Below are 123,940 nucleotides of genomic sequence, written 5' to 3' on the forward strand. Positions count from 1 at the left end.
GAGAGGTGGGGGGTTACCCAGGCCTGTGTCTTCTCTAGCTGGGGGGTGGGGGGCATAACGAGGGGAGGGGCCACGAGGGTCCCCCATTAGTCCTGCTGAAAGGTAGAATAGTGAAGTGATGGAGACGGAAACTTAGAACCCGCTCCTCCCCTGTCTGAGTGAGCCGTGACACCCCACTGACCCCCAAAACGTTCCAGGCACACAGCCAAGCCGGTGAGATGGGAAGTGGCAGGAGGGACAGGGTGACAATTTCTGCAGAGACCTGGGGGCAGGAGACGGTAAAGAGATTTCCTATATTTTAACTGTTTCCATGCTAAATTGTATTATGGGGCAGAAGGCCAAAATTATGCTAATTTTGTAAGAGAACCGGAGCTTCTGTTGAGCTCCTTTGAGCTACACCCCCAGGGGCGTCGGCAGGGTTCCCTGCCCACCTTCAGGGATGCAGAGATCCAGCCCACACCTGCCACCCTTCTTACCACCAGCCAGTCATCCCTCCCTGCCCTCATTAGCTGGGGGACACCGGCCAACATCTGAGGGGCACCAGGTCCAGGCTCTGTCCTGGCATTCACACCAGGCCAGGCTAACTCACCTCCCTTTCTTGAGTCCAGAGGCCGCAGGCCCTTTTGGGAGGTGCCCCTTCCCCTGTGTCACCCTCTCTCCTGAGAGGAGCTGCCTCAGAACAGCCTGGGTGTTGGAGCCCCCGCCCTCACTCAGACACTGCTTGCTGTGTGACTGAGGGCAAGTCTCAACCTCTCTGAACCTCAGTTTCCATTCAGGTGATTAGAGACTCTGGGAGCAAGGAAGAGGCGAGCTCTGGCCTTGCTAGGCTTGGAGCCAGCCCCTCAGAGCCCCAGGGAACAGGGGACAGAAAGCTGGCAGCCTCCTGGTAACAACAACGAGAGATGGCTCCCTGGGTGACTGTGATGGGCTGAGCCTGTCGCCTGCCTGATCTCCCCATCCCAGGAGGGCAGTGCCTCCACTTTCCCCCATTTGACAGATGAGGCCACTGAGGCCCAGAGAGGGGCGGTAACCTGCCCATGTCACACAGCAAGTCAGGATTTGGACTCAGATCAGTCAGGCACCAAAGCTGGTGCTCTTAAGCCACAGAAAGACCCAGAGCCCCCACCCCCAAACCACGTGAGTGGCATCAGGACGGGACCCTCCATCCCCAAGGCGTCTATACCTGCAGGGGGTAGGGTATTCAACCGCCAGTCATTTATCCCCATTTTATAGATGTGGAGGCTCTGAGAGGTTCAGACACCTGCCCAGGGTCACACCAGGAGTGAGCAGAGAAGCTAGGATTTGAACCAAGTCAGTCCAACTCTGGAGCCCCCGTGTCAATTCTCCTGGGCACCAGCTCAACCCTGAGACACTACTGTTCCAGGGTCCTTCCTGGACCTTGATCCCCACCCCCAACACCTGTAACCCCTTAGAGAGCCAGACAAAACCCACATAACCCCTCTGAGCCTCAATTTCCTCATCTGAAAGAGAGGGAATATAAAAATACCTATGGAGGGAGAGTCCATATGTGTTCACAGTTGAGGATAACAGGTGGGTTTTCCTCCCCTAACTATGTCCCTTCCTGGGACCCCCTCCCTACTTGGGGCAGCCTCTCCCATCTCTGCCTCAGCCTCTAGACACCCAAAACCTTTCATCTCCTCCCAACCTCCCAGGCAGAGCTCCAGAGCCCGCTCACCAAGGCAGGGGGTATCCTGAAGATGACTTTCTTGAGTGAGCCACAGTCAGGGGACTGTTGGGGACAAGCCACTGTCACTGCCTGCAGGGCCCAGGCTCTCCTGGCTCAAACCCACATCCTGCCCTTTCCCAGGCAGGAAGATGGGGTCCCTGGCCGCAGCGACCCCTGGCCCTGGCTAGGAAGGTCGTCTGACTCCGTGGGCCCCACTGCAGCCACTCCATTGGGCAAGTCTGTGAGCCACCTCTCCTCCTAGTAACTTAACAGTTCTCTTTAATTGACTGTTTTTCTTTTTACTTAAATAAATTTGTTTTTAAAGGGAAAGTAGCTGCCTAATGTGAATGGAAAATCAGAATCATTCTCCAGAAATAAAAAAATGACTGAAGAGTTAATAAACTTCCCCCAAAATGTAATTAAATTGTAGCTGGATGCTGAAGGCCCTGACCTGTGCTCGGTCTCTCTCCCTGGCTCTCTGTGTCTGGCTCTATTAAAAAGAACAAGTAGTGAACATCAGAGCTGTTTTTGGAGAATTGTCAGCACCGAACATAGACTCTCTTTTCAGTTTTCATGAGAAGGACTAAAAGAAAATTGAAAATTGATACCTCCAGCTCTTTTGATCAGGGAAAAAAAGAGAAGATACAAATTACCAATATCAGAATTAAAATGGAACACCACTACAGAGCCTACAGACATTAAAAGGAAAATGATGGAATATTATGAACTTTATGCCAATAAATTCAACAACTTAGATGAAATAGACAAATTTCTTCAAAAACCTAAATGATCAAAACTGACTCAAGAAGAAATAAAAAATATGAATAGTCTTTTATCAAAGAAATTGAATTTCAAGTCCAGATGTTTTCACTGGTGAAATCCAGCAGCCATTTAAGAAAAAAATACCAATTCTACACAGATCTTTTTTTTTTTTTTAATTTATTTTTTTGTGAGGAAGATCAGCCCTGAGCTAACATCTATGCTAATCCTCCTCTTTTTGCTGAGGAAGACCGGCTCTGAGCTAACATCTATTGCCAATCCTCCTCCTTTTTTTTTTCCCCCAAAGCCCCAGTAGATAGTTGTATGTCATAGCTGCACATCCTTCTAGTTGCTGTATGTGGGACGCGGCCTCAGCATGGCTGGAGAAGTGGTGCATCGGTGCGCGCCCGGGATCCCAACCCGGGCCACCAGCAGCAGTGCGCGCGCACTTAACCGCTAAGCCACAGGGCCGGCCCCTACACAGATCTTTTAACACATCTTTGAACAAAAGAAAAGGAAATATTTGTTCTGTACATCAGTTGTTATTTAACCCCATGTCCATCCAAAACCACCTCAAATACCACGTATGGTTCAAGGTCCTCACTGTGGGAAACAGTGAGCTAATTCGAGCCCTACACGGCAAACTGAGGCCCAGAGAGGAGCAGGAGTTGCCTAAGGACACCCAGCATGTCTGTGGCAGAAATGAGCAGGAACCCAGGCCTCCTTGGGCCTTTTCTTCTTGTAATTCTATCACTGAGATAAGGATTCAGGAACTCTGAAAACTGAACATGCTTAACAGTCAAATCCTGTCCGGGCCTCGATGCTAACAGGTTACACCAGAGGCAATGCTCAACCTCTCTGTGCACCACAGAGTAACTGTGTCCCTCTTTGGGTATATGGGCATTCCAGCCGGGGGGTGGAGGGCAGGGCAGGGAGGCAGGGTGCCACAGCTCCCCTCTGAGCCTCAGTTTCCCAATCCATAAAATGGAGCAGTTATTTTGCCTGGCAGGGCTGCTCTGAGGCACAGACGAGACTACAGCCATTAGGCCGTGTGCAGAGGCACAGTGTTCTCAGCAAACACAGAGGGGCATTGGCAGGGCCATGTCATGCCTATGGCTCCACGTCAATTCCCTGCCCTTGTGGGTCCAGCCCTGGTGGTGCCCCATCTGCTTGCCCTCCCTATCTTGATTGAATTCTTTCCAAAAAGGATGTGGCTCCCCCGGCCACAGCGAGGAGATGTTAACTCCTTCCCTGCTAAGCCATGGGCCGTCTTCCACCCTCGCACCTGAGCTCTGCTTCTAATGTGTCTGTGCTCTGCGGTCCACACACCCCTCCTCTCAGCCTCCAGCTTGTTGCCTATAATAACAATGATGATCATAATAAAAACTACAGCTACTGGGCATCTGGTACCTTCAGAGAACCAAGATAATGTGCCTCTGCAGCCAGGCTTCTTCCTGGGTTTGAATTCCAACCCCGTTACGAACCTATAGGACCCTTCTCTGGGCCTCAGTTGTCTTATCTACAGATTGGGATAATATTAGCACCCACTTCTTACAGTTGCCGTGAGGATTAAAAGTAAAGACTTGAGGGGCTGGCACAGTGGCATAGTGGTTAAGTTTGCACACTCTGCTTCAGTGGCCCAGCGTTCACAGGTTCGTATCCTGGGTGCGGACCTACACACCGCTTACCAAGCCAGGCTGTGGCAGGCATCCCAAATATAAAGTAGAGGAAGATGAGTATGGATGTTAGCCCAGGGCCAATCTTGCTCAGCAAAAAGAGGAGGATTGGCAACAGATGTTAGCTCAGGGCTCATCTTCCTCACCAAAAAAAAAAACTAAACACTTGAGAACAGTTCCTGGCACATCGTAAGTGCTCAATAAATGTCAGTCATTATTATGACTGCAGAGGCAGGATAGCAGGCTGCTTAGGAGTAGGGCTACTTCCCAGCTGTGTGGCCTTGGGCCAGTTACCCAACCCCTCTGGTTGTGAGGGTTGAATGTGGTCATGCCTGGCACAAAATAACTACTCAATAAAAAGCTATTACTTTTCCAGACATGGCGATGATCTCATTGAACTCTCACACCTCATGAGGCTTGTTCTGCCCTGCCCCAGCAGTGGTAAGGTGCTTATGAATAAACCGTTATTGACTGGCTTCCTGTCTCCCCTCCAAACAGAGACACTCAGGAACCAACTTCAGAGCAGAGTTGGCCTCTCAGGGGCTAGGCAGCACGGATGGCTGAGTTTAACCTCAAGTGTCAACTGGGATTGATTGGAAGTGGCTGGCTGGGATAGGATTCTGAAGCTACATCCAAGCTCAGCAAGAAAGGGCATGATCACTTAGTGATGTCTGCCACGAGCAAGAGGTGGCAGGGAGGTGGTACACATGCCATCTATTTGCCCTCCTTCACCCTGGAGCAAATAAAATTTAAAGGGCCCCCTCGACTTTAATATTTCTTAATTCTGTGTGTTAAGTAGTGATTGAGGGGCCGGCCTGGTGGCGAAGCGGTTAAGTGCGTGCGCTCCGCTGCAGCGGCCCAGGGTTCGCCGGTTCAGATCCCAGGCACCCACTGACGCACTGCTTGTCAAGCCATGCTGTGGCAGCATCTCATATAAAGCGGAGGAAGATGGACACGGATGTTAGCCCAGGGCCAGTCTTCCTCAGCAAAAAAAGAGGAGGATTGGCAGATGTTAGCTCAGGGCTGATCTCCCCACAAAAAAAAAAAAAAGTAGTAGTGATTGGAAAAAGGGTGGGAAAAGAAGTTTCAGTCCAGTAGCTCCTGTGACTAAGTGGCTGAAGAGAGAATGGAGGCTGGAGTGGCCAGACAGGATGGAGGCTCCCAACTCGAGTCCTCAAATCAGAGGCCAGGTCTTGGGCCTCAGACCCCTGCAGCCCCCTCTGCCAAGGAAAGGGCTCATGGAATGGCATCTCCATTCACCAGGACTTCCCCTCCACCCACTCCGCACGTGCCCTCGCCCCAAGGTAGGAGCCCCAGCCCGACGTCAGGGGGACAGACACCCTCTCAGAGAAAGTGAGTGACTCGCCCAAGGTCACCCGGCACACTGGAAAGCTTGAACAGCACCGTGAGGCAAGAGGACACTCCTCTTTCCCTGGCCTTTGACCTTGCCTGCTATGACAGGTGGGAGTCCCCTGTCACATGGTCCCTCAACTTTTCTGCCTGTCTCCAGCGTTCAAGGGACCCCACCCAATTACAGCACCCCCAAATCCTGAGCACCTTGGCCCAGAAGTAGCAGAAACACCTCATATCTCTGGTCGGAAACATAGCTCTGACACTTCCTGGCTCAGTGACCCTGGGCAAGTCATCATCCTATTTGAGCCTCAGTTTTCCCATCTGTTAAATGGGGATAGAATGACCTACCTCACAGGAACAGTGTGAGAAAATGTGTGCCAAACATCTGGCAAATTGGAGGGTTTCTTCCTCACCTGCCCACCCCCTCCCTCACCCCCCAGCAACAGGCTCCAACGAGAAGAACTAGTTTCTCCACCAACCCTCACTCTCCTCGGCAAGCCCACCTCCTCTCCCTGAAGGAATGCCCTCCTCTGTGTCTTTGAAGGGGGCTAGGGCCTGTGACGGGATCTTGTTCCACCAGGGGGTGCTCCCTCCCAGCAGGAGCGCCCTAAGGCCTTGTCTCTGTTCAAGGATTCGCCAGCTTTCCCAGGTGAAAAAGCTCATCGAATGTACCCATCAATTGTGAGACACATCCCAATCCCTGAAACCTTTTTAAATTGTTTTTTTAATACAACTTTAAAATAATGTCTGAGAATTGAGGAAATCTGATAATGTTAAAAAGCTCTTGAAGTAAAAATGAAAAAAAAAAAAAAGAGGTTTTGCAGGAAAAGCAGCCCAGAGCAGCCTGAGCTCGTCTCCTGCGCACCTCAGAGGCTCCCACAGCCAGCTCCCGCCATCGGTGTCTGCGGCCCTCTGGTCCAGGCCACCCAAGGCGCCCCCACCCCCGCCCCTCGCCCCCACCCCTGGTCTTCCAGGACCACTCCCGTCTCCACGGTCCATCCCCACCAGGCAGCCAGAGCAAGCTGTCAAGACACCAGCTAGATGGTGGTGCACCTTTTATTAAAATGCCCTTGGGACTCCCAAGAGAAAAAAGCCCTGTGTGACCTCCCCTCGGGCCTCTCCCCCACGCTCCTCCCTCCCTCTGTCCATCCACTGAGCCACTCCGGTCTCCTTGCCGCTCTCTGAAAATGCCAATCCATTCCTACCTCAGGGCTTCTTTCCTGGCTGCCCCCTCTGCTGGAAGACACCCCCACCACCGCCCCCCACAGCGACCTGCTGGCACTGGACTGGACACAGCTGTCACAAAGCCAAGACACTGTCCAGTACAACAGCGCCCTGTGACTGTGGCCGGGCATCTCCTCTCCCACCCCCAGGCTGCCGCCTCAGGTGAGGGACTCCTGAGGGATGCGTGCATGTCCTGGACACCGACGGGGCCGTCCCCACGGGCCAGCTCAGCCACACAGACCACCCAGCAGCCACCACTTCCTCATGGGCCCCTCGGCTGCCTAGAAGGGCCCGCCTGCCAGTCAGGCCCTCAGAACAATGGGACCCCCGGTCTGGCTCCCAGGCCCTCCTCATTGCCCAGACCTTTGCCCCTTGTTCCCCACCACCTGCCAATCCAAGACCTACCCATCCCTCCAGACCCCATCAGGACCTCCTCAGCATGGAGTCCAGAAAGAAGCCCAGACACCCAGAGCCAGGCGGGACCTCGAGGCCCTGGCCCGCTGTCCCTTCCCCAGCAGCTCCACCAGAGGCTTGGGGCTCACAGACAGGATCTGGGCTCCCGCCCTGGGGAGGGACACTCCAAAATCCAGCCAGGGCTGGAGAATAGAGGACACACAGCCCAGAGGAGGGAAAACCAAGGCGAGATCAACCTCAGAAGCCCTCCTGGGGAGCTCAACTAATAGTCATGAGCATTTATTGGACAAATAGTTATCCAGCACCCGCGATGTGCCAAGCACAGGCATGGGAACTATGAACAAGACAGACATGGTCCTGCCCTGGGGGAAGGGGGCACAGTGACAAACAGATGCAAAAAAAAAATACCGTGAGGAGAACAAAGTGGGGCAGGGGGTAGAGAGTGCAGGGACGCTGGGCATTGAGGGGATATCTGAGCAGGGCACGAAGGAGAGGCCATTCAATTTGGGGGAAGCTCTTCTCAGGCAGAGGACAAAGATCTTGGCTGGCTCTGGGCTTAAAGGTCCCCTCCTCCAGGAAGCCGTCTCGGATTGCTTCTCCTAGTCCCCACTGCATCCTGTCCCATGAGCTCCATTTGCCTCCCGCTGGATGCCTGATGCTTGCGCTCAGTAAAATAATCTGTTGGATAAACCAGCGAGAATATGCATCCACCCTACCGGGGAGTGACCTGTGTCCCCACAGGAAAGGGCAAGGTGTCCCCAGGGCCCAGGACAGTGTCCAGTATACAGCAGATACTCGGTGAGTGTTGACAAGCACGACATTTGGAAGTGGTGTCAAGAAACGACATCAATGATGGCTTCCCTCTGAGGCCGAGGCTGTCCCCACTCTCTCCTGGGTGCCCTTGTGCGCCATCTCCTGGTGGAGAGACACCCACCCTCAGTCTGCCAGCGGGTTCATGAGCAAATGTTTCTGCTCCACTGGAGAGAAATGGCTGTTCCCGCCTCTGATGGTGAGCGGTACGTTGTTAGGAGGCAAGCAGGAGTCATGTGCCTTCCTCCTCCTTCCAAGAGCAGCATGGCAGCAGCCCTGGGTCCCGGAGAAGGTGACCCGGGGAGCCGCCGGACGCGGTGGACATGGGCAAGGTCTCCGAGGAATTGTTGCCACAGGCGTTTGCTCATCACGTGAGGAGTGCTGCATCTGAAGCCTGAATGCTGAGGTTCTGGGTCGTGGGGGCGTGAGTCTATGACTGTGAGCGTGAGTGTGTGTGTATACAGGCGTGTGCACAAGTGCACAGAGACAGAAAAGAATCCAGAAGACAACGCATCAAAATGATCTCTGGGAGGGGCTGGCCTGGTGGCGCAAGCGGTTAAGTGCACGTGCTCCTCTGCGGCGGCCCGGGGTTCGCTGGTTCGGATCCCGGGCGCGCCCTGACGCACCGCTTGTCAAGCCATGCTGTGGTGGCGTCCCATATAAAGTGGAGGAAGATGGGCACGGATGTTAGCTCAGGGCTGATCTTCCTCAAAAAAAAAAAAAAAAAAAAAACATGATCTCTGGGAAAGAGAATCCAGATAGTTTTTATCAGCTTTTATGTTTTTCTGAATTTTCCTAATTTTCTATACTCAGCCTCTGCTACCTTTAGAATCAGAAAAGAGCTCAAATAAGTAGTTTTTCAAGGCCATTGGTGCAACAGGCAGAGAACAGATGGAGGGGAGACAGGCGTGGCTCCTCAGGCCCTGGGCCTGGGAGGAGGGAGGGCGCTGTGGGGCTCCTAGGTGACCAGGAGCAGGACACCAGGCCTCCGACCAGCATCCTCACACACCAACCCCTGCTGACGCTGGCCTCCGCCTCCTCATCTGGGTGTTCAGCTCCTGACCCTGATGCTCAGAATAACCTGCCCGGCATCTGGGAGGGCCTGGGCCAGGGAGGGCTGGGTGTGGGCAGCGGGAGAGACAGGGGGTCGCTCACATCACAGTGGGCGGTGCTCAGCCCCACCTTCAGTCCTGGGCCTGGGATTCTGCATCTTGGGCGCCTGCTGCCTTGAGGGGCACCTGTGAACTCCTGTCCAGAGACAGATCTCCATGGTTGGCTGCGCCGGGGGCCGGAGGAGGGCCTCAGACTCTACAGTTATTTTCTCAAGTGCCTACAATGTGCCAAAACTAAAGCACAGGAGCAAATGCAGTAAATGTTGTTGTAACAGGGCTGGGTCCATTGAGGGGAGGGTTCACCGAGTCCCAGAGTCAGCTGGAAGCCTCCCCAGAGGTTGGTACGCCCTGGCCCCTAGTGTCCAGCGAGATGGTCCCTAAATCAGGATCTCCGGTCTTAAAGGGGACCCCGAATCTCCCTCCAGTTCAGCGCTGTGTAGAGGCCTTTAAAAAAAATCCCTCAAGGGCTGGTAACTGCTGTCCCCTCGTCCCCCCCTCCCCCCTCCCCTGCTTCCCTCCACCTCTGGGCAGAGGCCCTGGGCCTGCTCTCACCACCACCCTATCCACACACCTCCCCGCTTCCTGAGTCCTCCCCTCGAGACGCTGCCCAGAGCAGGATGCAGTGGAGGACCAGAGGGCTTTGGCTGAGAAAAACCTGGGTTCAAGTCCCAGAGCTACCAGTTTCTAGATGTGAAAACTCACACTTCCCTGTTAGAGCAGCCGAGCCCTGGGGACCCTCCTAGTGCTTATCTCCTGAGACTCTCAAAGGTGGGAGGCCCCACAGATGCCCACTGCAGGCCGAGAAGCAAAGCACAAACACGGTGAGCACGGAGCACCTGCCCCACGTGGTGCAACTGAAAGTGGGCTGAGGAGTGGACTGTGGGGTCATGCTCTGTGATCTCCTCCCCTGCCAGGGCAGGGACCGTTGTTCAGGACCGGATTTCGATGGCTCTGCCAGGGAAAGGGCCGCCCTGGCCTACAGACAGAGCCCCTGAGGGAATCTGTCACCTCATCTGAGGGGAGCCTGTCCCGGGGGCAGCCAGGCCAGAGCTCTCACACACCGCAGAGGGCTCTCTGCTGGGGGCTGCAGGATTCTTCCCAGTCTGCCTCTCTGGTTGCCGCGAGGCTCAAATGCAACAAGGTACCAAGTAGCCCCTGAGAAGAACCAAGCAAGAGGGGGGCAGAGGGCCAGGCCTGCCACCAGAGGGGTCAGGCTGAGGACCCACATCTGGCCAGCCCGCCCAGCCACAGCCCCTGCGCTCAGAAGATCCGTCTTCAGCCCTCACTTCTGCACTGTAGGTTCCTAAGGCTCGTGTGGCTTCCGGGTCATTTGAGGGGATCTATGAACTAAGGATTGGCATGGCGTGAACTGTATCCTCCAAAAAACATGTTGAAGTCCTGACCCCCATACCTCAGATTGTGACCTGATTTGGAAATAGAGCAGCTGCAGATGTAACTGGTTAAGATGAGGTCATGCTGGAGTAGGGTGGGCCCCTAATCCCATGACTGGTGTCCTTATAAGAAAAGAGATCCACACAAGGAGGAGACCACCACGTGAAGACACGAGCACGCGAGGGGAGGCCAGGGATCAGAGCCCGCCGCTGCAAGCCGGGACGCCAGGACTGCCGGCCTCCACCAGACACCGCGGACACAAGGAAGAGTCTCCCCGACCGGTTTCCGAGGGGGTGCAGCCCTGCCCATGTCTGGATTTCTGGCCTCCAGCACCAGGAGACAAGACATTTCTGTTGTTTTAAGCCACCGGTTTATGGTTCTTTGTTAGGGAAGCCCTGGGAAACAGATACAGGGATCATATTGGGGTACACATGCAAAGGTATTTGGGCCTCAGTAATACGGCTCCTGGGTGCCCCCTGACCCCTTAACCTAAGAACCAAGCCCTGGAGGGCTCAGGTCATAGTTTCCCATAGCAGAGAGAATAGGGTGGCCCCAGTGACAGAGGGGACTCCCTGCCAGAAAGGAGAGGGAGCCCTGTGCTTGCACCCTGGGGAGTGTGAGAGGGAAATGGGAGCGGAGAGAGTGAGAACCGCACATTCCCCCCTCAGGGCTGAGCCTTGGGCTGGGCAGGAGGATCTTTGGGAACATAGAGTGTTGCAGAGACCCCCTGAGAACACGGGGCCTGCAGCCCACCTTCTTGCCGCTCCGGCAAGCCCCACCTAGCGTGACACCGTGGCCACTGTGGCGCAGCAGCAGTGGCCCTCGGGCTCTCCACTGGCGGCAGGCCGTGTGTCCGGTTTCCTCACGTGCCCCAGGATGGGCTGGGGAGCTACCAAGAGGGCTGGGGCCCAGCAGAGGCCTGGACGGTCACCTCAGGGCCGGGGGGGACAATGAGCCCAGAGACGATTGGGGGCTCCAAAGCTAGACAGTGACAAAGCCAGGCTGGGGTGCTGCCCACCACACTTCTGGGCCTCCCCTGCATGAGCGATGGAACAGTTTGTAAACGCAGGGTTTCCTGTGGTGGAGTGCCTGATGGGAAGGAGGACAGACACACAGCAGGAGCAGGAGACAGACAGCCGCCACAACCTCAGGACGGCTGCTGGGCCTCACTCTCACGGCGAGGCCGAACCAAGTTTCAGAACCAGACAGCTCGCCCCAGGGGCGTGACCCACCCACCATGTCACCACAGGACCCGCAAAGCCCCTGCCCCGGGCCCAGGCCTGTCGCCAGCCAGACAGCTGCACCAGGTGTCCTGGGGGAGTCTCCTCCCTCATCCGCCCAGGGCCTTGTCAGGGGAACGTGACCTAATCTTGGAGACACAGCCTGGTGCAGAAGGGGGCGAGGGACACACAGCCCAACCCCACGGCTGTGGGACTCCAACAGCTGAGAACATTTATTTTCTTCTCCAAGACTCTGGGGAAGAAGGTCAACTTTAGGAGGCAGGCAGAGTGGGGACAGCCAGGGGAAGGTCCATATCCTCTTGGCCGGGCAGAGGGTAAACCAGGGACAGACAGGACCCCCACGGGCCTGGTCCCCCTGCTGGAGGCCTGGAGAGAAGTGTGGGCCACCTCAGAACCTGACGTGGGAGCCCTTCTGCCCGGAGGACAGAAGGGGGCCCTTCAGCTGCCTCGAGCGCTGCTTGAGGGAGGGGGCAAGATGCATGGCGGTCACCAACCTCTGTGGGGCATACCTGGACACGTGGCACAGGCCTGTCGGGGAGGACTGGGCCACGGAGGCCGACCGGGGCCGCAGCAAGGAAAGGGAGGACTGGAACCAAGGGCAGGGGAGCAAGCTGGACTCCAGGAGGCCGGAGCCTGAGGCTGACGAGGCAAGTGAAGAGAGCGGGGAGGGGACGGCAGCGGGCATGCTGGCTGTAGTGTTGGGCGTGGTCTGCCTGTCGGGATCCAGGTCCTTCTGGATGTCGTGGGTCGCCATGGAGATGAGCTGGCCCTGCTGGTCTAGGGCCTTGCACATCATGAAGTCAGTCTGCTGGGTGGGCGCCAGTTCTTTGAAGTGCAGGCTTTGGTAGACCTGAGCTGAGATCTGTGGGGAACAGGGCAGGGGCCGTGGATGGGGAACCTAGGACCAAGAGCAGGACCAGCGAAAGGCCAGGCCCCGGGGCCTGTGAAAGAACTCTCCAGAGTGCTGCAGTTGTCGCTGACGACAGCCTGCCGAGCCTGCGAACCCACTGCGCACCAGACCTGGCACACAGCCCTTCTCCTGGTGCTGGCAACAACCCTGTGAGTGGGCACTGGACTGTCCCTAGCTCAGAATGAGGCCTCAAGCTGGACCCCACGTGTGGCCTAGGTGTGTGGAGCTCCCCAGACATGCTCCCACCACTCCGGTGAGCACTCGCCAAGCTGCGCTTCGAGGCCCATCTCCCGGAGAGGGCAGGGACACTGAGCAGTCCCTCTCACGCTGACCTCTCCCCAGCCTGGGACAGAAGAGCTGTCTCACATTCTCTGAGTCCCCACTGCAGAAGGAGGGAGCTCCCATAATGCCCCTACAGCAGATGAGGAGGGAGAGCCTAGGAGAGGCTGGGATCTGCCCAAGCAAGAGGCAGGCAGGCTGGGGCTCAACGCTGGTCTTTCCAAAGTCCCGGCCCCTTTCTCTCCCCAAAGAGAGAGTCCCCCTCCATGCCCTCCGGCTCTTACGGACTGTGTGCCTGGCACCAGGAGACACTGTCTGCTCGCGAGCAGCCCGCGGTATGGAGACCTGAGCAGTCAGCACACTAACTAGCAAAGAATAGCCAGAGACGCTAGGAAACACTCTGACGGCTATCGCCAGGTGCCGGGCCCACGGAGGAACTCCTCCCCTAGGTCCGACGAGGTTTGTCCTCAAGGACAAAACCTGTGTCCATGGCCTCAGCCAGGCCCTTGGCAAACAGACCGACCAGACTGGCTTCATCCCAGAACTGTCTGAGGCCCAGAATCCTGTTAAAGGACGGATGTTCCCCTCACTCCCACTGCAGGGCCGTGTGGGCACAGGGGTGGCTGCTGACGGAGGTGGCTCCCCCGGCCCCAGCGCCTCAGCCGGCCTCACCTGGTGCTTCATCCAGCTGTAGGGTACTTTGGTGGACAGGAGCTCGGGGCTCCACGACCGCTCCCTGGGCTTGTACGCAGCTCCCACGACTCTGCTCGCCTGCACGAGTCACAGGTAAGAGTAGAGGCTCGGGGCTGAGAGTCAGGGGCCCCTCTACCCGCCATGTCCCCCGCCCAGTCTCACCTGCTTGCCCTTGGACTCCCACTCGCGCCAGCTGTTCTCGATGTCTTCCGGGGAGCGCTCTCCAGCCCACGGGGATGTCAGGCTTATCTTCTGCAGCCTGGCCCAGGCCTCGGCCTCCGCGTCCGCCTTTCTGTTCAGGAGCGCCATGAGTGCCACCTGCTCCCGCCGCTGGTGCACCAGGGCCTCTGCAAGATCCCGCTCCTCCCTGACAGGAGCGCATTTCACTCACAAGACGTCCTCTGTACTGCAAGGTGGGGTGGCCCTCCCAGAAACCCCAAGAGGGTTTCCCCTTCCTGGGCCTGATCCTCTCCAACCTTCTTATCCCTCCCCTGAGGCCATACTGCCCAGGGCCCATCATTGAGCAAGTGTTCACTTAATGTCAGCAAAGCCCAAATTAAACCAGCCCCCAACAAGTCCTGTGATCCTTCCCACCACCCTGTGTTCTCCCTCATGGACGCCTCACACCCTATCCAGACTTTACGTGGACCTCCCCTTATGGAATACTTAAACACTCTCTCCTTCCCAGGGAAACCCTGCCTCTGTCTTGTTTGATATCCCCCGACAGGACTGTAAAGATGTATGCCTTGATAGGAGCCACAAAGACTCTGTGGGTGCCTGGCAAACTCCTACTTATATATCAAAACCCAACTCCAAAATCTCTTCTTCTATGAAGTCTTCCTTGCTTGATCTACCTAATTAGGTAATTGTCCTCTGAGCCATTTCTGTTCTTAGTGGTCCCATCACTTATCACAGAGAACTGCAGCCATGAGTTTGCATGTCCATCTCTCCAACTGGACTGTGAGTTCTCTGAGGCAGGATCTGTATCTAGATTGTTTTGCATCTCTAAAACCTAACATAGGGCCTGGCAGTCAGGACCTCCATAAATATTTTTTTGAATGACCCAAAATTATTCGAGACTTGGTCAGGAATAAGGGTGCAGCGTGGGTGGGGGGGGAACCTGTGGAGGAAGGGACAAGTAGGAAGCAGCCTGCCTTCCCCATGAATCCGAGAAAGAAGGCAAGTGTCTGTTCAGGACCAGGCCCTGCGGGCTCTCCTCCAGGGGACTCTGGCCACCTAGACATGGCCTCTGCAGGGAAGCCAGCCCTGGAAACTCTGAATCCAGCTCTGGGACAGGGTCCCATCTGAGGACTTGGGGTTTTATATTTCCCACTGGTTTGTACTGCTCAGTCTCTCAGCTGAACTGGGCTAGAACACAGCCTTAGGCTCTTCGGCCACAGCCGCCACCTGTGGAGACAAGCTGCCTGCAGGTCCCAAGTCTCTGGCCTTCTGAGGCCCCTCCCCATATGTGCCCAGACTATCCAACCCAGGCAAGGCAGCCTGAGCCTGGGAGGCTCCCAGCATCCCCTCCTGGGGCCCAAGGAGGTGTGACAGCTCACCGCAGCTCTGAATAGAAGGTCTTCTGGGTGGCATCGATGGAGTCAGCTTCCTCTTTTAAGGTTTCTGTTAGTTCATGATCGCCAACCATCTGGGCATCCGGCAGCCTTTTCCAAACACTCAGGCCGAACGTCCCTGTGATTTAACCAGACCCAGCCCAGTAACAAGAACTCGCATACCCCCTCCTCTGAACCCTCTGCCCCTCACCCTCCACCCTCAAGAGTCAGCCAGCGCCCCCTTACCCCTGGCCTGCACCTCATGATGCCCACTCTATGCCAAGCATTATGCTGGCTACTCCACAAATACCTGGAGAAATCAGACACTAGCCCTAGGATCTGCTTGGAGCTCAGGCCTAGAGCATCCCACCGCCTGTGTAGGCTGAGACTAAGGGAGGATTAGGGCAACAACTGAGTGATCTTCAGCGGGGCTTCAGGTAGCTCGTGTTTAAAATGGCAATGGCACAAAATCATGAGGTGCCCGTCAGATGTGAGGTTCGGGGTGGGGCTGAGGAGGAACGGGGCTGGAGTAGAATGTTGGTAGTGCGAATAGAGAAACATGAGTCCTGCTCCTGGGCAGGGGATAGTGAGTAGCAGGCCATTCTCCTGCTGCAGAATTTTTTTAATTAAGAAAAATAAAACAAGTATGTTACAAAATCATATTTTTAAAAAATTAATGGAGAATTGTAGAAGCAAAGAGGACTGGATGAACTAAAATTACAGAAAGCGAAGAGTCCTTCTAAGAAGAACTGAAGCCGAGTGCTGCTTTCTTCTCTGGGCACAGGTTGAGTGAGAATCAGGCTCAGCTTAGGCAGAAGGAAGCTACTGGAGGGAATAAAAAACAGCAGAGTTTCTGATAGCCATTCTGGCTGGCGTGACGGATTAAGTCGATTCGAGTCCCAAATGCACAGCTGTTTTTCCCCCACCACATTTTCTGAGCACTGGGGGAGCTGAGGGTCTGGGGGTGGGCTAGAAAGCCAGAATGAGATCGTTGGGAGACAGAGTCCCACTGGAGGAAGAAGCCTACGGCAAACACAGAAGACTTCACCCTTGAGACGACTAAAGACAGAAGTAAACTGAGTCCACCTAAAGCTGCTGTCCAGAGCCAACCCAGCTCAATTCCCGATTGCACTGAGACGAGCAGCCCTACGCAGAGGAAAGAGGAAAATCATGTCAACTTCAGTCTCTACAGTTCTTTTATACAAAGTCCAGAAAAGTTTTGTTTTGGGTTTTTTTGGAGTGTTTTTGTTTTCGTTTTTTATTTTTTGTTTCATTGGGTTTTTTTTATGTATAAGACATGTGAAAAGACAGGAAAATATAATCAATAATCAAAAGAAGAAATAGGCATTAGACTAAGACCCACAGATAATTCAGACATTGGAGTTAGCAGATAAACACTTTAAAATAACTATTGTAAATAACGTTAAATAAAATAAAGGAAAATATGAAGAAAACGGAGAAAAAGGAGAATTTCAACAGCAAACTGAAATCTATAAAAAAGAATCAAATGAGCATTCTAGAATTAGAAAATACAATATCAGAAATTAAGAATTAATCAGATGGATTTAATAGCAGGCTGCATATAGATTAACGAACTAGAAGGCAATTCAGTGAAAAATATCCATACTGGAATGCAGACATTGAAAAAAAATGGAAAGAACACAACAGAGTATGACAGACATATGGGACAAAGTCAAATGGTCTTGCATACATGTAATTGGAATCCCACAATGAGAGAAAAGAGAGAATGGGCAAAAGCAATACTGTAGAGATAATATCTGAGAATTTGCAAAACTGATGCAAGACATCAATCCACAGATTGAAAAAGATCTGTGAATTCCAAGCAGGATAAATACAAACAAAACCACACTTGGCACATCATGTCAAACTGCTGAAGACCAAAAGCAGTCAGAGAAAAGAAAAAATTACCTTCGAAGTATCAACTTACCACTGACTTTTCAAGAGAAAATATAGAAGACAGAGGAATGGTCCTGTTTAAGTACTGAAAGAAAAGAAACTGCCAGCTGAGAATTCTACATCCAGTAAAACAGTCTTGAATTTTTAAGGCAAAATGACGATGTTTTCAGATAAATAAAAGCTTAAAGAACTTGTCACTAGCAGATCAACTCTATAAGAAATAATAAAGGAGGTTCCTCAGACGGAAGGAAAATGGTTGCAGACAGAACCCTAGAACTTCAGGAAGGAATGAAGGGCACTTGAAATGGTAAATGTGTGGGTAAATATAAAAAGAAATCGACTGCTTATGGTAACATTAATAACAAGGACTTGCGGGAAGACAGAACATGTGTAGAAGTAAAATATATGCTGGCAACAGTACAAACAACAGGAAGGGGAGGGGAAGCTTCTCGCACAGGAAGGGGTATCAGGTCAAGAGTGCAGGTTACAATCTCTAAGGTAACTACTAAAAAAAATTTAGGGCCAGCCCGGTGGCTTAGCGGTTAAGTGCACATGCTCCACTGCTGGCGGCCCGGGTTCGGATCCCGAGCACACACCGACGCACCGCTTCTCCGGCCATGCTGAGGCTGCGTCCCACATACAGCAACTAGAAGGATGTGCAACTATGACATACAATTATCTACTTGGGCTTTGGGGGAAAAATAAATAAATAAAATTATTTAAAAAAAATTAATTAATTAAAAAAATTAAAAAAATTTAAAAAACAGAAGAAGAAAACAGGATAATTTTTTAAAATACTTGATTAATCTGAAAGAAGGCAGAAAAGTAAGAATAAAGGAACAAAGAACAGATAAGCAGAAAACAAATATCAAGATGATAGACTTACACTATTTAAGTAATTTCATTAATATTTAAATAGAATAACATCCAATTAAAAGGCAAAGCTTGTGAGACAGGATATAAAAAATAAGACAATACAATGCTGTTTAAAAGAGGCACATTTAAATATAAGGACAGATAGGTTGAAAGCAGATGTGGTCAGAGGGTACAAAGTTCTGGTTATAAGATGAATGAGTTCTGGCGATCTAACGTACAGCATGGCGACTATAGGTAACAATATTGTATCGTATACTTGAAAGCTGCTAGAAGAGTAATCTTAAGCATTCTCACCACAAAAAAATAAATAGTAACTATGTGAGGTGATACAGTGTTAATTACCTTGATTGTAGTAATTGTTTCACAATGTATACATATATCAAATAATCATCTTATACACTTTAAATATCAGCTTACTCACTCTTTTGTTCTGTTTTTATTACTACGTCTTCATATTCACTAATCTATTCTTCTGCAGTGTCTAATCTGCTGTTAATTCCATCCAGTGTATTTTTATCTCAGACATATTGTTCTTTTTAATTTTTAATTTCAATTTGGGTCTTTTTACATATATTCCATTTCTTTCTTTAACATGCTGATGTTTTCTTCTACCTTTTGTAACACATGAAGTACATTTATATTATTATAAATTATATGTATATTATATTATACATTATATTATTATATATCATATATAATAACATATTATATAATTTATAATAGAAATATACATATATAACATAAATATTATAATATTAATATATAATATTATATTATACAATTATAACATTACATATTATATATAAATTATAATATCTCAGAGATTACTATTCTTTGCTGTCTGTAGTCTGATGTTTGGAAACTGTTTCATATATTTTGTTCAGGTTTTTAATTGTTTAAAGGAGGAATGTCAATCCAGTCCTTGTTACTCTATCATGTTGGAACCCACAGAAATGATACGTAATAGAAACAGACCCAAAGGTGAAACAGATATTGGATTTATCAAAGACTTTAAAATAACTTTGATTAATATGTTCAAAAACATAAAGTATAAAATGAGGAGTTTCATCACAGAAAAGGAAAAAATTAAAAATCATCAAAAAAATTTTAAACCCATAAAAGAGCTGAAAATTCAAGGAACCCTAAGTGAACCTAATTCAGAAAGTAAAAAGCCTTTGATAGCGGAAAAGATACCAAGGGCTGCATTCAATTCTGACAGAGTAACGGGAGGAGGACTATTGGGAAGTGTCCTCTCCCTTACAGACCTTTACTGTCTCTGAGTCAATGGCTTCCAAAAGCTAAGCATAAGGCTGGGGATGAGATATGGTTAGTATGTGGAAAGCTGAAGTCAAGGAAGAACTGAGAGAAATCCTTCAAAAGCACGCTGAGTCTTTACTAAGTGCAAGGAAGTATTATCCAAAGGGTAGGGGCAGGCAGGAGAGCTTAGAGAGGCACCCTGAGTCCTGCAGGGCCTTCCCCATGTACAAGGCAACAGCCAGCGGAAGGCTAGGCATGGGGCAGGTGAACTGAGGGAAGTCTCTCAAGGGAATTCAAGCCTATTGGCATGGTAGCCAACCTTTGAGAGCAGAGTCAGGCAGCAGGGTGAAAAGGTTCAGAAAGTTGGAGGCGGAGCTGAAAAGCAGAGAGAACTCCCTGAGCAAGCCAAATAAGCTGGCAGCCAGTTTGCAAAGCAGATAGCTCTCACACACATTAAAAAGCCTGGGAAGAGGAACAAAAGAAAGAAAGTTGGAAGCTTGGCTGTAAAACATAAAGATAACTCTAGAATCTCATCAATGTCCTGCTGAAGGAAAAGTCCTGATCCCATCCTCAAAATACTTGAAACCAGTGATGAACTAACTCTAAGTTCAACAAACCCCAGATCCAGCTTAACTACAAGTTAGACTAACTCATTTCCTACACCAATGACCTGAGAGAAGAAGGTGTGAACCCTTTTCTGGGGGTAAATATTATTTGCCTTTGGTCCAGCATACAATTTAAAAAATTACATGACACAGGAAAAAGCGAGAAAACACATCTATGATCTGTGGAACAATATCAAAGGTCTAACACGTGTAATTGAAACCTCAGAAGGAGAGAGAGAGAGAATGGGGTAGAATAAACATTTAAAGAGATAGTGGCCAAGAACTTTGCCAAATAGATGAAATACATTAAACCTTAGATCCAAAAATCTCAGCAAAACACAAACAGCATAAGTACAAGAAAATCGCACCAAGGCAAATCGTAAGCTATCTGCTGAAAGAGCTCAAGAATGCATTTAAAATAGAACAATTATAAGAAAGATCGCTAACTTTGCATGAGAAAAAAATGGAGACCAGGAGAAAACTGAGCATCTTTAAAGTGCTAAAAAAAGAAAAATAAATAAACCATTGACGTAGAATTCTATTATCACAGTTTATCCATTTCCTAGGACTGCCATGACAAATTATCACAAACTGCTGGCTTAAAAAAACAAATTTATGCTCTCACAGTTTTGGAGGCTGGAAGTCCAAAATTCAAGGTGGCAGCAGGGCCATGCTCTCTCTGATGTCTCTAGGGAAGAATCTGTTCCATGCCTCTCTCTCAGTTTCTGGTGGGCCTGGCAATCCCTGGCTTTCCTTGGCTTTAGATGCATCGCTCCAATCTCCGCCTCTGTCATTACATGGCATTCTCCCTGGGAGTCTCTCTGTGTCTCTTCTCTTCTTATAAGGACCAATCATATTGGATTAAGGATCCACCTTACTCCCACATGACCTCATCTTAACTAATTACACCTTCAATAGCTATATTTCCACATAAAGTCATATTCTGAGGTTCTGGGAAGACCACGAATTTTTGAAGGACACTGTACAACCCAGTACACACGGAAATTATCCTTCAAAAATGAAGGCAAAATAAAGACATTTTCAGACAGACAGACACTAAGACAACTTGTCTCCAGAAAATCTGTACTACAAGAAATGCTAAAATTCTGTAGGAAATGATACCAGAAGGCAGCGCAGATCTACAGAAAAGAATGAAGAGCACCAGGAAGAATAAATATCTGGGTAAATATAAAAAAAAAAATATTCATTAAAAGATTATTGACTAAAAACAAAATACAACAATGCATTATGAAGTTTACAGTAGATACAGAGGAAAAAATACAAGAGGGGCATCAAGTACAATAGGAGAATAAATGGAATTATACTCTTGAAAATTCTGCATTGTTCCTGTAGTAGTATATTATTATTTAAGGGTAAGACTGTGATAAGTTTAAAATTCTTATTAGAGGAAGCACTTAAAATTCCTCTAGAGGAACCACTTAAACACACACACACACAAAGAGACTAAAAAGTCAATACAAGAGATAGAATAGAATACAAAACAAAACAAAAGCAAAAAAGTCCACTCATCCAAAACAAAAAGGAAAAGAGGAATAGAGAAACGAAGAGCAGATGAAACAAATAGAAAATACAAATTAAGATGGTGGACTTAAATCTAACCAGTAAATTATTACATTATATGAAAATGGACTAAACACACCAATTAAAATGGGGAGATTTTCAGACTGCATTAAATGAAAGAGCAAGATCCAACTACATATTGTTTACAGGAAACAGACTTTAAATATTAAGACACAGGTTAAAAGTGAGAGGGTAGTAAATGATATCATTCAAGTACTAAGCATGACAAAGCATAAGGAAATTTGTCTGGCTATATAAATATTGGACAAAGCAGATTCGGGACAAGGAACATTACCAAAAATTAAAAAGACTTTTTTATAATAATAAAAGGGTCAATTCCTTTTATTAGGAAGACATAATAATCTTGAATGTGTCTATGCCTTGCAATTTAGAGACTCAAAAATTAAAGCAAAAACTGAAAGAACTAAAAGGAAAAATAGACAAATTCACAATCATACTTGGAAATTTTGACACCTTTCTCTCTCAGTAATTCATATAACACATAGACAAAAAAACAATAGAGATATAAAAGATTTGAACAATACTATCAACCAACTTGACCTAACTGACATTTATAAAATACTACATCCAATAGCAGCAGACCACACATCTTTTCAAAGTACACATGGAACATTCACCAAGATTGTCAATAAAATGGGCCATATAAAAGACACAATAAGTTTCAAATGATCAAAATCATATAGAGTGTATCTTCTGACTGCAATAGTTTTAAAATAAAAATCAATAGCAATAAGACAACTAGAAAATTCACCAAATTTTGGCAAATTAAGCAATATACTTCTAAATTACTCATAGGTCAAAGGAAAAATTAGAAATTATTTTTGACTGAGAGAAAATAAGACTGGAAACTAAAAAGTTGTAACATAAAAATTTGTGAGATATAATTAAAGCAGTGCTTAGAGGAAAATTTACAGTTTCAAATACCTACATTAGAAAAAAAGAAGATGTAAAAAAAAATGATCTAGGCTTCCACTTTAAGAAGTTGGAAACGGGCTGGCCCCGTGGCTTAGCGGTTAAGTGCACGCGCTCCGCTGCTGGCAGCCCGGGTTTGGATCCCGGGCACGCACTGACGCGCCGCTTCTCCGGCCATGCTGAGGCCGTGTCCCACATACAGCAACTAGAAGGATGTGCAGCTATGACACACAACTATGTACTGGGGCTTTGGGGGAAAATAAATAAATAAAATTAAAAAAAAAAAAGAAGTTGGAAAAAGAAGAGCAAATCAAATCCAAAGGAAATAGAAGAAAGGGAATAATTTTAAAATAAATAAAAGCAGGGGAGCTGTTGTTTAATGGGTACAGAATTTCAGATTTGCAAGATGTAAAAGCTCTGGAGATCTGTTGCACAATGACATGAATATATTTGACACTACTGAACTGAACAATTAAGATGGTTAAGATGGTAAATTTAATGTTATGTGTTTTTTACCACAATAAAAAAAATGGAAAAAAGTTATTTGATAATTTTATAGGTAAAAAGCTTATCAATAAATATTTTTACGTTATATAAACAAATAAATGCATAAATATATAAAATAGAAAATGAACAAATAGAAAAAAATCAATAAAGCCAAAGGTGATTCTTTGAAAATATTAATAAACTCATAAATCTCTCACAAAATTGATGAAAGAGAGAGAAAAGGAAAATACATATTGCCAGTATCAGGAATGAAAAGGGGATATTAATAGAGATCCTGTAGACATTAAAAAGATGATAAGGGGCTCTTGTGAAGAACTTAATGACAACTTATTTGAAACTTAGATGAAATGGACAAATTTCTAGAAAAAAATGAATTTCTCAAAACTGACACAAGAAGAAATAGAAAATCTAAATAGCCCTATATCTACTAAAGAAACTGAATTCATTGTCAAAATCCTTTCCATAAAGACTACCTGAGGGCCGGCCCCACGGCTTAGCGGTTAAGTGCGCGCGCTCCGCTACTGGCGGCCAGGGTTCAGATCCCGGGCGTGCACCAATGCACCGCTTCTCCGGCCATGCTGAGGCCGAGTCCCACATACAGCAACTAGAAGGATGTGCAACTATGACACACAACTATCTACTGGGGCTTTGGGGAAAAACAAAAAGGAGGAGGATTGGCAATAGATGTTAGCTCAGAGCCGGTCTTCCTCAGCAAAAAGAGGAGGATTAGCATGGATGTTAGCTCAGGGCTGATCTTCCTCACAAATACATACATACATACATACATACATACATACATACATACATACATACATAAATAAAGACTACCTGAGACCCAGTGAGTTTAATCAGTGAATCCTATCAAATATTTAAGGAAGACATAATACACATTCTACATAAATTCCCCCAGAAATTAAAGAGGGAGTACTTCCCAAATTATTCTATAAGGCTAGCATTACCCTGATACTAAAATCAAAGACATTACAAGAAAAGAAAACTTCAGATCAATATTCCTCATGAAAATAAATGCAAAAATTCTAAACAAAATTTCACCAAATAGAATTCAACAATATATAAAAAGAATAATACATCTTGACTGAGGTTTACCTTGGGAATGCAAGATTGGATTAACATTCAAAATTCAAAGAACGTAATTCACCACATTAACAGAATAAAGGAGAAAAACCATATGACCATTACAATAGAAGCAGAAAAATCATTTGACAGAATTCAACACCCATTCATGATTACAAAAAAAACCTCTCAGCTAACTAGGAATAGAGAGGCTACTATCAAAAAAGAAAGAAAGAAAGCAGAAGATAAGTGTTGGTTAGATGTGGAGAAATTGGAACCCTCATGCACTGTTGGTGGGAATATAAAATGGTGCAGCCACTATGGAAAACAGTATAGAGGTTCCTCAAAAAATTAAAAATAGAACTACCATATGATTCAGCAGTCCCACTTCTGACTATTTATCAAAAAAAATGAAAGCAGGATCTCAAAGAGATATTTCATCGCAGCATTATTCACAATACCTAGGTGGTTGAAACAACCTAAATGTCCATAAATGCATGTAAAGATAAACAAAAAATGTGGTACATACACACAATGAAATACTATTCAGCCTTTAAGAAGAAGGAAACCCTGTCTTATGCAGCAACATGGATGAACCTCGAAGACATTATGCTAAGTGAAATAAGCCAGTCACAGAAGGACAACTACTGCATGATTCCACTTATATGAGGTATCTAAAGCAGTCAAACTCATAGAAACAGAAAGTAGAATGGTGGCTGCCAGGGCCTGAGGGGAGGGGGATATGGGAGTTGTTGTTCAATGTGTATAGAGTTTCAGTTCTGCAAGATGATTAAGTTCTAGAAATGTGCCTTACAACAAAGTGTATATAGTTAACAACACTGTACTGTACACTTGAAATTTTGTTAAGAGGGTAGATTTCATGGGTTTTTTCCAGTATTATGGAAAAATAATTGACATATAACGTTGTGTAAGTTTAAGGTGTACAACATGATGATCTGATATACACAGATATTCCGAAATGATTATTACAGTAAGTTTAGTTAACACATCTGTCACCTCACACAGTTACCATTTTTTGGTAACTATTTTTTTGTTTTTTTGTGGTAAGAACTTTTAAGATCTACTCTCTTAGCAACTTTCAAGTATACAATACTATATAGTATTCTTTTTTTTTTTTTTGGCGTGGAAGATGAGCCCTGAGCTGACATCAATGCCAATCCTCCCCTTTTTTGCTGAGGAAGATTGGCCCTGAGCTAACATCCATGCCTATCTTCCTCCACTTTATGTGGGACGCCACCACAGCATGGCCTGAGAAGCTGTGCGTCAGTGCACGCCCGGGATCCGAACCCGAGCAGCCAGCAGCAGAGCAGGCGCCTTAACCACTACACCATGGGGCGGGCCCCCATATAGTATTCTTAACTATAGTCACTATGCTGTACATTAGATCCCCAGAACTTATTCATCTTATAATTGGAAGTTTGTGCCCTTCGACCATCTTCATCCATTTCCCCCATCCCACCCTCCGTCCCTGGCAACCACAAATCTACTCTCTGTTTTTATGAGCTTGATTTCTTTAAATTCCACATGTGAGATCATATAGTATTTGTCTTTCTCTGTCTGACTTATTTCACTTAGCATAAAGCCCTCCAGTTTCATCCATGTTGTCACAAATGGCAAGATTTCCTTCTTTTTTATGGCTGAATAATATTCCATACTTTCTTTCTCCATTTATCCACTGGTGGGCACTTAGGTTATTTCCATGTCTCAGCTATTATAAATAATACTGCAATGAACATTGTCGGTGGGGGATGTGGTGTAAATATCTCTTTGAGATACTGATTTCATTTCCTTCAGATATAATCCAGAAATGGAATTGCTGGATCAGTAAATTTCATGTTATTTGTTTTTACCACAATAAAAAAAAAGATTTTGAGGAGGAAAAAGATATAAAAAGCATGAACCATAAAGGATGAGATTGATAAAATGGATAACATTAAAATTAAGAACTTCTCTTCATCAAAAGATATCACTGAGAATAGAAAGCAGGCTCAAAATGGAAGGAGACATCTATAAAATACATAACTTGTATATATAAATAACTCCTATAAATCCAAAAGAAAAAGATAAGTCAATAGAAAAATGGGCAAAATACCTGAACGAGCACTTAACAAAACAATATAGCCAAGTGATCAATAAACACATAAACAGATGCTCAACATGACTACTCATCAGGGAAATTCAAATTGAAACCACAATGAGAGGCCACTACATATCCATCAAAATGGCTAAAATTTAAAGCACTGACAATACCAAGTGTTGGCATAATTGTGGGACAATAAGAGTTGCTGTCCACGGCTGGAGAAAGAGTGCACATTGGTAACCACCTGGAAAGACTGTTTGGCAGTATCTACTGAGACTGAATATACATGCCCCGTGATTCGGCAATTCCATTCTTAGATTTCCAACAGATGCGCATACATTTGTTCACCAAAACACAGGTATAAGAATGTTCATAGCAATGTTATTTTTAATAGCCCAAAATAGCCAGAAGCAACTCCAATGTCCACCAATAGTAGCACAGATAAATAAATTATGGTACCTCAACAACAGAATACTATTCAGCAAGGAGAATGAACGAACTACTACATTCAACAAATGGCCGAATTGCACCGACATAATGGTGTTTGAGAGAAAGAAGCCAGATACAAAGGAGAACCTATCGTATATTTCCATTTATACAAAAGTCAAAACCAGACAAATCTAATTTGTGGATTTAGAAATCAGGACAGTGGTTACTTTTGGAGAGGAGCAGGCAGTGACAGTCGGAGTGGGGGGATGAGGGGAGCCCCGAGTGCTGGTAATGTTCCATTTCTTGATACGATGGTGGCTATATGGGTATATGCCTACTTTCTGAAAATTCACCAAGCTGAACCCTTTTGGTTTGTGCACTTTTTTTATGTATGTTATAATGCAAGAATTTATTTTTTAAAAGAGAAAGGAATATCCTTTATCAGATATATGATTTGCAAAATTATGCAAAGGCAAATACTGTTGGGTGAATGGGTGGATGGAGAGTTGACGGATGAACGGACAGACTGCTGAATGGACAAGCGGATAGACTCACATCCTGTAATACTATTTGAGCAAAGACCACTGCTGTGGCCTGAACCCTCCACCCCCAGGATATCAGGTTTATGCCAGCTTATCTTCTAACGGGGACAGGGACAGGAAGGGCCATGGGGCATGGCTGAGCTTCAGCAGGACTCATACCAATGGCATCACCGGTGAGTCTCCAAGCCTTGACGTCCCGGTCCTGGCCAGCACTGAGAACCAGCTGGAAGCTGTCCACGTACAGGATGTCTGCCACACTATCCAAATGGCCCTTCCAGGTAATCAGAAGCTTGGGGGGGACCAGGGAAATGGTCTGGCCAGCCACAACCTACAGAGGACAGCACAGGAGAACTACTTATACCAAGACCATCACACAGGCTCATCAGAGGGCACCCAGAACTGGACGGCCCTGGGACACGGGCCAGGGTTCTAGCTCTGCACACACTCCCACATAAACTTTCTGGTGACCTTAGGTAAGTCCAGCACTTCTCTGGCCCTCACTGGCCCCTTTGGTAAAATCATAAAAAGCATTTGCATATTGCTATATTGTTTACCAACTGCCTCTATACAGATTATTCCATTTGAATTTCACAACATGAGTCTCACCATTTCACAGAGGAGAGATGTGAGAGTCAGAGATGTTCAGCAACCAGCCCAAAGCCACACAGCTAGAAAATGCTGGGGCTAGGACAAGAACCCAAGTCTCCTAAAGATATTCAGCTGGGCATTGGGCATAGAACAGGGTGAGTAAGGGGGTGATGTATCACATTTTACTACGAAAGAATAACTCTACTTAACTGGAAACTGAGTGACAATATCCAAGACCTTTTTAAATAAAACAAGACTAATGAGGGGGGACGTATTTTACCATATTCATGCATGTAAAGTCACAATAATAAAAAGCTTTAAACAGAACAATGAAAGACAATAGAGAGCTCAGACACCAACCCAAATATATACATAAAGCTTTGGTATACGGTAAGAGTGGCAGGGAGACTTGTGATGGAGAGTAGGACTAGATAAACAGTGCTGGAATACCTGATGAACCATTTAGAGAAACTGAAATCATTGTTATATGTCTCACAACTCATAAACTCGAAAGGTCAAAGAATTCTTCTTAATGAAACCACAAAACATCTGAAAGAAAGTGTAAGTGACTACTTATCTCTGAATAAGAAAGTGATACATGATGAGAAATATCACAATGGGAGGAAAAATCAACCACAAAAAAATACTGTAATTTTAAAATCGTCATAAATGAAATTAGGAGGCATATCACAAATTGGGGGGAAATATTTGCAGTGCATATGACAATGAGTTCATATCTTTTAATATATTTTTAAATGATTATACACCACTTACAAAAGATGGTTACCACAATAGAAAAATGGGCAGAGGGCATGAAGAGGCAATTCACAAAATTATACATGGCCAACAAAATAGGAAAGATGTCAACATCACTAAAAAGCAAAACTATCTTAATTAAAATCAAAAGAAGCCATTTGTATCTAAAAATGGGCCAAGAGTTTTTTCACTGTAAATATTTATTTATTGAATGTCTTCAATAAGCAAGGCACTCTGATAGACCCAGGGGACCCTGATTCAGATGAATACCGTGGATAATAAACACCTAATGTTGTCAAGGATAAGGCAAAACAGGCTAATAAAGTACAAAACTGTATAAACCTCCTGGAGTGTGGTTTGGCAGTGCGCATTAACGTCCTTAGAAAGATTTATGTTCTTTTACATACTATTTCCTTGGGGTAAATTGTTTTCAGAAAAACAACTACAAACAAAAGATTTGTGAAAAAGCATATTTGCTCCATCATTTTTATAGCTTTTAAACCCAGCTTTATTGAAATATAATTCACATACAATTTACCCATTTAAAGTGCTCACTTCAGTGGTTTTTCATACACACACAGTTTGCAACCACCATCACAATCAATTTTAGACTATTTCAAAACCCCAAAAAGACCCACTCACAGTCACTCCTCATTCCCCCCCACCCCAGCTCCATCCACCAGCTCTAGGACCCCAATAATGTACTTCTGTCTCTAAAGATTTGCCTAATTCTGGACAGTTTGTATAAATTAAATCATACAATATGTAGTCTTTTGTGACTGGCTTCTTTCACGTAGCAAAACGTTTTCAAGGTTCATCAGGTTGTACCAAGTATCAGTACTTCATTCCTTTTTATAACTGAATAATATTCAATTTTATTGATATATCACACTTTATCCATTCATCAGTTATGAACATTTGGGTTGTTTTCACCTTCTGGCTTTTATGACTAATGCTGCTATAAACACTTGTGTACAAGATACTGTGTGGACATGTTTTCATTTCTCTTAGGTATATACTTGGGAGTGGAATTGCTAGGTCATATGGTAACTCTATGTTTAACTTTTTGAGGAACTGCCAAACTGTTTTCCAAAGTGTTTGTACCATTTTACACTCTCACCAGCAATGGATGCGAGTTCCAGTTTGCCCACATCTTAGCCAACACTTGTTATTACCTGTAGCCGTCCTAACGAGCGTGAAGTGAGATCTCATTATGGCTTTGTTATGCATGTCCCTGATGGCTAATGATGTTCAGCATCTTTTCATGTGCTTATTGGCGATTTGTATATCTTCTTTGAAGAAATATCTGTTTAGATCCTTTGCCCATTTTTTAATTGGGCTGTCTTTTTTACCGTTGAGTTATAAAAGTTCTTCATATATTCTGGATACTAGTCTCTTACCAGATACATGATTTGCAAATATTTTCTCCCATTATATAGGTTGCCCTTTTTTACCTTTTTTTTTTTTTTTTTGGTGAGAAAGATTGGCCCTGAGCTAATGTCCATTGCCAATCTTCCTCTTTTTGCTAAGGAAGATTAGCCCTGAGCTAACAACCGTGCCCATCTTCCTCTATTTTGTATATGGGACGCTGCCACAGCATGGCTTGATGAGAGGTGCATAGGTCCGCGCCTGGGATTCGAACCTGCGAACCCCGGGCCACTAAATGGAGCGCGTGAACCCAACCACTATACCACCTGGCTGGCCCACCTTTCTTACTTTCTTAATGGTGTCCTTTGCAGGCCAAAAGTTTTCAATTTTGACGAAGTTCAATTTTTTTTTCTTTTGTTGCTTGTGTTTTTTGGTGTCATATCTAAGAAACATTGCCTAACTCAAGGTCATGAAGAATTCTCCCTATGATTTCTTCTAAGAGTTTTATAATTTTAGCTCTTACATTTAGGTCCATGATCCATTTGAAGTTAATTTTTTGTGTATGTTGTGAGTTCATTCTTTTGATGCGGATACCCAGTTTTCCCAGCACCATCTATTTAAAAAAACTATTCTCTCCTCCATTTGATTCTCTTGGCACTTGTCAAATCAATTGACGAGAAATGTTAGGGTCTATTTTTCAACTCTTAATTTTATTCCATTGACCTATACGTCTGTCCTAATGCTAGTAGCACATTTATCTTTACTGTAGCTTTGTGTAGTAAGTTTTATAATTGGGAAGGGTGAGTATCCCCCACCTCTGTTCTTCTTGTTTAAGACTTTTTTGACTATTCTAGGTCCTTTGCATCTTCATATGAGTTTTAGGGTCAGCTTGTCAATTTCTTCAAAAAAAGGCAGCTGGGATTTTGCTATAGTTTATACTGAATCAATTTGGGAAATATTGCTGTATTAACAAGGTTAGATCTTCCAATCCATGAACATGGGATGTGTTTTCATTTATTTAGGTTTCTTTCATTTCTTTCAACAATGTTTTGTAGTTTCCAGAGTACAAGTTTTATATTACTTTTGTAAATTCATTCCTAAATATTTTGTTCTTTTTGGTACTATTGTAAATGAAATTGTTTTCTTAATTTCATTTTCAGACTATTCATTGCTAATGTATAGAAATACACCGATTTTTGTATACTGATCTTGCCCATGCAAGCCTGTTGAACTCACTGGTTAGTTCTAACAGATTTTAGTGGATTCTTTAGGATTTTCTACATATAAGTTTTATGTCATCTGAAAATAGAAACAGTTTTACTTCTTCCTTTCCAATCTGGATGCCTTTTATTTCATTTTCTTGCCTAACTGCACTTCCAGCAAATGTTAGTAGAAGTGGCAAGAGCAGACATCCTCGTCTTATTTTGATCTTAGGAGGAAAGAATTTAATCTTTCACCATTAAGTATGATATTAACTGTGAGTTTTTCATAGATAGCCTTTATCAGGTTGAGGAAGTTTCCTTTTATTCCTTGTTAATTGAGTGTTTTTATCAGGACAAGGTGTTGGATTTTGTCGAATGCTTTTTCCACATCTATTGAGATGATTATGTGTCTTTTGTTCTTTATTCAATTAATCTGGTGTATCACATTAATTGATTTTGGACACTAAACCAACCTTGCAATCCTGGGATAAGTCTCACTTGGTCATGGCATATAATCCTTTTCATATGTTGCTGTATTCAATTTGATAGTATTTTGTTGAGGATATTTGTGTCTATATTCATAAGAGATATTAGTCTTTAGTTTTATTTTCTTGTGATGTCTTTGTCTAGTTTTGGTATCAAAGTAATTCTAGCCTCATAGAAATCTCTTTTGGAAGAATTTATGAAGAACTGTTATTAATTCTTCTTTAAATATTTGGTATAATTCCCCAGTGAAGCCATCTGTATCTGGACTTTTCTTTGTGAGAAGTTTTATTACTAATTCAATCTTTTTACTTGCTATATTCATATTTTCTATTTATTCAGATTTTCTATTTCTTCTTGAGCCCATTTTGGTAGTTTATATCTTTCTAAGAATTTGTCCAGTTTCTATCATTTTTTGATAAGAAAAATTAGAAACTGTCCTATTGTCCAACAATAGGTAACAAGTTAAATAAATGATTGTACCTCTCTAAAGTGAAATATTACTAAATCATTAGAAAGTCCTATTTTCAAAAATATTTGATGATATAGAAAATTCTAGTTACATATGATATAATCCCAATTTACTTAAAATATATCATTATAAAACTAAGAGCAGATGGTCAGGAACACAGATTCTGGAGTCAGACTGACTTGGGTTTACTCCCAGGTCCAACATTGGAGCTGTGCGAGCTTAGATAGGTCCATCCAGCTCTTCAGTTTTACCTTCCTCATCTGAAAAATAACATCTCCCTCACAGAGTCATTATGGAGATTCAATGAAAGGATACGTAAAAGCACTTATCACAATCCCTGAAACATAGTAAATAAATGACACATTGTTGTTGTTATTATAATGATTGTATTAACATTATAGATTCCTCATATACTGAACCCATGGGTAACCAATTCCCAACCGATTTGAATGCTGTGAAATTCTCTTCTTACTAAAACTAGACTAGACATAATATATTTGTGCAGAGATTCAAGAGGCACCGAGACGGCAAGATGGCTATCAACATTGCAAATGCATATAACCCTTTGACCTAGCAATCCTATTTTCAGGAATTTATCCTACAGACATTTTTTTTTCACACGTAAAATAACATATTCACTATTCATTCTTGTTTAAGAACAAAAGACTGAAAACAACCTCAATTTCCCTTAAAATGGAATTATATCAATAATATATCCTATGGCTTACTACACCCATAAAAAAATAATGTACTGGGGGCCAGCCCAGTGGCATAGTGGTTAAAGTTCATGTGCTCCACTTTGGCAGCCTGGGGTTTGCGGGTTCAGATCCCGGGCGCAGACCTACACATCACTCATCAAGCTATGCTGTGGTGGCATCCCACATACAGAATAGAGGAAGATTGGCACAGAAGTTAGCTCAGGGCCGATCTTCCTCATCAAAAAAAATAATAATAATAATAATACTAGTAATGTACTGATATGCAAAGATCGCCAAGATATATTATGGAGTTAGAAAAGCAAAGTGAGTAGTACCAGTGTGTATGACGTGCTACCTACGTGTAAAAATAAGGGGGAGAAAACCTTACACATTTGTGTTTGCATAAATAAACACTGGGAGAATAACCAAAAATCAATAGAAGTGGTTACTTCAGGGAACAAGAAGCACTATTTTTTGGGGGGACAGTTGTAACTGTGACTCCTCCTCACTGTAAGCCTTTTCACACTGCCTGACTTTTTAAACTTTCATTGATATATAATACACATATAGAAAAATTTACATATCAAAAATGCACCACTGAATAAATTTTTACCAACTGGACACGATGGTATGATCAGATCTAGATAATAAAACAGAGCGTTGTCAGCCCCTAGAAGTCCCTCTTATGACTGCTTCCAGCCACTCCACACCCCTACAAAGATAATCACCTCTGATAGGATAGGTTTGTTTTGTCTGTTTTTGTACTTGATATAAATGGAACTATAAACATACAATATATACTCTCTTGTGTCTGACTTCTTTTACTTAAATTGTTTGAAGAAATACTCATTTTGTAGCGAGTAGTAAATCATTCATTTCCAATGCTGGATGTTATTCTGTATAGTGTATATACCACAATTTATTTTTCTAGTCTATGTTGATGGACATTTGGGTTGTTTCAAATGTGGAGTTATTACAAATAGTAATTCTATCAGCATTCTTATGCATGTTTCTTAGAGCACAGATTTCTCTCAGGTATAAACCTAGGAGTGGGATTACTGAGTCACAGAGTAGGCATACATTCAGCTTTAGTAGCTACTGCCAAACAGTTCCCCAAAAGGGTTATACCAATTTACATTCCTACCAGCAAGGGAAACTCCAGCTGATCTATATCTTTGTCAACATTTGGTATTGCCTGTCTTTTAGTTCTAGTCATTCTAGTTGGTATGCAGTGGTACCACACTGTGGCTTTAATTTGCATTTTCCTGATAACTAATGAAAGGTGCTCAACTTCAGCAGTCACCAGGGAAATACCAAGTGATTTTTTAACTATGTAAACGTATTACCTACTCAAGGAAATACATAAATATTTTCATTATTTTTAAAAAGAATTCATGACTCCAGCGCCATCATTGCAAAGACCAAATCCCATGGAAGGGATGTGTGCACGTGTGTGTGTGTGTGTGTGTGTGTGTGTGTGCTTACATGGGCATGTGTATGCATGTGGGTGTATTTAATGTGTGCATACTTGTGTTTTACTGGTTAATGGTGACCTCTGGTTAACAGAAACCTTTCCACATCAACCAGACAGCCTTGATCAGGAAACACGAATGACTCAGAACCTTGATCAGGAAACACGAAAGACTCAGAACCTCAGTAAGAGAACAGTGGTCCCAGCTCACTAACAGGGCTCAAAGGCGCTTCTCTGAGAGATCGTCCAATCGTCTTCCTACCTCCTTTTCCTTCAAGGGGATGTGGTATGGGAGGCTGGTCTGGCACCATTTAGGAATTAAGAACCGGAACTTTTTTGTTCCACTTTGTTGGCACGACCGCTTGTCAGTGGATGTGCAGTAATCCTTGATGTCCCAGATCTAGGCACAAAGTGTGGGTTAGTGTAGTGTTGACGCCAGCACCAACTCACTCTGTGGGCCCCCACCCAGACCATCTGTCCTTACTTTAGGGGGCAGTTCTTACTCACACCTCCTAGATACCCAGACATTCAGAGCCAGAAGGGGCCCATGGGATGTTAGCTAGCAGGCAGAGAGGGTGTGACTGGACCAAGGACAGGACACTCTTGCCTCATGTCTCACCACAATGCATGGAATCCATCCTGGAGACAGCTGGTCACAGATCAGATGCACGGTTAGGGGGTAAGGGAGTTGGAGGAAGAGAATGATGGAGCACGGGACCCACTGGGGAAGGCTTCTTGGAGGCCCTTTTGAATTATGCCCTCCTTCATTTCACTGGGCACACCAGAGCAGGAGAGGGCTTCTAAGGTAACCCACCCTACTGTCTACTGTTTTACAAATGAAACCAGAATCCAGAAGGAGTAGGGACTAGGCTAGGGACACATGCGGCAAAGAGGTGGCCAGAACTTGGCTGATGCTAGCTCCTCCATCTTAACACCAGTTCTTCCTCACCTTGATGTGCCCTTTACAATCCCCTGTGACAAGGATCCTGTCATTTTCGTCAGTGGTCATGGCGCCCACAATCACATCCCCGTTGTCTTCCAAGTCCACAGGGAACTTCCCCAGCAGGCCTCCATTCCCATGGATGGACCAGGCATAGATGTAGCCGTCCACGCAGCTGCTCAGCAGGGCGGCCGTGTTTGGCAGGCGAGGTCTGGTCTGCAGGAAGATGATCTGTGCAAGAGATGTGAGTCCACTCAGTGGTCCTGTGAGCTGGGCTCACCCTGGCCGCTGTCCATGGTGCTGAGGGGCCCAGGCCAATCACCCCACCCACCTGGTCCCCCAACTTCCTGGATGCCCAATGAGAATGGTGATAGGACACCACCTTTCCTACCTAGCTGGTGACAAGGGACATTATGCTGAACTATAAGCTCCCTGGGGGCAGGGTCTGTGTCTTTTTTTGTTCACTTTATCCTCAGCAACTATGATGGCACCTGACACATAGTACATGATCAATGAGTGGTTACTGAATGAAGACATATAAGTTTGATTTGTGCTAAGGCTCAAACAAGATTTTCTAAGACCTGTAACTCAACTCAAAGTGATTTGGAGGACGAATTCATTCCCCTTCATATATTTCTACAGTGAAATGCCCATATTTTCCAGCCAATTGCCAAGAAAGCATTTTATCCAAATTTTTCTTCAAGTCTTGTTTTGAGCATGCCCTTTGCTAATTCCTCCTTCTTCTCATTTCACCTTACATGTCACCCCTGTGGTCCACGTGGGAGCCACAGTGGGAAGTGACTCTGCATGATGAGCATGAGAAGATAGTTGCTCCCCTGGCACCCACCCTGCATGTGGCAGAGAGAGTGCAGTCAGAGGGTGGAGTGAATCAGCCCAGACAGGGGAAAGTGAAAGCCTCCCCACCCCTCCTAAGTCAGAAATTACAGTAGGGTGGCTTATGTGTCCCCAAAACAAGTCACCACCAACAACAAAAACATCTCAATTATCCTAATTGTCATAGAGATCTAAAACAAAATGCTCAACTTGCTTCCTGTTGGCCCAGGTGCCAGGGTTACGAAACCAGGAATCCCTAAACCAAAGGCAAGCATTTCCCCACTTTATGTAAGTGTACTTGCGCATCATTCAAAATGTGGACAGCACAGACAGATGAAAAGAAATTAAAATCACCCACAGAATCCCAATACCCAGAAATAATCACCATTAAGATTTTAATGCATTTCCTTTCAGCTTTTTTCTAATTGCATTGTCTATAAAGACTTTTATCAGATCTTTTAAAATTATGAAATATACACGCAAGAATAGACAAATATACCAATGAACAATAGAGAGGATCCAGAATAGATTATAGAACACTATGTTGGGGCCCTGGATAGGCCACCCCAAAATATCCCACAATACCATATTGATTATTCTGAATTAAAGTTACTTGACAAGCGAAAAGGGCATTCTGACCCTCTTGTCTCTGTTCCCCCGGAAAGCAGGAAATAACTCTCCCATGTGAAAGGTGCTCTCCCTGTATCCTTATCACCAGAGCTAGGGAACTCAGGGCTGAGAAGCCTGCACAAACAAACCTTGCTAATTTACTAACTCAAGCCTAAACTTTGCTTAAATTCTTCACTATTTACCTACCCCAACCCTAAGTTTCTTTGTCCTGTCAATTCCTCAAAAATTTATGTTTCTTTGTGTAAAAGATATATATACTGCCTGCTTTGTTCACTCTCTGAGCATCAATTCTTTACGATCTCCAATACATACGTATTAAACTGGGTTTTTCTCCTGTGAATCTGGTCTTGCATCAATTTTATTATTAGTCTAACCATAAGAACACAAGAAGGACAGAAAGGGGATTTTCCCCGCCCCAACTATAATATGTAAGAATGATAGAATTTCAAGTCAGTAGAGGAAAGATAAACTATTCAATAAGTGGTATTTGAACAACTGGCTACCAATTTAGAAAAAAAAATTAGATTCATACATCACACCTTACACAAAATTACTTAGATGGGACAAAAAAAATTGACTAAAAATATATAAAATTATAAATGTCTAGAAGAAAATATAACAAATTTTTCTGTGATCTTGATATAAAAAATGCCTTCCTCTATTGTCAGAAAGGAAATAACAAAGATGGCTAGATAAAAATTAAAACCTCAGAATCTATCCAATGAACCTGAAATCAACAATCCAAAGAGGCTTATGCACCCCTATGTTCACTGCAGCATTATTCACCATAGCCAAGAAGTGGAAGCAACCTAAGTGTCCCTCAACTGATGACTGGATCAAGAAAATGTGGTACATATATACAATGGAATACTACTCAGCCATAAAAAAAGACAAAATCGTCCCATTCGCAACAACATGGATGGGCCTGGAGGGTATTATGTTAAGTGAAGTAAGACAGAAGGAGAAAGACAAACACTGTATGATCTCACTCATATGTTTAATATAAACCAACACATGGACAGAGAAAACTGTATTGTGGTTACCAGGGGCAATGGGGGTGGGGGGTGGGCACAAGGGGTGAAGGGAGACATATATATGGTGATGGACAAACAAAAATGTACAACCCAAAATTTCACAATGTTAAAAACTATTAAAACATCAATAAAAAAAAATTAAAACCTCAGTGTGCGGGCCGGCCCCGTGGCTTAGCGGTTAAGTGCGCGCGCTCCGCTGCTGGCGGCCTGGGGTTCGGATCCCGGGCGTGCACCAACGCACCGCTTCTCTGGCCATAGCTGAGGCCGCGTCCCACGTACAGCAACTAGAAGGATGTGCATCTATGACATACAACTATCTACTGGGGTTTTGGGGGGAAAATAAATAAATAAAAATTAAAAATAAATAAATAAAACCTCAGTGTGATACCACAAAGGCAGATGAGGTAAAAATATTTGCAAAACACAAGAGGCAAAGGATTCATTTCCAGAGCATATAAAGAGCTCCAAGAAATTAATACAAAAAATAAGAGACAAAGGGTATGAACAGACATTTAAATTCAGTGAAGAAATGCCGGTGTCTAACAAATATACTAAAAGCTCAACATCACAAGTAATCAAAGAAGTATCAAAAAACAATGTTATTTTCCACCTACCATTCTAGCAGAAATTAAGAAATGGCTGACGTCCAGTACTGGCTTAGTGTGAGGACAAAGGCAGACTCACACACTGTTGGAGGGAGTTGAGACCATTGCAGTCTCCTTGGAGGCTTGACTGATCACAGCGTGAACTGTGCACACTTGGCAACCCACGAGTTCCACTTCTGGGAAATCGGGCATAACGGCACAGACAGATCCGTAAGGATCTCAATTGCACTGTTGCTTGTAATAGCGAAAAACTAGGAACAACTTAAATGTCTATCAATTGGGCATTCATTAAATAAATTATGGAAAATCAAAAAAAATACACTGCAGATAGGGGCAGATGTACTGGTGAAGTTCATGACGTTCAAGTCCAAGTTCAAGGTCAAGTTCAAGGCCCTTCCAAGGTCCGGGACTTGCAACATATGGTGACTGTTATAATCGTCAGCTTTGTAAGCTTCAAAATTTGTCATTTCTTTTCTCATTCTAAATAAATTTTCACTTTTTTTTTTTTTTTTTGGTGAGGAAGATTAGTGAGCTAATATCTGTTGCCAATCCTCTTTTTGCTGAGGAAGACTGGCCCTGGGCTAACGTCCGTGCCCATCTTCCTTTGCTTTATTTTTTTTTTAAAGATTTTATTTATTTATTTATTTTCCCCCCAAAGCCCCACTAGATAGTTGTATGTCATAGTTGCACATCCTTCTAGTTGCTGTATGTGGGACGTGGCCTCAGCACGGCCGGAGAAGCGGTGCATCGGTACGCGCCCGGGATCCGAACCCAGGTCACCAGCGGAGCGCGCGCACTTAACCGCTAAGCCACGGGGCCGGCCCTTTCTTCCTCTACTTTATATGTGGGATGCCACCACAGCATGGCTCAACAAGTGGTGCGTAGGTCTGCACCTAGGATTCGAACCTGCGAACCCCAGGCTGCCGAAACAGAGCGTGCGAATTTAACCACTACGCCACCAGGCCGGCCCAAATTTTCATTTTTATACTAATTTTTTATGCATAATTTTGTGTTATTTTTCTTAAAGAGTGCCTCCCAAATTGTACAAGTTTCAGGCTCCAAACAACCTAGATCAGCCCCCTGTATGAAGCTATTAAAAAGAATGAAGTAGATACATGTGTAGGTGCTGAGAGAAGTTGTCCTCTGTACATTGCTAGGTTTCAAAAAAAAAAGCAAATAGCTGAATACAGTCTCAAATGCTTCCAGTTTTGTTTGAAAACCAAAACCATACATATGTGTATATACAGTATATACGCATTTAAAAATAAATCTCGGTGCCAGCCTGGTGGCATAGTGGTTAAGTTCACACACTCCACTTCAGCAGCCTGGGGTTAGCGGGTTCCGATCTCGGGCACACACTGGCGGCGTCCCATATAAAGTAGAGGAAGATGGGCATGGATGTTAGCCCAGGGCCAATCCTCCTCAGCAAAAAGAGGAGGATTGGCAGCAGATGTTAGCTCAGGGCTAATCTTCCTCACCAGAAAAAAATCAATCAATCAATCTCAAAGAAGAACACGATGTTTTTACAGTAGTTATTATCATATTTTAAGGAAGTTTTTAAAATATTATCATAAACATACTCCAGATCATTAAGTATTCTCCTAAAATGTGACTCCTCATAGCTGCACAGAATTCACCAAAATGATGTGCCATAAAGATCTCCCATTTCTGAACTGGGGAAAGCTGAGGCTTCCTTCCCAACCCTTCCTGCACCGGCCAGGGATGGGTGGAGCGGGCAGGATGAAGGTGAGCGAGGGGAAAGGAGTGGGGCAGGCTTGGGGAGGGCTGTGGGCCCCACGGGGAGTACATGGTCAGGGCTGTGTGGCCAGGGAGTGGGCACAGTGGAGAGGGGCACTCAGGATGCTAGGCCCAGGGCAGGACAGAGCAGGACCTGTGTACAGGGGAGGCAGGTAACCAACACTATTCCTTTCACACTCTGTACCCAGCCCCTAAAACCTCAAACATATGCCCCTGCTCATTTTGCAAAGAGCTGCTGGACTGAGGTTGGGCATTCTAGCCTCACTCAGCCCAGTGGTCCCAGTTAGTTTTCAACCGCAGGGGGACTAAAGGTCTCCCTGTGGGCCCCTTCAGAAGATGATGCGGCTACACCTGGGCTGGGCTTGGTACCCTGTGGAGCAACTTGCCACTCCCCACCTACTTGGTCCTCACCACTAGGGAGAGGGCCAAGGACGGGGGCTTCATCTAGAGTGTAAGGGACACAGCTGCGCCTGGATCCACGTCCCTGTCTCCTTCCCAGCACCCTTTCTGCCTTACCCCACAGTCTTCTGAGATAGCCAGACAGAAATGGTGGGAAAGAAGACCTGACAGACAAGACCTCCCCCCAGGTGTCCTTGCCCCAGCCCACCCTCACCCCTCATCCACTAAGGAAAGGCTGGGACCAAGGGTGACCCAAGAGCTCTGGACCCTCTCCAGGGCATCATCCTGAAAAGTGTCCCTCTGTCTGACACCCCAGTTCCCCAGAGGGAAAGGACTTTTCAAGTCAAGGGGCAGTGGGGGTGAAGGCAGAGCTCTTAGGAGCCAGGGTTGAAGGGTCAGCATCAGAAGCGGGCCCACCTTAGACAGTGACTGCCAGTCTGTCACACACACACACACACACACGCGCGCGCGCGCACACACACACACACACACACCTGCCAGCCATGGTGCCTGAAATCTCACCAACAGATATTCAGTCCTTTGCATGCAACTCTCTAATCAAAAATTCAGTCAAGATTCATGATACAAATCCATACTACACAGACCACCAGGCCAGATAAAATGCCCAAGGAATTCCCAACAGTGACAGTTACAAAGAGATAAGAACTTGAAAACAAACAGATGTGGAATAGGCCCTGGCTCAGTCATTTTCTGGCCGTGAGAATCTCGGGCAAGTCACTTCACCTCACTGAGCCATTTCCATAAAATGGGAATGACAACAGTACATACCTACCAGGGCTGTTTGAGGGATAAAAGAAAAATAATTCATGTAGAGTTTTAAGCTCACCACCTAGCAGATATTAAGAGCTCAATAAATATTAGGGGCTGCATATATTGTCATTAGACTGAAATATAACACAGCATATCAAAAGCTATCTAAGAGTGCATTTCTAACCCTGGGGTTTCATACCTGAGAAATAGATAAAAGATCCAAATTTTACACACAAGGATGTTCATGGCAACGTTGCCTCTAAAGGCAGAACCTAGACCTAACTGTCCACACTGAGAGCGGACTGGCTGGATAGACTCGGTACAGCGTGCGTCAGAGCACTGTGCGGCTGGTGAAGGGGAGGCTGTGCTCCATCAATGCTGTCATGCAGAGATGCCATGAGGTGCTGGGTGAAAAAGAGCAAATTGCAGAATAGTATATAAAATATGACACAGTTTGGTGAAAAAATATCTATAAGCACATATATACATTCCTACATGTACATACATGTATACACACAGGAAAAATGTCTAGAAGACTACAATACATGTCTTAATAGTTACCTCTGGAGATTGAGGAGGCTTGAATTTTTTAGTTTTGGGGGTTTGTTTTTATTTTTGTTTTTTTTTTGCTAAGGAAGATTTGCCCTGAGCTAACATTCATTGCCAATCTTCCTCGTTTTTTTTGTGCGTGAGTCGCCACCACAGCAGGACCACTGAAAGACAAGTGGTGTAGGTCCACACCCGGGAATAGAACCCAGGCCGCAGAAGCAGAGTGTGCCAAACTTAACCACTAGGCTGCCAGGGCTGGCCCTTACTTTCTAATTAGGGAGAGAGAGAGGGAGAGGGAGAGGGAGAGGGAAAGGGAGAGGGAGGGAGGGAGGGAGGGAGAGGGAGAGGGAGGGAGAGGGAGGGGGAGAGGGAGAGGGAGGGGGAGACGGGGGGGGGGAGGGAGGGAGAGGGAGGGGGAGAGGGAGCGGGAGAGGGAGAGGGAGAGGGAGGGAGAGGGAGCGGGAGCGGGAGAGGGAGAGGGAGGGAGAGGGAGAGGGAGGGAGAGGGAGAGGGAGAGGGAGGGGGAGAGGGAGAGGGAGGGAGAGGGAGAGGGAGGGAGAGGGAGAGGGAGGGAGAGGGAGAGGGAGGGAGAGGGAGAGGGAGAGGGAGGGAGAGGGAGGGAGAGGGAGAGGGAGGGAGAGGGAGGGAGAGGGAGGGAGGGAGGGAGAGGGAGAGAGAAGCGCCCTTCCTTGGACACTCCAAATAAGCTCTCTCGTGAGGGCCTTTGTGCCTGCTGTTCCCTCTGCCTGCCTCACTGTCCTTACAAATAACTGCAGGCTTCAAGCTCTACGCAAATGCCACCTCCTCTGTGAAGCCCTCCCTTACCACCCTATTTAAACAGCAATGCCCTCTCCACCTCCCATGCCGTTCTCCCCTCCTCTTCTCAGTTTTCTTGTTCTCTACTGTACTTGCTCGCCCTGGGACCCGCTACTTATTTTACTCACTGGTTAATTGTCTGTCCCAACTAGAATGTCAGCTCTATAAGGGCCCGGATTTTTGTCTCATTCCCCGCTACCTCCCCAGTGCCTGGTACATGCAGATGCTCAATGAATAACTGTGCCCTGACAGGACTAGGTCACCAACACAAAAAGTGGGGCTTTGAGTGCTCGGTCAGAGTCACAGGTTGAAATGCATGGAGACTATTGGGCAATTCTGCTTCCAGGAACCCATCTTCTGACACTCACACGAGTGCACAGAAATGTATGCACACGGATGTCCAGTGTGGTGCAGCGCGTAAAATTCAACACTAGAACTAGCCCGCCTGTCTATCACTGGAAGACTGGCTTCATAGTTTATGACACACCCTCATGACGGGGTACTGTGCAATTATTTAAAAGACTAAGATAACAAAAGAATAAGCTGAATCAAAATTGCTGATATGAAAATATACCCATGATATATGATTAAACAACAAGAAAAAGCAAAGGGCAGGACAGCTAAAATTTAGCTATAATTTTACATCACTGCTCTAAAAATAACAAGGGCACGGGTTAAACCAATCCGTCATCAGTGACTGTGACTAGTGCCATGGGGATGGGATGGAGTAAGACATAGACATAGGGGACCTTTATTTTTTGCTTTGCACGCTTTTTTTTTTTTTTTTTTTTTACCAACTAGCATTATTACTTTTTAGAGCTTTTTTAAAGGCATCTTTAAAAGAGAGGACAGCACATTCAGAACCTGGAGGAGAGACTGTCCAGCCACTTGCAGCTCTCTGCTTCCCCACCACAGGACCCAGCTCTGCAGGGCACTGCTCCCCTGTCCCAAGTCCCTGGTCCCCTGGAGCTGGGTAAGGGGGCAGTCCTGCCCACCCTAACACAACTCTGATTTGTATTTTCACCAGGCTCATGGCAGGGACTTAGGAAATCCAGACAGTCTCTGAAACGCCCTATCTCTGCAGATTAAAGCTGGAAGGGGCCTTAGGGGTCACCTTAACCAGGGCGACAGCACAGTGAGGGGCATCCAGGGTCAGAAAGGGGAAAGGTACAGGAGGAAGAGAGAACAGAGATGACCCAATCCACTCACATGTCGTACAAAACAACCTTCAGGACCCAGGGAGGCAGTTAACAGGGAATTCTGGAAACGGTGCTTCTCCTACCTCCCAGTCCAGGCCCCCAACCAGGAGGGGACACTGCTCACCCCCCTAGACAGCCCCCCACACCTGGGGAGATTCCCCAAGACACAGCAGCCCTGAAGCCAGAACCCTCAGCAGTACCATCATCTCCACCAGGCCTTTCTGGGCCCTGGGGAGAACCAGGCTGGGCCCCGCAGGCCCCCAAGGCTCGTAGGCACTGCATTTCCCGGCCCCATCCCAACTGTTCACCCCCGGCTCACACCCCAGACCCTGCCTGAGCACAGCCAACCTTCTCCACTGATGCGTTGGATTGCAGCAACATCTTCTTCGGGAATTCCCCTCGTCTCTTTTCAGCCTCTCTGAGAGCTGACAGTCTGCCCCGGGACTTTCTTGACAGCCTGGGGCTGTCGGCGCTGACAGGCTTCTGGAAAGCAAAATGGGCCTCCCAGGTCATCAAGAGAGGGTCTCCCTACCCTGCGGGGGAACAGAGGCCAGAGGCAGATGCTGAAAGAGCATCCACCCCAGCCCTATTCAGTAGATACCCCACCCTGTGACTGGCACAGCGGGCAGTCTGACGGATCCTGGGCGTCAAGATGCTGGGGAGTCTCCATTTTAAGTTACCAGCAGCTTCTGCTCTCAGGGCAGAGACCTGAGCTTGCCTTTGGGGAAGCCCCTCCCTTGTCCTGGAAGAGACACCCTGGCTAAAGGTGAGGATAAAGGGGTGTATGTACCCATTGCTCTAGACGATTCAAATGCAGTGGTGCAGCCCTGATACTTGGAAGGTGGTATGCATGCCTTGTAGTAATGTACCGTGTGAGCATCTTACAGCAGAACTGTGTCCCAGCAGGTCATGCGGGATCCAGGTCCCAGCTGCTATGCCTGACAAGTATTGTGTGTTTGGGGAAGGTGGGGTTTTTCATTCAAGCCTCAGCTCCCAGGAATGGGGATCAGACTCCAATTGCTGAAAGAATCTGACCGGCTCCCCAAACCACACACCAGAGATTACTGTATTCACTGCTGAGGGTCTGCAGCCAAACCGTCCCTGCACGTAGGGAGAGGGGAGCTCCCCTGCTCTTTCTCCCTACTTCCCCCAAACTAGGACCATCAGTGCAGCCTGGAAGGGTTAATTCTAGGGCAGAGACCAAGGCTCAGAGGAGGGAAGTGGTTTGCCTGCCTCTGGGCCTCAGACTACCGGAGCCCAGTCTCCAGGGCAGTGAGGCTTGCGAGGGAGGTAGGCAGGCCCCGCTGGCTCCTCTCTGCCGGGCAATGTGAGCTGGGGGACCGGGAGAGCAGCCCAGGACCCGACCTCCAGTGTCGGTTTTCTGGGTTGTCTTCCCTCCAGGTCCTGCCCCCAAGCTTGCAGACACTGGGGTCTGGTATCAGCCATGCTCTGAGAAGGCACCGTGTCCAGGCTCAAGGCAGCAGAGCAGGTTAGATACTGCGGGCCTGATCAGGAGGGGCCCTGCCTGGGCCCACAACACTCAAGACGACTGAATTGACGGACCTAAAGGCGCTCCGGGAAAAGCTCCTCCAGGTAAGAAAACATACAACGGCGAACTCAGGTGGCTGGAGAGTGAGGGCGGCCGCCTGGTTCGGCGCGCGGTCCCACCTGCTGGGGCGCAGGCCGGTCTGGCTCCTTGTCTCTGGGGCGTCTCATCACCGGGGGCGCTGACATCAGGGTCCGCCTCAGGTTGGCGTTGGCCATGGTCCTGGCGCTGGGGCCCGGGGGCTGCACGGGGCTCTTGTGGGCCCATTTCTGCTCCACGCAGGGTTTGCTAGGCCTGTGGCTCTTGGCCAGGCAGTCGTCCGCTTCTTGCACCTGTGTCAGAAAGCGAGCAGCCTGAGGTGTTGCAGTGTCCCGGAGTGACGACACCACGGGGCTCTCCAGGTGCCCCAGGGGTGGCTTCCCAGAAACCCAGGACCCGTAAGGGCATCAAACCAGAGCTTGAAACCCTGAGTACCCCCCAGGTAGGAGACCGCACCCATGAGGGACTCAGTCTCCCCATCTGTAAAATGGACAGTGGTTTCCAAATATTTTTGAGGTTGTTTTTAATCTTAAGGAAGCTCCAAAGTGTAAAACAGATAAAAAGCTGAGCTGCTCTGGAGGAGGCCCCTGTAAGAGGCTCCTAGCATCTCCCCTCGACATGTTTGGAAAACTACTGGATGAGGTGATCCCGAAGGCCCCTTCCAGCTTCAATTTGCAAAGACATGGTAATTCAGAGACTATACGGGCTGCCTTGTCCCTACCATGAGCCCAGTGAGCCCGGAGCGGTAATGCGTAATAGCGATGGGGAAGGTGTGAGCCGCCTTCAAGGACAGGGTAATCTCCCAGAGAGAACAGGACTAGCACCAGCGGGCTCTGGAGTCAGACTGCCTGCATGTGGAGCTATCACTTCTTGACTGTGTGACCTTGCAAGATGCGTAACCTCTCTGTGCCTCAGTTTCCTCACCCGTCAAATGAGAATAATTATAGAAACTACCACCCACCTATGGAGCTCCCAACCTCCTCCAGAACAAGTCACCACCATCCTCTCTACTTCCCAGGGTGCCCCCTACACCCCAGGTACACAGCCAAGAGAAAGGAGAGAGGAGAGTGTGTTCCTGTTGACCATACCCTCCTGGGCGTCAAGGGCAAGGGGCTCTCAGAGGCGTTGAAATTAAGGATGGGCTTGAACATGTTGACATTCCAGAAGAGGATGTCCCCGCTGTAGGAGCAGGTCCCAAGGAACTGGTTCTGGTACTTGGCCATGCTCAGGACATCCTCCGTGTGGAAAGTCTGCCAGTGGTAGCACAGGAGCACCGGCTTGGTCTTGTGGAACCTGCACACAGGCCAGAGGCAGGAGAACTGAGAGCGCAGCCTTAACTAATGCCCTCTCTCCTGGGGCAACACTGAGGCCTTCAGGCTTCTAGGAGCCGACTCAGAGGATGCTCAGGCATCGGAGCAGGCTAAAGCCCTGCCCCGTGGACCTCATTTACTAAGCACCTATTGTGTGCCCACTATAAAGGCCCTGTCCTGGGGCTTTACAGAGACTAACCTTACAAAGTCGCCCCATTCAGACATCTGAGTAAGGATTCAGGCTTAAAAAAGAGGAAACTACGGTCCTGGATAGGCCCTCTGAAGAGGAAGGGCCTTGCACGTGCTTTTTCCTTTGCCTGGAATTTTCCTTGTATCCCACGCCCTTGCTGCTTCACTGAGACCTCTCCTGCTCATTCTCAGATCCCACTCCACCCACAACATCCTAAGATGAGCCTTTTCTGACCGCCTCTGAGACTGAATCAGATTGCCATCCCCTCCCTACAGAAACTCAACAGACTTTCTCATTATAAATGAAGTTATTTGATTAGTGTCTGCCTCTGCCTAGAAGCTCCAGGAGAACGGAGGCTCCATCATTCTTGTTCATACCCATCCCCAGCACCTAGCACAAAACCTAGAACATATTAGCCTCAAAGAGTGATGAATGAATGGTTCGATGAGCAGATGAAACATTGGACATTACCCACCACTAATTTCCTGCCTGGCATTCCAACCAGCAGCAAAGCTAGGAATGGGGGACCCATCTGAAGTAGAGAGAACGGTCAGCCGCCCTCACCTACCCACACGCACCTCGCTACTCACGTGAAATAAGTGATTCTCTTACTCCACCCGGTCACATAGAACACTTTGTTCATATGGATAATCCCGCTAATCTGTTGAAGATGAAAGAACGCAGAACTCTAAGGCACCTTAAAGAAAATGGCTCCAGGCCCCGAATGTCTTCCTAATCGCACCAAAAAAGAAGTCAAAACTCTCCATGATGGTGAGAATTCCCTAGAGGTGATACCACCACCTATTTCTCAGAGTGCCCTCACGTCCCATCATCTCATTTGATGGATTTGGAGGAGGCAGATAGGGTAGGTACCCATGCCCATTTTTTAGGGGGATAACTGGGAAACAGACAAGAGACTTGGCTTAGGTAAATAATGAGTGGTAGGACCTGGACCAGTACTCAAATCCTTGGCTTCTTGGCCAAGTGCTCCTTCTGAGTTGGTTAAAGGACTGTGTCACAGGGGTTAGTTATGTGCTCAGGTCCCCAAGAGGGATGGCTGGCTTTGCTCTACGCCACATCGACAGACTGTCCCTATGACCCTGTCAGGCATTTCCCAAATACGGGTGAGCACAGGTGGCTCTGAATCACCTGACCCCACGGCTAGAAATGCATCCAAAGCTCTCATACGTGGGGTAAGAAGTGCTAACAAACTGAAAGAGCAGGAGTAGCTAACGTTTGTAGACGTTTATTAAGGACAGACCTTGTCACCCATCTTCATTTTATGGACGAGGACACAAAGGCTCAGGGAGGCATAAAGCCAGGCTGTCTACATGCACAGCCATTCAGGGCGGCACAAAAAAGAGTGCGTCCCAGGATCACAAGAGCTGTGCTGTGCTCCTCAAGAGGCCCCCTGGCCCCAGCTGACCCCAGACTGACCTCCAGTGGGTCTGGGTAGGGGAAGGTCAGCAGGCACTCGCCGGTGCTGTAGTTCCACATCTTCACAGTTCCGTCCCGCAAACCTGTGAGCAGGCACCGCTCCGACTCATCCAGTGACATGGCGGTCAGCTCCACGTACTGGTCCCCAATCACGGAGAACTCCATCAGCCTCCTGCCCGTCTCCATCTCCCACACGCTTACCACGCCGCTCAGGCAGCCGCTCACCACCTGCAGCGGAGCACACAGCGGGGCTCCTGAGAGGAGAGCGCCCCCACTCCCAAGGGCAGCCTCCACCTGCCATGGCTGGGGTGAGACTGAGAAGACAGGCATGCAGGGCCCCCCGCTGCAGGATAAGCCCCTCTTGAAAACAAGCCTTCCTCTGCTCCGTAGCACGGGGCAGGGCAAACTAGCACAGCTCTTTTAGAAGAAATCAGTTTGGTGAAATCCCCTTAAACTTAGAAATGGCATTTATCAGAATCTATCCAGAGAAAATAATCTCTAACTCAGAAAAGGCGTTTACTGAAGCATAATTAATCATAGGAGAAAAGAACCCAGAAAATAGGAGACATATTAACTGCTCCATAAGTAGGGAAATGTTGAGAGTAAAGGATGGTCATTCTACTCAATGCACCATTTGCTGCCATCACAGCTGTTACAACGCAGCAGCAGCAGCAGGCAGGTCTATTTCAGAACAACCCTCCTGCTGAGAACACGTAGGGAAGCTGGGGGAGGGATTTTTTTTAAACCATTTGAAGACGTTGAAGATCCTGAAGGTATGCAGGATGGTGGTGCTGGAGCCAGGATGAGAGAGAAGCCCAGAGAGATGAGCTCTGGCCTCATGCGGCCAAAGGCGACCTCTGCAGCAGAGGCAGCCGGCCCTGCCTAGAGCCCATGCTGGAAAAGGGGTCCCTGTGGGACTGGGCTGAGGGCCCAGGAACCCTCTCTGTTCCCACACTTCAGAAACCACGTGCCTAAAATCTCTACTCAGGACCACGGTGCTGTCTGTGGCCCGGGCCTCCCTCCCTTCCCACAATGGACAAAGCCGAACTAGGGCTTCCCTGGAAAATGGCACCTAGGAACAGCACCCACCCTGGGAACCTCACAGAGCAGCCCACACCTAGTGTGCCATCTCACACCCTGTGTAAAGAAGGCTGCCCGTCCAGAACTGACCTGAGGCCGTAGCCAGCGGCGCACAGGCTCAGAGAAATGAGGTGACCCGCTGACCAAGCATTGGCGCTCCCATCTCATCTCAGGCCAACTCCTCCGCAGGGCTGCTCCTCGTCCACGTCCCGCTGCCCCACGCCACCATCAAAGCCAGGAGAGTTCCGCCCACCCCGCCGCCTGTGCTGACTGCTCCTTGGATGGGATCCGGACACAGTGGGAGGCCGGGGTCCTGCCCCATGTCGCCGGCACCCCTGCCAGCCTCACAGGCAGCTCGGGCCCACTCACCTGCTTCAAGAGCTTGCTGTAGAGGATGGCGCAGAGCGGGGTGCTGCAGGTCGTGGTCTTCTCCCCTGCCTTCCCAGGCCCCTGGGTCTCCAAGTACCCTTTTAGGATCCCAATCTGCAGGTGAGGAGAGGGGCAGCAGCTGGGTAGTCAGAAGGCTCTGCCCTCAGTGACCAGCCCGAGAGAAACTTCCAATCAACTGAGACGTCCCGACTACACGTAGGCCTGGGCCCAGGACGGCCCCTCGGCTCCTCAGCATGGCTGCTGACACGTGCCCTCACCCCTACCCCACAGCCCCCACTCCCCGAGATCGGGGCTCCCAAACCCTAGTGTTCCTAGAACCCCAAAGTCCAAGTCCAAGGTCCCTCCTATAACTTCTGAGAAGCATAAACCCTCAATCCAGTGTCCTCTCCTCCGGGAAGCCTTCCCTGGCTACTCAGCCCCAGGCTAGGCTAAGGACCCTTGCTCTGCGCTCCATGAAGCACCTAGCATACATCGCCATCATGACACACAGCATTTTCTACTAAACTTATGTGTTCTTCTACCCTTAGGTTCCTCAAGATGGGATAGTGTCTAATTAATGTATTCTCTGCTTCTGACAAAGAGCAGGGGGTTGATGTTTGATGACCTGCAATGAACTGTGAAGGTCTATTTAATTCAGCAAATGCTGGCAGCCAGTCCAGCACTCAGCAGAGATGAAGGAACCCACAACCTCCCTTCTCAAGAAAACTGTCATCTGGGGGAGAGCCAGCCAAGGGCACAAGGATGACGTATGTGTCCCCTGCCAGGGTGGCCAGGCCAACAGAGGGTACAAGGCCTCAGTGGGGCTACTCCTTCTCAAACACAAATGACACCTCATCTCCCTTTCCAGACAGAACCTCCCCATCTCCTGGCTGCTGATTGTCCTGGCAGCCCCCTCAGCTCCCATTTTGTCACAGGGCCGCACTACCACTCCGGACAGTCCGCCCCTGTGCCTCTCCCTGTCTGTCTTGTCCTCCAGGGTCAGGGTCAGGACAGACTGCACGTGGGCACCAGCTAGGTCACAGCTCACAGAGGCCTTCACGTCACGTCTCTCCTTCGGGGGGCTGCTCAGGCAGGGGCCCTGCCTGCCTGGAGCTCACAATTTGGCAGGAAAGACAGTCATGCAACTGTCACAGGACAGAGTTATAAGGGCCATGATTGACGGGAGGCACAGGGCCAAGAGAGCTTGGAGGGGGGACTCCTAACCCAGCCGGGGGGTCAGGGTGGGCTTCCAGGAGGAAAGTCTGGAGGATGGACAGGTCAGGAAAAGAGCAGAGAGAGCAGCAGCACAGAGGGTGGCAGGCTGGGGGCCTACAAACAGTCTTCCAGGAAATCCCAAGAGACGGGAGCCTCACGGGCCAGGCCACAGGGTCTAGGAGTTTTGTCCGCCTGGCGTGAAGAGCAGTCTCGGGAGGGACAGGATGTGCCCCTGGGACTTCAGGCCCCGGCCACGGTGCCACCGTCTGTATGCAGCACGATCCCGCCACCCTCCTGTGTAGACTCACTGAATAGGTGCTGCAGATGAGGGTGTTGTCACTCTCATGGAAGTAGGCGCTGGTGATAGGGCAGTTTCCCAGGGCAAACAGCTTCCCGCAGAAGGACTGGAGGCATATGTAGTCCTGCATGTCCCACACGCGGATATTCTGGGGGGCGGGACACAGGCAAAGAGGCCAAGAGTGGGTCCTCGGGGATGCGGCCAGCACCTGAGGCCTTACGGTGCTCCTGGGAGCAGGGTCAGGGGCACACAGCACAGGCACTTCCAACGCACACTCACCGCGCTAAGTGTCTGCCACGGACCACAACCCTACAACACAGACACTGTCTGAGGCTCAGAAGAGGGAACGGAGGCACGGCTCCACCCCAGCCCTCCCCAGGGCCTCTCCCCTGCTCGAGTAGCTGACGCTCAATGGCTGAGGATGAAGACCAAGCAAGGCCACATGTGCCCCTGCAGACCCTCACTGGCTCCCACCCCAGCCTCCCTCCAGTAAAGCCAGGGAGGACACAGAAAGCAGCTACCCACGGAGTTGCCAAAAAGGCCCGCCTGTCCCCAGAGTAGCCCCCTCGAGTTCATCCCAGGTTGAGCAACTGTCCCTAGGGAGGCCCCATGGAAGTCCCTCCAGGACCTCATTGCTTGGAGGCATTGGCAGTGAGCTGGAAAGGGCATGGACCTGGGGTTGACCAGACTCCAGTCCACACCCTGGCTCTGCCCATCGCTGACCGTGAGGGTTTTGGCAAGTCTGTGCCTGTCCCCCGACCACTCCAGCCTCGGCTCCTTCATCAGAGGCGAGCATGCCCGGCTCCCAGGGCTGTCGGGAGAATTCCAGACAAGAGCAAGTATGAGGATGTGTTGGGAGGGTGGCCTGGGTGAACCGGCCCTGCCAACTCTCCAACTACTGAGCCCCAGAGGACACAGACTTGTCCCCTGAAGGAGGGCCCCTGGAACCACTGGCCTGTGTCCCCACACTGGCAAGAACACCCATGCAGCCCAGCAGATGGGGCAGTACCTGAACCAATAGCTGCAGAGGAGCAATGTGACGGGTCCGAGCAGGGGAGCCATGGGCATTTGAGAAAGGTCCGGTCCGGCCCTCACAGCCGGGGCAGCTGGGAAGGGGTCCCTGGGAGGGCTGGGAGGTGCAGGTGTGTGGCGGGCAGGGGTGGGAGGAGAATGGCTCACGGGGACTGGGCACCTACTATGAGCCAGGCATGATGCCGCTCTTTTACCAGCAGCTCTCCTCCCAACCACTCAACAACCCATTCTATGGATGAGGAGACTGAGGCTCAGAAGCGGGAAGGGCCCTGCCCAGGACCACAAAGCAAGAAACCCGGGTGGGCTACATGGGAACCCAGCTCTGGTGGTTGGCTCAGGCCTCTACCAGGGGTGGTCAGAGACCCATGGCCCCCTCATGGTGTTCCACCTGGGGCACCTCCCTCTGGGCCTCAGGCCAGGTATGGGACCATGGGCAGGGAAGCCACACCATTCCCCCAGGTCTCAGGCCCCTGCCAAAAGTCAGCCTCTGGCTGGCCAAGCTGGATCATTAGCCCCTGGCCAGCGTCTTTCAGGGAATAGGAACTAGTGGGGGCACAGGGCCACACTCCACGAGGACGGTACCTTGTCCTTGGAGATGCTGAGGAGGATGCTGCTATTCTGACTGTTCACAAGGATGTGTGTCACCGAGGTCTGATGCCCCTTCATCAGCCACACAGGCTTTTTCGAAAAGAAGGGGTTCCACAGGCGGATGAGGGGGTCATAGCCACCGGTCACTGGAGTCAAAAAATGGGTATCAGCCACGGGGGGCCTACACTGGGACCTTCTCCTGGGGCCAGGCCTCAGACCTCAGCCAGGCTTGGCAGATGGGGGGTGTCACAGCAATCCCTCCCTCTGCCCCTCCCACACCACCCCCTCCACCATGCCACGCAGAGCCTGCGTCACCACACCCCCCAGACACCCATGAGAGGGCACCAGAGCGACAGGAGAGGGGGCCAGACGCTGCAGGGCCTCCTCTTCAGCTCTGATGGTCCCCACGTCCCAGCAGTCCTGACATCAGTCCTGCTGGGCCAGCTGCTTCCGTGCGACACGGAGATTACTTACCCAGCAAGTTCTTGTCTGGACAGTAATCAAAGCAAAGAATCCCTCTTCTTAAGTTCAGCACTGAAAACCTACAATAGCAGAGTGGGGAGGCTGAGGGCTGGGAGCCACGGCCTCAGGGGAGCCTCTCGGCCTGGGGAGGGGAGAAGCTGACCCGGGAGGGAGGCCAGGGAGAAGTCACTACCCTCCACCAGGGAGAAAAGCAGCTCCAGAAACCCTTCCCCGGGGCTCACCCTGCAGCCAAGTCAGGGCGGAGCCCCGCAGCAGAGCAGCAACAGCAGCCTCAGCCCAAAGCCAGCAGCTCATGGAGGAGGCGCCCACCTCTCGCCTGCAGGTGAAAGTAGCCCCCAAACAGGGACAACTCCTCACAGGTGTAACGCATCTGCCTCATTCCAAGGGCAAACTTACCTTGATCTTCACCTCACCCATACTGGGACAGATGTCCCCAACCCATGACACAAATCAACAAAAGGGATGGGGTTCCAAGGGCCAGGGGGAAGGGACGAAAGCTCCTGGGTGTGTGCCCCTGCTCCGTGCTGGTCCCTGTGCTGGGAGCTGTCTCCTGCATCACCTGGACCCCTCCCACAACCCTGAAGTCCTGTGCCACGATGAGGACACAGAAAGAAGTTAAGGAGCTGGCCCGAGGTCACATGGCTGGCAAGGTAGGGGTCAGGATTCAGACCCAGGGTGGGCGTGGCAGGGAGAGGCAGGCAGCTCAGCAACGGGTGCTCCAGGAAAGGAAGAGGTGTGGTAGGGCTGGGCGGGGCTGGGAGGGCCAGGGTGACCCAGGCAGGGGTTCTGGAAGGTCAGGTCCAGCGGCCCTCACAGGTCCAAGAGTCCTGGAAGCTCTGCGCCCTTGCACATGCTGTTCCCTCTTATCCACACATCCTGCCCTGCCAGCTCCTTCTGCTCAAACTCTCTCTCTCTTCAAAACTCAACTCGAAGGCCCCCATTGCAGGGCACCCCAGCCCTCTAACACAGCATGCCCTCGAATGAACTTGCCCTTGCACTGGCTCCTCTGCCACTCCCCAGGGGCCTAAGCCAGGGACCTGGGTGTCATCCTGGAGGCCCCCTCTCCTGCACTCTGATCGTCCCGCTGGGCCCCAAATCCTCTTTGCCCACATCGCACCACAGCCTTGACCTCTGCTTAGTTCAGGCCCCTTCATCTCTGTGTCAGCCTCCCAGCGGGTCTCTTAACCTCCAGTCTTGATCCCTCTCCAATCTGCTCTCCACTCCACAGCCAGAAGGATCCCTCTAAAAACCAAAACTTCAGGAAGAACATATTGAATACATGTATTTCATTTATTGTCCAACCAGATACATCTCCCTCCATGCATATAAGTGCAGAGAAGTATTCTGGAAGAATAGTCACAAAAACATTCTAGAAATTATTTCAGGCTGATTCACTCACTTATTCAACAAATATTTACTGGCCCCTACGCCCTTCCAGGATGACCAGAGGCGTAGATATAATGCCCCTGCCTTCACGGAGCTTTCCTTCTAGACCGAAGCAGCATGAGCAAGTGAAGGAACAGAGAGATGGGAGATGGACATTTACAATCATGGCCAGGCCTGCAGGGAAATAAACAGGTGGCTTTAACAGGATAGCTGAAGGAGACCAGGTCTGCAGATGGCAGAAGGGACCAGAAGGTCAGAGGGGACACAGCAAAGGCCATAGCAAGCAGTTCAGGTGGGAGATGATGGTGGCTTCAACTAGGTGGTGGTGGCAGAAGTGAGAGGAGGGGGAGGCGGGGGAGATGCTGTGGGTCGGTCTGCACACTCAGTACGGCCCCCTCCACTCCCACCCCAGCTCCTCCGTCAGATTCACTGCTGGCTCCAACCACTTGAGGAACTCATCTCAGGCCGGCTGCCAGGAAGCCAGACCCTGAGGCCCACACTGCGTTGGAGGCAGAGTTTGGGCTGGCAAGGCCAGACCCCACCTGCGGAGGCCATGCCCCAAGAGGCCATGCCAGGAACAGGAGACCAGCAAGTGGTCAATGGTGTCACCTGCCGGCCAGCGTGTGTACTGCATTCAGACAAGAAGGAAGGGGTGTACGCGCGCCATGTGTGTAAATACATTCTCCGACCCACCCCTAGACTAGATCTCGAATCCCTCCATCTCCACTGGCTGACTCCAGGTCACCACTGCATGCAGCCCGAATTACCACAGTGGCATCCACACTGGTGTCCCCATTGCTACTCCTGCCCACGTACATTCTGCTTGCAACAGAGCAGCCAGGGTGATGCTCCTACACGTCAGATCTCGCAGTTCCTCTGCTCAAAACCATCCTAGAACCTTGTTTATATCTTATTTCAAACAATTGTAAAAAGACATTTTTGAGACATTTGGGGAAAGATTAACTTGGACTAGGTACTAGTGATATTAAATCATTATACTACTTTCTCTACTTTTGTGTGTGTTCGAAATTGTTCATAGTAAAAATGTTTAAAAAACAAAAGCAAACAAAAAACAAGAGCACACCAGGCAGAGAAGAGCAATGCAAAGGCCCTGGGGCAGGAGCATGCCTGAACCACAAGAGGCCAGTGTGGCTGGAGAGGGAAGATAGAAGAGGTGACATCAGGAAGGCAGCAGGGCCAGACCAGAGAGGCCCCCACGGCCATGGTAAGGTGATCCCCCTGACATCCTGCCACTGAGACCCAAGGAAACCAGAAGCTGAATGAAACACATATTGCAGACATGAGGTAATACTACCACCAAAGCAGAGATGAACTTCAGCAAACCAGCTCCAAGCAAGACCCTGCCACACTGCCCACTCAAAGCATGGAAGCCAAGACAAAGTTCCCCACCATCTCAGACATTCTCCAAGGCCCCTCCTCCAACCTGCAGTGAGTTCCTGGATGTGGTAGGAAGGTGCAGAGTCCTCTTTGGTTAACAAGACACTGGGCTTACAATGAGGCCTGGGACACAACTCCAGCTCAAATGTCCGCTCCAGGACAGTCACTTCCCCTCCCTCGGCCTCAAGTTTCCCATCTGTAAAGTGAGGAGTTGGACTAAATTAGCCCTACCATCCCAGGAGTGCACTGACCTCTGGGACAGACAGAGATGGGGCCTAAATGGCCCTCAGTCTCCCCCCCGGGCCTCGCCCAGCTGCTCCCCCAACACAGGCCTCCAATCTCCTGCAGTTCCCACAAGAAGATGTGCCTGAGGCTGCAGCTCACTATTTAGCTGCTCAAGAGCAAAGTGTCACAGACCCAAAGGCTCCAGAGGGTAAAAGCCCGAGCAGGAGGAAACGGCAGAGGCGAGAGGAAAAAGTCCTTAGGAGGAAATACCTACCGTAAAGTGCACAGTGACTGTTCCCTAACCTGACGGAAGTGGGACTTTCCATAACAGAGAGAGACAATGTGGGTTGGATAACGGAAGGGGGGCCACAGGATTCCAGCTTTATTTATAACGTTTTAATTTTTTACAGTGACAATGTAAGCACGTATACTCGTGTGACTAACAGCTGATTCCAAAAAAAAAAGGAAAAAATTCACACTGGGGTATAGGAATCCAGACTGAAGGAAATAGATTAGAACCATCTGCAAAGAATAAATGCACTCAATTATTGAACACATACCACGTACACATTCATTCGCATAATCCTTGAGGGAAGTGAAACTAGTGCATTATCACCCCCTTTTACAGATGAGGAAACTGAGGCTCACAGAGGTGAAGGAACTTGCATTCATTCCTTCCTTCAGAAAATAGTTTTTGACTACCCACTTCCACTATGTCGCGGCTTCTATGCTGAGTTTTGCAGATAAATTGGTGGATAAAAGAGGTCTATTGTATTTTTGCTGCTGGAGGCAATGCCAGAATGATGATTAAAACTGACTGCAGAGCCCACGTTCTAACCACCACACTCCACTGCCGGCCCAGAGGACATGCAGTGCTTCCTTGGACCAGGTGCGATCCGCAGGACACTGTACTGCCCGCAGGAGATGCCACTATCCTGGGGGCGGGCCTACCCTCAGCAGAGACGGCCACACGTGGCTGAAGTGAAGCCAGCTCCCCCGAGGCTCTGTCACCACCCAGCCCCTGCCCAGCCCCCCCACCTCAGTCTGGAAAGAGATGCTCCTTACTTGGGGTTCTCATGGGCTTTGGATGGCAATACTGTCAGCACCAGAGAGGACTTCTCAATGGCGGAGCAGGAGGCCACCAGGTTCAGCTGGGGGATGAACTTGACCTGTTGACACCAGTTGGGATGGAGAACCTGGGAAGAGAGTGGTGGTGGTGGGAGACGCAATGCAAGGACAGCCTTCCAGGCCTGGCCCCCAGAACAGGGCGAGTGTTGGGGGCTGACGGGGCCCAGAGATCACCGAGTCTAATGCCTTTCTTGTGATTACAGCTCTGACAAAGTGATACGGCCCCGCAGTCCTAGCCCAGGTCCTGTGACCTGGGGTGTGTGGCCATCACTTGTCAGTGTAAAGACTTAGAAGTACTCAAGCCTGCTGTGTCATGAACTCTTGTTTATAAGTGGGAGGACAGGCGGGATCAGGCCCAGACTAGTACTGTCACCCCAGCCAAGGGAAGGAAGGATGGATTCGCGTCCACCTCATCCACAGTCCCTGTGTCCACGGGAGCCCCAGCACGGAGGAGCCTGTGCCCCCCGGGCCCACTGCGCCCTCCATGTTTGTCAGGTGGTGGCCTGCTCCCAGGAGCCTGGAGTGCATGAGAATGTTACCTGCTGCGACTTGGGCCACAAAAGGCGGACACTCACAAGTCAAGGGGGTGGCCTGGCTGGATGGGCTGTGAATTCTTGAGCTCCGGCTCTGTGGTCTAGCCCAGGGCTTGGCCTCCCAATCCTGAGCTTTTCCTCTCAGGGACAAGAGTGGAGGAGATGGGGTGGGGGAGTGGTCAGGCTCTGAGCCAGGTTTCACATGCATTGTCTCACTCAGTGTCTGCCACGGTAATGGCTGAATCCGAGACACTGAACGGAAACGGGGACACTTAGCAACTTGGAGGGAAAACCACGCCCAAGATAAGATGCCCATAGAATTTGGAAAAGAAGGAGAGCTACGGTGTGACTCTTCCTGAGAGGGTCCTAGGGCCTGAATGACCCAACCTGCTCAAAAATAAGCATTTAAGAGCCTTGGACCACTCAACTCGGACTGCCCTGAGTGTCAGATTCATTCATTCATTCATTCATTTGTTCAACAAATGTCCTGGGAGCCCACTAAGGCCCAGGTGCTGTTTCAGGTACTAGAGACAGAACAGAGAACACAACACGCTAAGAGCCTGTCCTCAAGGAGCTGTCAGTCTCCTGAATGTGATAGGACAGAAACCAGTGGATGGACAATACGAAGTTGGGAGGTGGTAAGCTGTGATACTGTGATTTATAATAAGAAACATATATTTGGTCTTCATCCTCATTTCTGGCACAGAACTCCTAAAACTCTTGGGATTGCCTAAGTGATAAGATCAATAAAGGTATCTTGATATTCCTAACAAGCCCCTTTCAACCACACCTGAGTTTATGTTAATGAGGTGACTTTTGGAAAGCCCCTAAGGATGGGGGCTGGTTGCCAGTGGAGCCAACCATGTGATTAGAGGGTTGGAACTCCCTGACCTCTGGGGAGAGGAGAGGGGCTGGAGGTTGAATCCATCACCAAAGGCCAATGATTTAATCAATTATGCCTATATAACAGAGCCTCCATAAAAATCCAAAAGGATGGGGTTCAGAGAGCTTCTGGGTTGGTGGACCCCTGGAGATTCGGGAAGAGTGGTGCCCTTAGAGAGAGCATGGAAACTCCAGGCCCCTTCCCACATACCTTGCCCTATACATTTCTTCCATCTATCTGTTCCTGAGTTATATCCTTTTATAGTAAACCTGTAATCTAGTAAGTAAAATGTTTTTCTGAGTTCTGTGAGCTGTTCTAGCAAATTAATCGAACCCAAAGAGGGGGTCAGAGGAACCTCTGATTTATAGCCAGTCGGTCAGATGCACAGGTGATAACCTGGACTTGTGATTGGCATCTGAAGTGAAGGGCAGTCTTGTGGGACTCAGCCCTTAACCTGTGGAATCTGATGCTGTCTCTGGGTAGACAGTGTCAGAACTGAGTTGAATTGTAGGACACCCAGCTGATGTCAGACAATTGCTTGGTGGTGTGAAAAAAAAACACACATTGTCATTGGTGTCAGATCCTATAAGTGCTGCAGGATGAAGGCATTAAGGCAGAGGAGGCAGCAGGGTTGTTCCAGGCTGGTTGGCTATGGACCTGAAGGAAGCAGGGAGGGGGGCATACAGGTATCTAGGGAAGAGCAGGGCAGCCTGAAGGACCAGCATGTGTCAAGGCCCTGAGGTGGAAAGGGGCTTTGTCTGTTAAGGGACCAGCAAGGCTGCCTGCATCTCTGCGGCAGAGGAAATAAGGAGAAGAAAGGTAGAAAGCAAGACCGGGAACAAGCCGGCGGCCAAGCGACCTCGTGTCCTGAGGGTCACGGTAAGCACCTGAAATTTTGTTCCAAACATGATGAGGAGCTCCTGGGGGGTTTTGAGCAAAGGAGTGACATGACTGTATCTGTATCTGATCATTCCTCTGGCTGCTGAACGGAGAAAGGAAGCGGGGAAACAGCTGGAAGGCACAGCAGCCATCCCAGAAAGAGGTGGTGTCTGCCGGGACCAGCGCTGAGCAGTGAAGGTGGAGAGAGAGACGAGAGACGTGGCCCCGTGTGGGATGCATAAGAGTTCTGCCGAGAGAGCCAACAGGGTGCCACAGCTGCCTCGACCCCGTTCCCAGAGGCCAAGCCCCAAGGCCTAAGACTGAACCCAGGTGGCAAGCCCACTCTGCATGTATTTTTGAGTGGTGCATGTGTACAGTTACCATGGCAACCGGCCACGGAAAGATACGACTTACCTTCAGTCGGTAACTTCTGTACAAAGGGGACTTCTCGTTTAAGAGCGTCTGCATGGAAACGCTGATCCAGTGATCTGAGAGAAAACCAAGGTCCATGTCACCAGCTCCTCCCTTTGCCAGACGAGCAAAATCTCAGAAGACACCCTGAGTTGGTTGGCAACTCCCATGTGTATTCCATTCAAATGCACATTGGAGCTTATGTCCTGGCGAGGTCAGTGGGATGAACTCAACACCCAGAACACAGACCCGGGCAGATTAACACTGCTGCCCAGAGCCCCTGCCAGCTCGTGGCAGAGCTGGAACCAGATTTCGGGCTCTTCCCTCTCCCCAGCTGCTGCAATCTAGACCAGCTGATGCCCCGTTAGGGAGATCCAGCCGAGCCAAGTGGAGAACGAATTGAGATCCTAGGCTCTGTTCATTCTGAAAATAATCATTTGGGAATTTGCCATCACACTTCAAACTACACGTCCCTCTTGTGCAGCAAACACTCAGTCCAGGAAGGAGAAGTTGCAGGCACGCGTCATAAAGCAAGTGTGTCTGGAGAACTGCGCTGAGCTCAGCCTGGCCACAGCCCTGGCCTCCTGGGGCTGAGTCTCCTGGCTGCGGAACTGCCTGCGGCAGGCAGCTGAGGGGCCTCCAGGGAAAGCACTAGCAGGCTCCTTGTGCAAGTGAACGGACGGAGGCAGCAGTGACAGGAACGAGCATGGGCCTGCCCTCAGAGGGGGTTAAGGAAGCAGGTCGGAGGGGCCGGGACAGTCTGGGCTCCAGCCTGAGGGACACTCCCAGGTGAAATGGAGACCAGAGAGGAGCTGATCTGGGGGCTTGTGTCAAGCATCTTACTGCCACAGGGTCACCAGCCCCATCTTGAAAGGGCAGGAGGAAGCTTGAGAGGGAGGCCCAAGAGGTGGAGTGTTGCTCAAGGTGGCTAAAGTGGGGCGGCTCTGCTGAGTTAGACTGCTCTGTGAGCCCGTTGGCCTGCCTGCCGCTCCCACTGGACTGGGAGAGCTGGGAGGGCAGGGGGAACAGTCACCAGCACTTACTGTGTGCCTCACACTGCACACTCTGCTTCCTTATAGCAAAGCCGGGAATTGAGTAGGCTCATCCCTATCTGAATAAGGGAACTGAGGCACAGAGAGGTTAAGCAACTGGCTCCAGGTCACACAGAGCTGGTCTGTTCAACTCCTCCCAAGTCAACATGCTCCTCCCAAGTCAACATCCCACCTTGTCTTCATGTTTATCCCCGGCCTTCAGTCAGCATGCAGTTTCGGAAGGACTCCCATCCAACACTCCAGCTTCATCTGCCCCTGCTCCGATTTCTGGTCCACGACTTAGCTCAAAGACCACCACAACCACCCGTGCCAATTCCCAGGGTGGCACAGAGCGACCAGGGTGGGCCGGGTCAGGGCAGGGCACGCAGCAGGGGCAGAGGCTGATGAGGCAAGGACAAAGCAGGGAGCCAGCCCACCGCTGCATCCAGGGCAGGATGCATTTTCTGTGCAGCCAGTGGGGGATGCTGCCCCAACAAGTTTGGCAGGAGGTGTCACCGAGGCCTGGGAGCCCCTGGAAAGTGTCCATCTCAGAAACCCTGACTGGATGCCCAAGGAGATCTTCTGGTGTCCTGGATGGAGGGGGAGTCAGTGTCCTTGTGGGCTGGGGTGCCTGGTGGCCTGGGCTTCTTCCAGATGGATGTGGAGGGAGCAGCCTGGAGGCCAGACACTGTGCATCGAAGGCTCGACCCTGGACAGGGTCCAGTTCAGATGTGTCCCCAACTGCCACAGGCCCAGGGGCCTTGGGTTCTAGCGCTCCTTGGAAGAGCAGCCCCAAACAGCATCCTTCAGCATGTAGTCAGTTTGGGGGACAGCCCAGCAGGTGGTTAGAGTGCAGACTCTGGGGCAGACTGCTGCCTCAGACCTCAGCCGCCACGTACACACTGTAGGGCCTGTGCAAGGTTTACCCCCTAACCCTCTGCTCCTCCTCTCCTAATGGGCTCTGACAACAGCAGTCGGGGGGGACTGCACGGGGTGATGCACCCAAAGCCTCAAAACATGAGTGCTCAGTAAATGTCACCGTGCTTACTTACGTTCATGTGGAGCCAGGCTTTCCTCCGGGCCCCACCGAGCCCACCTTCAGGGCAGCCTCTCCGCCCTCCACCACCACCCAAAGGCAGCTCAGAGCCAAGGAGAGCAGAATTGTCCTCACAACCATGGAAGAAGTGAGCACTATCAACCCAAAACCCAGAGAGGCTGAGTAACTTCCCCAGGGTCACACAGCTGGCACAGGTTCATCTTCCCAGGATGAGAAGGGTCTTGAAGCCCCCCAGCCCTCAGCCCTCACCTGCACAACCTCCCACCTTCAGAGACAGCCCCTCTCCTCAGCCCCTCCCTGTCTCCTGCTGTCACCCCATCACCGCTGTCTCCCACAGGCCGCTCTGAGCTGCGTGCACACGTGCACTGCTGCCTGAGCTTCTGAAGGAGCCAGGCTTCCCTGCGGCTCTGAGCAGGGAGGCAGAGAGAGGGAAGAGTGCCTCACGGCAGGGCCATCTCGACCCCATTCCCCAGCATCTTAGCTACCCCATTTGGAGGCCCTGGGGAGGATCTGAGGGTTGAACAGCCCGTTGGTCACATTGTCGGAGGTGAAGACGATGACGTTGCCTTTGATATCCCCGTAGCAGAACACACCTCTGTGATAGTCAGACCTGGGGAAAGATGGAGATGAAGAGGCCATGGAGCCAGCTGGGCACACCCAGCTGCAGTCCTCCACCCACTCCCAGGCCTCTGACGGCCTTCCTCCACCCTGGGAGCGACTTCCAGTCTTGCCCTCGACAGCTGACAAACATGGGCGCAGCTGCCCAGATCCAGACCATTGGAGAACCAGGTCCAAAAGGAATCAGCATTTTTTTAAAACCAAAATAAATGAAACTCTGGTCCTCCAGCTGCTCTTTGTCAAGTCACCCCTACCGATGGACCGTGACATTCCCAGAGTCCTCAGCCACAGCAGGACAAGCCCCTGCCAGGGTCTGATGGCTGACTTGGTGGGAGAAGGAGAGGAAGAGGAGCTGACGACAACTCTGAGGTCTGAGTGACCGTGAAAGGTGACCCCGAGAGGGAAGCAGTTTGGGGGGAAGAGGATACAGGCACAGGGTGGGAATCTTTCCAGGGGTGTTTCCTGAGAGGCTCTCTGGGGGTCCCAACCCCACCGAATGATGTGGCTGCTGCCAAGACCCTGCACCAATCTCCCACGAGACTCACCAGTAGTCCATGACCAGGACACAGCTGTCCAGATCAATGAAGGTGAAGGCCCGGACACATTTATGGTTACTAATGTCAAAGAACTCTGGGGAAGAGACAGAGCGGGAGGCAGGCATGGAACCCAAATCTACGTCCCCGGCCTTGTGGTCTCTGGTGAGGACGAGCAGCCTCTCTGCTCACCACCCCGCAGTATTCCCAGAGGACTCGGATCCACACTCATAGTCGGCTCAGCGACAGATCTCTCTAATGGCAAGTGCCTGGCTTCCAACGGCTGAGAGCAGGCCTGTGGAGCCACCAGGGACTCACCTATCTTCTGGTCAGTAGATGCAATCGCCACCAGGTTCATGTTGTGGAGACACACCATGTCGGTGACCCACATCTGCTGGTTGTGGAGCTGCTGACACTGGTAAAGCTGGCCAGAGGAAGAGCAGAGGGGACGCACACTGGGGAGGCTTGCCCAGGAGAGCACACCAGGAGCCCTCTCGTGCCTCCCGAGGCCCTGGAGCCAGGCTTAGACCCGAGCCCAGTGCAACCACCAACAACTAATGATGGGGCCTTGGAAAAACTCCCTAACCTCTCTCTCAGTTTCCACAGCTGCATAATGGGCTTAAAAACATCCATCCTCACAATCCCTTCCTAGAAGAGTTTGACGAGCTCATCAAAGTTTTAAATGTGCATCGTTTATGATTCCAAGATCCATTTCCAAGCTGCATCTATGGCTGTGTTCTCATGTTCTCACAGAGAAGTATATGCACGGGTGGACACAGCCACATAGCTATGACAGCAACAGGCCAGAGACCACCTGGAAAGGACGGCTTATATAAATCCACACCAGGGGACGCCACCCACACATTAAGAACAAGGGAGCCATGTACGTACCAATAAAGAATAGTTGCCAAGATCTATTATTAAGTGAAAAAGCAAGGTGAAAAGCAGTATTATAATGTGCTACTAACTGCATATTTAAAAGAAAGGGGGGGCTATACATACAGGCTATCCATGGAAGAGTGCCCCACAACTGGCCACAGCGGTTGCCTCCAGGGAGAGGAATTAGGGGCTGGGAGAAGGAGAGTGACTTCCCACTGTCTGCCCCTCTGTGTGCCTGAATCTCTTCCCCCTGGTTTTACCAAGATACACTTGACATATAACATTGCACTCGTTTTGTTTATTTTGTCTGAACCTTGTTTCCCATCTGCCAGTGTCACCTGGTCAAAGGGGCTCATTAACAAGAAACCGTCCTGCCAGGTTGTGAGACATGAATGGAATCACAAAAGATAGAGGCCTAGGGGCTGCCAGCACTTGGTAGGAGCTCAGCACGCTCGGGGCCCATCCATGTTCTGGAGCCGCCTCATGTGATACTCATGCAGACACAATGTGGGCTGGCACTCCGGGCAGGGACACCATGAGCAAAGGCACGTCAGCAGAAATGAGCTGTGTCCAAGGAAGAGAGGAGGCCAACTGGATGGGTTCGGGTGGAGAGGATGGGAGGTGAGTTAGGGGAGGCTGCCAAGGAACTTGTATTTACCCCCTGAACAATGCTACGGGCCCTGAACTGAAGAGAGCAGAGAGGGTACGATCTGAGACAGAAGGGAGGGGGCGTTTTAGGTAGTTCCTCTAGATGGGTATTCAGAAGGGACAGCGAAGGCAGGGGGGAGGGGGCGTTTTAGGTAGTTCCTCTAGATGGGTATTCAGAAGGGACAGCGAAGGCAGGGGCAGGAAGCGGACAGTGCTGTCAGAACTCAGAGCACCAAGAGCAGAGGGGCCTGCGCTAACGGCTAGGGCAGCGACAACAACGGACCAGGGCCCCCCTGAGGCCCCCTCTCTTGCCCAGGGCTGGAGTCTAAGCCACACACAATGGAGGTGGTGGCAACGCCCACCACCCCCGTGTTCAGATGAGACACTGAGAGCCCTAGGGAGTCTCAGTGCCCTGCCCCAGGTTGTGCAGCTGGCGAGTGAAACCCAGGCCCCACCCCAAACTCTGGGGCTTTCCATCAGCATGCCCTGGGTGTGCAGTGGGTGCTCACAGATGCTGCTTGGCGGCTTCCTCTTGCCAACATCTACTTGCCAAATTAGCCCCAGAAGGAAGGATGCCCAGGTCTGCTGGGCCTTCTAGGGGAGCCTTCCTCTGTCCTTGGCCCTCCGGGCTTTGGCCCTTGAGGGCCACTGAGGTCACGACGTAGCAGCCACCACCAAGAGCTCAGGCTATAATGTGGCCCCCACCCCAATAAACACAGAAAAAGAGAGTGGAGTGTGCCAGAAACCCCAGCCTCAGGAACAAGAGTGTGCCTCCTCCTCGATCCTGAGCTGCCAAGTGCATCCAGGAGAGTCACTGGACCTCCACAGACCTGTTCCCACCTAGGCAACTGGGGCGGAGGGGACTATCCAGAACTGTCCTGCCCCAAGGGACGATCCCCGAATCAACACAAAACACTGTGCAATCATATAGGCTCATGAAAGCCTTCACGCTGCTGGCGGCATTCTCAGTAAGCCTCTCTTCTCCAGAGAGCTGGCCCTCCTCTTTCGCTGAAGGATTCTGGACTGGCCTGGCAACACCAAGCACACCACGGCTTGTTCTCAGTGTTTTATCACTTACTGTGCTTGGCCGGGAGCTGACAGCACAAAGACAATGATGATGTCAGCTTCCGCTTATCGGGTGCCTGCCATGTGCCTTGCCCTCCAAACACCATACATGCATTATATCATTAAAGCCTCCTGCCAGCCCTGTAAGGGGGTACTATTCCTAACCCCATTTGACAGATGAGGAAACTGAGCCACAGACAGCTCTACAGTAACTTGTCCAAGGTCACAGAGCTGGGAGGTGGTGCAGTCGGGCTCCAGAGCCCACGCTCACAGCCACTGGGATATCCTGCCTGGTCCAGGCAAAGGATCTGAATCAGCCAAACTTGGTGATGGAGTGGGTATGACGGAAAGGAAAGGATGCTGCTGTCCAGCACGGGAACCATGGTGGATGATGATGCCATTCACTAAGACGGGGGCACAGGAGAAGTAAGCCTGGTGGCAGGGAGGACTACAGTGACATTCTGTTTGGACAAACCAGGTGTGAGGCGTCTGTTGGACATCCAAGCGGGATGGACATCCAGGTGGAATCCCACTTACAGAAGAGAGGGGCTGGCCCCATGGCGTAGCAGTCAAGTGCACGTGCTCTGCTACTGGCAGCCCGGGTTCGGATCCCGGGCGCACACCGATGCACCGCTTGTCAGGCCATGCAGTGGCGGCGTCCATATAAAGTAGAGGAAGATGGGCACAGATGTTAGCCCAGGGCCAGTCTCCCTCAGCAGAAAGAGGAGGATTGGCATGGATGTTAGCTCAGGGCTGATCTTCCTCACAAAAAAAAAAAAAGAAGAGAAACGTGAGGCCCACGGTCCCATGGCGAAGCCAGAACCTGGACCCAGAAGCTATGACGGCAAGTGTGGGCTGCTTAGACCAGGAACCCAGAGAGGAGACTGCTCTGGGTCCAGTGGGCAAAGGCAGAGGCTCTCCAACGAGCCTGTGTGGGCGCCACTCACCTTAAAGGAACTGATCGGCGCGAAGGACTCAGACCAGGACTGCAGGACCCCGTCCTTGGTGACAGTCAGGAAATGCCCGATCTTCTTGAACCGCTGGATTAAAAACTCTACTTTCACAATCTCACACCCGTGACTCCTGTGGAAGGTAATAAGAGAGAGAAGAGCCCAACAAAAACAGAACAAAGAGCACAGAGGAAGAAGGACACAGCACAAGAGGAGCTTCACCCACATGTATGCACACGTGTGCACAGGCACACCACTGAGGATCTCTAGCAGGCTCCGTGAGACACGGACTCTGTCCCTCCTCCGAGCAGACTGCTACCATTACCCACAGCGGCCCAAAGAAAAGGAGACCCAAGCCGATCTGAGACAGGGCTCCAAGAGCAGTAAGCTTATCCTGTGAAATAGCCAGTCAGCTTCTTCCTGACAGGATGGGTCAGAGGAGACGAGAACAGAGGGCTTTGACAAACCTTCTTTTATGGGAAAAACGACCCACAGAAGGTGAGTGGAAGGGGGATTTTAACTGAAAACTGTAAGATAACACTGTTTCCAGCAACTACTGTGGTGCTCCAGGTAAAGAGGGGAATAAGGCCCAAGAATGAGATAAAAGTGGACAAGGGGACAGTGAGATATCAAAGCCCCGCGCACCCAACTCTGCATCGCCAAGGACACGCACTGAGCCCAGCAAACAGCTCCTGGGCCGGCCTGGCCTCGCAGGAAGCCGTGTACAGCCTTCTCAGCTTCAGTGGTACCTTGCAGTGGCTTCTTTCCTGCCCCAAAGTTGGCTAAGCCAGCTATCTGGCTATTAAAGGGCACCACCATCGTGACTTCCCAACACGTCACAGCACACACTGTCCCACCTGATGTGTCCAAACCTCTGGGCCCAGCAGGGCAGGTAATGTTACCTCACCTCACAGGGACCCAGGGGAGAGCCGTTTGCCTTGAGTTATGTCCTGGTTACCAGCAGAGCTGGAACTGGACCCAGGCAGCTTGGTCCCTACTCCAGCCAAAGCCCTTTCCCAATGATATGACTGGTGGCTTAAGGATAACCCAGTCACTGTGGAATTCTACTGCGTTACAATCTCTGCAGAAGAGAGGGGTAATCGTGCATCTGGACATGCTGTCCTGTCCCTCCTGCCCTTGGCCCACAGCTCTGTCCAGACCGTGATGAATATTCTCAGTCACCCTCTACTTGTCACTTCCAATTCTACCTCCTCTGTTAGGACCTAGAGATGGTAAGGAATAGACACGGCAGGTGAGAGCTACGAACAGTGAAGAGAGCCCTAGGGAAACGTTGTCTCGTGAGGTCTTGGTTTCCTCATATGCACGATGACAGCACCTCCCCTCCTAGGACTGTGGTGGCATCAAGGGGGTGGTTGTTGGTGAGCTCAGCCCAGGCTCAGTAGAGGTGAGCCAACCTTTAAATGTTACCCTCTCAGGCAGGTAATTAAATATCATTTCTGGGCCGGCCCCGTGGCTTAGCGGTTGGGTGCGCATGCTCCGCGGCTGGCGGCCCGGGTTCGGATCCCAGGCGCGCACCGACGCACCGCTTCTCCGGCCACGCTGAGGCCGCGTCCCACATACAGCAACTAGCAGGATGTGCAACTATGACATACAACTATCTACTGGGGCTTTAGGGGGGAAAAAAAAAAGGAGGAGGATTGGCAAGAGATGTTAGCTCAGAGCCGGTCTTCCTCAGCAAAAAGAGGAGGAGTAGCACGGATGTTAGCTCAGGGCTGATCTTCCTCACAAAAAAAAAAAAAAGAAAGAATAAGTAAATAAATAAATAAATACCATTTCTTTGGTAGTTTCTCTGCCAAGCTGGAAATGCTCTCCAGGTCTGTAAGTTGAGTAAATAAATAAGAGAAAATAGGGGCAAGCTTCTTGACAATTTTGGTTCAGGCCTTTTAAGCACCTTGGGAACCTAAAATGTCCCAAGGAATAGAAAGACCAATGAAGGCTTGACTACATCAAGCAAAGTTTTCATGTCAAAATTTATGGTTATAAACTCTTTCATCATTCATAATTATTGGCTAGTCCTCAATTAAATCTTGACCAAAATTTTTTTAAAAGTTCCCCTTTTGTGGTTTTCATTAAACCATCTTCTCTGTTAAACTCCAGGTTGCTTGCAGGCAGAGCCTGCCTTCTAGTTTGTGGTCTTCCCTGTGGCCTGCTTTAGGTATGGTCCCCTGAGGACAGACCCACCCACAGCCCCTCCTAACCAGGCCACAGATGCAGGTCACCACACGTTGGACCAGATGACCCGGCTCCCAGTCCCAGCCGTCCGCACCTGGCAGTTGGTGCTCCAACCCAAGGTGGCCTCCAGGAAGCAAGCCAGTGGCCTATGGGCAGCCCAGCTCCAGAGGCCTGGGTCAGTGGGCCGGATGCACTGGAGTGCTCCTCACTCTTGGGGAGTTTGTAGGGGTGGGGGCAGACAGGGCCATGGCACAGAGATAGGACAAGGCAAAGGTCCAAAGGGCACAGTGGGGAGCAGCCACAAGGAGGAGGGAGCTGGTAGGGTCAGGCAGAGGTTAAGGCAGGGACAGAGCCGCGTGCTCCAGGAAAGACAGAGCGGCTGCTCCCAGGGCCTGGTGCAGCTCGAGGAGCAGTTCCTGTGATGGCTCTTCCTCCCTGTCACCTCAGAGGAGAGCCCTATCCATACTACGTGAGCCATCTGTGCCCGGGAGATGAAACCGCCAGACCCACTCAGCACCAGCCAGAGGAGGAGGCAGGAGGAGCAGTGTGTATGCTGTGGATAGGGACTGGGAGGGTCTAACAGGGCGACCCCACCACTTTCGTCTGACCTCTCCAAGCCTCAGTTTCTTTGTCTGTAAAATGGGACACATCACCTACCTTATGGCTCAGCCTGTCTACAGGGTTGTGAGGCTGAAACGATCTAAAGCACATCAGGCACCAGGCCCAATGCCAGACCCGTGGCAGGCCCCCACAAGGAGTGGCTCAGGGATTCAGGAAGGGGCGCTCGGTGCAGGGCCAGACCCAGCCTCGTTCGGATACCCCCCTTCAGTCCAGGGAGAGGCTCCTTACAGGGGGATGATCCTCATGGGAAGGTAGAAGCGCAGGCGGTACTGGCTCTTCATCATCTCCTTTCCCTGGAACTCACGCATCAGGTAATCCACATACTTCGGCTGCCTCGGGAAGAAGCCCACGGGAGGGAGGGCATTGGCCAAATGGTCTGAGCATTGGGCTTCAGGACCCCACGACTGGCTTCCAGTGTCCTCCCCTCTCTCTCCCCAGTCCCTTCCAAGGGGCTCTGGGAGCCCTTCCCTGAGGCTGGCCAAGGGAAGCAGCCAAGCAACAGAGCTCTTCTTGGATCTGGAATGTGTGAAGGGCCTATCTGCACATACATAACAGCACCTCCCTCCTTATGTGTTTCTGTAAGGCTGAATCCATCTTCACACCCCTTCCACATCTGGCATCTCACTTGAATCTCTTTATTCACCCCTACTTTATGGATAATAAGACTGAGGCCATATAGGTATATAGCAGTTGCCTCAGCTCATATATCAAGTTAGTAGCAGCGGAGGACCCATAAGCCAGGCCACTAGGGCAACTCTAGACTCCACTGGCCAGCCTCATGAAAATATGGTCAAGGCCAAAATGGGTCACCATGTGAAGCTATAACAAGAAACAGGGAGTTTATTAAGAAAGATCATTGTGTAGCTGGCAGAGGATGCTAGAAACAAACTTATTATAGACTATTAAGAGGGCCGGCCCCGTGGCTTAGCAGTTAAGTGCACGTGCTCTGCTGCTGGCAGCCCAGGTTCGGGTCCCGGGCGCGCACCGATGCACCGCTTCTCCGGCCATGCTGAGGCCGCGTCCCACGTACAACAACTAGAAGGATGTGCAGCTATGACATACAACTATCTACTGAGGCTTTGGGGGAAAAAAATAAATAAATAAAATTATTAAAAAAAAAGAATATTAAGAGACAGTAACAAAGGACAGCATGTGTGCTTAAGCTGAGGAGAGGTCTGATAAAGCAGTTAACACACAGGTTCTTGGGGCCAAGTCCTTGGGTCTGAAGACTGCTTCAACTGCTAACTAGCTCTGCAATGCTGGGCAAGTTTCTTAACTTCTCTATGCCTCAGTTCCCCATCTGTCAAATGGAGGTAAACGACAGCACCAACTTCTTAGGATTCCTATGAGGTTTAAGTAAAATAATACATAAAGTGCTTAGCACAATGCCTGGTGTCAATGCTGGTGACCATTGTCATCATCGCTACATCAACATGTCAGACTATTTTTTGAACTTTTCTGTATTCTGTATTCTTAAATGCTATATATACTCATCATAGCACATTTAGAATCAGAAAAAAAAAAAAAAAAACAAAAGCATTATTATTAACATGCTCTAAAACTCTGACATTTTTTAATTTAACAGGCTTAATTTGTCCGTCCTGAGTTACCACAAAGGGCCAGGAGATGGTTGTGGCACCGGCTGGCATCCCCTAAGCAGAATGGGAGGCTGGTGTGCAGGAGAGCCCTGTGGCAGGTGGGGAGGGCCCTTGCTGCTCATGGCTGTGCACTCACGCAGGGGTCACTGACATTCATCATACATTCGCCTGTACCCTGGGAGGGGAATGAGCTGAGATGAGCCCAGCTCATGGAGTCTCAGGAGGGCCCCCTCAAAGACTCCGAGGGGGTCCCTCTCCCAAGAAGCACCCTAGAATCCACAGGAGGCTTTCTGATGTCATGACTGCCCCCATCTTCAACCCTCATGTGCTCCACTGACCAGCCAAGGCCTGTACCCTCCCGCTTCCCTCCAGCTACCTGAGACAGCAGGGGCGCCCTCCTCACCCAGGTGACGAAGCCGTTACATTCCGTGTCCACCTTCAGAAACAGCGCCTCTAGCATCTCATCTGACACAGTGCCCAGAATCTTCTTCATGGCCTTAATGAAAGTCTTCTTGTCCAGGGCTTCAAAAGAGAGAAGAAAGAACATCATCCACTTTATCACAAGTCACTCGGCCCCATCACCGGCCACAGTGTTCTTGGGTGTTTGGGTGCTGAGGGAGGACACACAGAGAATCACATCTGTGGGGTTATCTTTTGCATCTCATCTGTTCAACATTCAATCACCCACAAATCCTGGCTGCACCCCTTCCCCATGAGAGCACCGTGTTGGCCCCAGAGCAGGGGGTCGGGGCGGGGCAACTAAAAAAGATCAGATCCAAGATCACATCCCATTTCCGAACAAATAAGACAGCCCAGGCATTGAGACAAAGAAAGCTGATGAGAACTCCAAAAAAAAAAAGAAGGAAAACAAAGTAAATAATGGCAACAAAGAGAAATAAATTCAAACATATAGAGGGAGAGGTGAAGTGCATCTTTTAAAGGCAATTAAAATACAAACTTTGGCTGGAGGGAAAGACGGGGAGGGGAGAGGAGGAGAGGGCGGGGACAAAATATTCTCGGGCTGGGTTTTGTGGCTGTAAGGAAGTCCGTCTGCAAATGGGTCAATAACTCCTGTCTAGATTTCTTGTTTATACTCACAGTACTTACAAAGTGCTTCTAAAACCCCTTCCAAATATTTGGACTTCTTGCCATGGCCTGAAGCTGTGCATCATCTGGCTGCTCTCAGACCTCCCCTCCCACCGCTGTCCCCTTCATTCTCTGCACCAGTCCTAACGTCCTCACTCTGTTTCTCACACCACCAAGCACAGGCCCACCTCAAGGCCCTCGCACCATCTGGTTCCCTCCACAGGGAAGCATTCCTGGAGACTAAGTGGGCCACTCACCCCACTGCCCAACTCCACTGTCCCCCTGACGTTCCTCATTACCGGTCCAGCCTGTGAGCTCCGGGAGTGCAGGGGTGAGCCTGTCCCCTCCATGACCGGGTCCCTGGCACTCAGCAAAGGTTTGTTCCCTGAGTGTTTCTGTCAGCACTAGGATGTGATGGCGATGACACTGGGTGCCAGTATCATCCGGGCTCATGAGGAAACTCTGGCACAGAGAGGGGAGGTCTCGTGCCCAAGGTCACACAGCTGGTACATGCGGCTGCTAAGCGGTGGCGCCAGCGGCTGACCCCCAGTAACCCGGCTCCAGAGGTCACGCTCTCACCCTCCTCTGTGCTCCTCATAAAACACCCAGCACAGTGCTACAGCAGCAATTATTATTATTTATTGCTAGATTAGGGAACAAATGAAAGCCTGAAGAAAACACGTCTTGCTTAAAGAAGGATCCATCTTGCTTATCTGAAGCTACAGCCAAGAGGTTTATGTATTTTGAGCGGCACTTAATGGCCCTTCCATGTGTAAGATGGACGCCAGATGACAGGCCACGAGCACAGAGCCTTCCCCTTGGGAGAGAGCTGGGAGTCACAGCGCCTTTGTTCAAGGTTTAATGAACAAACCCCTCGTGAAAGCAATCTAGGGATCGAGTCCTTTCACGGGTGTTTAAGAAACCATATATATTGTTCACTGCCCTAATAGTTTAACATACTTCCTCTTATAAACAGTTTACTAAAGATTTTCTGAGAATAACAGAGAATAGGCACAAAGGTATTTTGGAAAGGAAACGGACACTGTGGAGGCCAGGCAGGGCCCCTGCTTCCCTCTAAAAGGAAGTGCTCACCCATCCTATGCCAATGGTTAATTAATAGCTCTCAAAGCATGAATGTGAGAATACCACCTCCCTGGGGAGGGGTCACTACTAGGATCAGGCAGGAGGGCACTTTCTGGGGGCTCCCTGGTTTCCACCAGCCCACTGCACTGAGCCACCAGTGACCTTGAATCATACCCGATGATGCCTTTCCTCGCCTCCTTCCTTCCAGTGGTGACCCCGCTGGCCACTCCCGCCTCCCTGGAGGCTCTGTGTGCTTTGGGCTCCAGGCTCTGCTCCGCTGTTGCCCTGCCCTGGCACTCAGCATCTGCCTCAGCTCTTCTCATCACTCTCCTTTGCTTTTCTGCTTGACACTCTCCTTGAGTGACCTCACCTATTCACCCATCTTTGCACCTCAGGGCAGAATTTCTCTCCCATGTCCCTGACTCTGTTTCCAAGTATCTCCCTGGCTCCTCCAACTCAGCAGGTCTAAAATCCTGTTTATTATCTTTATCCCGTAACTTGCTCCCGTTTCTTGTGTTCGCCATCGCTGCTAACAGCGTCACCCCCACCCAGTCACCCAGGCTGAAAACCCAAGGGGGGTTTTCAATGCCCTTTCTCCTAAATCCACACAGGAATCCTATGATCTTAGAACGTAGGCACTGTCATTCTCCCCATCTTACAGATGAGGACACAGAGGCACAGAGAGGTTCGGAGATTTGCCCAAGGACACACAGTGATGCAGCAGAGATTTGAAACCAGAAGCCTTCCCTCCTCTCCATTATAAGCTCCACTCCTCTATGGAAGGCCGTCACACCATGAGCCGGGGCTCTTACAACTGCCTCTCAACCAACCTCCAGCCCTTAAGGTAGTAACATTAGGAGAAAAAAGGTCTGAAATTACATATACAGTACAATTACAGACATGTGGCATCTGTGGCAGAGAGACTTAAGGTGGCCCCCATGATGCCCACCTGCTGGTGCTCATGCCCTCCTGAGACCCCTCCCCTGGAGTGTGGCAGGACCTGTGACTTGCTCTAACCCACAGAATACAGCAAAGGTGACAGGATGTACAGGACTATGTGCACATGATTACACGGTTATGTTATAGGATTACAGCACACATCTTGCTGGAGTTTCCACCTCCCTGGTCAGCTTGAGCCTTGAAATCAGTCATGCTGGTGAGTCCCACGTGGCCAGGAACAGTGGACAGCTCTAGGAGCTGAAAGCAGTCGCCCACCAATAGCCAGGAAGAAACAGACAGCCTCAGCCCTGCAGCTGCAAGGCACCAAATTCTGCCAACAACCTGAGTGAGCTCTGAAGTGGATACTTCCCCAGTCCAGCCCCGGATGATTCCGCAGCCTCAGCTGACACCTGGACTGCAGCCTGTGAGACCCTGAGCAGAGGAGTCAGCTAAGCTGTGCCTGCCCGACTCCTGACCCACTGAAACTGAGGGATAATAAACATGTGTTGGTTTAAGCCACTAAGTTTGTGGGAATATTGTTACACAGCAATAGATGATAAACCATACATATGAAATTGTTTGGAAGAAAATATACCAAAATGCTGACAGTGGTTACGTTTCAGTGTTTGGATTAGAGGTATTTTTTTTTTTATTTTCTATGTCCCAAATAGCCTCCAATATGCTTACAATACTTATATAACAATAAGAAGTTTTATCCCACTCCTGATACCAAAAAAAAAGTTTTAAAGGAGACACTGGATGCAAAAACGCTTGTCAAGTCTGAACTCTCCACACACCCCAAATGCTGGGTCCCATCCTGTGCAGAAGCCACAGAGACTGAGGCCACAGTGCAGCTTTACCTCCAGTTGAGTCAATGTCCTCCTCAAACATTTTCTCTATCTCGGCCAGGTGCAGCTTGGTAACTAGCTGAGACTCCTGCTGGAAGTCGGGCGTCTGGCTAAGGGTGACCGATGGTGTCAGGGAGCCAGGACCCCCCTTGCTCTTCTGGAATCTACCTGGGGTGGACACCTGGAACAAATATGACGACAAGAACCAGAGGCTGACAGGGTTGATCTCCTGAGTCAAACATTGTTAAGCACATCTTATTGAAAGAGAGACTCTGGGGAAGGACAGGGTAGGTAGTGTTATTGTGTGTTACTAACTGAGGCAAACAAATAAGTCTTACCCACTTTTAGACCTAGGAAGGCCAAGAAAGATCCAGACTGCTTCTCTTGACTTTGGGGAGTTAACCATCATTCCCCTTTTGCAGATGCCACAACTGAAGCTCGGCAAGGTTAGTGGACACAGCCAAGGCCCCACCTCACACATAACAGGACTCTAATTTATAAGGTAGTTTGGTTCAGAACTATATTGTTTCAAATCTCCAGTGGTCAGAATTCAAGACTCCAAGGAATCCAGCTCCATCTTCCCCAGCCAATTTGATCTGGTCCTGACGAGCCCAGACACCCCCTGGGTCAGGTCAGGTCATCCGTGAATACCCCAAGGCTCGTGCTGACCCCTCCATCAGAGGCCCTTGGCTTCCTCCTACTCACCTTCCCACATCCCCCACATCGCCTTCCCACCCCTCCAGCTCTCAACAATGCTTCCTCTCCTCAGCTCCTGCACATGATTCATTTTGACACTTAGCCCAGTGCTTCAGGTCACTAAAGGCTCAGGTCATCAAAGGCTGCTGCCCTAGAAAGACTCCGGCTGTGGGCTCTGGGGTAACTATTGAGTGTTGCTCGCTGAGATGTGCTGCTTTGGGCCTTGGGCAGTCAAGAAGACTTTGGTTCAAAAAGCCAAAAGACAAGGTGCAGGTTGGATGGCTCACTCTCCCCACCCCCTCCCACCAAACGAGCAAATGTGCTCATCCTCTTGCGAACTTTCATTCACTCACTCACAGTCTACACACACTCGTGGAGGGCCAGGCACTATGGACACATGAGTGAACAAAGTGGAGACCTGCTTTCACGGAGCCCAACTCATGAGCTAGTTAATGTGCTCAGCAGCCACGCAGGCCCCCAAATTCAACATCTCAGCACCATCTTGGGCTCTTTCCTCTTTCTTCTACGCATTCTTACTGTCCCTCCTACTGATTCTTACTGTGATCTCTCTCCTACATCTCAACCCTCCTCTCCTACAACCCTGTCCCACCACAAACTCTGGTCTTTTGCTGGGACAATTACAATGACCTCCCCTAACTGGGACCAGAATTTGGCCTTCCCTTCCAATCCTCCTCCGACACCAGCACCAATCATCTTTCTGGAAGGCAAATCTGATCATGACTTTCCCCTGGCTCTGATACTTTCCAGGCTCCCCCACCACCCCCAACTCCTGAGTGTGGCATTCAAAACCCTTCGCATGTAGCCCAGACCTGTCTGTCTAGTTTCAACGCACACACCATGGTCGAGGCACACCAACTGCTCTCCATCCCCAAACACAGCAAGCATTCCACTTTTACTCACATTGTCCCCTCTATGCCATACAGATCATCTCCCCCAGAGGTGAACTCCTATCCATTCTCCACAGTCTGCTCAAATGGCACCTCCTCCAAGGAGCTTTTCCATAACTTTCAGATGAGAGCCATCACTGCCACCTCCATGCTCCCAAACTCTTTGCCCATATCTGCCACGCACGCATGATGCTTGTGTATGTCTGTCCATACGTGCAGACAGCAAGGTGTGACAGGAAACACACAGCTGTGGAGTCCCAGAGCTCTGGGTTAGAATTCTGCCTGGCTCCCTACTTCCAAGCTAATTTATCTTGGACATATCACATCACTTCTCTGAGCCACAAGTTTCCTCACCCGCGCAACAGAGGTGCACAGTACCCACCGTGCAGGGATGTGGGGAGACCTACATGAAACCTGTGCACATGTGAAGCCCCGCAGACTGCAGTTACACAATAAATTACAGCTCCTGATATACTCCCCATCTCACAGTGAGCTCTTTGAAGGCAAGGGCATATTTAATTTATCTTAATTTAATCTTACTTTAATTTATACTAATCATCTCTCTGTTCCCCAGCCCCAAGCACATAATAGACACTAAATACTTATCTGGCTTGACAGTAATTTGTCCAGCCCATCCCACCATTATCACAACTTGGCTGGACAAAATTAAATAGAATCCATGTAGGACTGCAAATTGGTAGCCTCAGGTTTGTTGCACTTGGCCAACGCAGTGCTTTAAAAGGAAAAACCAGCCCGTGTACACTTCAGTTACCTATGTGGCCTTATAAATATCTGAGTTTGCAAACTATGGTGCAAAGACTGATAACCGATAGACTTCTATGTTGATGAGTGATGTCTGGGTGGCTCCAAAACACCCCCTCCCTTTATCAACTCTGATGGTTTTCTTACCTTTTGAGGTTGAGGGCTCTCTCTTAAGTCCTTGGAAGACACTGGTGTTGACCTAGAATAGGGAACCACAGTCGCTTTAACTCCAGTCTTTGCAAGGAACATGTGAGGGGCTGCCCTAGCCGGGTCACAGGAGAGTGGAAAAGTCAGGGTTGGGGGCTGGCTGCCCATGGACACCCCAGCATGTGTTTGATGAGAATCCCTTTCCCCATAGGGCCTTCTCCAGCAGGGAGTTTTTCCCAAGCTTACACCTGTGAGCCTTCTTTCCCCTGACGGAAAGTTGTCCTCCTGAAGCCCTGGGGCTTCCCAAGTTACTATACTCCTGGCCTAATGTCAGAGACTTCCTAAAGGAGGTCACCCTTTTCACGCTATTAGAAGGGGCTTAGGAGACCATGTGGTGGTCCAACTACAATTCACGGATAAAGAAAATTAAGGTCCAGGGGCAGGCACATGTGCAAAGGGCCAAACACATGCTCCAGATGTGGGGCAGGATGGGGCCCCGACTTTCCACTACATACCACCCCCCACCAGCCCTCCAGTGCCCCTGGAGACAGAACTCTCCTCACAGTAGCATAGGATCAGGTGAGTGTGTGGGAGAGGGCCATTCCTTGGAGCTCTGCTCTGAGAATATAAAGGGCACTTTTCCACAGGGTCAGTGGCACCTCCACTGGGTTGGAAGATGGTGTTTTGTTAGGATTGTTGGAGTGTCAGTCTACCTCAGAAGCAGGTCCCGCCAGGCGAGAATGGAGAGGGCACTCTGGGAAGGCAGGAAATGGACAGGACAGAGTCAAGCCCCGGACAAGCTCAGGCAAGCTCAGGGCACAGAGCGATTGAGCCAGCTTGGCTTGACAAAGGGTTCCTGGGGGAGAGCGAGTGGGGGGCAGGGGGAGGAATAGTGAGAGAGAAGAGAGAAAAGAAAAACTGGAAGCAGAATGTAGAATCTTAAACATCTCACCAGGGAGTCTGAACAGGACGAAGGGCAATTATGAAAATTCATCAGCATAAATGGAGGGAGAGAGGAGGAGGAGGAAGATTGAAAACTGGCCAACAGTGTCCTAACCTAACAGTGCCATGGCGACAGCTCACATGTAAGGACCAAAGGAGAGAGAAGAGCCAAAGGAAAGGATATTTGGATGCCAAGAACCAGGGTAACTGAGAGAAATGCCAGAAAATGTCCAGAAAAAGGAACAAGGAGGGAAAGTGGCTTAATGCCTGTGATGTTGGGCTGTCCAATTAGAAATAAAAAACAAATACCTGGAAATATGGAGACTGAAACTGGAGGAGTGGCTACATTTAGGGGACAGAAAGAGGAGGAGAAACACACACAAGACAGGATGAGTCAGCTAGGAGGATGGGATGCTTCAGAGTGGGCCAAGATGATAAGAAGAAAAGGCCACTGAATATGGCAAGTAAAGGTCACCGGTGAAAAAAGATAGCCAAGACTTGGAAGCAACCTAAGTGCCCATCAAGGGACGAATGGATAAAGAAGATGTGGTATGTATACACAATGGAATACTACTCAGCCATAAGAAACGATGAAATCCAGCCATTTGTGACAACATGGATGGACATTGAGGGTATTATGCAAAGTGAAATAAGTCAGAGGGAGAAGATCAAATACCATATGATCTCACTCATTAAGTAGTAGATAATAACAACAACACACAAACACATAGAGACAGAGATTGGACCGATGGTTACCAGAGGGGAAGGGGGAGGGAGGAGGGCGAAAGGGATAACTAGGCACATGTGTGTGGTGATGGATTGTAATTAGTATTTGGGTGGTAAACATGAGAACATGATGTAATCCATGCAGAAATAGAAGTACAATGATGGGGCCGGCCCCGTGGCTTGGTTAAGTGCTCGCGCTCTGCTACTGGCAGCCCGGGTTCGGATACCGGGCGCACACCGACGCACCACTTCTCCAGCCATGCTGAGGCCACGTCCCACATACAGCAACTAGAAGCATGTGCAGCTATGACATACAACTATCTACTGGGGCGATGGGGGAAAAAAATAAATAAAATTATAAAAAAAAGAAGTACAATGATGTACACCTGAAATTTATACGTTACTGCAATAAACAAAAAAAGAAAGAAAACTGGGGGGAAGAAAAGCAGCAGAAGTGTACTTGTTGGTCCATTTCTATTAAGAATATATGCACGTGTATGTTGGCACAGGCATAGAGAACGAGCCTAGAAAAACATACTGCAAATGTAATGGCACTTATCTCTGGCAAGTGAGATTATAGAGGACTTCTATAGTCTAAATCATGCATTTCTCTATTTTTTTTTAATTCAAAAAAGGTTCACGGCAATCTTTAGGACTTATTTCAACAGAGTGGGTAGAGTGGTGGGTAGTGATTTCAATTACTCATCTGTGAGAGACCATTATACAAGAGTGGTTGCTGCAGCATCGTTCATAGCAGCAAAAAACAAAGTGAATGGCTATCAGAAGAAGAATGACCGAATACATCAATACACCTGCACTCAGAAATTACCTAAGCACTCCGAGATGAATCTGACCTTCAGTAGCTGACTAAGAGGGATTTCTATGAGCTATTTATAAGGAAACATGTAGAAAATAGTGCACAGTATGATGCCAATTCCTATAAAAGAATGACAAATAGGTATACGTTTATACACATAAGAAATATGTGCACACACACACACATACACACATTTGTAAATAGGACGACCCTTAATAACTACGGGCCCGAGGGCAAGGGAACAAACATAGGTCCACACAGCAAGTCTAGTTATTTTAAATGTTTATAAATCAAGTTAATACAGTACTAAATACATTCTATTCTCCTACCTTGACAAATACACTTTCATAACAACCTGGAAGGCCAGGTTCAAATGTAGAATTCTTTTTTTTTTTTTTTTTTTGTGAGGAGGACTAGCTCTGAGCTAACATCCGATGCCAATCCTCCCCTTTTTTCTTGAGGAAGAGTGGCCCTGAGCTAACATCCATGCCCATCTTCCTCTACTTTATATGGGATGCCGCCACAGCATGGCTTACCAAGCGGTGCGTCGGTGCGCGCCCAGGATCCGAACCTGCGAACCCCGGGCCGCTGAAGCAGAGCGCACGCACTTAACCGCTTGCGCCCCCGGGCTGGCCCCCAAATGTAGAATTCTTGAACGCCTCAGCTCAGTGCCAGAATCCGGCAGTGTGGGGAGAGCCGGCCTCGAAGCCCTCCACCCACCCCCATGCCCACTCCGTCCTGCTCAAGAGGCTTGTGGGTGGTGGCATGTGGATGGACACCCCAGCCCCACTGTCCAGGCTGCACCTCCCCTTCACCTCCACTGCTGCATGGCCACCTTTCGCCTAAGGAGGGCTGCTCTCAAAAATGGTGCACTGGGGAATGGGCCCACAAAGACCCTGGAATCAGGTTTAAAGCAATTAAAGCAGGGAATTCCAGTATTTACAGCAGTGGAGGGGGGAAGGGGCCAGGGGATGCCATGTCCACTTAGCCCTTGGACTCCTCACCTGGTAGAGAGGCACACAGTCAGAGGAGGGACAGAGCAGGACACCCTAAAGCTCAGGGCCCTGGGCAGGGGCCCTTCTTGCCTGGGTCTAAAGGGTACTGTACTGTCAGTACATGCAAAATTATGAGTACAGAGAAAAACACAGAAGGACATGCACTAGAGCATGGATATGAGTTATGGGGAGTTGGCGGCAAAAAAGGTGCGCCAAGAATAAAGGAATACAAAAAGTCTGCACTAACCAAAGGCACGTCTATCATCACGTTTACATAGAGCAGGAAAGCAGGGGTTATGTATAAAGAAAACGAGTATGTTTTGTTTTACTCTCAAGTCTTGGCTAACGAGCGATCAAGTTAACATCACCAATGAGGGAGCAAAAGGCCATCACATGCCTCCTGGTGTGTACACTCAGGACCCATCACTTCAGTGCTATTACTGGCAAACATGCATAACCTGAATCGGATCAAGAGGAACCAGACAAACCCAAACTGCAGGACATTTCACAAAATAACTGGGTTTTATTCCTAAAATGTCAGTATCATGGAAAATGAAGAAAGGCTAAGGAACCACACCAGATTCAAAATGACTCAAGCAAGTCAACAACTAAAGGCAATGTGTTATTCTCAACTGGATCCCAGACTGGGGAAAAAAGCTCTACGGGCCACTATTAGGACATTGGTGAAATCTGAACACGGACTCTGCATTCCTAGATAACATTGAATTAATGTTGTTTCTTGCTTTTGACTACTGTACTGAGGTTCTAAGAGAGAATGCCCTGTTCTTAGGAAATATATACAAGTATTTAAGGACAAAATGTAATTCATTCTCAAATGGTTTAACAAACATATATAGTCACGAGTCACTTAACGATGAGGACACGTTCTGAGAAATGCATCGTTAGGCGATTTCATTGCTGTGCGAACATCATAGACTGTACTTACACAAACCTAGGTAGTGTAGCCTACTACACACCTAGGCCATATAGTACGAATTTTATGGGACCACCATCATATATGCGGTCTGTCATTGACTGAAATGTGGTTATGCGGAGCGTGACTATAATGATAAAGCAAATGTGGCAAAATGTTCACAGTGAGTCAATCTAAGCAAAGGGGAGTTCTTTATACTATTTTTACAACTATTTAAATATTTTTAATATTTCAAAACTAGAAGTTTTAGGAGAGAGAGAAACATGTTTAACCAGGAGAGAGGAGCTCTGTGTACATGTATGTTCATGGGCTAAAGCAACAAGTGGAAAATATGCTGGTTGAGGGCCACAGAGATACCCACGAGAAAAGGATAAGAGTGAGAGGAGGAAGCAGAGAGCAGCACTGCCCTCTGATACTGGAGGCAAGAAGAGAAAACGTACATGTAGAATTACATTTCTATTTTGAATGAGACAACAGGTAAGATCGGGGAAGCCACACCCACTGGCCTCAATCTACTCCCTGAAGTTCACCTGCTCTGGGGGAAGCAGGGGGGATGGTATAAACCTGGAAACAGGGGTGAGCTTGGAAGAGCTGGGGCTGGGGGGCAATAAGTGCTTGGCTGAATAGTTAGTCTGTAAGAATTTGTAGCGGGGGATGACTTAAGGCCAAATGAGGTTACAGCTGTCCTGGCAATGAGTAAGAAGACATGCTCTCCTGTGCAGCCTTTGTTCTCAACGGAAACAAATCTGAAGGCCCAGGTGTCCAAGCTTCAGGAGACGACTTGAACCCCAAACCCTCACTCACCCTGACCCAATCTGCTCTCCCCAGCTAATCCTGCTGGCTATACTTGACAGAGACTCATTGGTTTTCAACTCCCATCTCGACTGAGACATCTTGACAGCTCTCCCAGAGTTCCAAGTAGCTCTCTATGAAGTCGCTGTGGAACCCCACGGGGTTCCACCTGACTGCAGAGTCAGCTAGCCACATCTAGAACCAGGAAAATGAGAAAGAATTCCATGTGCAGGACACAAAACAGAACATCAGAATCCATCCCACAAACCATAGCCACGCAGCCATTTTTCAAGTGATTTGAGATGTCCTCTTTATTGATGAAGTTGAACTTACAGGACACAGTGACAGGAGCTACGCAAACAGCCAGGACAAGTATGACTACAAAACGACCCACAGGACAATACAGTAGAGTGCCCACCTTTCATGGAAACTGTGGAAACTGCCAGGGAGCCCTATGATAGCGCCAGTTCACCAAAACCAAAAGGCCAACGGGCCCCCCCAGTTGGGACAGTGAAAGGCGCAGCAGCTCTCTTAACAGGCCCTCTGCATGAGCTCCAAGTCTTTGAAAAGAGGAAGACTCCAAGAGCATCGTGTGTGACATGGGGTCTTACAAACCCAGACCTCAGAGCAGGCCCGGACTCGATGCAGTGCTGTTCAGTCTCAGTCCACGGCACAGGCAGCGGGCGTTGTCATCAAAGGTTAATCTCCTGCAGAGATTTCAACCAGGGACACAGATTCCAGCTTTAAAGATAGCCAGCTAAACAACATTTCATGATGACCTAGATGTTACCAAAATGTTACCTGACCACCACCAAACCAGACATTCTCCCCGGATCTACAGTATAAAGAGAACACCAACACACATGAAAAATTTCTACTCCCACTTCATCAATAATGGAGACAAAGAGTTGCCACATTGTAGAACATTAAAAGTAGAGTAGTTAATGAAATGTCATAAAAGGTGCAGAAGGTCTTTTAAATCAGAGTTTTATTAAACTAAGTATAAATAAACTAGAAGGGTTTATTAAAAAGAAACAATAAGGCTGATGGCCCTATATCTGACTGTTTCCCACTGTTTTTTTGGCTATTTTCTTTTTCCAGTCCAATGTTATTCCTACTTAGAGCAATTCCTATACTTATCAATATTTTTATATGGGCCTAAAATATGCTAAATTCAGTCACAATAAATATATTTTTCCTTCCAGAAAAAAGGGTAAATATTAAAATGCATTCCACTTTTTAGGTAAGGAAAAGTTCAGAAAACTCCCACCTAAAAAGAGTGAAAATATGATCAATAATAATTCAGGTAGGGAAAAAAAAACAGAAGTGGAGGAAGGGCATTTAGAAGAAAACATCTCCTAGATAAACCTCTGCACGAAAATAATTCTGGAAAAAAGGTCAGAGTCCTACTTGAGACTAGTTCAGGCATCACGTGCCAATCCTAAGGAGATTCTGATCCCTAAAAGCTGAGGTGAGATGCTGCCAGAAGGGAGCAACTTTGACGGCCAGGGCCGCAGTGACACCGACAGCTGACCGCTGCAGGGAAGGCTCCTCACTACACTCAGCAGCAATGCGGTACTGTCCTCTCCAGCTTCCCCACTGTGGGTCTCAAAACATCAAAATCCGCATCCTAATATGCAATTATATGTGTCAGTTTTACTCAATAAAGTTAAAAAACTCGTATCCTTCTCAGCTTTATATAATTTGTAAAAAATTTTAAGATGCAACTTGACAGCCAAGAAGAGAGGCTTTTTCCTTTCAAACATGAATAAACGAGAGAGAAGTCAGTGGCTGTTGGAACTGGAGGGCCCCCTGAAGATCAATATTAAGATCACATCTTTAGTTGAGGTCAACAACACAGCTGCCATGACATTTAAAACAACGCTCCTCCCACCACACCACACTGCCAAAGAGAACTCCAGGTTCAAATGCTGAAGATTTCAAAATACCATGATTCAAGAAAAAAGGCAGATTCTCAATATGGTTCAGTAGCTACTTACCCAATTCCTCCCAAAAAAAGAAAGCAAAAAAAGCACTTCTTAAAGATGGGGAAAAAATATTAAATCAGACAGTTAAAAATTCTTCGGAAATTTTTTAAAATAATTTTTATTTCATTCACCATTGAATTTTTATTCTTCTCTCAGCTTTTAAAATTAATAGGGAGGGAGGTACACACACAGGGGCAAGCTGGGAGAGCCTATAGCTACCTGTAAAAAACACAAATAGATTACTCCATTCTTCCAAGCAGCATTTAAAATTTCAAAGTAAAAACAGCAGTCATATACAATTATACATGTTTAACTCTCACATTATTTTGTAGAAAAACATGAAATACAAAAAAAAAGGCAATATCAGGTTAGACTCCTTTAGAATGCTAAAATCCAGATGATCTTGAAGCAAGCTGGATCTTAAAATCACTAGAACTACTTCAAAATATATAAACGGGCCCCATTATGAGAAATATAAACACGAACATGATAAACAACTGCAAAGCAAGCAAGAGGAAAGCAATCTGAAGGTGGCTCAAGCTTAGACTAGGATACACCGCGACACATCCTGGCACAGTACAGTCAGATTCTTGCACTAACTGGCGATTCGGAGATGGATGCATTAACAAAGCTCTCCCTGTAGCTTGCAGCCTGTGGGAAAAAAGCCAAACATGTGTTGAACCACTTATTACTTCTCTTGTCAAAGCTTTTTCTTTTCAAGCCAAAACTCTTATTAAAATACAAAAGTTGTACACTTTACAAATGATTTCATTGTCAGAACTATTTCAAAATTTCACATGCAAAATGTATGTAGCTGATGCTGACACTGTGCTTTTCTTTGAACAAAAATTGCCCCTCAGCTGATGAAAATTGGCCTCTAGAGGCAACATATGCCAGAACTGGGCACTCTCCTACCCTTTCCTGGTCTAGTATCCTATTGGCTTTTACAGACCTCACTAACTTTTTCTGGCCCAGAAGGGATCTTGGAGAACCATCCTCACTCATCTCCTCACTGAGCCAATGAAAAGCCGTGCTCTGCAAACCAGGGATGCAGGGCCTGGAGGAGGACCCTGGTCTCAACTCCCAGGCCTTGGCCTTCTGACCACAGCGCTGTCTCCCTCGTTCATTTTGGTAAAGGTCAGAGAAGGGCTCTACCTACACACTCTCTTTAATATTCAGTCTATGGGCCGGCCCCGTGGCTTAGCAGTTAAGTGCGCACACTCCGCTACTGGCAGCCCGGGTTCGATCCCGGGCGCGCACCAACACACCGCTTCTCTGGCCATGCTGAGGTGGCATCCCACATACAGCAACTAGAAGGATGTGCAACTATGAAATACAACTATCTACTGGGGCTTTGGGGGAAAAAAAAGGAGGAGGATTGGCAATAGATGTTTCAGTCTACACACTTGTATGCTTGACCTTGGACTTAACTTTAATAGTCTACACTGCAATCTGTGAATCATCCATTAAGGCTGAATCTCAGAAACTCATCTCTGTCTCCACTAGAAACTAGTAAGAGCCATAAAGCCAGCTTTGTTAAGACTTACCCCGCTGAACTGAATCTCACTAGCAGCTTCCCAAATCTCATTCCACCACCAACACCGAACGTTAAAATGAAGACATCAGGAAATGGAGTAAGTTACCCTTCCTCCTCTTCCTCATACCTGCCTCCAGCCTATCCTCACCAACAATTCCTGCAGACTGAAAAACATTCAAAGTAAACCACGCAAAAGTTAAGGGAGAAATTTTTTTAATTTTTAAGCTAAGACACGTTACAGAATCCCAAACTGCTGACAGATCACTCCGCAATTCTAAATCTCTCTCTTGATACCGTTTAGGCTTTGGTGGCCAACCTGGTTTGCTTTCAAACAGCCATAGGACAAAGATTTTTGCCTCTCCCCACCCAAAGAAACGTGTCTGTGAAGGCTGAATTTTCATTTTACATTTCCGAACCTCAGAGCTTCCAATACAAAGGAAATATTTAAATTTAAATTTTTAAAATGCATATATACATATGAAGATTTAAGGTCCTGGATTGAGGGGCCTAGAAATCCGACTCTAAGGCTAGCGCTGCTTACCTAGACAACCAAATTAATGAAGCTACCTGACTACAAGCTAAATAGAAATCTTCTGTGCTCCAAGGACTAAGGTAACATTACTTTCCAATTCAGATTAAGCCAAAAGGGAAACAGACCTTCAAAAATTACAGCTGCATTACAATCTGGCTGAAGTCATCTGGGTTTTAATGGTTCTAACTATAGTCAAGTTCAGTGTAAAAGTACAGAATCCCTCCATGGACTTTCTTCCAGACAAGGATTCTGCACACGCAGTTATAACCTCACATGTGAAAACTATGAGAAAAAAGCAGCAAGAGTCAGAAATAAACATAAACTCATCTGGGTTTTAAAATTTTATAAATGGAATGTGTGAATTCAAAAGTATGACATATTCCTAATTTTAAGTCAACGAGCAACAGAGCCAGACCAGCAAAATGACCGGTGAATCACCAACACTGACCAGAGGCTCCGTTCAAAGCAATTACTTCCACTCTGTTGGCAGCAATCAGATTTGGGTCAGCCACATACTAGCAAGCCAATCTGATTAGGCTGATCAGACTTAAAGCCTAGGTCTCATCTGTGGACTAGGGTGAGTCACAGTAAACATCACAAAAGGAGCTCATCATACCAAATCTTACAAACAATTCTTAAAGAAACACTTCTCTACTTTTTAGTCACTCTGGTGACAGCAAAAGAAAACCAATTCCTTTCCAACACCACATTACATTCTAGAGCGTAAGCCACAGCAAAAATACAATTCTTTAAATCAGTGACTCTGAAATATTGAATCACCGAATCTTCATTTAAAAGAAAATGGTGGCATGTGTCTTAGACCTTGATTTCATTTGGGGAAAAGCAGGATGAAAACCATAGTCTCAAAACGGAAAGGAGCTGGACTCATCAATACCAGCAAGCTGAAAAAGAAATATTAAAAGAACGTGTTACTTATTTTATAAAATACTGAAAGCCTATCTTAAGGAACACCCTCCAGAATTCTCAGGATACAAAATCCCCGTCTTCAGCGTCTCTGATCTACACACAGAATTGCAGATTGGATCTGAAGAACTCATGCAGGGCTTTCTAATGGGGTCACTTTTTCTGTCTGTCAGCTCATTCTGATCCCAACAAGCACCCAGCGAGGGAGGCACTTCCGCTACTGTCATCATCGCTGATTCTCAGGTCAGAACAAGAAGAGAGGTCTATTAGCTCAAAAGTCACAAAGCCAGGAGGGACCTGCAAGGACTCACTCAAGTCTGATGCTCCCCCTGCCACAATTAGACTTGAACTTGCAGGAAAATATGTAAGGCCAAAGTACAGGGCCGAGGACTACATCATGACCAGGTCGCCTGAGGTACACAGTAAAATGCAGATTTTCAATCTCCTTACTCAGAATTTCTAGGGATGGACTTTAGAAGTATGTCAATCAAGTTCCCCATGTGATTCTGACTACCAGCATGAATGAATCCTAAATCCAAATCCAGCCAGAGAACCCATCTGTTCACCTATCCTCTGTACAACACACAACTTGCCAAGCAAACCAAGCAGCTAATTCAAGTTCACTGCACCAGTGACCTAACCTCAATTAGTCACCTCAGAAGACTTTCCGTGCCTCAGCCTAAAGAGGCAGGTCAATGGACTTAGGTCAGAGGTACACACAGTGTCAGCTTCATCCTTCCAAGGTGACTTCTCAGTTGACATTACCCAACAGTATCTTCACAAACTCCACACACTCCTGGAGGTATCTTCTTGTAGATTACTAACATATGGTGTCAAATTCCTTCTGAAGGTGCATAGCATTTCAAGAAAGGTATCATACCATTAACTTCTAGAGGAAGTAACGTGGGTGTAACTCTAGTCAAAATCATCATCACGTTGGCTTTGCAGAGCATCCATAATTGTGGTAGGTACTCTAAACATCACACAGAAAACTACCTTCTGCCTATTTAACTTTATTTCATACTGAAAATGGCAGCAAGTCTCCTTTTGAACTCATTTCTTACGGCACAGAATTTTAAAAGGGAGAAAAAAACGGTGATAATTTCAGTTATTTTATAGATTAAGGTTATGTTTGCTGCCTTTGAAACATAATTTCAGCAAAAATAACAAAAAAGCATCTCCCCGTGGTATCCACCAAGCACTGTCCTGCTGTACTTCTCAGGAGGACACAGCCTTACAAGGCTTCCAGCTAGGCCGAGCAGAGCCGGGAACTTCTGAAAGACCTCTCACAGTGACAGGAGCACATGAAACAGCAGGAGGCTGAGCAATGTTAATGTGAAGAATGGAGAAAAGAGGAATTGGCTTAGAAATAAGCACATTTGAAAAAACAGTGAAGGATTTGAAAAGATCAGTCTTCATTTAAGAAAGAAGCGTCAGTACCTTGTCATTTGACCCTAAAAGAACATACCCAGGGCAAGACAAATTTCAGAAGACATGACACTCTTGAAATACAGAATTTTATTTAGAAACTGTTTAAAGTAGAAAAAAACCCTGTCAAGAAAGACCAGGTGGAAAATGGGTTCCCAATAAAATGGAATTTTAGGGCAACAAAAGTCTAAAAGGCCACAAAAGAGAAATAGCACCACTGTTATTTGAACAATGGCTAGTTACTTGCATTTTTTGGCATTGTTAATCACTGAATCTGGGTTTTCCTCTGAATTCCACACAAAGCATGCACTACACAACAATTTTATCATAAAATACCTGCTTTCTACACACATTTCAGGACAAGCTACCACTAGAAACAAATCAATACAAATACATCAGGGGCTGAACAATCTCAGTAGTGGGTGACACACATTTTGCAGAATTCTGCCAAACAAAGGAACTGAAGAGGCTATGGGCAAAGGAAATGAGGGAGAGTTAAGGAATGAAATATTTTAAATATTAATAATTAATTCAGACATGGTACTGTATTTTCTGCAAAAGAAAATTAACATTTAGTAACACGCTAACAAATTTTATCTCCAAAGAGATTAGTGCACTGGCAAAGTATTCCAATAACGTGGAGGGCTGTGGACAGCAGGTACCGAAAACACCCAGCTTTGCAGATCCCCAGGTAGCGACGGCCTCCACCGATCACTCCCTTTGCCAGAGGCCCAGAAAGAACTTGCAGCACGATCACCTGCCTGCTGAACTTCCACTCTAAGCAGCAAACTTTAAGGAGCCAAAGAGGAGTCCCCAGTGGGCAAGGGGAGCAGAGAAGAGAAACATGTTAAATGTAAACTTAAAAGACAGTAAAAATGGGACACGACCCTCATTCAAATCCCAGAGGTGTGGGCAAGTCCCCAAAAGTAGTTGCTAGATTTAAAAACTGGATACACTTCATTTCCCAAAAAACACAGTACATAGAATTTTCAGGGATAAATGGAAAAATCGTCAGAGAAATGCTCAATGAAAATCAAGCTCTTCAACTTAAACACCTCAGGGCTGAAACACACCCTCTACTCGTCCAGACAACAATGCCTCTCGCTTCTTAGCAGGGATGCAGTTGGTCAAGGACACCAAATGGCTTTACAGAGCAACGTTTTAAACTCTCCTTCTGGGCCAAGGTCTAGGCCTATGAGGACTCAGGCAGCCCTCACGGCCTGTGAACAGCAGGTTCCAAATGTTGCAAGGTCTGGCCCTTCCTTCTCACACACAAGGTCAAAACACATAAAATCTCCTGTCATGTTACATTTTATATTTTGAAATATGGAAGCGTATTTTAAATACTCTTAAGGCATTTATTTATTAAAACGTTCTCTGCCAAGATTTCACATTAGCTTAAAATTCAAATCAGTCTTTACATTTCTCTGCTGAGGTCTCCACCTCAGTGTATTACACAAAAACACCTTCTCCAGCATCAGTGTTACCAGCATCCACACGGTGAGCCCCATGGTCAGCCTCTTTGTTCCTAGGTGAACCAACTAGATGTTAATACTGCTCTGCTACAAGGTAAAAGCTCCTAACTCAAACTTATTGGAAAAGGAGTGAGACTTCTGCAAAGTGCACTTTAAGAAGAGGTACTTTTTGCTTATGAAAAGAAACCAGTGAGTCCTCTAAGAATAATAAATGGGAGTATTTTACAGTTAAGCACATGATTTGGAGTGAAGAATTCAGATGTTGCTCTGCTGGTCCAAGCTGTTAATACTCTTCTTGTTCCTCCTGTGGGCCCCCTTCATCAGGTATCACAAAGCCTTCCTAAAAGGGAAAAATAAGAGGGGAAAGCTATGACTCAACAGTGAATGGAGATCAGTTTCTACTGTGGGCTCACCTTCCGCATAGTTAAAGCCTCTCAAAGTCAATGGTTCTTCCTGTCTTTACCACACACTTGGATTTAATGGCACAAGACCAAGTGATCACAATTTTATTATATAGGCAGCAGAATCACATCTTACAAAAGGCAAAAATTGAGCACAAATTCACCCTCAAACTTGGGGGGTGACAGATGCATACACTGTCTTGATTACACTGATGATTTCACACCTCTTTATGTAGTACTGATATATACGTGCAGTTCATTATGTCACATATACCTCAATAAAGCTGCTTAAAAACAGGAAATTTATCCTCAAAAACCCCCGAAGTCACCATTAAGTTCAGGACCACACCATCTCCTCTCAATTGTCTGTACAGCCAGGTTTTCCTTCCCACATTCCTTTGACTCCACTTAGGAACCATGCATGGTATTGTGGGTATTGTGGATAAAAGACAGAGCCAACATTAGTAGCATGGGAAAAGAGCAAATTTGTGGCTCCCACCTCGCAGTCACGCCAGGGCATTCTGGCATGTACTAATGGCTACACTACCATAAAAATTAGACTTCTCCTTCAATCACCATCCTATTTTTTTTTAACTAAACCTCTATGGCTGAATTTACTTAAGATATGATTCCACTAAAATAATACTAAGACTAGACCAAGGACTCCTTTATCTTCATCACCTCTTTTTTCATTATCTGGCACAGAGCAATTCTGAAATAAGGATTTATTGAACAAATTAGCAACTTTTCATTCATCTGCCTTAATCCTCCAAAATTCATTTGATATGTTTAGAGGACAGTGTTAATAACAGCATTAATATTACCTCATATTTGTATGCTACACATACTACAAAACACTTAAGACATATACTGTACTTTGGCCCTACAGACCTTACTAGGCATGCAGAACTATTAAAAACACAGCCACTAAAGAGTGGACACAGCAAGATACCATATCCTAAATCTAGGGAAAATCAGTCTTCCCTGAGCAGCTAACATGTGATGATTAATACAGCAGATTTGGCTGCGTGATACACATGGATCCCAAGACACATGACCACAAAGCACTGTGAGGGAACGGGAACCAGGCCCACTCCTGGGAGGGAGGAGCAAAGGTGCACTCTGACGGCTGTGGGCAGCAGATGTCAAAAAGGGGCCACGTGCCTGGTTCTCAGAGTACGCCTGGGGCCCTGATAAAATGGAGGCAGCACCTCAGACTGAGGGGCCCAAGCTGCAGGAAGTGGAGCAGGGATGGCGGGGTTAAGAGCATTCTGTGGCACTCATCACCTATCAGTGGCCACAAACTATAGAAGTAGGGCAAGTCAGCCCTCCTTGTCCTATTCCTGTCTCAAAGGCTCCCAGACCTCAAGGCAGACACTGAAGCTGGGCAGAGGCTCCCTCTGGCTGACTTTGAGGGTCAAAGATGAAGTCTTTTGATGAACACTATACTGGAACACGGCAAGCATCAGCACTGAGTTTGCCGAAACCAACCAGATAAAATTTTCTCTTAGATGGCAAAATGGCAAGAAAATATCCTCATGTCAACACGTACATCTGTGGCATAGAGAATGTCCACAATCCTCTGCAATACAGGGTTGTTTTCCCCCTCATTCTCCTGGCATATCAATTCAATGTTTCTTAGCTTTCCAAAGTAGAAATCTCTCTCTTTCTCCAAGTCTTCGACGGTAAGTTTCAATACGTTGACCTGCATAAGACATTAAAAAGGGTGAGACACCTGGCATTTGTGGACCAATAACATATCAGACAAAATTCTAGCCCAAAGTGAGCTGTGGTCTTTAATCAAACTCTCTAACACAGACAAAAACCCTCTGTAGTTTAATGTCAATTTTCTTCAGCCCCAGATAAATAACATAGGCTTGTTCATGGCCACCTTGACTAGAGTAACTCCCATGAAAGGGCAGACTACACCATGAAACACGCAGGAACTTCTCAGGGACTGAGAAAAGATCAAGGAGAAAAAGCTACGGGAGCCTGAGACAAATACAGAAGCGGAATCCACAACCTGGCCTAGCAGGATGGCAGACAATCATAAATTGAGTCCTTACAGGGCACTGGTCAATCAAGTCCAGGCCTTTCTGCGTGTGGAGGTCAGCGGAAAGACAAGGTCTGGTCCCAGGGAGCAGGGAAGAAATGGCGAGCCAGAGGGGAAGACTAGCTAAGGATGACTAATATTAGCCAAAAACAGCCAGGATGAGGGAGGCCTGGGCATGGAAAACTCAACGATTCTTCCTAAGAGAGTCTCAAAAGGGAAAGAAGAGAGCGGTGGCAGGGAGCAGACCCCACCTGCTAGCTGCTAGCTCCACTGAGCATCTCCTCAGCTCACCACGCAGTGCTGCAGGATCTGCCAGGAGCCCCACGGAGGGGCTCTAATTCCCACAAAGGGGCAATGAAGAAATAAATCTCAGTGCTTAGGCCAGAACTCTATCTAGCCAAGAGCAATAAAAGTCATAACTCTCACGGTCCTTTGTGTATTTTAAGCACGGTGCATTGTCATTCCAGTGTATTCAAATCTATGATGTGAATTCAATTTAATTCTCATTAAATGCAAATGACAATATACCGTGCCACATAAAATCCTCACAACACTTACAGGCTAGGCCACATGGAAAGCCAAGCCAGGAAATCAAAGGTGCAGCTGCTGAGAACAATTTGGGTGGCAGGGAATTCTGAGAGCCAGAAGGCACCACAGAAATCTAGCCCAACCTTCTGAACTTCTAGCTGCAAAAACTGAATCTAACAGCTTATCCAGCTTCCCGCCTGATGAAGAAGCCAGACACAATCGAAGGAATCAAGTCCCGTCCCAGGGTAGAAGGAAGCTTCCCCTTCATAACCTGCAGTCAAGAAGCATCCAGAGATGAGGCGCAGGTGACTGGAACCACCAGGACCATTTTGTCAAACACTTAACTTCAATGTTCATCATCAAAAGCCTGAACAGCCCAAATCAGAATCAAGTTTGAGAAATCCTTTCACTATTCCTTTATCAACCACAGAAATCACCTTTAAAAATCACTGAAAGTTTCAATGAAGCACTACCATTACCTAGTAGCCAGCAAATCCAAATCATCCACCTCACCCCTCTCTCCCCTCCCTGTTTTTTACTGCTGCTTGTTGCCTTTCCTTAAACTCTCGTTAGCCTCAAAGGGGAGGACGAGATGGGATAGAAGGTCACGAGTTGACCAATCCGAGCAGTAGGAAGCTGCCCTGGTCAGCTCCAAGATCCAAGAGCCAGGGAAGAGGCCTTCCCATCACTTTAGTGACCCAGAAGGAAAGGGCAGTCAGAACAGCTTAAAAAGGTGTGCTAGCTTGGAGTCCACCTGCACACTCAGGTTTCACTAGCATCTCCCTCACAATCATTAAACCCTTCTCTGGCCTATAAATCATCAAGGGCACCAGAACCCAGCCTTCTGGGGCCCACCTGTAAGGCCAAAGCAGCAAGCCTCCTCAATATCACTCAATAACCAGGTATCCACAGGAAACAGTAAGTATGCACTAAGTCACTGGCTTTCACCTGGGACTCCTCTAAATATTTATGAGCTTACTAAAAATCTGTGGGGGCTGGCCCGGTGGTGTAAGCGGTTAAGTGCACGCGCTCTGCTGCGGCAGCCTGGGGTTCACCGGTTTGGATCCCAGGCACGCACCGACACACTGCTTGTCGAGCCATGCTGTGGCGGCATCCCATATAAAGTAGAGGAAGATGGGCACAGATGTTAGCTCAGGGCCAGTCTTCCTCAGAAAAAAGAGGAGGATTGGCATCAGATGTTAGCTCAGGGCTGATCTTCCTCACAAAAAAAAAAAAAAATCTGCGGCTAGTAATCCATGTCACTCTTAGAACCACTTCTTGTAGCAAAATAGCTACAACCTAAGAAGCCCAAGGAGGATGCTTTGGACCTGCACTGGCCAATATGGTAGCTACGAGCACTGGAAATGTGGCCAGTGCAATTGAGACGGGCTGTAAATATTAAAGACACACTGGATTTCAAAGACCTAGTACAGTCTTGAAACATAAAACATCTCACTGATAATCATTTGTATTGATTACATGTTAGAATGATACTATTTTGGATATATTGGGTAACGTGTTGTTAGAATTAATTTAATCTGTTTCTTTTTACTTTTTTTAACATGGCTACTAGAAAATTTTAAATTACACATGTACTTCACATTTCTGGTTTGCATTCTATTTCTATTCAACAGTGCTACTGTGGACTAAAATCAACTAAAAGTAAATTTCTCCCAGATAACTTAAGAATGTGGAATTGTTACAGATCTCCCAAGGCTGTGAACACTACAAGGTAATTTGTGTAGAATACACTGTTCTTCTCCTAGCCTAACAAGCCCATCCAGCTCTAATTCCCACATGGGTCACAGCCCCCAGATGTCCACATCTTTATCAAGGGCCACACATTCAAATACATTCAGGGGCCAGAGAGAGCACATAAACGAGCCAAGGGAGTCAGTAACAGGCTGCGGTAATAAGGACTTTGGCAACCTGGAGAGAACCTAAAATCCTTCATATTGAAAATAATAATAATAAATTAAAACCCTATGCAAGCCAAACAAAGTACATCCAAGGCAGGGCTGGACCACGTGAGTGTGAGCTGGGTTCCACCCAGCAGGTGACTGTACCTCTCCGAGCCACACTGTCCTTATCTGTAAAACCTCACAGGACTGCTGCACAAGTGAAATTTAAGTGCTTAGTAAAGTATGGCACGCACTCCAAAACTGTTAGTCATTTTTTAATTATTATTAACATTTGTGTTTTTCACCAAAAATATCTGATTCCTATGAACTTTTAAAAAACATTTCAGAACCTATTTCACTCTATCAAGACCACAGATAAGAACAATAATAATCACAACTGTCTTTGGTCCACTGCCATATACCCCATTTATCCCCAAGACCATTCCAGGCACTTGACAAAGCACCAGCTCATGTAATCTGCTCAGCTATTGTGAGCAAAGTGTTAGCCCCACTTCACATGAGGCAGTAAGTTCAGAGGTGACCGACTTGCCTCAAGCAGAAGTAAGTGGCAGAGGCAGGACAATCTCCAAATCTGCGCAACCCAAAGCCTGTGCTCCATCACCTCGGACACTAGCTGAGCTGAGAGCAGCGGTCCTGTAGAACCCACTGCATCTTCTCCTGGAGGGCACAAGATCAACGCCTCAGCTGAGGCCACGCCTCAGCATTTACTTTATTTTCCTCCGAGACCATGTCCTGGGTACATCCATGCCTGGAAACCAATAATTAACAGGGGAGTCTCCTCATTCTCCAGGACTGCTGTGCTTCACAGTGACAGCACCCAGAGGGTGCTCAAGGCAGCCGCATTAATGGGGATGGGGACCCAGTCACCTTGACACTCCCAAGGCACCTAGGACCATGGGGCACAAACAAATCAAAGAATAAAAAAACAAAAGGTGATCTCTGGGCAGGGTCTTATGTCCTGATCTCCTAGGAGCAGGGCCTGGGTCACAAGAGGTTCTGGATTAAAGTGAGGTCTTTTCCCCCAGGTTGTAGGACTTGGCTTTTAGGAAAGTAAAAGGGTTCAATCCCAAACTCATGGGAATCACAGAGCAGCCCGATTTTAAAACTGGAATTAATCAAGAGAATCATCCAAAAGCAAACAAACAAAACAACTATAAGAATTAGTGGGAAAATGTCTAAAAGTCTAAAATTTGCTCTGCTCCACAGAGACCTGTGACAAGTACCTTCAGGATATTTAATGCTGAAGAAGACATTTCAAACCACTGACCTATTAAGAACAGAAGAGCAAGAGGCTTTTCATACCAGTTCCACTCGCTACTTGAATCTCTAGTGACCCAAGACTCCAGCAGAGAGACTGTGGAATCTTTTTTTTTTAATTCTTTATTTAAAAAAGAACTATCCTTCATCTTTTGTCAGAACCAAAATTCAAGAGACACTTTCTGAATCCCACAGAACCCTGACAGTATACCAGAGACTTTCAACAGATTCTATCGTATGGGCGGGTTTCCAGACAGACATCGGTTTCTCACACTAACAGAGCTCAGAAATGCCCGAACCCCGCTTCCACCTCCACCTCCACACTCATGCTCCCCACATGCCACCCAAAGTGCTCACATGTGTCACGAGGACTGCTTCAGCAAGCAGACAAGGCAGTCTCCCTACAAGAACACAGACAGGCCTCCCCTGGACAGTACAGTAAGACTCCTTTCCCTCAAAGTGACTCCCGTCTTGGAAAGAGCAGGCACCTACCTGCTGCATCAATTCGGCTGCTTCGTCATCCCCATTGCCCACACCAGGATTCTTCCGCACCACACCCGGGCCAGCCTTAGGGGTTGCAGTAGTTCTGTGTGTTGCAATGGGCCTCTGTGGAGCTGAGAGAAGCAGAGGTTTTTTTAAGAGGAGAAATTTCAAGACAAAACAAACACACCAGACAAGAGGAGGCTGTGACCAACTGCCCTCCATAGTTATGCAGTGAAGGGACCCGACGTAGAGAGCCCAGCATGCAAGACAGCACCCCATGTTGGCCCAAAGTGGTGTTTTATCCTGGCAGCAGAGTTAAGTACCAATTTTAGCCACAATCTTCTGCGCTGGGAATAAGTCCTTCTGTGAGGTCTTTTTTCCGCTGGGGTGAACAGGACTATCATCTGAAAGAGGCACAGTCATTCTGGTGCATAAGGATGATCTATCTGAACCCGGCTCCAACCAAATCTACACCTAGGGCAGCTTCATGGAGCAAAGGCCAACTCCACACCAGGGCTGAGCTTTCAGTCCCAGCTGTGACCGGGGCCAGCTCCCCACCTGGAAAGTAAGATGCCTCCTAATTCAGAACCTCGGGCTCCTCGGACTGGGAAGAGAAGGCTAATAGAGACTGCTCTCACCACTAATTACTTTAAAACCCCCATCTTGCTCACCTTTTAGAAGGTGTTTAGAAGGGTTAGGAGAGAAAAGCAACACACTGACTAGGATTTACTGACTTCTCTCAGTCTTAACAGTCAAAGGCAGACGAAGACAAGGAAAAAGTAGTAAAGGAGCCAACCTATCTACAAGTTAAAATAATCAAGAACGGGCTACCTCAAGGAGATGTATCGATCATGATTTTATTCATTCATTTGGCAATTATTTTGTAAAGCTTGTACATTACACCAAGCTTAGAAATGTGATCTTCCTGACACTCCAAACTATTCAATAATCGTAAGGCCTTTCACCCACAATAACATGCATCTCCTCTGGATGACCTCTAGTATGTGTTTATCCCGAAGACTAAATGCTTAATGCAAGTCTCCACTTGCCTGTCAGCAGCATCTGAAATATGAAATGCACAGGGTTATCTATGCAGTTCCCCATTCTAAGAAGCTAAAAACTAAAAGTACTCAATATTTGGAGCAATCAGAACCCTCACATACTCTGCTGATGGGAATGCAAAATGCTATAGCCACTTTGGAAAACAGGCAGTTCTGCAAAAGGTTAAACAGAGTTACCATATGACCCAAGAATTCTGCTCCAAGAGTATATACTCTTTGGGCCGGCCCCGTGGCTTAACGGTTAAGTGCGCGCGCTCCGCTGCTGGCGGCCGGGGTTCGGATCCCAGGCGCGCACCGAGGCACTGCTTCTCCGGCCATGCTGAGGCCTCGTCCCACATACAGCAACTAGAAGGATGTGCAGCTATGACATACAACTATCTACTGGGGCTTTGGGGGGAAAAAAATAAATAAATAAAATCTTTAAAAAAAAAAAAAAGAGTATATACTCTTAGATATATACCCAAGAGAAATGAAAACATATCCCCACACAGAAACTTATATAGGAATGTTCACAGCAGCATTATTCATAATAGCTAAAAAGTGGAAACAACCCACATGACCATCAACTGATGAATAAAATGTGGTATAGCCATACAATGGAATATTATTTAGCCATAAAAAGGAATGAAGTGCTGATACGTGCTACAACATGGATGAACCTTGAAAATATTATGCTAAATCAAAGAAGCCAGACACAAAAGACCAAATAGTCTATGATCCCACTTATATGAAATGTTCAGAATAGGTAAATCCAAAGACAGAAAGTGGATTAGTGGTTGCTTAGGGCCGGGGGTGGGGGATGGGGGAAGGGGGAGAGTTAGGGGAAAATGGGAGTGACTGCTACTGGGCACATACGAGGCTTCTTTTTTAGGGTAAGGAAAATGTTCTAAAACTGATTGTGGTGATAGCTGAACACACCTGTGAATATACTAAAAACCATTCAATTATACAGTTTAAATGGGTGAACTGTATGGTATGTGAATTATATCTCAATAAAGCTATAAAAATTAAAAAGTACTGAACGTCCCTCTCTACCTACCAGATGGGTCAGCCCCCCTCTCAAGGTATATAAGACCTTAACTAATGTTCTTGCCACCTTCTGAAAACGGAGTTAGCATCTGTAGATCATCCACCCTGCCCCAAAGCACACATATGTTCTATGAATACAGTACTGAAAACACGCTTAGGGAAACCTACCAGGCCAAGACCTCTTAGACAAGGTTTCTCCTCCTGCCTCCCAGATTCTGCTGGCATCATAGCAAGCCAAAGCCACTTAGTAGCTAAACTTCTAGGGAAGGGCAGGGGAGCTGTAAGCAAGCACAGGAAGCTGGCCTGCAGACAGAATCATGATGCAGAGAGCCACGAGCAGGCCCTGACAGACCTAGAAAGCTCCTTCAGTTCCTGGGAGGTCAGGTCTGGTTGTAACTTCCCATCCTAGGGCTCTATGAAATACCCTTGTGTTCCGGCTAAAGCTCTCTTTTATGTGAGCTAACCTGAGGGATTTCTATTCAATACAACTAAAGAGTGTTGACAAAAGTGCATACTCATTCAGACCTCAAGAACAACTTTCTGGGGCAAGTATTGAAATTCTCGTTTTATAAAGGAGGAAACGGTGAGGCAGAGGTGAAGTGGCTTACAGCGGGCTACAGAGGACTAAGAACACACACAGGTCTGCCTGATGCCACAATCCACACTCCTGCCACATGGCTGGGACTATGCTCCTTAAGCTCCCTAAGCCTATGGCTACTCACAAAATTCTAGTTGAACGCTGAATGAATGAATGAATGAATACCTGGAATATTATTGTTTGGAAACGGTGTTTTTGTTTTGTTTTTTTTTACCTGCACTGCTAGAGCTGAGAGGTTTCTTCGGTTTGTTCAGAGCTGGAGCAACAAGAGAGGGAGCCACTGCGGTTTCTTGACCTTGTCTGGCAGCTACAGGGTCATAGTCTTTTCCATCATAGTTCGCATCAAAAAACTTCTTGAACCACTGAACGAATTCAAAATTATCCTGAAACTTTCCTTTTACTAATTTGTCCACAGGAATTATCTGCAGAAAAACATCAAGACGGTTTAGCTCAAAGCAAGAGGTTTTTGGCAAGCATGAAATGTGTTCATGCATCCAATCAGTATAAAGCACTGCCAAAAGGGAAAAAAATATTTTAGAGGCAAGAACTTAATGCTAAGAAAGCCCCTGGAAGTTTATAGAGCAAGTTTCATTCAGTTTGCCTTCCACGGAGTACTTATACCTGCCAAGCCCCCTCCAAGTCCATCCAAAGGAATCAGAAATGCAAAAGGAACAAGTGTCATATATAAGTCACACACACATCCAAAGACATCCTAAGATATGTCATTCTACTGTAAAGAGTAAATCTCCCGTGTAACTTGCGTGGCCATAGTGCCTGTCACAAAGTATGAAATCCAGACCACAAGCTAGCCACAGGTATCTACAATAAACTGCGTTAAAGAAAATTCTGTCTTAAACATAGGTCAAGGTACAGAACCAGTCCCAGGGTGGATTTCTACAAAACGGTATGTCTTTCAAGCAATTCCAATTCTATCAAAACATACTTTAAGGACCCTGTAAGTTTCTTTATTGTACAAGAATACTGTGTTATGAAGTATTACTTCAAATCATTGGACTGTTGGCCAGATCTTAACTATCTTTTAACTCTTCAAGGATTCCAGTTGCAACAGTACTTTTATAAAAAAGAATATATATTATAACCTGAACTATATCCACCTCTCTGAGAAAATAAATTTTTAAAAATTACTTTGTATAATATTGAAACATTTACAAATAAAATGTTATGGGGCCGGCCCCAGGGCTTAGCGGTTAAGTGCGCGCGCTCCGCTGCTGGCGGCCCGGGTTCAGATCCCGGGCGCGCACCGACACACCGTTTCTCCAGCCATGCTGAGGCCGCTTCCCACATACAGCAACTAGAAGGATGTGCAACTATGATGTACAACTATCTACTGGGGCTTTGGGGGAAAAATAAATAAATAAATAAAATTAAAAAAAACAAAGAAAATGTTATGACCGGAACTCACTTTGAAATTATCCAGGAGTACAGGGGGTGGGGTAGAGGTAAAGCTGAAACAAAACTGGCCATGAGCTGATAATCACTGAGATACACGGGGGATCACTGCACTATTCTCTCTACTTTTGTATACCCTAGAAATTTTCCTTATTCAAAAAAATATACATAATTCCATAAAAAGAAAACGAAAAATTACTGTATATAATAAGCTACATCTAGTTTAAACTATGTCTGGTAACTAAATGATACTCTTACAATACAAAAGCACATTTTATACTGTACAGACACAAACTAAAATAAGACTGATTTCAAAATAAATAAAAACCAGATAACACCAGCAAGACAATTAGGGGATGACTATAAGCTTTACTAAAAATATGTTTAAACCCTTCTAACTGGGGTGGCGGGAGGGGGGGGGGTATGTAACGGGACCTGCTTAATTTTGCAACAATCTATTATCTACTAAAACAGAGATAATATTTGTCCTAATGAAACCTGGTGGACCCCATTTCTGGTCTTGTCAAATAACCTTGGGGGCAAGAGAACTTCCCAGCAACTACCAGAGATCTTCCTTGTACCTTGCTATAACAAGTATTTCTAGAATCCTATTAGCACTATTTACTCCACCATATGGTATGCTTTACAGAAGTAAATCCAGAGATTAAAAGAGTTAGATCTCAGACTAACAGAGATTAAACAGTAATATTAAAAAAAAATCACGGGTACAGATTACAGGTTGATTCCTCCAGATGGCTGCTAACTTCACGATGAAGAAAGAAGATAGCAAGGGAACTGGGGGTAGGAAGGCAGAGGGAAACTTTGCTCCCAGTAAATTCTACGTTAACTAGAGAAAAGATAATGACATAAATTGGGAAAATAAAAAACAAAATGTTCAAAATCATGGGCCAGCATCTGTATCCTTAGTAACAATCACTAGTTAAGAAACAACCTAAATGAAAGAATAAAATTTACTTACTTTGTCAACACCCATCCTCTTAAAACCTGCCTGTAGTATTTTGAAGTTCTGGATGTATTCATGTTCTAGCTTAGCTTGGAATTTCACTTTCTTCAAGGCAATGGAACCAGGGAACAGCATGTCCATAAACTGACAATATGCAGCCCCTGAATGAACAACAACAGAAGAATAAAATATACACCAGGTCATTAAATGCTACTATTAAATAAGTAAGGTGAGGGGCCGGCCTGGTGGCGTAGCGGTTAAGTGCGCATGCTCCGCTTTAGTGGCTCGGGTTCGGATCCTGGGCGCGCGGCGATGTACCGCTCGTCAAGCCATGCTGTGGTGGTGGCCCATATAAAGTGGAGGACGATGGGCATGGATGTTAGCCCAGGGCCACCCTTCCTCAGCAAAAAGAGGAGGATAGGAGGGGCCAGCCCCATGGCATACCGTTAGGTGCACGCACTGCACTGCTGGTGGCCCGGGTTCAGATCCCAGGTGCGCCACTTGTCAAGCCATGCTGGGGCGGCGTTCCATATAAAGTGGAGGAAGATGGGCACAGATGTTAGCCCAGGGCCAGTCTTCCTCAGCCAAAAAACAAAAGAGGAGTACTGGCATGCACGTTAGCTCAGGGCTGATCTTCCTCACCAAAAAAAAAAAAAAAAAGAGGAGGATTGATGACAGATGTTAGCTCAGGGCTAATCTTCCTCACAAAAATTAATGAATAAGTAGAGTGAACTTTTACCCAAACCCACTTAATCCACATACAACTGAAAAAGTTGGAAAAACCCAAAAGCTTCATTACCACTTGACTTTGAAGTCAATTTTTTAAAATCTTTAACAAGACTGTTGTTTTACCTGATAAGTTCTACAATACACTTGTAACTTGGAAGCTTATGATGAGGAGAAAAGGAATGCTTCTATGAAATTTTAAAGCTACTCTTTATAAGAAACCAGCATGACAACAAAACAACCACTACAAAGAAAAACGAGTGCCTAGAAGAGAAAAAAGGGAAACAAAGGTGACGTCTGATTTTTCACAAGGACTTCCCCCCCTTCTCCCACCCAAGTATTTCAAAGATCCATCCTCTGACCTAGGTTAAAAAAACGTTGTTTCTAAGATGTCTTTCTGAGCTTCTTTCATCTCTAAATAAACTCAATCTATCATTTTATAAACAAAGTTGAACAGAAGACATTTTTATGTTCCTCCCTTTAAATTGTTTTTTATTTTAAAGGCCACTGTAAGAACTTACTGTATATATTTCATCCCATTTGCTCCCCTCCAATTTCATTCCTTCCCCGACTTGCCCACTTTTTCCTCACCACCTCCAAAAAGTGTTTTCTTGATGCTTAAAATTTCCAGGAATGTTATTTCTCTAATGCCTACCAAACTGCACTCTCCCAAATCAGGGTAGGCTTCACTGCACACCGACTGCTCTTCCGGGGCTGACTTCCCCAAAGGAACAAGCCAGGCAAGGAGGCAAGAAATCCAGTGACTAAGCAATTGGTGCTCTGCAGAACTCAGACCACCATAACATGCACATTCAACTTACTTTAAAATCAGGCCAAACTGGCTCCCTGCCAGTTCTAGCATAAAGAGTGCCATTTTCATTATTTTTGGAAAGAAGATGCAAAGACAGCAAAAGCACTTCAGTGACCAGACTGACATTCTTAGTAGAAAGGAGCACTGGAAAGTGAAAGCCTTATTTTTGAGGCGGCTGATTTATTTACCCATCCAACAAAAATACACTGAGGGAATTCTATGTACCAGGCACCGAATTAGCAATATTTATATTTTTAAAACTAGGGACACTAATAGCTTCTTAAATTCTAGAGGACAATGATCCAGTTTCTTTAAGAAACTAACAGTATGAAGAGGTGTAATTTTTATATTCTAAAAGAGATTTAAAAGTCATAATTTACCAATTGCAATGTATAGATCTTGTTTGGATCCTGATATATACAAATCAACTTAAAATACACACACACACAGAAGATAATCTATCAAGCATCTATACCCAGAGCACTGCTTTACACGTGAAAGATATTTTTCTGAAACAGCAAAATAATGTGCATTTACTAAATGCACAGTATTCTCAAGCCATCCACAGGACTTCCAACTCAAGTCAACCAAAACCACTTAAAAGCAGAAGTCATCTGCTTCTCAGAAAAAACCCACTTGAAGAACTAACAGTTTTTACTTTAGAGCCAGAAGAATACTTAGACCCACTATAAATTTAAAAACTGAGGACCAAAACTGTGGCCTAAGACCACAAAGGCCAGAGACCAAGCTTAGGACCACAGCCCAGGTATCCTGACTCTCAGTCCACCACTCTTTTCAACAACATCACTATCCACCCTCCTAGAATCCCCCCAGTGGAATAAAGAAGCATTTCCTGGCTCAGGGAAAAAGAGATATGCCATGCTGCTGCTCTAACTGGCTGAAACAGAGTTAATATATAAAGAAAACATTAAGACGCCACTAAAAATGGACAAAGCAACTGGACAATTCATAAAAGAAATGTAAATGGCTAATAAACACTGGGGGTCCAGCCTAAGAAAGTAATTTTAAAAAACAGGGCAAAGATTTACACATGAAACTGGTTATCATAACTTTATTCACAGGAGTAAAAAATGGAAGCAACCTCTATGTCCAACAGAAGGAGCAATCAATTACATGAATTTTAGCACACCATCTGCCTGAGAGAATATTATGCAAGCATTCAAAACACAACACACTTTTTTTACTTTTTTGGGAAAAGCTAAAGATTTAATATCAAAAGAAAAAGATATAAAAACATATCTATAAGATGTCTTCACATATGTAAAAATATCCATCTTAATATTTATGCATAGAAAAAAAGACTAAAAGAAAACACAATGTATTAGGTTAAACCATATGAAATTATTGTTCTGTAGATCAAAAATGCCTGAATAGTGACCACTGGGGGGTGATACTGAATGCATTCTATTTTTTAAATATTTAATTATGTACTACAGTGAATATTACTTTTATAATCAGAATACAAAAAAAGGTAAATGCTTAAAAGAAATAAATTTATCAACTGCTTTTTCCAAAAAGGCTTACCAGTCCTGGCCTATAAACATCTCAGCTGGATACAAAACTGGTTAAAAAGGGGCCTTCTTTCTAGTCTCTGCCTTAATAACAAAGGCTGACAACACAAGCAGAGCTGGAAGAGGAACCCTCTTAGATGGCCGCTGTCCCAATGACCTGCGGCAGAACAGACCCACATAATCTGCAGCTTCAGGATACAGACAGACTTAGGGTAGGACCAGCTGTGTCACTGCATCAACTACCCCATCTCCATTGACTGCCGCAGCCCCACCCATCAGGATCTGGGCTGCAAGCAGAGAACACAAAACAAGGGCATAATGCAGCCCCTGCTCCAAAAGCCTGCACTATCTCAAGCGCGCTGGCTCTCAAGCCTTTTGAGTCAAAGGCCCCTGGGAGAATGAGATGAAAGCGGCAGCCAACCGTCTACCCAGATCCAATAGATGCTCCCCCACCAGAAAACTCGAGAGTAAGAATTCCTGATGTTTTAACACAAACACACAGGAAACACACTCTGACTATTAAATCTAAGAGTGTTCAGGCTGTAAGGGAGTAAGTGAGACCTGAGTCATCTTAAAGGATGAATAAAACTTGGAAATAGAGGGCTGTGAGGAGTCATTAAGGCAGATCTTAAAAAGGAGCCTCAAGATATTTTAACACGGGAAAAATAATCCTATTTTAATTTCAAAAGCAGGAAACAGAACCATACAACATAGGTGTACTTGTATTTGTTACTTATCCCAACAGTCTGTAATAGCAACAGACTGGAAACCAACTAAATGTTCATTAATAGGGACTGATCATGGAAATTACACAACCAGACAAGAAAGTGGCATCTGATACACAGATACGGAACACTCTCCAGAATATACAGTGTGATTAAACATGCTACCATTTGTGTGAAAAGGGTGAAAAGAGAGCACAAACACACAAAGTATCGCTAGATAGATGTTTTTGCTTGTTCATACGCTTTCTCTATGGAGGCTACCCAGCTGATAACACAGGTTACTTCTGAGGCAGGGAACTGGGTGGCTGGTAGACAGGGTTAAGAGGGAGACTTTTCACTACTGATGTTTTTGTTTTGAATTTTAAACCATTTTGAGACTTTCGGTTACTCAAAAAATAAAAACTATATACAGTATATTTCAATTATATTTAAAAATTATAGGAAAATATTGAAAGTACAGCTAAAATGAGTAACCTTGGGCAAGTTGTTTAACCTCTCTATGCCTCAGTTTCTCTACCTATAAAATGGGGATGCTGGTCTTCACCTTCCACGTAAGTGCCAGGAAAGGCACTTTGGAAAGTGCCTGGTCTATGGTAAGTACTCAATAAATAAAGCCATCATTAGGGGGAAAACAAATACAGCTAAAAGATAACAATGACTACCACTAACTTGTGACATTACAGCAGATTATGGTTTTCTTCTTTTTTTTTTTTTTTTTAAAGATTTTATTTATTTATTTTTTCCCCCAAAGCCCCAGTAGATAGTTGTATGTCATAGCTGCACATCCTTCTAGCTGCTGTATGTGGGAAGCGGCCTCAGCATGGCCGGAGAAGCAGTGCGTCGGTGCACGCCCGGGACTACATCAAACTAAAAAGCTTCTGCACAGCAAAGGAAACCATCAACAAAACGAAAAGACAACCTAACAATTGGGAGAAGATATTTGCAAACCATACTTCTGATAAGGGCTTAATCTCCAAAATATATAAAGAACTCATGCATCTTACCAACAAAAAAACTACCAACCCAATTAAAAAATGGGCAAAGGACCTGAACAGACATTTCTCCAAAGAAGATATACAGATGGCCAACAGACACATGAAAAGATGTTCAAAATCATTAACTATCAGGGAAATGCAAATCAAAACTACAATGAGATATCACCTCACGCCCGTCAGAATGGCTATTTAAATTAACAAGACAGGAAACAACATGTGTTGGAGAGGATGTGGAGAGAAGGGAACTCTCATACACTGCTGGTGGGAGTGCAAACTGGTGCAGCCACTATGGAAAACAGTATGGAGATTCCTCAAAAAATCAAGGATAGAACTACCATATGATCCAGCCATCCCACTGCTGGGTATTTATCCAAAGAACTTGAAAACACCAATTTGTAAAGGTACATGCACCCCTGTGTTCATTGCAGCGTTATTCACAATAGCCAAGACTTGGAAGCAACCTAAGTGCCCATCAAGGGATGAATGGATAAAGAAGCTGTGGTATATATACACAATGGAATACTACTCAGCCATAAGAAACGATGAAATCCAGCCATTTGTGACATCATGGATGGACATTGAGGGTATAATGCAAAGTGAAATAAGTCAGAGGGAGAAGGTCAAATACCGCATGATTTCCTTCATTAAGTAGTAGATAATAACAACAATAAACAAACACATAGGGACAGAGATTGGATTGGTGGTTACCAGAGGGGAAGGGGGGAGGGAGGAGGGTGAAAGGGATAATTCGGTACATGTGTGTGGTGATGGGTTGTAATTAGTATTTTGGTGGTGAACATGATGTAATCTATGCAGAAATAGAAGTACAATGATGTACACCTGAAATTTTTACAATGTTATAAACCATTGTTACTGCAATAAACAAAAAATTAAAAAAAAAAAAAAAAGATTTTATTTACTTATTTTTTCCCCCAAAGCCCCAGTAGATAGTTGTATGTCATAGCTGCACATCCTTCTAGCTGCTGTATGTGGGACGCGGCCTCAGCATGGCCGGAGAAGCAGTGCGTCGGTGCACGCCCGGGATCCGAGCCCGGGATCCGAACCCGGGCCGCGAGCAGCGGAGCGCGTGCACTTAACCGCTAAGCCACCGGGCCGGCCCTGGTTTTCTTCTTAATATGTTTCTATAACGAAGACCTACTTATAATCGGAAGAAAATTGGTTTCTTGTCTTTTGTTTTGCTTTAATTAAGGCAAAGAAAAATCAAGGAGGTGCTTGATAAGTTAGGCAAAAAAGTTTCAAGAGCTACTTCCCTAAGCAGAGGAGTGACACAATAAAAAGGGTCTCTTAGAAAGGCTGCACACTAATGTGGCCAAATGAGAGAGTAGTGGAGGCGGGGGACCTAGAAGGAAGCTAGCGTCCAGGAAGCAGAAACTGAAAAGGGGCCAGATCCAAAAGACCCTTCAGAAGACATACAGAACTCTGAGAATTAGCCTCAAAAGATGCTCTCAGGCCTGGGACACTGGAAAAATGGTGGAATCATGGCCCAAAATGGAGTGTTTGGAAAAGGGAGCCAACTGAAGGAGAAAAAGTGGGGGAGGCCTGGTTAGGGGCGTGGTCACACACTCTCAGAGCAGCACGAGCAAGACTAACAAGCTGTTTCATAGACACTCAAGGGCTGGCAGGGCCCCACAATAAGCTGAGAAAAAAGGAAATCTAGCATTTGCCAGGAAGCATCTGAACACCTCTCCTATTCTGTACAGCACAGAAACTATAAAGGAGGCCAGGCTGGAGAGGAGACGAGAAGGTAGAGCTGAGAACACTGAGGGAGAGCCACTCGACATGTTCAAAGCACCATGCTAGGCCCTTGGAAAAGTGTAGAGAAGCCTGAATATAGAATGGAACTGAGGAAACAGGAATGGCTGACAAAAAGCAACCGGCATCCCTTTTTTGACACAAGCAATCCCTCATTAAAATCATTCTTTGTGGGCCTGCCCCGTGGCTTAGCGGTTGGGTGCGCGCGCTCCGTTGCTGGCAGCTGGGGTTCGGATCCGGGGCGTGCACCGACGCACCGCTTCTCCAGCCATGCTGAGGCCGCATCCCACATACAGCAACTAGAAGGATGTGCAGCTATGACATACAACTAACTATCTACTGGGGCTTTGGGGAAATAAATAAATAAATAAATAAAATTTTTAAAAAAAAATCATTCTTTGTGATCAGGGTTTTTTTCTTGATGACTCATCCCGAAACACTTGATGACTAGCTCTCCAAAACAGGGAGACTACGAATATAGTGAACCTTGAAACAATCTGCCAACTCTGTCACTGAAAGTTATCCTCACCTTATCTCACCACAAGAGCCAAGCAGAGGCTTGTTTCACTGTGTGTGGTGGGGGGGAGGGGGTGCGGGGAGCCCACAATGCTGACAAAACTCAGCCATTTCACAGGCAGCCAACACATTAATAGTGTAGGGCCCCACAGCTTTGCCCTCTCAAGGGAAAAACCTAGTCCTATCTTTCAAAGCTTGGGTTTGGTAGAGAATTCTGGTCTGCTTGATACTGTGCTCATCAGAGGTATCAGGAGGGACCACGCATCACTGTTAAAGGCTACTGGGATTCTCCTTGGGCCTCAGTAAACTTAGCAAGGATCTGAGGAGCCTCACTTTCTCTATGACTCCAATTCTCTGACAGCAGGCCTTCTTCAGGGACACAGGGTCTGCAGCTCATCCTGTGTGGTCTCATACTGGAAGCCAAGACCCGGTTTTCTAAACACCAATGTGAAACACAATGCAACCATCTACATACTCTGAGAGAAGTCCTACACAGCTCTCAAAAACAAGAACTAGCAGGGCCAGCCCGGTGGCGTAGTGGTTAAGTTCACACGCTCTGCTTCAGCAGCCCAGGGTTCACAGGTTCAGATCCCAGGTTAGGACCTACACACCACTCATCGAGCCATGCTGTGGCGCTGTCCCACATACAAAATGGAGGAAGACTGGCACAGATGTTAACTCAGAGACAATCTTCCCCAAGCAAAAAGAGGAAGATTGGCAACAGATGTTAGATGTTAGCTCAGGGCCACTCTTCCCTACCAAAAAAAAAAAAGAACTAGCTATGAATGAACACAAGTTTGTTTACAAATCACAGTTAAGTGTCCTGCACTTACCACTTTCTACTGAGGAAAAGCACTTTAGGATAAGAAAAATGGCAGGCAAAGCTGAAATTCTTCACAGTTCTTTAACGAGACAGTATCAGTGTAATTAATTATATAATTTACATTTGTTTAACTTGCTTCCAAATGCTTCTTTTTAAAAGATTTAACATGTACACAGCAGAAAAAGTATGTGCTGTGTGGTCAGAAAGATCTGGGTTCAAAACTAGGCTCTGTAAGGCATAAGCTGTACCCCATGGGCAGTCTCCTCCTCTTTAAAACAAGGATGTGCCCTCCCTCGAGAGAGCTATACTGACCACCCCCCACCACCTCCCCCCCCCCCCCCCCCCCCGCCAGGTCTGGCCCAGAATCAATGTCTGAGAGCTGTTTTCACAAGTGAGCCTTACAACAGCCCAATAGGGGGCCAGGTCCCACTACCCTAGTTTACAGATGAGGAACCAGAACACTGGTCCAAAGTCACAGGGCTCAGAGCAGACTGAAGCCTCTTCATGCCCAGTCCTGACAATCCATGACAGCTCCCTTTCTGAATAAGAGAAATCTGGAGCCAGATCAGCACATGTACAACTTATCTACACGTGAAAAGAGACCTCATTTTCCAATAACTAAGTGGAATATACTTTGGAGTGTACTTCTAGAAAGAGGTAAATTTTAGAGAGATATTGCTGGTGAAAAAGCTGGCTCCAGTGAAAACTAGGATGACTTCATCCCCACATTAGTCACAAATCACGGGGCACACAAGTGCTTTAAAAGCCTCAAACAAATGGGGATGTGGCGATGAAACTGAGGAAACTAACAGAAAATGGGGGACGGCAACACAGATCTAAGGCTAACAACCTGTGCCCATGGCTAAGAAACTGATTAATGTTTGATCAGCGTAACTCTCGGGCACCACTGCTTCACGGTACAACTTCACATGGAGCCCCCCTGTGCCCCCTGTAAAACTGAGATTAACCCTCGCAGGGGAAGTAACAAGACAAGCAAGACCAAGACCAGGACCCAGCTGTTAAATAAGGAAGTACAAAAGCTGACTTCATCAAGGAAAAAAAAAATCACACAAATGAGAGCAATCATTTTAAATCAATCCAAATGGCACCAGTCAGAAAAGGAAAGTTTGGAGAGCAAGCAGTGTACAGGGGTTGAAGAGCACGGGCTCTTGACATGAATGAAGGTTCAAGTCTCAATTCTGTTCTGGTTGCATAACCCTGGACTTGTTACTCAATTTCTCTAAGCCCATTTCCCCACCTGTAAGATGGCGTTAATAAACATCCCTACCTCATGGAGGTATAGAGATAACGAAATGAAGAGATATTTGAAAGGCATTTACATGACCCTGACACACAAGCAGTCCATTAAAGGATTACTGTTCTTGTTACTGGGAGAAGCTGAGGGTTCTAACTCTCTATCCCACAAACAAGATAAGAATTTAAGTAGCACTAGGATACACATCTCATCCTTCTTCTGGAATATTCTTGACTTCCCCTTCTATCTGTCAGGACAGTCAAAGGCACTCAGCAGAACTCTCAAAAGGTGAGACAGGAAGTCTTTAGAGGAAGTAGAAACTGATAACACCTTTATGAAAAATAATTACCAAGAGCCTAAAGTTTCTACTCTTTAATCTAGTAATTCCATTTCTAGGCATCACTGAGTAAACAAACAGAGGTAAGATTTATGTTAAAGGATACCCAACCTAGCCATTATTCACAATGGAAAAATTAGAAACAATCTAAATGTCCAAAAATTATGAAGATATTAAACAACTCCACCATATCTATGGAAAGAGACAGCAAACAGCCATTAAAAATAAACACTTCCAAGATACTGAATGACACTACAGAATATCCTCAATATAACGTTAAGTAAAAAAAAAAAGCTGGGGGGCCGACCCGGTGGCGTAGCGGTTAAGTGCAAGAGCTCTACTTCAGCGGCCCGGGGTTCACAGGTTCGGATCCTGGGCACACACCGACACACCACTTGTCAAGCCATGCTGTGGTGGTGTCCCATATAAAGTAGAGGAAGATGGGCATGGATGTTAGCTCAGGGCTAATCTTCCTCACAAAAAAAAAAAAGCTGGAATATATATAACTATCTAAGTGCACAGAAAACATCCACACAGTGGCTTTCTCTGAATAATGCAACTACTGGCATTTTTTATTTTCTCCTTTCTAGTTTTCTAAAATGTTATATAATTATTACATACGAAACAGAACATGGTTTTGTTCTCCTTTTTTGTGTGTGTGTGTGAGGAAGATCAGCCCTGAGCTAACACCCATGCCAATCCTCCTCTTTTTTGCTGAGGAAGACTAGCCCTGGACTAACATCCATGCCCATCTTCCTCTACTTTATATGGGACGCCACCACAGCATGGCCTGATGAGCAGCGCATCGGTGCACGCCCGGGATCCGAACTCTGGCTGCGAGCAGCGGAGCACACGCACTTAACCGCTATGCCACGGGGCCGGCCCCTGTTCTGGTTTTAAATCATTACCTCTCTGCCAAATTCTTATTAAACAGTAGTTCAATAAAATTGTGGCTGAAATGGCATTTGCCTGACTTAAGTCTTGTGCTACTTGGGAATAAGAAATGCCAGTGATAACTAATATAGAACTAGAACAATTACAATTATTGTCCTCAAATAAAACATCTCAAATCTGGATGCACAAGAATGCAGACCAACAGAGAAGTTGGGGCTAAGCTGCAGGCCTCAAAATGCAGTCTCTACAGCAGGAAATGGTGGCTGCACAGGCCAGAAGCATGCTCTTTTTAAGTGCGGTTCCTTTCAGAAGTAGAATCAGGGCAGGGATGGGAGGAAGAAATGCAGCAGCCCTAACACAGAACCTGAATGTGTGGCTTCTGCAGTCAGATATAGGCCTGGCCATTCCTGAAGGACCTGCAGGCTTTCCTGGAAAAGTGGTCTACTGCATTTTTCTTACCTGAGCACAACTGTTCAATCTTTGTCAGATTCAACTGCAGAGACTCATTGATCCAGGCCAGCATGTCATGTCGACTTAGGTTATCACTGGTGACCGACGTTGAGTACACGTTCACTGCCATCTTCTACAGCATGTGAGGAAGAGAGAAGGGCTCGCATTAGTAGGTATGCAAGGGAGAGCAGGCATTTCCTGGAGAGTCACCCAGAGGAGACCTATGGGAACACTCAATTTTTAAGCCTCATCTTCTTCCCCAAGAGGCCAAATCACAGACACTAGGATTCCAGCCATCAGCCTGGATTTCCACACATTAACACGACCTGGAATGAAATGCCCAACACGAGCCAGCCAGAAATTTAGGCCTCATTTTAAAGTGACTGGTATAAAATTTTAAGCAATAAGAGACACTGAGTAAAGGGATAATTAAGTGCTTTATGAAGGGAGGCTGATGGTCAAACAAGAACGTTCTCTGTTTAGAACACACCAGTCCAAGCTTATCCACTAACATGTCAAAATGTTTACAGCGGTTTTCTTCAGATGGTGGGCTCTTATTAATTTCTTTTTATGCTTTTCACCATTTTCCAAATTTTCTTTAAATAAAGACTATATCCACTTTTATAATCAAAAAAGTAAATAAGCTTTTCAATAACCTAAGTACCACAAAGGTGGTAGCAAACAACCTTACAGTGAAGAGTCCTTGGTACTAATTCTCTGCTGAGCCACCTGGGGACCGGAGGGCATCTGAGGGCCTATTAGGCACCAGAAGCTTCACAGACACTTGTCCTTTAAACTTGACAACTCTCTGAAAGGTGCACTTCATTCTCCTCATTTTACAGATGAGAAAAGAGAGGCTCAACAGAGAAGCCCTGGGAATTGGCAGCCAAGCCTGCCCAGCCCCATCATCTACACTCTTTCCCCTTGCCTAGAAAATGCTGCCCCTCATCTTTATGCCAGGCCTTCAAATTCAAAACGACGAACACACAGAAATACATTAATTTAAAATGCTATGAAACGTGGCTGCCGGCGTCATCCTCATTCAGTCAATAAACGTTTACCGAGCACTGCACTAGGGACCGGGAAACAGGTAAGCAGGAGAGACAAGTTGCCTGTCCAAAGGGACTTCACATTCTAGTAGTGGAAGTCCGACACTAACCAAATACACAAATGTCATTTCATTTCGACCATTTAGGCAATGGGGGTGGTGGAGAATGCAGTCAGGGAAAGCCTCTCTCTCTGAGTTGACATTTCAGCTTAAGAATTAGAAGGAAGCAGACACATGGAGATGGAAGGGTGGCGATGGCCCAGTGAGCAAAGAGGGAGAGCAGGAACAGAGTGGGAAAAGAAGTGAAGCCAGATCCTGTTAGGACTCTGCAGGCCATGGTAAGGAGTTTGGATTTTATTCTCTAACTGATAAGGAATCTATTGTGGGAATTTAAGTGGAGTAGAACCACACTCTCATTTGTTTGAAAAAGATCACCCTGACTGCTGGCAGAGAACACATAGAGGGAAGAGAAGCCTCAAGCAATATGAGATAAGGGCAGGCTAATCCAGACCTAAATGAAATTCCTGGGCAATTACCATGAGGACACACAACTATACAACACTGGATTTCATAGTGACCTTGACACATAATTTTCCTCATTTCATGAGACATCAATATTACCAACAGGGAAAAAAAAAAACTCAGAGCAAATCTGGAACCACCATGAGACCCGATGCTCTCTTGTAGCACTTCACTTCCTCCACCTAGTGACTAGTGTACGAGCTGGTCTTCCCACTTGCCACACCGTCCCCTGCACTCGGCTGCTGCAAGCCTCCTGAGTCACAGAGCTACAGAACATGAGCGCTGGAAGAGACGGAGGTCTACCCATCCCATCCCCTCTCATGAGCAGGGCTGCCTGAGGTCTGGAGAGGGAAATGCCTTATCAGGTCTGGGCCCTCACATCCCCCATCCTCCACAGCACTTGGCACAGTGCCTCGTGCACAGTGGGTGCTCAGTAAATGCTCCTTGTTTTCAGGTTGGCAAGCCAGCGTCAAAGAGAGAAAAATGTATCCATATAAACTTTTTTCAGAAAGCAAACCATCAACATTCTTACATTTTTAAACTCAGATGATAAAACCATGTTATACAAGAAGCCAACACAATTTAGTTCCTGACTCCACTGGGAAATTAATCCCTATGTTCCCACAGCACTTCATTCAAACTCTACCAGAGGCATTACCACACTGGATTGTCATTATGTCTTCATTTCCACATCATTCCTGGACCACATTTGGGCCAGGAGGCAATCTGCTCTATGCAAAGAGCTGAGGATTTCAAGCCAGGAGGACCTGGGTTTGAATGTGAGGCTGTCACTCATTAGTTGTATGACCTTGGGCGAGTTACTTAACTTCAACACACCTCAGTTATCTTACAAGTTAATGCCACCTAAAAGGACGAGGCGAGGTTTAAATGAGATAAGATACATAAAATACTTGGCATAGTATGTGACACACAACAGGTATGAAACAAACAAGGTCCAAGGCAGGGAGGGACCTTGTCTCACTCATCCTCCTATCTCTGTGCTAGAAACAGTGCCCGAGACCTGCCACCACCATCTCTCATCTGGATCCACTGCAACAACCTCCAAATTGGTCTCGCTGTCTCAATCTGTTCTTACACAGCAGCCAGAGAGAATTTCCTGAATCACAAATCAGATCAAGTGCCTCCCCTGTTTCAAATCCCTGAATGAACGAATAAATGATATGCATACCGTGTGCAAAATGCTATTATCAGGTACCAAGGAGAGACACATCCAAACAAAAAACACGATCCCAGGCTAAGCACTTATAATCTATTTTGGTAACATCCATACACACATTAGGGATTGTGTGTGTCATGCTACCATAAAATGTAAGCAGCTGGTTAAGCCACGTGTGTCTCCTGACCACACCCCAGCCCAGAAAACATTAATGGCCTTTCATCATCATATAATTTAACACTCTTTCATTAGCAGTACATTAATACCTGGTCCCATGTGCTCCGCCAACTCTGCAGCCACTAACTACATAAGGTTAGGCACCCTGCGGATGTGCAATAAACATCCACTGATTAAAGCAATTAGTTGGCTCTTCTAGGCAGTCAAAACAGAGCCTAGTTCTCAGAGCTACAGTTAGCTACAGCTCACTCTTCCCCCATAAGGATTCCACTGCTTGGCCTCAGGCTTCCATTGCTTGGAAGACTCCAAGACCACCACGCAAACATCACCCTTAAAAGGCTCCTTGATCCAGGTTTCAACTGCCTTGAAAAAGGTCCTTCTCACCTCCCCAGGTCTCTCTCCTCCTTCAGCAGTTGTCCTAGCAGGTTCCCAAACCCACTCTGACTCAATGCTGGCTGATGAGCACTCTATTACTTTCAAGGCACCCTACTGTGCCCTATGGAACAAGGGAGAGAGGTGCCACCAGAAAAAAACGCATATGGCCCTGGGTAAACACCTCACCTTTCTGGATCATAAATGGCTGACCTGTAAAAGGTGAACAGCAATATCTTCTGCACGAGGTGATGGTGAGGATTAAATGAGAATCCAACTGAAAACACTTCAGTGGAAAGCACATCATGTCCTAAGCTTCCCTCTGTGCCAGAAACTGTGCTAGGCGTTCTGACACGCCACCACAGAGGGCGCATTTGTACGAAACGTGCTATCTAGCTCTGGACCTCAGGGAGGCGGTGTATATAGAGTGTATATAATATAGAGGTTAAAAGCCTGCACTCAGGAGTCACAGATGTGGGTTCAGCCACTTGCTGGACTTCACCACTCAGAGTCTCAGTCCCCTCCTTTGTAAAATGAAAATAATCTCTCTTACAGACAGTGAAATCAAATCACAATGCGGCATCAAGCACTTAACACAATGTCTGGCACACAAGTACCCAATTAGCAAATGGCTGCTATTATTATTACTATTCTTAGAGATACCCCATCAGAAAGGGGGACACCGGACTTGATGTACCTTCCTTCAACAGGCCTCAGGATCCTCGTCCCCAAAATGGGGCAGGGGCCACACTCTGCCCTGCGGTACCCCAAGGCAGCTGTAAAGCAGACTGAAAAAGCACTGTTCATAGCACCCTGTTATATCATCTTCCTAGTAATTATATGAAATTGTCTTGTCCATATGCATATTCATTTTGTTATTCCCTATCTGTCTCCCCACCACAATGCAGACTCCTGAAGAGCCCTCCTGCTTCCGGGTGTCCAGCCAGCACTCAACACAGCGTCTAGCACCTAGGAGGCACTGAACAAATACCCAATGAAGAAAGGAAGGAGTCCATTTACATTTTGCCACGCACCGCGATAAGCGCTTTCTGTATGTAGTATTATCATTGTCCCCATTTTACAGATGAGGAACCTGGGGCCCAGAGACGTTAAAGCCCCTGCCCAAGGTCACACAGGAGGCAATGGAACCCAAGTCTAACTCCAAAACCCGAACTCTCATCCATCAGGCGACACTGCCTTAGAGTGGGCGTCCCCAGAGCTCCCAGCAGGACCCACTTCATACACACGCACCTCCTACCCGGTCCCCGGCCACCCGGATACCTCCCGCCACTGCTGTCCCGGTTCCACACCTCGGCTGCGGCCCAGAAACCCCCACGCCGCCCAGGGGCAGCCCCCACTTCCGGCCCGAGGCCCCGCCCCCGGCGGAGCGGAGCGCGCGCCCCCCAGCCAGCCCGCGCGCGCCGGGTCACGGCCCCGCCCTTCCCCCACCCGGCCCGAACCGCACCGCTGTGAGGAGCGGCCCGCGCACCGCTCGCAGGGCCCGCCGGCGCCTGCCCGGCCCGAGGCCCCCCCGGCCGCCGCCCCGTGCCCGCTAACCGGCTTACCGGCTCTCCGTGGGACAGCGTCCAGGGCCCGTCCCAGCTCCGGTTCCGTCTTCGTCTCGTTCAAACCGCCCGACCCCGCCCGCGCGCCCGCGCGATGACCTCACACGTAGCCCCCGGTTACGCGCCGACGTAAAGGCTCGTCATCGCCCGCCGGCTCCTTTTATAGAGAGGGACACAGCCTCGCGCCGGGGGCGGAGCCCGGCCCTTGATCGACGGCTGAGGCGCCCAAGGGGCGGGGCGCCGACTGTCGGAGCCGTGCAGCCACGTGGTCTGCCGCAGCCAATGAGATCTCGCCTCGGGCCGGGTGTGACTCCGCCTAGAAGGCGGGATCCAGTTCCAAATTCTCCATCCCAGTAGCCGAAAAAAAATTGGTTTTACAATGAATTTGTACAAAAATGGGTTATTGATAGGCGCTTTGAGGAAAGACTTAAAAGTCACCTCAGAGACACATTCTTTGAGCGCTCTATAATGATCCCGTAATCTCATCATCCATTTATTTTCTTCTTAGTTCCTTATGAAGTCATCTTGTTTATTTGTTTACACCTTTATTGTCTGCCTTTCCGTAAATTCCACGACAGCAAGGATCTTCTCAGTCCTGTTCTCGGCTGTGTCGCAGTGCCTGACACATAGGTTCTTAGTAGAGACTTGCTGAAAGAATGAATTACACCCACTTTACAGAAGAGGAAACTGAGGCTCAGAGAGGTCAATTGACTTGCCCAGCATCACAGAGGCTGATCCACGTTTCGGGCTGGTTTCCTTGTCTAGATGTCCTTTATTCATGTGTTCAACAAATATTTATTCTCCCCGATCAATCAGGCTCTAGTGATTTGATGGTGAGCAAAACCCAGACCTAGCCTCTGAGCACTTCCAAGTTTCCACTCTAACAGGAGAGGCAGAGGCCATAACTAATGATACAAGTCACTGTTGAATTACAAACCAGCCTTAGTGCTAGGCAGGAGCGGCATGCGGCAGGGGTGATGGCACCTGCGTTGCATGCAGTAGGGTCCAGTTCTCACCCAGTCACTTGCTGAAGCCTGGGGAGATGTTCAGGGAAGAATGGGGTGGGGAGCTGGGGCAGGAGCTGTTTATCAAGCGATCTGGAGGTATTTCAATATTTTAACCACCAGTACCCCTGGCTGTCTCTCTGGTATGTAGAGCTCCAAGAGTACATCACAAGGAGAACTGACCTCACCTGTGCAGTATGGGAAGGCTTCCCGGAGATGAGACTTGCCCTAAAAGATGAGATGTTAACCCGGCGAAAGGGTTGGGGCAGGAAAGAGCAAACAAGGGGATACAGCAAAGAGCCCTGTAATCAAATGATTATAGCAATAGTAGTAATATTAGCATTACAGTGAATTGATACGAAGCATGGATAATTGAGTAAAGATAGATATTCTTAAGCCCTTTGTGGCAACATGTGTTACCCCCATTTTATACAGGAGAACATTAAGTTCCCAACAAAGTAAGTGAATTTCATGGGTAGCAAAGCCAGCAGGTCTGGGTTCAAATCTTGACTCTGCTAAGAGTTACAATTAAATGAGATGTGTGTAAAGTTCATAGACCACTCCTAGCACATAGTATGTGCTCAATTAAATGTTAGTGATTTCTGAGTCCCTTCAGTTAATGTCAATATTCAATTCATGTCAATTAATTGTTGTCAGCATTCTCTAAAGGCCAATTTGATTGGAGGAAGGACATTAGTGTGGGAGATGAGATCAGTGGAGAAAGCCACGACAAGAAGAGCCTCAAGTGCCAGACTAGAGCTTGGACCTGGTTCTGCAGACACAGGGCATCCCAGGAGGTTTCCAAGCAAGGGCCTCCAAAATAAAACTCATTTACCCTCCCAGGAGACAGCTCCCAAAGAAATGAGAGAGGGGCACATGATCTGCTCCAAGTCCACTCTCCTCCCTGAGCAGGGGACTATCCAAGGTAATCTGGGTCAGATTAAGCCTTGACTGCAAAAGGACAGAGAGTAAAAAGAAAAAACAATTTCCACCCAGCAGGAGAAATAGCTTTTTCTCCAGCAGGAGACTTTAATATAAGTCTTTAAGCAACCATTTTAATATGTATAGTAATCTCATTATCACAGATAGAAATTCTTGAGTCTCCTCTCCAAAAACAAAAAACTATGACTTTAAGGCCTGAGTTTTCCAATTGCATGACAAGTTTATTGAACTAAAGAATGGTGTTGGGAGGTCTCAGCTGCCTTAAGGACCTCACGAGCTCATGGAGGAGACAACTACAAAAATAAGAAATTATAATGCAGAGTGCTCTATGCTGAGATAGATTCTTCTATCTATCCACAGGGAAGGAGTGCTCAGATTAGAGAATGGCTCCTAATCCTGCCTAGGATAGGGGCAAAGAAGGCTTCCTGAAATTAGTGAGAACTGGAGGGGCTGGCCCCATGGTTTAGCGGTTAAGTGCTTGCGCTCCGCTGCTAGCAGCCCGGGTTCGGATCCAGGGTGCGCACTGACGCACCGCTTCTCTGGCCATGCTGAGGCCTCGTCCCACATGCAGCAACTAGAAGGATGTGCAACTATGACATACAACTATCTACTGGGGCTTTGGGGGAAAAATAAATAAATAAATAAAAATTATAAAAAAAAAAAAAAAAAGAACTGGAGGACCAGTCTGGCAAAGGGGAGAAGGCTGTTCCAGGCAGAGAACAGCATGTGCTGAGACTCAGAGTATGCAGTCACCAACTCAAGTAATGCCAACCTCTCTTTTCTTTCTGCAATGCTGAGACCTCAGGATGAAGCAAAGCTCAGAGAGCACAGGTAGGTTATAAGACCTGAAGCACCAGGACTTATGCACTGCTGTTTGCATATTTCACAATTAATTGATGCAAGTTTTAAAAATCAAAAATAACCAAGTACAATGCATGATTCTGGAATGGATACTGGACCAGAAAAATATATTTATTTTTCTTCCTCTATAAAGACATTTTGGAGCAATTGGCAAAATCTAAATAAGGTCTGTAGACTAGATAAAGAAGTGAATAGATGTTCATTTCCTCACTGTGATAAATGTAGTATAGTTATCTAAGAGAATGTTCTGGTTTTTACGAAATACACACTGAATGATTTAAGGGTAAAGAGACATCATGTCTGCAACTTAACCTCAAATGGTTCGGAAAAAAATAACATTAATACTGAGAGGATGACAAAACAAATGTGGCAAAATGTTAATATTTAGAGAATTTGGATGATGGATATTTAGGAATTCTTTGTACTATTCTTGCAACTTTTCTATAAGTCTGAAATTATTTTAAAATAAAAAAAACTTTAAGAAATCAGTCAAGTGAAACAGAAAGAAGGAAGGAAGAAAGGAGGGAGGGAGGGGAGGAAGGTAGGCTGGAAGGAAGTAAGAAAGGAGGAAGTGAGGAAGGCAAGCAAATGTACCCGGGCTACAAAGGGCAGCAGGTTGTTTCAAGCTCCAGCAAAACAAAAAACAAACCAAACCCCGCCCTCCCCACCCCCTCCCCGCCACACACACACACACACACACACACACACACACAAACCCAAAAGTAAATAGATGCAGGAGACCAAGGAGAAACAGTAGTAGACTTTGGCTTCACAGAACAGATTCCGACTCACAACTCCTTTCCCACGGGCTGTGTGGCCTTGGCTATGCTATGGGCCCTCTCTGAGTCTCAGTTCTCTTACCTGCAATCCTGGAAATCACGGCCTCACATCGGGGTTGCCAGGATTCTCTAACAGTAAGCAGCTTCTGTTCACTCAGCACCACCCGCAAGCACTTTTCCATATGCTTCGCATACACCGAATTGTTTGATCCACACATCAGCCTATGAGGTTGATATTATTACCCCTGTTTCACAGTTGGGTAAACTGACGCACAGGGAGACTATGGAGCACACCAAAGGTCACAAGTTAGGAGCGGATGAAGCCAAGAGGAGCAGCCAGTCTGGCTGCAGCAGGGAATCAAGGACCAAGTGCAGGCCTGGAACAGAGGCTCACTCAAGAAGCAGCCGGCTGGTAAACCAGAGGGACTGAGGTTGGGTAGGAGACCCTGTCTGTCTTATACTGACCCCCCACCAAACAGCCATGGAACTGTCCAGAGACCAATCTCTGCACCCCCAGGGATCCCTTCCACAGGGTTCTGGGGTGCTGGATGCCAAAGCCACCCCCATCCACTGTCCCTAACATCCCGCAACATAATGTGGGGGGCCGTGATGGACATAACTGCAACACCAGATACCGTGGCTACAGTTAGGATCAGTCAGCTCAACTCTTCTGCAACACCTGGGGGAATATTGCCCTGTCCTTCCTTTTTAATGTTTCATTAATACATGAATAAATATTGGATGTTACTATCACTACCAGCACCCAGTCATTAACGCTGCATTGATAAATGGCTTTCGTTATCACAGTGCCATCCAATACATGTGGGCTTACTGTATGCCAGACACCAGGCAGAGCACTTTACCCGGATCATGCCTTTGAACACTCAGCAGCCCTAGGAAGTAGGTAAGATTTATGATCCCCACCTTTTAGAGATGAAAAACTCCAAGAGTCACCTGCCCAAAGTGACCCGGCATGTTTCCGAACCTGATACAGCCCCAGGCAACTGCTTCAGAAAAGGCCTCCATGTGATGCAAACTTCAGACCCTTCCCCCAGATTGGAAGGTTCATTGCATTCTCCCCTTGCCACCAAGCCTGGGATCACTCAGCTCAGAACCTGGCCCCCATCTTGAGAAAACACGTAAAAAAAAACGGCTCCCACAGCTCCTCCAAGGCCTCCCCCCAAGCCGGACCCACAAATAGCCAAGGACACCCAAGGGCCCCTCACCTGGAGGGCTAGTCCATCTCCTCTCTTGGGCTTTCGAGGTCGGGGCTGTTGATTTTGCTTCATCCTGTCCTGGCACTTGGTGCAGCACTGTACACAAGATGGCTTAATAGGGCTGCCAAGGCCCCTGGGTCCCAACACCTCAGAGAGGAGTGCCAGCCCAGCTTCCTAATTGCCAATTGTCTCACCATGGCAACTTGCACCTGGGCTGCTCTAGACCAGCTGCACCTGAAAACAGTCGGTTTTTCATCCTCCACTGAAACTTCGGACAAGACCCTTTAGGAACTTGACCTTAAGGCACCCAACTAAAATCATGGGGGTGGCCATGGTTACGACCTCTCACATATGAAGAGACTGAGGCTCAGAGAGGTGGCAAGTCCGACTAACGCTCAATTGATACTCTATGTACACCTCGTTCACACACCTTCCTCCCTCTGCCTGCACCAGCTGACCAATATTAACCTCTAGAGAGGTACTGAAATCTTCATCAGCTCCTTTCTCCTGCCCAAAGGATAGAAGTGGTGAGATATGAGGATTATGGCATGATGGGCTCTGGGCTTGGGACGCCTTGTCTGGGGGGCCCCAGGTAAACTTTCAGATGGAACTGCTGCCAGCAGTTGCAACATTAAGCTAAGAAAAGCAACAGGGACATGCTCTGCACAAACTAAGGCCGCAGGCAGCTGTTAGAATCACGGGGCCACTCCCCACCAGTTCTCTTACTGGGGTCAAAGTCCCCTTACTGAATGTGGCTGAACTGCAAGACAACTTGGGAGCAGTGGAGCAGAGGAATTCCACAAAGGCGTGAGGAACTGGGAGAAATCAGCCCTGGGATTCTTGCATTGTTAATCATCTTGATCAGCTACCCAAGAGCTGTAAGAAATAGTCTTGACATGGCTGTTCCAGACATCAAGCCTTTCAAGGAACACTCCAGTTACTTGTATTAGGAACCAAGGTTTAGAAACCCATTCACTAGGCCGGCGTGGTCCCTGGAGCAGCAGCATGGAATTCTCAAGCTGTGCTCCCGACTTAATGAATCAGAAACTCTGG

The 123,940-nt window shown here is 47.3% G+C and overlaps 2 protein-coding genes across 4 annotated transcripts; both read right to left on the reverse strand.

Annotated features, from left to right (window-relative positions):
- Nucleotides 1-9,577: 9,577 nt before the first annotated feature.
- On the reverse strand, nucleotides 9,578-78,359 carry EFCAB8 (EF-hand calcium binding domain 8). The gene is made up of 26 exons (XM_058562943.1): nucleotides 77,591-78,359; nucleotides 75,090-75,258; nucleotides 71,525-71,643; nucleotides 69,752-69,852; nucleotides 66,707-66,842; nucleotides 63,486-63,591; nucleotides 63,180-63,264; nucleotides 62,502-62,626; nucleotides 59,932-60,005; nucleotides 57,160-57,290; nucleotides 53,077-53,144; nucleotides 52,597-52,748; nucleotides 50,993-51,130; nucleotides 49,470-49,583; nucleotides 48,021-48,248; nucleotides 47,174-47,244; nucleotides 46,172-46,376; nucleotides 45,167-45,376; nucleotides 43,847-43,981; nucleotides 34,913-35,134; nucleotides 34,226-34,363; nucleotides 27,085-27,253; nucleotides 15,110-15,242; nucleotides 13,713-13,917; nucleotides 13,530-13,628; nucleotides 9,578-12,530 (listed from the first exon to the last, which is right to left on the reverse strand). Exons 1-26 carry the CDS (start codon nucleotides 77,756-77,758, stop codon nucleotides 12,057-12,059), a joined length of 3,975 nt encoding a protein of 1,324 aa, XP_058418926.1. The 5' UTR covers nucleotides 77,759-78,359; the 3' UTR covers nucleotides 9,578-12,056.
- Nucleotides 78,360-89,280: 10,921 nt separating this feature from the next.
- MAPRE1 (microtubule associated protein RP/EB family member 1) lies at nucleotides 89,281-118,188 on the reverse strand. 3 transcript variants are annotated; one of them, XM_058562936.1, is made up of 8 exons: nucleotides 118,085-118,188; nucleotides 113,233-113,356; nucleotides 102,402-102,547; nucleotides 100,227-100,434; nucleotides 97,648-97,728; nucleotides 97,334-97,455; nucleotides 92,634-92,786; nucleotides 89,281-91,020 (listed from the first exon to the last, which is right to left on the reverse strand). In XM_058562936.1, exons 2-8 carry the CDS (start codon nucleotides 113,351-113,353, stop codon nucleotides 90,964-90,966), a joined length of 888 nt encoding a protein of 295 aa, XP_058418919.1. In that variant the 5' UTR covers nucleotides 113,354-113,356; nucleotides 118,085-118,188; the 3' UTR covers nucleotides 89,281-90,963. The 3 variants fall into 3 exon arrangements, with proteins under 3 accessions (XP_058418919.1, XP_058418920.1, XP_058418921.1); XM_058562937.1 differs by lacking the exon at nucleotides 118,085-118,188 and adding an exon at nucleotides 117,771-117,824; XM_058562938.1 differs by lacking the exon at nucleotides 97,648-97,728.
- Nucleotides 118,189-123,940: the final 5,752 nt, after the last annotated feature.

This window comes from Diceros bicornis, chromosome 19, assembly GCF_020826845.1.
Source record: "Diceros bicornis minor isolate mBicDic1 chromosome 19, mDicBic1.mat.cur, whole genome shotgun sequence".
In the NCBI taxonomy this organism is placed as follows: domain Eukaryota; kingdom Metazoa; phylum Chordata; class Mammalia; order Perissodactyla; family Rhinocerotidae; genus Diceros; species Diceros bicornis.

Excerpts from the sequence above, each read along its gene's own strand:
- EFCAB8 (XM_058562943.1), bottom strand. The coding sequence starts at position 77,758 with ATGGGCAGCCAGCCCCCAACCCTGACTTTTCCACTCTCCTGTGACCCG. Across the intron at positions 48,249-49,469 it reads ACAGCAAGCTCTTGAAGCAG|GTGGTGAGCGGCTGCCTGAG; the intron begins GTGAGTGGGCCC and ends GCTCCGCTGCAG. Across the intron at positions 35,135-43,846 it reads CCAACGCATCAGTGGAGAAG|ATCATCTTCCTGCAGACCAG; the intron begins GTTGGCTGTGCT and ends TCTCTTGCACAG.
- MAPRE1 (XM_058562936.1), bottom strand. The coding sequence starts at position 113,353 with ATGGCAGTGAACGTGTACTCAACGTCGGTCACCAGTGATAACCTAAGT. Across the intron at positions 102,548-113,232 it reads GATTGAACAGTTGTGCTCAG|GGGCTGCATATTGTCAGTTT; the intron begins GTAAGAAAAATG and ends TTGTTCATTCAG. Across the intron at positions 97,456-97,647 it reads GAAGATTGTGGCTAAAATTG|CTCCACAGAGGCCCATTGCA; the intron begins GTACTTAACTCT and ends TGCTTCTCTCAG.